We start from the raw sequence: 142,498 nt of genomic DNA, 5'->3' as shown, positions 1-142,498 counted from the left end.
ATGGTCAGTTGCTTGAAGCCGGGAAGGCAAGACAGACCAATGCTCTCTTTTTGGTTGGTGTCGTCAGCTGATACTGACCACCACATTCTTAATCATTTGTTTGCTGTGTCCGCTTTCTATAGGCTGGTTAGCAGACATGTTTTTCAAATTTCAATAATGGTCTCAAAGTAGCCAGGATATCTGCAAATGATGGCCGCATCCTTGGATCCCTACATGAAACAGTACACAAAACAGAATTGAGAAACTAAGTAGGGCGCATAAAAGGATTGATAACGACAAAAGGAAAAGTAACATGCTTCAATTTAAAAAATGCAATAAAAGTGTTTTAGAATACTTGTTTTTTTAGTACTCCCTTCGTTCCAAATTATATGATAGTTTGATTTTCTAGATATATAGTTTTTCTTATACATTCAGACGTAGCTAAAACAACTTATAATTTGAAATGGAGTGAATATATTGCAAAATATTGTGTTTTATCTATCTTCACAGTTAAAGTTTTCCAAAAGATATACTCCTGTGAAGCATAAATTGAATGTGGTGTCCCCGGATGTCTGCCTTTACTTTCACAATTTCATGATAATTTTATGTGAGAGAATTTTTCAATTTACCATGCAACTGTTTAAGCAAATAACTAAACATATGAGGCCTCAACAGTTTTCTAACACTTTATAAATGTAAAAATCCATTGCGGTTCAGGAGTTAAAGCATACTAACGTCTGCCAGCAACTCTGGATTATCTCTGCTACCGCAGGATCCACACCCACACCGCCTGGAATATCAAGTCGTCGATTCTGAAAACCAACAACTCTTACAACCTGCATGGGGTTCATACCTTCCCATGGCTATAGTAATGTACAGAATTCCCATAATATGACCCCATAGCTGAAAACATCACATCTGAAAACAAATACACAAGGCATTCATCAATCACAAAACCATTTCGAATCAAAGATAGTGACATGTAAAACTTACTTCTCATCTGATGGTTCATTTCGAATTACTTCTGGTGCCATCCACTCCGGCTGCATTTGATATAGTGCATGCAGTTAGCACCCTCTAGAATTTTCTAGCCTATAAAGCAATTTGCAAATTTTTTATTAAGTAAACAATTACATATGCAAAAAAAGACCTCGTAAAGGTCTGTGATATGACATCATCAAAGTTTCTAACAGATACAAGGGAAAAATATTGTGAATGACATTAGTAACTGGCTAAATACTGTGAATTAATGTTTCATCTAATAATCCTCTCCAGTCCATGCCATCATTATACCCGCATGAATCCTAATATAATTTGTAACCGATGTTTTGATTAAAAGGCAAATAACCCATGAAAGTTTATATTAATACCAAGATATTTTTTAGGGCATATTAATACCAAGATAAAGTGTAGTGAATTATGCCAGTTTTGAACAGGCTTTTGGACCTGGCCAACAATATGATTACCCAACCCCTCTAGCTACATAAATTAGTATTTCTGCAAATGTTTCAGAATATAACAATCCTCTCGATCCATCATCCATCTCATTCCCATACTCAGAAGAATGAAAATATATTTTGTAGAGTAAATACTGATATAGTAAATAGACGAATCAAGCTTGCAACTTTTGATTTACATCAAGATAGAATTATAAGTTTAAAATAAGCTTCTAGACCTGTCCACCATCATTACATGCCCCAATCCCTCTAGCTACACAAACCAGTCGTGCTGTCAAATAAAAATCAATAACAAGCATTTGAATCATTTTCCTACTATTGGAAGGCATGTAATTGTAATATCTGATACATATTTGCACTGCTTGTGATAAAAATAAGTTACATAGAGAAACATAACTACCAGAGCAATGTAAGATAAATATAAACTTGGTGCAAATTTTGAGTAAACATAATTGTGCAAGCTTACCATTGCATCTCGTTTGAAGAGCTTACTGTGCTTTATACGTGATAAACCAAAATTGCAAACCTAAACACAACAATTAATAATTGTTATATGTATCTAGAAATTCCCAAAATCCAAAGCATACCACTGTTAATAGACCTGTTTATATACCTTCACAACCCATTTTTTTGTCAACAAGTAGATTTCGAGAATTCAAATCTCCGTGAACTAGGATGGGGTAGCAATTGTGTAAATAGTTCATACCACATGCCTTTGACAAACAACAATCAAGTATTACAAAATAATTGATCGAAATTCTCAGTATAAATGAAACACAACAAAAGAAGGTAACTTAGGCATACCACATCAAATGCCATCCTTAAACGTCTTCTTTCATCCAACTGGTGGTTATTGGGCCGATGGATCAACCGAAATAAACTACCTCTGCATTGTCATTGCTACAGTCAGCAATTGTGCAATAATTTATCTTAAATAGAAATAAGAAAAGCAAACATAATGATTTACGGCCCTGATAACCTACCCGAATAATGCTTTAACATACTATGCATGTATCTTTTACTCTCACTAAGGCCGGGCAGTGTGTTCCTATTTCAAACTTCTTATACATCCTCATCTGTATTGTCTGTTAACTATGGTGCAAACTTGGCCATTTGCTGGACCCTATGGGCGCACCTCCCATTTTCTTAAAAGTGTATTGATGCACTAGTTCAAAGCTTTACAATAAGCAGTGCATCGGTGCTTTTGTATAAATATCCAGAGAAATTAATAAATCTAATGCAAGCAAGAGGATAGGATTAAATGATTGTCTCCCCACTAATTACTTTCCATGAAGCTAGAGAATTTTGGTCATTCTGAAAAGACTGCCATTCGACAAAGTTGGACGAGCTGAAATTTAAAAGGCAATCCATTGGCATCCCATATTTACACGAGGGATTAGCTTTATCAAAGAGAATTATGGTGATGGATCAATACAATCTATCTATATCTATCTTTCTTTATTATCTATATAAAAAGTTGAAACAATTGAAATCCTTTCTCATCAAGATTAGGCTCACCGTACCCCTCACGGAGGCCCCACTTGTCAGGCCAAAAGGTTTGACGAAAGGGAGATGGAGATTGGTTTTCTCAATATTTTTCACCAAAATCCTAATACTTTTTACACCAGTAATTTTCTACACCCACCTTTTGTACTCGCATATTATTTTCCTTTAGCACACACTTTACTTTTCTTTACACATGCATTCACTCATAATTCGTGTCACTATTTGTTTTAGAAGGATAATAACTGACATCATTGATTGTGGAAGGAAAAGGAGGACACATATTATTTTTGGAAGGAAAATAAATATCATTGCTTGATGGAAGGAAAATTAAATACGTGCCATACATCTCCACTAGTACTAAGTAAAAATAAGAAAAATCAACACAAGAGAAAGGAGAGGACTGAATAGAGAATCAGAAGGATGGCATAAATAACGGGTTTCAATATTTTCCTGAGGGTTGTAGGTTTAGTAACGTTGAGGTTTTGTGAAATATTTTTTATATTATTTTTAGTTAGGATGATTCATTAATATAACTAAAAAATTAGCATCTGTATAGGATACTGCATGTGTTACATACCACGGCTGGAGAAATGACCTTCTATGCACCTATATACCAACCAAAGTTATACCAGTACTGATGTAACGGCCGTCGTCCCTGAAGGTCCTTAAGTACTGGTTGGTGGCCAACAAGTACTAAAGGGCCTCCATGGATCACGGGATCTCTCTTAAAGTTAGATTTGTTGTGTATATAGGTGAGGTGGTAACGATCCTACATGAGAGATGAGACGTCTTGTGTTCGAATCCTATGCACCGCATATGCACATATCTCGGTGTGAAAAAGCACACATGTTTATGTAGGGCTCCGATGAGATTGAAATATTTATTTGGGTGTAACGACCAGTACAGAAGGTATCTATTAGTACCGGCCAAAGTTATACCTAGTACTAATACACCCACACCCTTTTAATCTCACTTTGGGATAACAATTCAAAAATCGAGACTAAAGGTACTCAAATTCGGTTCTAAAGCAATGTACATCCATTTTGATCTTTTTTTTATAGAACATACTTCTTCGGAAAAAATGGGTGATCAGCATTAACTAATAAAGGCCGGCGCTGTCATTATATTCCATTAACCAATACAAGATTCCAAAACTAAAATAAAATTTCAACAAGGTAGCAGAAGTTACCTTGGAAGAAATTCAGTCACGATTGCAAGGTTAGGTGCACGAGTGATAGCCACCATGAAAAGAACAACATTAGGATGACGCACTCTGTTCATTATTCTCACCTAAATAGAAACATATAGTGTCATGAATAAACATAAAAATTTATAAAAAGAGTTGAATAATCATTAAAAAGTAGACATGCAGACATAAATACTAACTTACCTTGTGATGAAAATGAATTTCTACTTTAAATTATAGAAAAATGTTTGCTCAAGTGGACTAACTCTAATTTGTCAAATGTTTGTAGCCCAATTCAAAACTCTGCATATCACCAGAGCTTGGTTTATTATCATGCTTGTTAGTTCATGCTATACCATGCCAAGAATGCCGAATAAGCACTAACTTATTTTGTGACCCAGATGTGTTTGAAGTACCACTCAAAGTGCATCTAGGTCCTCTAGTGGGTTTTGGTACATTGAATGAGAAAATGATTAAAGGGTTAACATCTTTGTTAAACATGTTTATATTGAATATATTCTTCTAATAATATTTTTGACATTGGCTCATAAGACTTGTGATCCCATAAAGCAAGTATGCGATCCCATAAAGCAAAGTTGTGATGTATGATAAGCGATTTGAAGTAAGGGTTGAAGACATGGTTTCATGCATGATGAGATGGTATCTACAAAAAGCTTGATGGCAAATGACGAGCTATTAAAACTAAAAGCTAGAAAACAAGACAAACAATATTCAAGTATGAATCCAAGATCAAGTATGTGAAGATATGAATTTCTAATGGGTACTGTTCATTATTGGTGTCAAAGCAAAGCTAAACTCAAAGTGGTAAGATTAGATGAAGAAGTCAAGCAAGGGCTTATCAACGAGGGATTATCTCCAAAGTTTTGATCAAGCGAACAACTTGAGACATGGGATCAGGGTGGAGAGATATTGAAAGGATCTTGATGTCGCCTAGAAGAGGGGGGGGGGGGTTGGGGTTGAATAGGCCTTTCTAAAAATTACAACACTAATGGCAACTATCACCACTATAGACCGGTTAGACTAGTTGGGCAAACCAGTTAGACTACTTGGACAGACCGGTCCAAAGTAGAAAGCACATAAAAATAGAGTTACTTCCCTCCTCGAGCTCTATCACAAACCAAACTTGGTGGAGTGCTTCTGAAGACGATTTCAAGTATCTAGCAAGTTACTGCACACAAAACAAGCACAGCCATGTAGATCGATGCAGAATTAACATGTAAGTGCTAGAGAGTAAAGTGTTGAGACAAACTACAAATTGACATGAGGATTTGTTTCCTGAAGTTCGGTTTCACCGCTGCTAATCCTATGTCTCTGTTGAGGAACTCGTTGGGCTCAAGTCCTTATCAACTCAGTCCCTTGAGCTTGATCTATTTCAATCGCTCCTCGTTTCCACTAGATGTGTATTATTTTCCCTTGCGGAGGCAAGATTCTAACCTTCACAAACTTGCCGCTGCTCACCACAAATTTGGGAACTAGCCAGCCACACCTATCCATTTATGAGGTTTCACCTCCAAGAGTAAAATATAATTCACAAGTTGCCTTGACGTCAACCAAAGTGCTGAAGGTATGGAATGCTCTCTAGTGCTCTCACATACCCAATCTCTCAACTTATTAACTCAAAGATTTGCAATCTATAGTTAGAACAACTCACAAAGAGTGGTTGGGGAGAGCTTGCTGGTCAGGACAATGGCTTTGGAAAGCTCAGAATGCAAAGGTAACTGGCAGTCCCGAAAGAGAGGGCCAAAGGGTATAAATGCCCAACTTCTCAAAACAACTTGTTGTACTATCTGAGGCCTACCGGTCAAACCGGTGTGACTGACCAGTCAGATCGGTTTTCAAACCCAACTAGCCGTTAGTGCTCAGATCATTTGTCACACCAGTCTAACCGGTGTGAGCTAGAGAAGAACCACTTCCAAGATAGAGAGCTTCACCTCGTGGACCAAGACAAAACTTGGTTGACTAGGTTGCTCGAAGTTTTCAATATAGGATTTTCTCTCAGGGATTCTCACTTAGGTAAACCTATGAGCACCTTTAGATATAGTCAATCAATCAATGTTGCATCCCTCTTGATAGTACAACATGTCAATATTTAGGATCAAATAAAGATAACAAATTAACCACTCGAGCTTGTATGTCTTTGTTCTTTCCATAATTTGTCTTTTTCAACCTTGGAACTTATACATTGCTTATTATCTCGAGCACTTCCAACTTGAGCTACTGACATAAAATTTCCATAATCAATATAGTACTGCTTGTCTTGATCTCTAAGTCACTCAACCATATGGTTCAATAATGATTTGATGCTTCACGTTGCTTTGCTCTCCATGGCTTGACTTTATGCTTCAAAATCCTTCAAGAACTAGCTACATCACCCTAGAAAAGATCTCATGATCCAAGTCATCACTTGATCAAACTTTGCTTAGTTCCTCGTTGCATGCATAGTCACTTGCCTAATTCCTTCACCCTATCTTTCCTTCTTTGAGCTTAGCAATATTTTACCATCAACAATGAATAACCAACTTTAAATTCATGATCTTCATGAGCTTATCTTGCTTTGCAATCACATATCTTTAATGAGTCACTTCTCATTATGCCAAGTGGTAGGTAGAAACCATTATTAATATGCAAGAACACTTATTTCTATTTTTCTTCACATATTGCTTGCCATTTATCAATATATTTTTTTATTTGATTGCATAACACATAGCCAATGTCCAGTATTATCCTAAATGTTAATAAGTTTTTGTGAAGCCCGCGATATTGCCTCTATATGGGAAAAGATCATCGAGTGGAATGAAGGAAAGTGGTTAAAAGTGACCTGACTCAAGGGGAAGAGTTGAAAGAGACTCATATACCAAAGGGCTCCTCAACAAATACGTAGGATCACAATGGTGAATCTTAACTTTGGGAATCAAAACTTCATGTCTCCAATTTTTATTTGCCTCACTTGTCCATTTCTAATATTTACTTAGGCTTCCGCTTCTATCTACTTGGGTGAGCTTATTAATTATTATGTGTTCAGGGATATTTTGAATCTATATGAATTCATCAACAGAAGCTACACTCTATGTTTGATTTGGGCCATTGTGTTTCCTCATCAGGTTTAGCTCTCGAGCTTCTCAAGCCAGCTCATTATAATTTCTGAGCTTAAAATCCATGCCTGATTCTTTAAGAAATTGCAACGAGCCGAGCCGAGCCAAGCGAGCTAATGAGCCACAAACTTTTCCTCCAGCACTCCAGTTATTAGGGAACTGTTTGAGATGCTTAGCTAGGTAATAATTAATGAACCACAACCACAACCAAGGTAACTTATCTTATTGACAATCATCATCCATATCAAAATCCCATGCGAGACTCTATAGATTGGCTGTAGGGAGCAAATCCGGCACCAGCATAAATCATGGACCGACAAGATTGAGTTGCAGTAACCAGCATGCTCTTGACGTGGACACATCCGTGTGACGTACAATCTCTACCGCAACTCTTTTTATGTCAGATAAAAAGGAAGTCTAACATGCCCATAACATATCAACAATTAGATTCATTGCTACTCCTGGCCCCGACAAGAGGAGGTACCATACAATCTCTCTTTTCTATTGTTGTTTAGAACATTGATATAATGTCTTCAATAAAGAAGTTCAACTTCAACATTATTCTTTACAATTATTTAATAGTGAAAATTGCTAAGGACAGAATCATATAATAGTTGTTTTTACATGACTAATTCACTCAATTCATTATCCTGTGTCAAAAAATTCTAACGGTTTTGTTTCGAAATTTGACTGCATGCATTCTCAAAGGAGATGCATTTTTGAAGGGAAAAAGCATAATAAAACTAAAACGACCAAAAATAATAGTGTTGTGTTCAAGTCAGCTAATTGTATTTAATATTTTTTCATGGTCTGCTTCTAAAACTGGGCAGATGAACAATGCATTTTTTAACTATAATGCCATTTTTATATAATAGGTAAGAGACACGCTAATCCAAATTTTACCCATTTTACCCATTTATTGAGTTCATAATAATGACCCTTAGAAACGTCCTTACACAAATTATTAGGTTGTTTGCAAAATAGAGACTCTAGGTCATTTGTAAGTTCATAGGGATTAATAAACTATTTCTATTATGGTTATTAGCCAAATACAACACAGTATTATTTACGACTAACTGCAACCATAGCCAAGTTGGAAAGTATGTAAGCTCGGCATCTCTATATAACTGTCTGATGGGCTCAAGATGTTTGGTTCGACAGTCTGGCGGTTTCAAGATTATTGGTTCATTTAGATTTAAAAATAAATCATTCCATTATAAAGCTAACGCTACTATATTTTGTATAGCCTTCAAAGATTTAAAATGTGGAAATTCGTATACCTCAGTTCTAAATTCTTCAAAAGCATCACTTGAAATATCTTGTTGCAAGAATTTCTTGATCATGACGTCCTGCACAGAGGAGGAAATTGCTATGATTCAACAAAAGTAGTAAAAGATGCCCCCAGTAGGAGGGTCCAACCACTGGTGCAACACACTGGCACCCTCCCTCTACTTTTTGGGTTGCGGCTAGGGAAGCTTTTTTTTTTTTTGCCACCAGGATTTGAACCATGGCTGGTGTACCTCTTAATTAGAGAGCATACAGTTACACCACAAGAGTGTTGGTAGAGGGTGTTAGACAAGCACTAGGTTGTCACATGAAATTAGTGTTCCTTTCCACATAACTGTTATTTTATTTCTTACATTTTTATGGTCTATATCTAAAACATGGGCTATGTCAACAGTTCAAATCGTACTGAGAGTTAAGATAATATCCCAAGGATGAGGTCAATCTCAGTGGGGTTTTATAAATTCAATCTCATTAAATGATATCCCACATTATTAGTAAATATTATGACATGACAGTATTTAAGAAGGAGAATATGAGTTTCATTAAAATAAAATTGATTGTACATAATTTCAAGACTATGAAATGCAGGGGCGAAGCTAGCAATTGCGGCCACCGGGGTCATCAACACTAAAAATCAGTAATGAACTTCCCTAATTGTTGGGGCCAGCCGACCCCGACGGCAAGCCTTAGCTTCGCCACTGATGAAATGTATTGAAACTGTCATTGAGGGGGTATTTAGAGTTCATTTCATCTGATTTGGTCCAATTTGGTGCATCACATTTAATTAAGATTGTGGCTTAACTATAAAACTGTGACACGAAACTGTGCATTAGAGATATGGTTTCATTCATCAACAGACATTTGCTTAGATGATGTGGCCTAATTGTTACTTTGCCTCTCATATATCATGTGTTAAGGGTATAATAGTCAAGGGTAGTATTGTAATCTCCTAGTGTCTAGGGTTTGGGTGCTCTCATGTATATATACCCCTTTGGGACTATTGCAATACAATCTAATAGTTCAGAGTCTCATCCTCCTCGATTCGTAACATGGTAACAGAGCAGGTCTCGATCTAGATTGGCCGCCACCCTCATCGTCGCTGTTGCGCTGCCCCTGGGAGCTTCGTCTTGCTCCTGGGGGCGGCATCTCCAAGCCCTGAACCCATTCTCTTTTGTAGATCGAGTCGTAGCAGCAGAGAGAGCAGAGCAGAGCAGCGTACCAATTTTTTCCCCCGTCGCAGCCGCCTCAGATCCCTCCCGCCACCAGGCAGTCGTCGCCCCCACCCGCCGGCCGCCTCAGATTTGCCCGTCGCGGATCCGTCGTCGCTCCACCGTCCATCCGCCGGCGCAGCAGCAGCAGCTGCGCGGCGCAGCAGCGCTGCCCGTCCATCCGCCGGCTCTCCTCCGCCCGTTCATCCTCGTCTCCGCCTATCACGGATCCATCGGCGCGCGGCGGCGCGTCCTCATCTCCGCCCGTCGCGGAGGCCATCCAGCGCCGCCGTCTGCCTCCCGTCCGCGCGTGCGTATGCCATCTGCGCCACGCATCTTCGTCGCCGTCGCCGCCGCCCGTCACGGCTCATCCCCGCCATCTGCCGCGTCCGCTCGTCGGGAGCAGCGGCCGCCGGCTTGTGCATCCGCCATCTTCAGTCCGCAGCATCCGTCCAACGCCACCCGTCTACCCGCCGTTGCGGCTCCTCCGCCCCGCCTCCATATCCGCTTGTCCGGCCGCGGGAAGAGGGGGGGTGCTGCAGCAGCTGCCCGTCGCGGCTGTTCTTGCGCGGCCGTCACCGTGCCCGCGGCCTGGAGCGTCGCAGCCGCCCGTCGTGGCCTGTTGCGGCCTCCTCTGCTGCTGCACGTCGGCCGTCCGCCCCTCTGCCTGCTGTTCTGCACTGCACCGCCCGTCGCTCTTCCTTGCGCAGTGGGTCTGCTCTCTCGCCTGCTGTCCACTCTGCATTTGTGCCTTGCGGATTTCACGCCCCTCTGGTATTCGATTCATTTTCTCCAGTGCGGACAGGGGGCTCTGCTCATCTTTTGCTTATGCGTGCTGCTGCTATCTGTCTGCTGCTGCTAGTATCTACTGCTATATCAAGTGTTCTTGTCTCGTGTCCAGTTAGCATCTCAGTCATTCCAGTTCTAGTACTATCAATCCAAGTCCAATTGCATACCTTCAGTTCGTCAATGTCGTGCGAGTCCACAAATTCATTGTTAGATCAGTCAATCTTTTTTTTTTATGGTTAGCTGAGTCCCGTCGATTTAGCTAATCTCTTCATCATCATTGTGGTGCGGCAATGCCCTCTTGGTCGCTTTCGGAGCCATTTTGCTCCACGTCATGATCAATGGCCATCTATTTGTCGTCATCACCTTCCTGTCTCACCATCTGCCGTTTTGCAGTGGTGCTTTCTATCTTTGACTGGTTTGACACATCTCACTATTTTCGTCGAGTTCAAAGTCTCCAAAGCAAGACTCATCTTTGAGGAGTCGATATACTGGTTGGTGAAGACTTGAGGTATTCGCTGAAGTACAGTTGTGAAGGCAATACCCTCTTGTGGAGGAGATTATCTACATTGACAAGTTCAAGAGTTGCACGCTTTGAGGACATCTTTTAATTTTGGACTTTGGATGTATCATTTTCTTTTTGTTGAGTCTAGTGCTTAGTATCAACTCTCCAAATGCAACGTTATTGCATTCACGTTGCATTTGAGAGGGGGTGTTAAGGGTATAATAGTCAAGGGTAGTATTGTAATCTCCTAGTGTCTAGGGTTTGTATATATACCCCTTTGGGACTATTGCAATACAATCTAATAGTTCAAAGTCTCATCCTCTATTCATAACAAGCCTTACCTTTTGCACCATGTCGATTCGCATACTGTCAAACATATCTGCAGTGATGGGCTTGGATATGACGCTATAACCCCACACTTCGATGCTCCATACAAGGAATTCATCGTTGCACAGAAAGTCCCATGATGTCGCCTCATGATCTTCTTCCATTGTTACACATACACAAGAAGTGGACCGTGGTAGCAGAAGGCCACTAGTCGGTTCAATGCGGTAGTTGTTTTTGGCCTTTTGGTAACCTCAAAATAAAATGCAGCATAGTTTTCAGTCTTGTTATTTAGCTTTACGACACAAGGCACCCTCCTGTTTCGCTCCAAGGAAAAGTTGAGCTCAAGAAGGGTGATCTCAAGCAACTCCTTTGGCTTGTGTATTACTACCTGCAGCGGCGAAAGAGCCTATAGCCTAGTGGTTACAAGAGTCTCAGTAGCACTTGAGGTCCTGAGTTCGACTCCCCGTGGGAGCGAATTTTCTAGGATTTAACGGCGTTTTGTGCTTTCAGTGGTAGGCGACGTTCCCGTCGACAGCGGAGCGCCTGTGGTGACTTCGTCAATTTCGAGGATTTGCCGGCTTAGTCTCTCGGAGGTACTCATAGGAGTAGGGTTGCGTGCGTGTATTCATAGAGATGAGTGTGTGTGCGTGTTTGTGAGCGTCTGCGTCTGTACTGTGTTTCTCAAAAATACTACCAGCAGCGAAGAAATGTTATCATTAGAGTATACATTGCCTATGCATCACCGGTATACATTGTTTGGAGTTCTGATCATGGAGTTACATTTTTTCCAAAAAAATAAAGGGTGAATTAACTTTGGTGGCCCAGGTAATTGACAGCAAAAAACCTATTTATAGGTGCTTCTTATAGAGCAAACATACTTCACTTTTTCTTGTGTGCACTACAATGGTGCATTTTATTAGAGGTTTTGGTATTACCAAATTAGAAAAAAAAAATAAAACAATTCCTTGATCGTGAAACAAATTCCTAAGCAAATTGATGGTATCTCTTCCACAAGTGATAGTACCTGGTTTGCATGTGACCTGCTCTCCTCACCAACATAGCGATGTGTGCTTTCCCACGTATTAAGAATCTCCATAATTTTATTTGTTGTCAGCCTTTTCCTTCGGTCATAATCAGTGCAAGTTATGCCTATTTCAAGGCAAATCTCTATCTGTTGGTAATCTGTTTCTGATGCATACTTGGGTGCTGCTTCCCTGTTTTTCCAATTTTGAAGTACCTGTGAAATCTGGATCAGAGAACATAATACTGTGCAATGATAAAATATGGATCAAAATTAAAGAACCTCAACTTGAATGTTGGCACACTATTTCTTACAGATTCAACGAAGTCCTTGCAGAATGTTTCAGTACCAGAAGGCCCATATTTTCGCCCTGTTATTATCTCTATAATTATTACACCCAAACTGTATATGTCTGCCATAGGCGAGATCATACTTTCCCATATGCATTCCGGTGCCATGTAACCCCTGCATCATAACATATGCATTGGAACTTTTTTTAAATAGTATGCATTGGAACTCTGGAGTGCTAAGGGAACTTCAAGGAAGATACATTTTATCTGATTATAAAAGCCAATGGATAACATAGAACTTACTTCGATCCGACAAGAGATGTGGCACAGGTTTGACTTTTTCTGTCGCTGAAGAGTCTTGCTAAACCAAAATCAGCAATTTTTGGCATCATATTGTCATCAAGCAATATGTTCTCAGGTTTTAGGTCCAAATGAATAATAGAGTAATGTAAACCATTTATTTCACATCCATTGTGAAGGTAATGTAAGCCACTACAAATCCCCTTAATTATTTTGTAGCGTTTGTTCCAATCAAGTCCGCAAGATTCCTCTAGATATGTAACCAAAAAGGTATCAGCCAACAAATGAATCCGTTACTGTGGTGTGCAGGTAAAAAAAATGTGAAAGAACTACAACGGTACGCATGTTTGCTTATCATTCATCAACCAAGATTGGCATCGTATATTATATTGTTCTGCATAGCATTTCATAGAATGTATCATCGAGTTAGATTATATCTTAGCTTTCAAAAAAAGTTAGATTATATCGGAGCTAATATTATCTGCATTGGCTTCTAAAAGGAAAATTAAAAATCAAGAAGGACAGATGCCTTACTAATTTGTATGAGGTATATAGTTTTCAGAGTTAACAATTGAACATTTACGTCTGATAGTTATCAACACAGTACAAGCGTACAAAATCAAGATCACATAGAGAACTTTCATACTGATTTATTGATATTGATTTGCGTCACACACCACTGTTGTAATGTTGCACCTGTGTGCCCTAATAAATATCAGTGATGGAGCAAGTCTCGTTTTGAATAGTCATACCTGAAATATACTTATCAAGACTTCCATTGGTCATGTATTCAAAGCAAAGCAACCTTTTAGGCATCTCCACAAAAACATTTATTCCATTATATGTTGTGTATTTGTGCTGAGTTTCGCAACAATATTCCACAAATCTTACTATATGTTTGTGTCTAACTCTCATTAAATTGTCAACCTCATTTTTAAATTGTCTTTCCTGGCACAACGACATTGACAGAAGATTCTTCACAGCAACCATTTTCCCATTTGGTAACACTCCCTGTTTTAAAAGCTCTTATTAAAATGGACACAGGTATCCCGGTAAACTTCTGTTAAACATGTTTGAAATGACATAAAGGGAATTAGTTATTTTTACCTTATATACCACACCGAAACCGCCTCTGCCAAGTTCTCGGTCACCAGAAAAATTGTTTGTGATATCTCTCAAACATTGTAATGGTATGACACATGGTTCTTCACTTGGATCTTGCAATACAGCCTCCAAGTTATCATGTACGCTAAATACATCATCCATTTTGGCGCCTACTTCTGATGGCACCAGTGCTAGTACAACGTCCTTTTGACACCAGTGCTAGTACAACATCCTTTTACAAGGGAAAAATAAAGGAAATTACAAAAGCTCTGAATATAGGATTCCTGTAAGACACAGTATTTGATATGGCAATTTTGGAAAGATAGTCCCTAAGTTCACACTTGATGTTCTGGAATCATGAAAAAAATCCTCATCTTCAAGAGTTTGACCATGAATATGTTTAAGACTCCCTATGAAGAGCTACATGGAAGCTATATATTAAAATTGGCTGTGCTTTCATAAACATGACATTTTGTTGCCATGCGTTGCAAATAAAGTTATAAGAGCATATCCAACAGAAACAATATATATATATATATATATATATATAAAATAGGAAAAATTCTTTCTACACTCGTTTGTAGCTACTTCCATATGTGTATCTTATGATATAGGACATATCTGATCCAACAAAGAGTATGTATGTGAAGTATGTGTTCATACTAGAATATATATGATGATATATATGTTGGGTATGTGACCATACATAGAGTACATGTACATACTTATTTTATATACTAATACTAAGGTATAATCATAATATATTTAAAAAATAGGGCTGCTTTTGAAATTTTTCATGTATATACCTTTGAAGTATCTTAGAATAAGTATATGAATATCCTCAAAGTGATAAATGAGTATGCGGACATACACACAATAGTATACTGATGATGAGAATAGCTGCACGCGAGTGTAGAAAAAACTCGTTATATATATATATATATATATATATATATATATATATATATATATATATATATATATATATATACACACACACACACACACACACACACATCCAAACCAGCCCACCCCCGGCCCGACCCACCCCGCAGGCCCACGGCCCACCTCCCCCCGCGCGCTCGTTACCCCCCGCCCGGCCGGCTGCCTCCCCGCAGCCCAGCGGCGGGATCAGGATCCACTCCCGCGCCCTCAAATGGTGGCGGCCGGAACCCGTATCCCCCAGCGCCCTCGACCTCCCAGCGAGGTGTTGGAGCGGCATGGAGGCGGCTCGCAGCTTGCGGGTCGCGGAGGCAGCGGAAGCGACGAGCGGCGGGGCACGCCAACTGCGGTGGCGTCGAGTGGCTTGGCGCGGAGACGGCTCGCGGGGCGCGAAGGCCGCAGCGACGTCGAGCAGCGTGGCGTGGAGGCTACGACGGCGTCAAGCAGCGTGGCGTGGAGGCTGCAGCGGGGTTGCGAGGCAGCTCGTCGGCGTCCTCGAGCAACTGGTGCGACGTCAGCTAGCAATGGAGTGCGGCGGGGAGAGCGGTGGCCGCGGGATGCGTGACGAGCGCGATTCCGCGTGCCACACACCCGCGCGGGGAGTCGAGCGTGGAATTCCCCGCCTCCTCCGAGGAATGCATCGCTGGCTGCCCGAGGAGGACTACGAGAGGCTTGGATCTCCGCATCCAGATGGACACCGTTGATTTGATTTGCAAGCTGCATTACTGACCAATGCTTACGCATGTCTTGTTGACATAATCATATTAATTCAACGATGAATCTGACAATCAAGATCTTTGCAGACCCCCCACCACCTGCTTGGCTGTCAACTACCATGACTACTTCCTCTCGCTTTACCAGCTTTAGTAAGAATCAAATCCTAAGAACTGAGTATTTAGTATCAGTAATTTTTATTAGTTTTTTAGGTGGTTCAGTATTTTTTTTGGGATTGCCTAGTGCCGATGATCTAAGCCTGAACCAATTAGTTAGTTTAGTAGTTCTGTATGCATTTTTGAGTTCAGTAATTTTATTATTGCAAGCTTAATTATTCTTTTGTTTCTTAGTTTAGGCTCAGCACCATATTATTTTCAGTAGTTGTGTTAGCATCTAGTATCAATAATTTTCTATCATTACTCAACATTTGATGCATTGAGTTAGTATAGTAGTTCAGTAGTGATTACTTAGTTATTGGACCAAATAATGAAATACTAGACTACTAAACTGCATGAGATTGAATAGAGCTCTGTAACAAAAACTACTAAAACTAAAAAAAAATTACCGAGCTCAGTGCAATTTTTTATATTCAGTAATTCAGCATAGTTTGAATAGGCTAATTACTAAATGAACTATCTAAAGCCAGATAATGATTTTCGATAGCTAAATAAAACTAAAAACCATCGTGTAAACAAATGTCACTAGTAACTCAGTAATCCATCCTTTCAGTAATTCTAAACCATCCTTTTTTTTCTGTAGATCCCATGAGCTTCACTTGTGAGTTTGGTTCGACAGTGCATTCCATATAATTCTAAACCGCTCATTTTCGTTCTGTAGTTTATGGTTTCTTAGTATTTTATTTTATTCTGCGTTTTTAGTTTTAGTAGTATAGTAGTTTCAGTAGTCTAGCAGTTTCAGTAATCTTTTGTTACGTACTTTTGGTAGTATAGCAGTCTTAGTAATTTTTTACATTTTTATTTATGCTAGTGTAGTTTCAGAAGTAGTTCTATAGTTTATACGAGCGTGTAGTTTGATTAATTTTTTTTGACGATGCTGTCAAAGGTATATCATTGATAGAAGCTGTTTTCTTTTATAATATGCGTGGAAATGACGAGGATGAAAAGGCGAAGCCTCCCACATTCTCTTCTAGATACGACACATATCGGAGTTGTCATGGAACATGCAGCTGTAGGTGGTGGTGATTGATAGTACTTAACTTTACAAGGGAGATGGTTCCAAGTGAAGGGTGCCTCATGTGGTTTTTTAGGACTTGTTTTTTGGAAGCTGGCAGTTATGAAGCCACTCTTTTGGTGTTCAGGTTTTACAACATCTCACTCTCACCTTAAGAAGGAGAAGAATCTTTTTTTAGGAATTTTTTTTAATTCTATTACCAAGTCATTACTTCTTGGTTTCTGCCATGATTAACACTATTGTATTTTACTTTTTGGTTTAATAGATTTTGATGTATTATTTAATATAGAAAAGAGTATATGAAATACATATTCGGTTTCTTTACCTGACAAAAACTATTGCTTTCTTTTCGCAATTTATTTGATGGATCCGTCACTCCTTGCAATTTTTATTCTGCTACCTCCACTAATTTATTCTGCAATTTTCCATTAATTTACACCTTGATTGATTGATTTGGTTTTTGCAGGTTGTGTGGCTCATCTTCAAGAATTTAGTCCACTCAAGTACATATACAAGGTATGTTGCCAATCAACACAATTCTTACATACCTTCTTTTTTTTATATGTGTTGGTGCAAATAAAGGCATTCAAATGATCATGACGATGCAATGACAAGGGACAAGGAAATGCCTACATGGCTCAATTTGAGGTAAATAAAAACAATTGTTCTACAAATACTCTCTTGCTAATAATATATAGTTGCATCTTGAAAACATTCAGCACAGGCCCGATTAGATAATGTCCTTGTATGCTTCTGTTAGGTGCTTGCTAGCAAACAAATAAATATTACCTATTTACATTCCATAGTCTATTATATATATGTTCCACCCTTGTTTCATATGACTACGAACAAAACTATTCATATACACAGCTACAACACATCCAAAAAAATAAAAAGAGCAAAAACCAAAGGCGCACCAAGGCATAGGTATGACTAGAAAGCCTGGGGCGCGGCGTTGCCGCGCCACCCTTGAGATACCAGTGGTGACCAATGTTTATACCAATATTGATGATGTGCTGGGTTCACGAGCTTCACAATTTTAGTCAGTTTAGATCATGGAATCTGTTAGCAAGTGTGAAAGAGAGAGAGCCTAACAAAGCAGCGGCAGTATTCATAGTTGTCGCGCATGTGGAAGAATGCAATGCGTCTGCCTGTAAGTAAGCTGATTGTATACATCTTCTTATACATAAGTTAATAGAACAGATAGTGATGGACTAAGTAAGAAAACAGATAGTTGCTTTTCCATTTTACATCAGAGAAATTCATAATGGAAACATTCATTTATGCTTTTTTTTTTGGTGATCTGCTCGCAAGTATCCTTCATCCTAGAGCAGCAGGAGGGTGTGGAGCACTACCTGCCATGGCTATGCCGCACACTATGGAGGAGGACGAAGGGTGGCACCTTAACCAGCTCCAGCCTCCAGAAGCTTATCAGGTTGATACTTAAATACATATATCTGCAACAAATGATTCCATCCAATTTGCAGTGCCTTCCCAGCAACTCCAGATTATTAACTATCCCAAAGAAGATTTGATTTTGATAATTCAGCATCAATGTTGTAAACAAAAGGATGCAGTATAGAAAAAAGAGATACTCGAGTGAACAAGAGATACTTCAGCATTTGTATAATTGCGACAAATTTATATTTAGATTTGCATTAAGAACTGATTTTAATGGGCAGTCATAGAGATTAATGAGGGGATAGGCGATATGATATTATCAATTATGTTGGTGCTAGCTGTAACATAATGATGAAAAACACGTGCAGACAAATTGAATGAATCTCAACATGGAACAATGGACTCTAATTGATCATTTAAATAAAGAACAAAGATGAAAGTATCGTCAGTGCCCAAAAGTCTTATCACCATAGATATGCCCGGGTACTCAGGTAGGAGCATAGGTCACGTGTGAATCAACAATCAGATTGGGAGCTACTAGTACTGAGACAATTTAGAACCACAAGCCAATTGCAGTGGGAACATTTACTGAATATCTATGTGCAAATTTACTAAAATGTGAAATCAAGAAACATGTACATATTCATAATCTGCTAAGGCACTTACTAATTTGATTCACAAAATGTCTTAAATAATTCAGTATTTACAGGATTAATTCATGAGTCTGTTTATAGTCATAGATATTCTATCGAATCAAAGAAATTAAATCATTTTTGTGACAGGTATATTAAGTTAATAGGAAATGATGGCTCCGTTTAAGATTTAAGCCGATCCACTAAAATTTTGATAGGAAAATACAGCTTGGTAGACAAATGATCCGCACATACTCCATGATCTGAGAACATTGAGGTGTGCATACGCAGATAGTAAATAAGGCAAGAATCATATCAGTGGAGTATAAGTAGTTGTCTGGGCGAAATTTTACTTGTGTAAATAGTATCAAAGAAATGAACCTTCGTGTTTTGCAAAACCAATGCTATCCTACAAGGCTGAAGCATTCGAGCATTTTTACAAACACGTTGCAAGCAAACAAACCTGCTGGGGAGGAGAAGCGATCATGGGACTTGCACGTCGTAGCCAGCGGGTGGGAGAGGCAACGTCAGGGGCGGCTCTGGCAAGGTGACATAGGATGGGGAAGAAGTGAAGGATAGCCACCAGATGGATGCAGGATGCACGTCCAAGACAGTGACCTTCGCTACCAAGAGGACGGAAGAGCTCACCGCCCACGCCGGCGGCTGGCCGTCGCCGTTGTTCGTCATCGTCATGCACGTCTGCGGCGGTCCCCTTCCCGTCCGCACCCCGTCCTCGTGAGACCCGAGCCTAGCCTGAGCCCGCCGCCAAACTCGGGACCGTTCGACGGTTCGAGTACAGCGGGATGGAGGCCGCGGCCGGATCGGAGCAAGGGGCGGTGTCGATGGTCACCTCCAGCGCCTGCGCCCTCCGCTCGGAGTTTTGATAGAAGGGGTGCTGCTGGTGCCGGCTGCCGCGTCGTCGATGATACGCGAGTGGAGAGTGGAAGGGGCGATGGTGATTTTTATTTGATGGGAATTGGGAAGAGGAAGAGGAAACGTCAAGAGTGATCTGTTCGCGGTGGCTGTAGAAATGGATAGAGGTATCTGGATTGGGGAGCTGGCAGCTGGTGTTTACATAGTCAGTGCTGAACTCCGTCCGATCTGAATCGGACGGCAGCAAAAAATTTGATTATATGGCCCTATGAGAGCTCAGGGAAAAACCCAGCTTTCGATTCTTAAAGATGAGTATCTTTTTAGTATCTTTTTTTACATACGAAATGCACACAGCCCTTCCTACATTGTATTCCTTAATTTGATGTTCATTCACATGCCTTGCAATTTACAAGAATCTTATCTCTGCACTTCCATTTTACGGTTTAAACTTGCAATATCAGAAGCCAAACCAGCAATTTCTTTAGCAATTGACTATCTACAAATGAGATCACCGAAGTGGACACTTCTAGCAGTATTTCAGTACCAGGCACAACACCAACATCGACTATAGCAGAAGCTTCTGAGCACATTGATGTAAGACATAGAACTCATTTCCAATTCACCTGCACACACAAAGCTAAAGTACAGGCATATTTATCAACCAAAGTAAAAACAACATGAGCAGAATCACAAACCTAATCCCTATAATTGCATTTATTCCTTTTGTTACTTGAGCGATTTCTTCAGTTTTATTTGTCCCCTCATCCAAACTCCATATTCTCGCAGAAGCAATCAAGCTACCAGCAGAACAAACTTCTTCCAGTTCAATCCAAACAAAAACTTGCTCCGGGCTTTTATTACAAAAAAAAGGCAAGATCAAGACACACCCTAGAACACCCAAAAAAAACTTAATATAGGTAAGCATCAGCCATATTTCCTTATATATTTCAGGAACCGGCAAGACGCAGGGACTTCAAAGTCAAGTTCATCAGCACCAAAAAAATTGTTAGGCTGTACTTTCTAGCAATATGTAACCATGTATTCCAATTAACTACGTTTGTATTACACAAAAAAATAGCATTCGCTGCTTCAATGCCTGTGGCAAACATATACATGTTATGATTTACCAATCTTGAGAGAAGCCAAGCCTACATAGGGGGTATCTGCAAAGCAGGGCACACTACTTCCAATATAATGCAAGAAAGGATTTACTCCCAGTCTTCATTACAAACAAGACCAAAGAAAAACCATACTGCTTAGAGCACTAACTAAGTCAGAATGAAAATAGGTTGCCGCCATCTGAACCTACCTCAATACTTTGCAAGCTGACATCAATTTATTGCTATTTCAAATTAAATTGCAATTATTGCAGGTTAGGAACAACACAGCTATCCTAGGGACTACACATCCAGCACCGCCTATCCCTTAGGTGTGATAATGGGTATTGCTGTTTGAATAGAATTCAATGAAATCATAATTGATTTCAGATAAATAACTCCTAAAGAGTCGTTTATGTTGAGGTCGGTATTGTGACAGGGGTAAATATCCGTTTGTGGAGAGATCACATTAACAGTTTGACACTATGATATGCTAAAGAAGTAAAGAATGGAGAGGTATCAGACCAAGAAGAGGTTTGTACTGACCCCGGCTCTCTAGTAAAGTCTCAAGCTATGCCAGAAAATATGATAGGCAGTAGCGCTTCTGTACTAATATGTAGTTATGTATTATACATGAGAAATGATTGTGTTGTATCAATTATCATATACCTACCAACATTTCCAATTGTCATGATGCTAAATTTATATGTATTAGTGACATCCTACCTTGACCATGCCTAGGCGCACTAAGGCGCGCGCAAAGTACTCGTGGTATACTATATTCATTATGCAAAACCCTTTCATCAGGCACTGAACTCTTGCTAGGCTGCGACCAATATTGTGCTTATGAAAACCTTGATATCGCTATTCGAACTTAGCATGGATCAGTGCATGAGAACACGAACCGCTGCTGCAAGGTCCAAAACTTTTACACGAGAAGAACCCGGGGGAAAAGATTATAACTAACCTGGAGAAGAATTAGGTCTTCATTCAGAGTTAGCTTAAAGAGATGCGTCACCTGTAAAGCAAGGGTTGGCTAGCCTGCATCAAAACCATCAAGGTGACCCTGCGTTGAGGGCTTGAAGTTAGCAAGGCTTGGTGAAGCAAGGCATGGCAGCCGGAAGAGAGGAGCAGTACTGCTAGGTTCGGTAGCAGACCTGAGATGACATTTTATTCCCAATACACCAGCAAAAAAGCATGGGATGGCATTGATTCCTGGAAATGGCGCTAGCGCGTTCTCAACATTCGTGGACCTTACCTTTTTCTTTTCCACTTGCCTAGCTTTTCTTTTCTTAGGCATTCCACGTGCTAAGCTGTTCCCCACTATCTTTATCCATTCCTCTCGAATACTTTTTAAAAATAATATTATTTTCATATAAAATTGTAATTGTATATGTGTCCATGTATGCAAAATGGAACATCCACATTCTAAATAACATATTTTAAAAATTCTATAAACTTTGGAGCATGTTTGCTATTTCTTTTGGAAGATTAAATGAGGACAACTGATCAGAGTTGAAACTGAATAACACTAAATAGATGACATGCACTGGTTCCCATGTGCTCGAAGTAAAATGTGAACATTTCCGACAACATGTTTGCAAAGTTTCCTTAATTTTTAGTTATGTTTCTATTTTCTCTCGAATACGCGGGAGAACTGTGTATCTTTATCTTTACCTATTTCTTTCTCTTTTCGCGCATGTCCCTCGCTATTCCCGTGCACTCCGCCCTTATCGTTCTCTGCCTGGATCTTGAACTCCGTTCGCAACCCCCAATCCGTTTCATCCTCAAATATGGCACATGTCTCCTCAAAATCGGATCAAATCAAACCCCGAACTCATATAGCTTTCGGAATTAGGAGAATAAAAGGAATGGATCATAGGCGGAGCCGATCACGTGGCCAACAGCCACCAGCGCACCGAGAGGTCGATAGACACTAGACAGGGTCGAGCAGTGCACCTGGTGATGAGGATTGGGCGCCGTCTCCACCGCTGTCAAGATCCGTGGGACCGCATCTCCCCGCGCATCGCAAATGGTATTCGCTCAGGGTTGGAAGGCCGTGTCGGATCTGTGTTGGATCTGATGATGGTCAATGCACGTTAGGGTGACGAAGTTTAATTTGCGCCACTAACTAGCAACACAAATACACATTCCTCTGCTTCTATCTATTCATCCGTGTTGCTGGCAAGTCCAGAGGAAGACGCAGCGCTTCTACGCTGGCCGCCGAGCGCCGAAGGGAGCCACGAGAGGACGAAGCTGCTGCGAGCTGGGAGCACGATAGCACCATGTATGGGTCTGTGGGGTTGTAGGCCCAAGTTAATGTTTATATTGCAATAGCTCATGCGACCCAGTTTTTGGTGTTGTGGATATTCTTATTAGCTCTGTTACCTGACCTAATAGCTCAATAACAGATTTGTTTTAATTTGTATATTGCACATCTAAATAATAATGTGAAATACACAGGAGACTTACGGGATCATCATCCTGTGCGTTTTGCTTTCGGGAATGTTGAAGGTCTTGCCAGTGTGGTCCAAGGCATGGATGAAGTCGTGAAACCGGGACTTAACTCTTATTAAAAAAAATCGGGACTTAACACCTCCTCGCCTTACACTTTTCTGGGCTCTAGCTCGTGCAAGAGAGAGCAGGGCTGCAGTGGGGCAAACAACCAAATCTAATGTGACGATCTCTTTCAACTTTCCCATTGCAACCCACTGTTTCATGCGTCGTCTAACACTCTGACTTTTCTCATCCGTATCACAAATTCACAGTCAGACAATAAATATATAGCTTTCTGATAAATTCAGACAATAATTAATTATACACTCCAATAAAACTCGCGAGACTGGAAATTTAGTTTTTTGAGGGTGAAATCTTATGCTTATCATGTTTCTTTTAAAATTTCTAAACTAAACAACATAATTCTATATTGACAGTAGGAACGCACGGACACCATCCTACTCAATATATTAAGAAGAAAGAAGAGTGTAGCACCCAGTCACCAGTACAAAGCCTTTTCTTTTCATGAAAAAAAAACAAAAAAAACTCCCACACACACTATATTGCCTTTTTAGAAAAGTAAACCCCTTGCCAACTAGATGCAGAACGTGACAACAATTTATCGAGCAGCATTGGCATGCGACCTTAGCTCAACATTGGATGTAAATTTTAGAAACTATTTGCACGTGTCACCGCAGTAGTGCATCATGTTAATATGCAATAGACACCTCATGTACAGCAGAAGCGCGCAGTTTCAGCTAGTGGTCTACCCTCAATAGGGCACAAAGAATGATAACATCAAATAAAATAACAGCGAAAAAAAGAGGTGAGAAGAGAGGCTCGACATTTCCCCCTTGTAAAGAATGATGGTTTTAAGTACAAACAGATTTTCTTCTGTAATCTAATTGTCAATTACATCAAATTTGCTGGGACGTGATATACACAAGGGCCTGCAGGTGAGATCCTTCAATATTGAAGCTAAGGGCAAAACGACATTTCTGTCGAAGAACATTACAATTTGATGGATGGGGCCTCTTAAAGATGAATACTCCATTAGGCCGAGGACTAACAAAAGTGATGCCCGCTGAACAGAAGACGAGGGACCTGGTTTACCTGGCATGTCAACTTCTGGCTCCAGCCCACCACTTTGCCTGCGACAATATTACGCAGCAACCTTCACCAACTCCGTTTCCCCTTTCTTTTCTTTTTGTTTGATTGAACTGTGTTATTTGGGTTGGCTTTCAGCAGATGGACAGACTCTGCTAGCTTCAATGGAGAACCTAATGCTGTATTTTGACTTTTTGAGGGCAAAGGGACCAAAATTTCGCCTTTTTCATCAGATATGCATTTGGCGTACTGTACAAGACAATCGTAATAGTTACAGATGGTCAGTTGCTTGAAACCGGGAAGGCAAGACAGACCAGTGCACTCTCTTTTTGGTTTGTGTCGTCAGCTGATACTGACCACCATATTCTTAATCATCTGTTTGCTGTGTCCGCTTTCTGGTAGGTTGGTTAGCAGGCATGTTTTTCAATAATGGTCTCAAAGCAGCCATGATCTCTGAAAATGATGGCCGCATTCTTGGATCCCTGAATGAAACAGTAGATAAAACAGAATGGAGAAACGAAGTAAGGCGCAAAAGATTGATAAAGACAAGGAAAAGCACCAAACATTCAATTTAAAGAATATGTAATTAAGTGTTTCAGAATACTTGTTTTTTCCAGTATATCGCAAAGTATTATGACATCTCTCCACACAGTTAAAATTTTTCAAAAGATATACACTCCAGTGAAGCATAAGTTAAGGAAAGCTTCATTTTACTCCCCTCACCAATCCGCTTAACCCCCTGAGCAAAATTTAGGCTCAATTTACTTCCCCGAACAATTCCAATTAGTCCAATCTATCCCCTAGTGATATTTCTCTTTTTTGTTTCTCCGCGTATAAAGTGAATTTTAAGTTCAAATTTTGGGAGTGGATACATGATGCCTTATGTTTTAAAAAAAATACATTAAGAATTTTTGTGAGTGGATTGGTGAGTGGACAGAAGTCTGCCTTTCCTTTCACAATTTCATGACAGAAAATTACCAATTTACGACTGCAACTGTTAAGTAAATAACTACACATCAAAGGCCACAACAATTTTGTAACACTTTATAAATGCTAAAATTCCATTGCAGCCCAGGAGTTAAAGCATACTAACGTCTGCCAGCATCTCTTGATTATCTCCGCTACAGCTGGATCCACACTGCCTGGAATATCAAGTCGTCGCTGCTGAAAACCAACAGCTCCAACAACCTGCATGGGATTCATACCTTCCCATGGCTGTAGTAATGTACAAAGTTCCCATAATATGACCCCATAGCTGAAAACGTCACATCTGAAAACAAATGCAAAAGGCATTCATCAATCACAAAACCATTTGGAATCAAAGATAGCAACATGCAAAACCTACTTCTCATCTGACGGTTCATTTCGAAGTACTTCTGGTGCCATCCACTCCGCCTGCATTTGATATAGCGCAGACAGTTAGCAACCTCAGTATTTAGCCTAAAGCATCGAGTTTTGACTAAGCAAATCTATTCAAAATGCAAAAGCTTATAAAAGACAAATTCTAACAGTACAAGAAAAAAATAGAAAGCCTAAAAAACTGCTGATTTGAAATCATCAAAGTTCCAAATTCTAACAGATACAAGGGCATGTTCAATACTGTAAATGTTTCAGGCTCTAATGATTCTCTCCAATCTATCTCATCCTCATACCCACATAATGACATGAAAGGAAAAATATAGTTTTCAAACAACAACAATCAAAATACAAATGGCATGTGCAAGTTTACGTTGATATCAAGGTAAAGTGAATTGTGAGATTTAAACAAGCTTCTGGACCTGGCAAAGCATGATTACCCACCCCTCTAGCTACACAACTAAATATTTCAGCATTTTTTTTCAAGAATTTGGCAATCCACTCCAATCCAAACCATCAGAGAGTAAATTATGGCATAATCAATAGACGGATCAGACATGCAAGTTTAGATTTATCTCAACATATGAATTACAAGTTTCAAATAGGCTTCTAGCCCTGGCCAATACGATTGCATGCCCTAACCTCTCTAGCTACACATACCAATCCAAATGCTACAATAAAAGTCAATAGCAAGCATTTCAATCATTTTCCTACTATTGGGAGGTATCCTATATACATTCACACAACATGCACTAGAAATGAGTTTTACAAAAAAGGCAAGCCAAATATAAACTTGCTGTTTTCAAGAATAAGTTTATTATTATAAGAAATAGAAAACGTTATTTAACATAATTATGCAAGCTTACTGTTCCAGCTGTGGATCTTGAGGAGAGGAAGGTGCTGTGCTTTATACGTGATAAACCAAAATCGCAAACCTAAACACAAGACAAGTAATAATTGTTATATATCTAGAAATATCCAAGACACAAAGCATACCACTGTTAATGGACCTGTTTATTACCTTCACAATCCAATTTTTGTCAACAAGTAGATTTGGAGACTTCAAATCTCGGTGAACTATGACAGGGGTGCAATTATGTAAATAATTCATGCCACGGGCCTGTGGCAGACAACAATCAAGTATTAGAGAAGATAGATCGAAGTTCTCAATATGAATTAAACACAAAAACAAAAGGTAACTTAGCCATACCACATCAAGTGCCATCCTTAAACGTCTTCTTTCATCCAACTGGTTATTGGGCCGATGGATCAACCGAAATAAACTACCTCTGCATTGTCAATACTAACAGTTAGTAATTGTGCATTTATGCAAGTCAACTTATATTGAAAAGACAAAGATAAAACATAATGATTTACAGCCCTGGACCTATACCTGAATAATGCTTTAACATACTATGCATATGCAGCTATAATGACTACATCTTGTACTCTCATTAAGATCCAGCAATGTATTTAGATTTTAAACTATTCTTATACACCCTCTTCTATATTTTCTGTTAACCATGGTGTAAACTTGGCAACTTGCTGGCCCCTGTGGACGCAACTTCCCATTTTCTTATAGAAGCATTTTACTGCACAATTCCAGAACTCTACAACAATCAGTGTTTTTATATAAATATGCAGAGAAAATTCAATGCACGAGAGAGGCTGAGATTAAATGATACTTTCTCCACTAATACTTTTTAGGAAGAGTACATGCCATTTCAAAAAGACTGTCATTTGACCGACCAACAGAAATTCAAAAGGCAATCCATCGACAGTTCCATATTTTATACAAGATGGAATAGCTTTATTATGAAAAAAATCAATGGTCATAAATCAATAAACTATCAAGTAAAAGTAACAAAGAATCAGCACAGGAGGAAAAAAAAGGATTGAGTAGAGAGCAAAAGGATGGCAGAAGCAAATGTGTAGATTTTTGCCTAGTGTTGTAGATTGAGTACTCCAGTTAGAGGATTTGATGATTTCACGCCCTCTACCCCCACCACCACCACCACCAGTAACAGAGTAACTTTGGTACTTGTGAAATCTTATCACATTTTTTTGCTCTGAAAATTTTATTAATTTAACCATAAAATTTTAGATTCTTTTAGAGGACCTGATGATTTTACACACCTGCCACAAGTAATAACAGAGAAACTTTGAGATCTGTGGCATTACATTTTTTACTCTGGAAGATCCATTAGTTTAAACACAAAAGTATCTGTGTAGGACACTACACATGTTACATCCATTAAGATCTTTTATTTATATAACACACTTCTTAAAAAAATGACAAACAAGCATTATTCAACAAAGATTGGCACTGTCATTATAATCCATGAATTAGTTGATTCTTCAAAAACTAAAATAAAATTTCAACAAGGAAGCAAAACACTACCTTGGAAGAAATTCAGTAACAATTGAAAGATGAGGTACACGAGTGACAGCCCCCATGAAAAGAACAACATTAGGATGACGCAATCTTCTCATTATCCCCACCTAAACAGAAACAAAGTGTAATAAATAAACATGAAAATTTTTGGCATAATTGAAAATAATCATTACAATGTAGATGTGCCAACTGATAATTCCATGTCATAACATGCTGTAGGTTTAAGAGATGCACTAACTTCTTTTCTGATTAAAATAGTACCAATATCATTAAAAAAACAGTTGTGTTCAAGTCTGTTAGAATTGTATATGGGTGTGTGCGTGAAGGGCCCAGGTGTGTTGTGCGCCTGGGCCAGGCCGGCTCATGTGCCGAGCCCAGTTGATTAGGTTGGGCAAGGGATCCCTAATTGGCATGGATCCTATATATCTTCCGGAAGATTTTTTCTTCCTCATCTTCCACTGTTTGAGATTCGTGCAAACAATCACAACCCTTGGATCCATCTCAAACCCTAACTCCTCTCTCTCCTAACCTTCTCTCTCCCCCACCCCGCCGCCATCTGCTCGTGCTGCGCTGCGCCCACCCGTGCCTCGCGTCGCGCCCTCTCCTCGCGCTGCACGGCCGCCGCCCGCACCCCGTGCGCCACCGCCGCTCGCGCCACCGCGCGCTGCCCCGCCGCCGCGCGCCACCGCCGCCCGCGCCCCCGGGAGCTGTCCCGCCGCCGCACGCTGCGCGCTGCCCTGCTCCGCGCGCCGCCCGCGCCGGCGCCGGAGAAGAAGGCGCTCCGATCGCCGGAGAAAAGGTGCCTGTTCAACTTTCAATTTTAGTATTTTTCAACACTCCGTGACTCCAATTTCAACATTCCGTATCTATAGTTTCAACAATTCGAAGTTATTTTGTTGAGGTGATTTTGTTGAAATGTTGAACTTATTTGCAGCAACTAATTGGGCCAAATGGGCTTTAAAGATGAAATATTTATCTACCTTCCACAAGATGTATAGGAGCTCCCCCTAATTGGTGTATTCTATAAACCAATCTAGGTCCTACCTATATATGTAACCTTGCTCTCAAACCCTAATCAATCAATCATTCCACGCAATCTCCTTTGCTTTCATGGTATCACGAGTCCGGGATCCCCACGATCCCGCTTCCGCACCCTAGCGCGCGCCCCTGCGCTGCTAGACCGCCGCAACCCCTGCGGCGCCGCCCATCTCGCACCGGTCTCCCTAACCGTCGCTGCCCGATGGCCGGTCCTTCCTCCCTCACCTCCGAGGCCCGTGCCAAGGCCGCCGCCCAGGATGCGCGCGATGCAGACACCCAGAAATGGGCAGATGCTCGCGCCGCCCGCCAGGCTGCGCACGAGGCCGCCCTCGAGCGCGCCCGCCTGGCCGAAGAGGAGGCCGCCGCTGACACAAATCCCAAGCTACCTGCAGATGGTGGAGTTCCTGTAGCTGATCCTACTGATTTTCGCAGTCTTGCTGGAGCTCTGCAGTATTTGACCTTCACTCGGCCGGATATTTCATATGTCGTTCAGCAGATTTGCCTTCATATGCATGATCCTCGAGAGCCTCACTTAGCTGCTCTCAAGCGGATTCTGCGATATGTCCGCGGCACTCTCCACCTGGGTCTTCTACTGCGCCCGTCTGCTCAGGCTGATCTTGTGGTTTACTCAGATGCAGATTGGGCCGGCTGTCCTGACACCCGCAAGTCGACCTCCGGCTATGCCGTCTTCCTTGGCGACAATCTCATCTCTTGGTCTTCGAAGCGACAGACTGCAGTCTCCCGCTCTAGTGCCGAAGCTGAGTATCGAGCAGTCGCCAACGCCGTTGCTGAGGTTTCCTAGTTGCGCCAGCTTCTTGCCGAGCTCCATGTACTAGTCAGCCGGGCTGCCTTGGTTTACTGCGATAACATAAGCACCGTCTATATGTCCGCCAACCCCGTCCAGCATCAACGCACCAAACATGTTGAGATCGATCTTCACTTTGTTCGGGAGCGTGTTGCTACAGGAGCTGTCCGCGTTCTTCATGTTCCTACAAGTTCACAATACGCCGACATCTTCACCAAAGGCCTGCCGTCTTCTGTGTTCACAGAGTTCAGGTACAGTCTGAACATCCAGGCTGCCGACGATCAGACTGCCGGGGGGGGGGGGGGTGTTAGAATTGTATACGGGTGTGTGCGTGAAGGGCCCAGGTGTGTTGTGCGCCTGGGCCAGGCCGGCTCATGTGCCGAGCCCAGTTGATTAGGTTGGGCAAGGGATCCCTAATTGGTGTATTCTATAAACCAATCTAGGTCCTGCCTATATATGTAACCTTGCTCTCAAACCCTAATCAATCAATCATTCCACACAATCTCCTTTGCTTTCAAAGTCAGCTAACTGTAATTAGTTGCATTTTGTTAGTCACCATGGTCTACTTCGAAACTATGCAGATCAACAAAGTTTGGTTTTATTGTCAATTTTTCATGCTTGTCAGTTCATGTCATACCATGCCGAGAGTGCCAAACAAGCACTAACTTATTCTGTGACCTCCATGTGTTTAAAGTACCACCACTGGTCCTTTTTGAGCTATTTTACAGTTACCTCAAATGAATACAGGCCCTTCATTCCCTTTTATAAAATTGTCTAGATTAATTAAGGTGTGCATCGACTTCAACTGCTAAAATGCAGGAGTAGCATCTGTTAAGGGATAATATGGTAAGTTGTTGCAAATACTAGGATATGCAGCTGAGTAATTTCAACGCTAGCCCTTCCCTAATTTCCACTGGCAGTTCCTTAATCTTCTCCTGGTCCTAACAATAGAAAGCTTAGCCAGGTAACAATTAAGGAAGGAACGCCATTCACTAGCCATCGTCCACATCGATCCCATGTCAGACCATATAGATTGGCCAAGGAGAGCAAATCAGCTGCTGCATGTGAACATAAATCACGGCAAAGCTAGAGCCAACGCTGTCAAGAAGCATGTCGCAACAATGCTGGTCCATAGGATATGCAATCTGCATACAGGTTCAGCAAGGTGGCAGTGTTGGCTACATATGCTCAGCTACAAGGAACAACGCCACAATCCATGTGACAACCTCCACGATAAGTCTTCTTACATTTGATAAAAATCTTCTAAATGCTACAAAAAATATCAACAGTTCGATTTTATTTCTACTGCTGGCTCTACAGGAGTAGAACGTGCTGTAAAATCTCTCTTTTACTTTCATTTAGAAAGTCAACATGGTCTTGAATATGTTCAACATTATTCTTTATAATTATTTTGTAGTAAAAACAGGTAAGGATATAATCATATAATAGTTTTTTAATGTCCAGTTCACTCATTTCATTTTTATGTGCCAAATGTTAAATTTTGTTTTTTGAGGTTTACTACATGCATCCTAAAAAGAGATCCATTTCAGATGAGAGAGCACAAAACTAAATCAACAAAAAGAATAGTGCGGTGTTCAAGTCAGCTAATTGTATTCGTTAATTTTTCATGGTCACTTCTAAAACTGGGCAGATCAACACAGCATGGTTTATGTTTATTACAAGTCATCTTGTATTGCCTCTCTTAATACAAAGATGCGCAGCTCTCCTGCGTGTTCGAGAAAAAAAAAAAAGAAAAAAAATCTTGTATTGAATAGGTAAGACACGCCAATACAAAATTTAACCATTTTTTGAGTTAATCATGCTGACCGTTAAAAAATATCCCAACAGCAATTATTACGTTGCCTGTTCTAACCAAAACATATGCTGTGTCATTTTTAAGCTTGCATAGGACCAATAATAAGATGTTGCTATTGTGATTTGGAATTATCTCTTACTTAATCCAGCATCCTGTTTGAGATGTGGGACATAGACATTCTGGGCCCTATCGACCCGCCATCCGAACAAGGACACCGCTTTAGACTAGTGGCAAGGGTTGATTACTCCGGAAGCAGATTCACTACGGGAAACCAAGGCTAGTCAAATACAACAGTATTTAGCGCAAAAGGCAACCTTAGCCAAATGGACGGAGCATAAGTTCTGCATATCTATATAACTGTCTGACGAGCTCAAGATTAATGGTTCGATGGTCAGATGGTCACAAGATTATTGATCCATTCAGATTGAGAGAATAATCAATTCATTATAAAGCTGACACTATTCCATTTTGTAGCCTTCAAATATTTAAAATGCGAAAATTCATATACCTCAGTTCTAAATTCTTCCAGAGCATCACTTGAAATATCTTGTTGCAAGAATTTCTTGACTGCAACTTCCTACACAGAGGAGCAAATTGCTATGATGCAAAAGAAGCAGTACAAAGATGGAAATGGTAGACATTTTTTACTATTTGTGCACAGAGTGAAACAAATGAGCTCTGTTTAAGTCAAATCAAATCAATCATTTGTAGGTTACTTGTTTTAGCTTTAACGTTCTTCACTTTCAAGTCCAAGCATCTAGAGTTCAGGTGGGGATACACAATAATAATATAGTTCTGACAACTATTACAATATGTCAGAAACCTTTTTTAGGGAGAATGAATTGCCTAAGACTAAGAAATTGTTTAAATACACCTTGATGACTATTACATGGACTTAAACGTGGATCTCATGTCAATACATAGAAGTAATATCCCCTCAGGCAGTCAAGATTAGTACCAAAGCTACATAAGGGTCCATACATCATTGTGGTACAGCAGTACTTAATTGTTTGAATAGAAAATTCAAGACATATGATTTATTGCAGCCATGTGCCTATCTGTAACTTGCATCAAGATTTACTGATTTAGCATCACTTGAATACAAAATTTAAGACATGATTTGTTGCAGCCATGTGCCTAGATGTAACTTGTAACAAGATTTAGTGCTCTCTCAGTTTGGTGGTGTTCAGTGTCCCTATAAAAAGGAGTGTGTTCTAAATTTTGACAGGGTGAAATAGCGGGATCATTTTGTTTCTTCACATATTATTCTATTAGGACCTAATATTTCTTCGTTACTCTAATTCTACCATAAGTTTAGGCTTATTATCCCAACTTGGTCTTATTCTAATTAGCGAAACAAGGTAAATGAAGAACTTACTGTTCCATGCCATTCACCTCTGTACACTTCTCCAAAAGATCCTGGAGATAAAAGAAGCAAGTCAGAACAGCATTGAAATACAAGGCAGTGTGATTTCACGTTTTGAAGTATGCTTTATGTTATTTTCAGTCAATAAAAGCCATGACTTAAGAATGGCAATATTTTGCCAGTAACATTGCAAATAAATTGATAGATATACAAGCTGAGCTATGAAGAAAATGGATTTGCAAAAAGTCAAGAGAATTGTACCCAGCCCAACACGTTCTCCAAGCGTAAGATCTTCCCACTGGATTTCAAACTCTGCAACATCATCTAAAGCAATTTCAGACCTTGCACTCTCTGTCCCAGTTGACCTATCAGAAACTCGCTCAGCTTCCTGAGGTGCTTGAACCGAATCCTTTTCATGCTCGAGGGCAGTATCCAGATGATCACTATCCAACAAGTCATGTCTACCTTTTTGGATTGATTTGGTTGATGAACTTGGCAAGCAAAGCAATTGACAACTAGGATCAAGGTATTCATATTGCTTGTTAACAGCAGCAGTAGTAGCGACAACTGCAGCTGCAGTGGCTGCAGCTGCAACTGGCACATCTAGTTTAATATCGCTGTTAGATTTAGCTGCAGCAACGACCATTGAAGACGCGACCACGGCAGCTGTTGCAACAGCTGCAGCTGTAACAGGCATTTGCTTCATAAGTTGTAATGGATTTTCCTGGGGAGGTGCAGATGGTTCATACAGAGGTATAGAGGGAGCAGCATTATCCCGGGAATCGAACGGATGGTAAACACCCAATCCCTGGACAGGCTTAAGGTCAAGAGACGTCCGATAAGGAACAATCTTGAGCTCATGTCCAGGATGATTTGGCAATGAAGGACCATGGCCACCAGAACAGTCATGTGATGTGGATTCAAGCTCATTCATTGTCCTGATCATTTCATCTTTCGTTTGAAATACAGATGTGTCATAAACAATCAGGTCTTTTGGTTGTTCCTTAGATTCTTCTGAAAATAAGTCAGGTGGTGGCACAACTCCACTTTCAAGTAATACAGCATGGATCTTTTCTGCTAACTGGGGGTTCTCCTTTGCAGCACTAATCATATACTCCGAGACATCTTTCACTTTCTTCCTCCGTACAGCTGGAGTACTGCCCATCTCAGAAGATGGAGGTGAACTTGATGACGAATTATTTGATGTGATCGACTTATCTTTGCTTTTTGAAGTCATGGTATGATCTGCATTAGATTCATGAATAATAGGCATATTTTCACTTGCATATGTGCTAACTGATAGTTCCTCAAATGAACTTGATACCCCAGACCCAGATACATCATTGTCAGTCTGGGCATTTGTTGCTCCATATGGACCAGAATTCCCAGCATTGCTCGGTGTGAATCCTTTTTCAAGTGATTCGTGTTCAAATGAACCATGAATGGAACTCGAAGCTTCACTGAAAGAAGAAATCAACGGAGTGTTACTGTCATGTTGATCATCTACAAATAAACAGTCTTCCACTTCTCTACCCAGGTCGGCACCATCTGATGGAATAAGAGTACCAGGATCTATCATGAGATCAACAATACATTCCCTGTAAACATGTGGTGTGTTATAGATGGTAATGTATTAATGTAATGCAATACCCATTGCTAACACAAGGGGCTGAAAAATAACTTCTACCATCAAGGGATTGGTATGCACAGTACCTTCCATCATTAAATTTCACAATGTTCAAAGCTCCATCATCTGATCCAGTGTACTGCCTTCCTTTAACTAGTCGACAAGGAACAGCAATGCTGTCTGCCAACACCTAGATGCGAGTATGCAGAGAATAGAATTAGAATACTGAAAGACCAGAAACAAACAAGTTTGCAAGCATTAACACGTGTTGAACTGTTATGTCTTGAGTTCAGCTGAGTACATAACAAAAATGAAGTTGGATTTTATGCTACTAACTAAACAAGGATAACAAGAAAGTGATCATGTCAATTTTTGTACTGCAGAGGAGAAGATATTGCATTTCAAAATGATTGTAATCCACGACAGCATCTCTAGGGCTTATTGTTTATGACAAATTTGATAATAACAAAAGTAATGTGCCTCAGATTGCTGACAACAATGTGATTTGTTACTGACCTTAAAAAGCAGTGCACGGTGCCGAGCCAAACCAACTTTTAGCTGCCCAAGAGGTATAACTGCACTTCTTATAGCAGCTCTCAATGCACTGCTCATATTCCGGTACTTCAACAGCATGCTTTCTGGATCAACGACTGGTCCCCCCATGTAGTTGGAAACTAAATTAGCTAGAGTCTGAACCAAAGTGCGGCCAGCAAACTCTGAATTTTTCGAGCGAATTTCCACAGTCATGATAAATGCCTTCTGCTCCAATGCTACAAGCTCAGAGTCTAGTGCTTTGTTGACCAATACAGCTTCAGTTTTGGCTCCATGTGAAAAAGGGAGTGCTTGTAGTTCCATCAAAGAGGGTATGGTCGATAATGTGGCCTCATCCCGAGTGGCACAGATGTCATAGAAACCATCCAAAATTTTGTCGTCGTAGCTAAGGGCATTGAAACTCTGTGAAGCACGAACAAATCTACCATATGAGGAAGTAAGAAAATGGTAAGAGTCACAAATACATATGGCGGTTTTATTTGTTAACAATATCTGATGAAGGAGAACATCTAATGTTGGCTACTGGCTGCTGCTAATTCTAGGCTATTGATTGAGCGGTTTAGTGCATTGCAAATGCGTCGCCTACAAAAGCATGGGTAGCCAATAGTGCCAATAGCTTCTATAAAACAAGCCAGATGTTCATTATGGTGCAAAACAACTAAACCCCACTACTACAAAATCATGATCTAACTTTTTTTCCTCAAAAAAGAAAAGGTCGATAGGATTATGAATGGTAGAGCAATCCGAAGTGAACTTTTCCTGACTAGCATAATTTCAGAGATACTACGAGAAAAGGAAATAAGCATATATACCATAATGAGCTAAGTTACGTAACTACATTATCTCATGATCCCATACCCGTTCCACTCCAGGATGAGTTCAACATCTATCAGAAGAACACCACCATGATCGAGATCGATACATAATACAGCAGACGTCTAGCCAAAGTAACACATGAAACCCATTTCCGCTCTGACGTCCAATTCGCATGAACATAGCACGAGTAGATCCCATCGCAGTAAAGGGAACAATCTACTTAATAGAAGACTAGGATGGAAAGGGATGGAAAGGTGGGGTGGAGATGCTGAGTACCCAGTATCGGAAGGCGACGACCTCCGCGGGGGAGCTCTGGAGCGGGCAGGAGCCGAGGCTGATCTGCTTGGCCACCTCGATCTGCATCGCCTCGGGGTCCTCCCGCACACTCATCTCGAGCGCTAGCTGCATGTGGTAGTCCTCCAGCTCCGCCTCCCGCTTCTCCTTCCTCTCCACCTCCGCCTCCCGCTTCCTCTCGTCCTCCGCCTCCTTCCGGGACTCCTCCTCCCGGGCAACCCTCCTCTCCTCAACCGACGAAGCCAGCGCGGTCGCCAACGCGTTCTCCTCCGCCTCCACCTCCGCCGCCTCAGCCGCCGCCGCCGCCGCCGCAGCAGCAGCAGCAGCAGGGGACGGGAGGGGAGGAGGAGGAATAGGAGGAGGCGCGTGCGGCCGCCCAGTCACGGAGCTGAGCCAGCCCGACAACCCGGAGGCGGGCTTGTGCTCGCCGCCCTTCTTCGTTGGCGGCGGGGGAGGCGCCACCGGTGGCGCCGGCGACGAGGCGCCGTCGCCGCCGGCTGAGTCGCCGATGTGCAGCTTCCTGAGGAAGCTCTTCATCCCTCCGCCGCGCCGCCGCCGCCGCCGCAGCTACGGATGCGGCTGCGGGGGCGGGCAGGAGGTGGAGTGCGAGGATTGACCTGCCCGCGTGCACCCCAAGCCGCATTAAATTATTCCCGTTAATGCTTCGCCCGCTGCAACTGGCTGCTGCTCCGCTCCGCTCCGCTTGCTCGCTCCTCTCCTATCCCCCCGCGGCCGCCGCTCCTCCCACGACGAGCTGACGCAAGCGGTAGCCCAAATTTAGTCTGGCCGAACCGAAAATTCGGGGGCTCGAGTGCGATTGGTGGGCGGCGACTAATTAAATACGGAAAGGCGCTCGACTTGCGGCTGGCGACTACACACCTAGTCCGTATGACATGTAGGGCCGCGGCTGAGTGCCCCCACGAGTCAGTGACTGCAACACGTGGCGCCTGCGTGACGTAACCTGACTGGCCGCGTGTACGAGCGGGAAGTGATTGGTCTGAAGAAAGCGGAGAAAAAGGGTGACACGCCGGACGGGGGTGAGCCGGGCGAGCGAGCGGTCGCCTGCGAACTCGACTCGCGCGGTGGACAACCCACCGACTGGCGCGCGGGACCCGCCCGCCCCCTCTCGCTCGATGTAAGGATGCTGGTGGGGCCCGCGTGCGGTCGGCCCACTTGCCCCCGCCGCCGGGTCGGGTGGGCTGCAGCCTGCCGCGCTGTGAGCAGGCAGGCAAGTTGGCCACTGGTTGGGTCTTTGCTCGCTCGGGCCCCGCCACGGCCGCGCGCCCACCACCACCACCATGTGGGGCCGGGGATCCCGGGAGCGCCCCGCGGCGGGACCCGCGCGTGTGGGTGGTGGCGTGCGCAGTGGCCAGTGGGTGGCTGCGTGTGGCGGGACCCACCCCGCGCAGGCGCAGCCACGAGTAGCGTGTGGACCCCCCCCCCTCGTGGAATTTCTCGGCTGCAACTCCAGCTCGGTGCTCGGCTGCTCGCATTGGTTCGTCGTTTGTTTCTAGTGGCCCTTTCACTCGGGGCCGTTTAGTTCCCAAAAATTTCCAACTCCTCTTTGAACACATGTATGAAACACTAAATGTAATTAAATAACAAAACTAATTATATAGTTTGGATGTACACGACGAGATGAATCTTTTGAGCCTAATTAGGGCATGATTAGCCATAAGTGCTACAGTAACCCACATGTGATAATGATGCGGTCAAAGGCCTCAAAACATTCGTATCGCGGTTTCCAAGTGACTTCTGAAATTAGTTTTTTAATTAATGTTAAAAAGCCCTCCCGACATCCGGTCAAAGATCGACGTGACACCCAAAAAATTTTGGGTTTGGGAACTAAACGTGACACCCTCTCTTTTTCCAATTTCTGCATCGCGGTTCAGGGGGCCTCGTACGACGGAGGGGTGCGTGCACGTGGAAAGTTGGTGCGGCCACCGTGGCATTGAAGATTCGGCGTGATGTCGGACGCTCAGTTGCAAAAGATAAGTATACAAAAATATTGTAATTATTATTTTCTTTACATTGCGCAGTGAATATTGCTTGAAATATGATGTTAATATTATGATGGTAATTTTTTATCCTCAAATGTGCACATAATTTTTGATGTTGTAAGCGTTGATTTCTGATGTTGCAATTATTATTTATCAATGTTGCGACAAATTGTCCAATAAAAAATTTTGATCGGGCATACCGACGTTAGTAGTGTGGTTGTGCCTTCTAGACTACTCCCCGCCTTGGGTAGGCGGTACACGTACTACTAGTCAAATTCTAGCATTTGCAAATGTTTTGAGCTTTCCAGTCGTAGCTTCTTGTGCACGGTGTATTAGCCTATTTTTTGTGTGCGTGTTTGTTCGATTCAAAGTCATGGCACGCGAGACTTCTCTATTCTCTCCGAGGAAGTTGGTTCGAATTACTGAACTGTACACATCTGTTGACAAATGGTTTTGCTGGCATGGCTAGGCTTTTATATTTCTTTTCCGGCCGAAGTCTATACAGTTATCAAGTGTAGACAGGAGATACAATAAATCAGAAAATGAGAAAGATACACATATGGCACGATTGGGAGACTTGTTCAACGGGGAGCAGATCTTTGGAGTGTACTACGAAGCTTCCTCGCGGCGACGCCGGATGCGAGGTCTGCTGCTGAAATCCGACAAATGCCAAGCACGAGCAGCCTGGGAGAAATCGAAGGCACAGTTGGACAAACAAGACGCGCGCGAGTATTTAAATACTGGTTACGAGGTGCACATCCACTGGTTGAACGGACGTACGGTTATTAATGACCTATTGGGACAAAAATATTCTTGCATGAAAAGAGATTTTTTTTTTCAGTGTGAGTATAGCTGGATCCGGATTCCATTGTCTAGGCGAGTATGAGTATCTCTAAAAACGATTCCTGCACCAAAAGGTTCACAACCAGCGTGGCCACGTCAGCGCGCGGCTCGTCTCAGCCGTTGGATCGGCCCATCGACGGCCTGGACCGCTCGTTACCTCAGTTTTTTTTGCAAAAAGAGCCCTCTGTTTAACAGAAATCAACCCGCAGTCCACGGAAGCGATTCCATAGAACTTCACATGAATCAACTCGCAGTCCAAGCTCCTGTCGGCTCCTGCACCTCCCTCCTCGGCGCGAGAGGCGAACCTACGGCGAGCCGCGCTGCGCGGCGTGGCGCACCGGGCTCCCCACCGGACCAACGCGGAGGAGGAGGAGCTGCAGCTTCGAGCCGTGCGGCGGTCAGCCGCGTCGAGTCACCGCGCCGCTGAGCCTCCCGCTAGGCCGCCACGCCGTTGGTCCGCCTGCGCCACCGCGCCACGCCGAGCTACCCGCCGGGCCGCCGCGGAGGAGAACAGAGGAGGAGGAGGAGGAGCCAAAAAGTAAACATGCCCGACAAGTACCCATGCCAAGCCACCACGACGCTGCAAGGGGCTTCTTGCCCCTCAATAGCCCGATTCCCCTCCCCTTCGGATGCAAGCACGCGAAGCCAGGCCGGCTGGCGGCATCTGCTTTTCCCCTTCTCCGCGGCTGCTATCGCGCAGAGCTCGGCACTATCGGCGACCAGCGCTAGACGAGACGCGGCAGCCCAGCAGGAGGGCGCAGCGGCGTGACGCAAGGAGCAGAGAACCAACTGTCGTGCCGCATCTCGATCTCCAATTCTCCACCACGCTCCCTGCCACCACGCTATGACGCTCGCCTATCCTGCCCCTTGCCCGGTCTGCAGTCGTAGCCATGTACGTCCCCTCCTTCCCACCTCTGTCTATTAAAAGCACAAATGCACAACAAGTGTTCGATATATTGCCTCTGTGAGATGATTGCTCAGTTTGAACCATGGGCGTGGTTTTGCCGCGCCATCTTTGAGCTTGCCAGCCAAGGAATAACTGTAGGCATGCTTAGGCCTAGGGCACATTAGTCATATAGCAGATCAAAATCACAAGTTGTCATTTTAGAGCATATCTCCAATGCCCAATTCTACTCCATTTTTTCTTTGAAAGCAATGTCTATTGATCATAGCTACGTGGTAGGAATACATGGTAAAAAATATTTTACTCTGCTACATCAATAATTTAGATAGTATGTTAGCCAGGGAATAAAAATGCAATAATCTTTGTTGAGATATTGGAAAATTGACTTCAACTCAAACAATAAGGATAGATATGTAAGCGAGAGTACCTCCAGGAAGGAGGGAAGGATGACATGATAAAACAAAGTGGAAATTATTGATATCCACAACTCCCTTACATATTTAGAAAATCAATCAAAAGTTGTTGGACAGTACTTAGTGATAAGGAGCGAGAAAAAGGAATAAGTCAAACTAAGCATCATGACACCACACAACAATGAAACAAAACAAAGCATAGCTACATCGAATGCTTTTCAGCACATTACCTCTCAAAAAACTATAACTTCTGACTACTACTTGATAGCTTAGCCATTAATTTCTTTATAGATAGTTGCAATTATCATTACTGAATCCTTAGACTTCTGCTCCAAATTTGCTTCTGAATCATCTGCCAGCAAGCTTGCACATTAACTGCTTTAGAACACTGCAACATTTACTCAGATTATCAAAGCCATCAGTTGCCACAATCGCTTTCAGCGTAGAAGGAGAAGGAACTAAGGCAAGCCTCCTTGAGGTCATGGAAATGGTGCTGTTCAGTCAACATCAACATGGTTGTGACTGTGCTCACATCTAGGTGCTTGAACAACTTGTCCTTACAAATCAGCTTAGGCCTCTGCATGTCATGCCTATCGGTAGGTACAGAGCCAGGATTAGAGCAAATGGCACTTGATTGCCATCTTCGACCTTGACCTGGGAATAATTACATTCCCAGATGAATCTTGGGAATCATGTAGGATATAGTTAACATCATCTTAAATGATAAATTACTATAATACCCTTCTATAATTATTTAGTAATTAAAAATGTTATTTTATTAATATGTTTAATCAATGGTCAGGAATAACGGAGAACATTGGTAACGCAAGGTACCATCGGTACCTTCCAACCACTGTAAACAAGCTCTTTGTCGACTCATAAATACTTTTAACCTCCAACTCTGATATCCACAACTTTGGATTGATCATTTTACTTTTAGAAGCATGGAGGGCATGACATACTTGAAAATTAACTGAACAATGATTAGTTTGATATTTTAATCTGAACTGAACAAAGATTAATTTGATGTCATGCTAACCGCAATGGGTTCCTTCCAAAAGTCGTACCATGTACACAAAGGATGATATACATTCGTCGCCTAATGATTCAGATACATCGTGTTTTGGATCATTTGTGCATTATGCTGGTCGAGATTATTTCTACGAAAGCTCTACAACCAAGAAAATGACTGAATCCTCCACTTTGATACTATAAATAGAACTCTTCCTTGTACTTTGTAGTTCACAGTTTTTAAGATCATCATGAATTACTCTGCAATCCTACAAGGTTTTAAATTAACGGGTGTATTTTCAGTACAAAGGGTAGATCCTATTACTGTTAAAGCTACCAAGTTTGTTACTATACTCTCTGCATACGCATATACTATCCATCTCACATTTAATTAGGGAGGGACTTAGGTGCAAAGCATTTGTTCTATAAAGGTTTTCCTTTTAAGTTATAAAAGTTATATCAAATCAAGATTCTCATATGCATTATTGCAAATTCAAATGTTCAACATTAACAATTCAGTTTCTCCATCTATATCCATTTTACATATTAATTTTTAACCATTTACTTTCAGACACTCATGCTCCAAATCTCACTTGCATCTGTACAGTAATATTTGAGAAAACAAATCAAGCAAAGGTTATTGCCCATTGTTTGTACTCATCTATCTAAATACAAAGAAAAAAAAAAGAAAAAAAAGAGCTCAAGGATGGCTATGCGCGGCAACGCCGCGACCATTTCTTGTTCAACACGAGTCCAGTAACCAATAACGATCATATTAATGGGAGCTTAACTTATCCAACCAATCAAATATAAGTCTAAATGCCTGCATATAACATATCACAAACCCTTTTGAACTACTCCTTTCATTCCAAATTGTAGATCGTTTTGCCAAATCTAGATACATAGCTTTTGTTGCGCAGCTAGATAAATATTATGTCTAGATATATAATAAAAATTATGCATCTAGATTTGCTAAAATGACCTAATTTGAAATAAGGGAATACTAGCTTTTAGAATGTCCACAAGCTATATGGGTCCAATCATTCCAAAACCTAGATGCACCTAAAATGTGCTTCTGGGTTTCAAAAAGCATTTGACCTTTAGAGATCCCAAAAGCTAATAATCTAAAAGTGCGCAGAGTCTTGCATATACTAGTTTGAAGATCTAGAACAGTTTGACTTATAGCGTACTCAATAATATATATACATTTTGAATAGGTGAGTATTAGTTACAGACTTCTTGTGTGGCTTCCATGTAAGTCATCATGTGCTAAAAAAACAAATTAGAAAATCAACATATTATAAGTATGTAGTTATGTACACAACTACAAATTGGTTTGAAGCTAGTACCAACCAGTCCCCCTCCTTATGAACTATGCATGAACATTAACAAGAGGGGTTACTGTTGTTTGTTTGGAAAATTTGGGTTCCAAACCAGTATGTACATCCCTGATTACTGGTTACATACCTCTCCTTAATATTCACAAGATGCAGTAGAAAAGGTTAAAATTTCTTAAGGAAATTATAAAACCTCACTGCAAATTTGGTAGACTCTAATCACCAATAACAACAACCACAATAACATTATTATATTTTCTAAGGTCACTTATACTTGCCATCACAAAATAGTCCTAGTGTAAACTAACCGATCTATATCTAAATTACTAACTTGTACCACTATGAAAAGTAACATAGTTAACCTCTAATGTTTATATAAATTTTCCACTTATGCCACTTGGAAGAAAAACTAAAGTAGCATCCTAAATTTGGATATAAATTACCCACCTCATCATTATGAAAAAAAAGCACAAAAAATCCTGAATCTACGTCTATCATTATAAAAATACCCTTAAGGCACTCTTTTATATATATATATATATATATATATATATATATATATATATATATATATATATATATATATATATATATCTCTCTCTCTGTGTGTGTGTGTGTGTGTGTGTGTGTGTGTGTGTGTGTGTGTGTGTGTGTGTGTGTGTGTGTGTGTGTGTGTGTGTGTGTATGTATATATATATATGTATATATATATGCTTCTAGGTTATCCATTTTCACCATTGTTAATATAAAAAGGGATTAGTTTGTAGGTGTAAGTTCGTGATATCACCATGCAGGGTACGTTTGCATGTATACAGTACGCGATAAGGTATCAATTTCCTAATCAACATATAGCTCAAGTTAAGGTGTAAGTTAAACACATGTCAAACATAAGAAGAAAAATATAAATTTGAATATTGTTTATTCGTGAATTTCCAATCCTTATATATTCAAAATTAGTAGTTGATAGATTAGTCTGTATATGAATATGAATGTATGATGGGAGAACTGCTTGGGCTGGTCAGTATGATGCAAAGGCACATAATTTGACTATTTCCTGTCTTTCTCAATTGACAATTCTTATTTTTTTGAGATTACTACAATTCTTGTTTTTTAGTACGAACGAAACCAGTTAAGCGGCGCAGCGCGAAAGCGAGTGACGATGGTCGAGAGAATGGACTGCAGACTGGACCGGACCGTAGCGACTTTCTTTCAGCCCAGAAAGGCCCAACTAGGTCACTCGATCTAAATTGTTTCTTTTTTGCTATTTCATTTTTCTTGTCTGATTTTTGTATGCCTGTACGGGTAATGAATAATACTGGTGCACTGCGGTTACCACTTTCTTAAGTGATAATGCACAGTGAAGCATGTCATGTGTTAGAGTCACAAACTGATATATGTTAGAAGCGACGACGAATAAACGATGAAGAACAACAAAATCAATCGCCGGAGACACGAGGATTCAACGTGGAAAACCCCCTCCAATGTGGAAGGGAAAAAACCACAGGCGCCAATCAGCAAATCTTCTCTATATCGGGGTGTGTATTTACAACATCTAACGGCGGCTTACAAGAGGAATAGAGGAATAATTCATTCAAGGAGCAAACTCTAAAGGGTATATGAATCGGACCGCGGGGGCCTCCGCCACAACCAACCCCCCTCCTCCCGCACCCCCCTAGGCGTCTCTGGTGTGGGCCTTTTAAAAGCCAGTCTTTTCTTGTGCAATGAATTTGGATAACAATATAACAATATATAGCAGCGGAGATTGAAGAAAATGAAATCAAACGACGGCCACCTGATCCCTCCCATGCACGTAAGCTAATCATGCTTACTGTGTGACAAGTATCGCATTTGAAAAGAAGATATATATTTCATTCAGTGCTTTTAATATTCCCGAACAGTCGAACACAGACATTTTGCCATTAGTGTATCAGAAAAGGGGAGAAGACCGCCATTGTGCTCCACGCACATGAGAACAAGGATGCAAAGCCTCTACCTAATGATATTTTCTGAATCAGTTAATTAACTATGATAATATGTCATCCTAGTTTATTTTTCCTACTAAGTTAATAGCATAGAATGTCATCGTAGTCCATTTTATTAATTTATTAGGTTGATCTAATGATTCAAAATATTTATTACTTACATCCCTATTACAAACTACCCCTCTGTTCCAAACTATAATTCATTTAACTTTTAACCCCAAATTTGACCACTCGTTTTATTGAAAAAATTTGTACAAATAGAACAAATTTAAGTCATTCTCGAAGAACTTGTATTAATATAATAAGCCATAACAAAAGAAGTGATATTTTGTAGAAGTTTTTAAATAAAATGAGGTGGTCAAATTTATAGAGTAAAAAAAGTCAAACAAATTATAATTTAGAACGGAAGGGGTACAAACAAAACAATAATTGCCTTTCCAAAACTCCACAAGCAGCCTATGATCCTTATTTGAACCGATTCCAATTTTCACTTAGGATAAAAATCTTAATCACTGTTTTAAATATATGTTTATTAGAAATCGGCAAAATAGAAAAGGCTGAATTCTTTATTAGAGAAAAAAGTTACGCCTCGAATCAAAATATATGACACTTTAGGATTCCTCGTGGTCAAACTTTTTCAACCATCTGTATATAAAGAAACATACATAATAACTTTACTAGATGTACTTAGGTTCATCATCAAAAGTACTTTCAAAATACTTTATTACTTTTGTTTGAAATACCGTATTTTTCTATAAAAAAATATCTGTAAAACTTTGTACATCATAAGTCGAGTCAATGTCCTAGATCACTTATACTTTGAATTTTTGAATCGAAGGGAGTAATTTCACTTATTTGCAAACGTGGTTAGATGAGAGACTAAAATCCATTTGTACGAGAATGATCCAGCCACCCTGGCGAGCTACCTACTCCGCGCAACGAGCCAACGGCAAAGCTCTGGCCTCTGCTGACCTGTGGCCACCCCACAGCTCCACTCGCCGAGTCACCGGCAGCTCGCAGCCTTGCGGAGCCCAAAATCCACCCGGAAGCTTGACCACCGGACGGTTTGCTCGCCACCCCCTCGCTTCCTCCGCCCGCCCGCCCGCCGCGATACGCCTCCCTCGGTCCCCGATCACCGCCTCGGCCGGCTCCGCCCTCGCGCAGTCAGGCTCATCGACACCCGTATGCCTCTCCACGCCGCGTGCGTTGCAGGGCGTGGCCTCCCGTCGTCCTCCTCGCCCCCTCGCGCCGGCGGCTGGCGCTCCCTCTCCGCCGGCGAGAGGCCCCACAGCGTCGCCTTTGCCGCGCCGCTCCGGACGCGCGCAGGTACTGGGTGCGGCGTGCGTGGGCTTATTAGTTATTAGTACGCGCGCCGTTAAGGCGTTAAGAGCGCGTGCTTCGTTTGCATATGCTGTTCAGCATACGGTTCGCTGCCACTACTTTTCATTGGGGCTACGCTTTAAAAATCGACTCTGTTTTTGTAGATGCAGCGCTAAGAGATGGGCTTTGAGAACTTGGGGGGTGGCACTTGAAAAATATGAGATAGTTGTGTATGGCCTACCATGTGATTTTAGTGCAAATGGTACTTGAAAGTTGAAACTGGAGGCATTGGCACGGGTTGGTTTGGGAGGGTGTTCGTGTTCTGCAAAGCTGGTTACTCTACCATTTTCAAACGTCCAATGCGCAGTGCTCACAGATTAGGGGTGATGAGCATCGTGGCTGCGAAATTTCTGCACTCATACTAGGATGGCAAATTTGCCCAGTTTTGGATGTTGAAGTCATACTGACGCGTGTACATCTACATGAAACATGAGTCAACAATGTAGCAATTCAATGCTCTAAACAGGCTATGCTAAGTTATTGATTAAAGCTGCATCATATCCCTTCTGCTTGATGCAATGGGGTCACTTCACTTTTTTTTTTAAGATAAAGGATGAACTGGGGTCACTTCACTTGTAGCTTGGAAGTCTTTTTTGTTGAAGTTATGGTTCCTGAAACACGCCATAGAGCTAGTATCTTGGTTACTTGATCAGCCTCTGGTAACTCTTTAATTTTTTCTGTTCATGTAACTGGAATTTACTCTACAACTCTCATGTGCATTGATAGTGATTATTATGACCTGTCTGTGGTCACTCACTTTAAAATATAATGTTTTTGGATAAGTACAAAGATGCTTTGTCAATCTAACACGATGCTGTCAATCTGATTTGATTCCTGTTTGATTCACCTAGTTCGGACAAAGGCGGTCTTAAGCAGTGATGGTGCCCCTGGAATGAGTGATTCTCCCCATGTAGTTTGCTTTGGCGAATTGCTAATTGACTTTGTTCCAACTGTCAATGGAGTGTCATTGGCAGAAGCACCAGCCTTCAAGAAGGCTCCAGGGGGTGCACCTGCCAACGTTGCAGTTGGAATAGCTCGCCTTGGTGGGTCATCAGCTTTCATTGGGAAGGTAACATATTTGCATCTGTGCTGCACTTACAGTTAACTAGTGCTTGCGTTGCACTATACATTCATTTTTATTCCTGATAGTGATGTGTTACTTATCCTTTTCATCTTGTTTATCGCTATTGTTTATTTTCTATCTTCTCTGGTTTCTACTAATATATTTTGCACTTGTAGGTTGGCAATGACGAATTTGGCTATATGTTAGCTGATATATTGAAGCAGAATAATGTAAACACTCAAGGATTACTTTTTGATGCTCATGCTAGAACAGCTTTGGCTTTTGTGACACTACGAAGTGATGGTGAACGTGAATTTATGTTCTATCGTAATCCAAGTGCTGATATGCTACTTGAAGAAAAAGAACTTGAACTTGATCTAATAAGGAAGGTATAAGAAGGCACTATGTTGCCATTTCAATAGTTACTGTCATCACTGCTTGTATTTCTGTAAACATGTAACATATATTCACGAAAAACTGATTGTATCCTAATCATGTTATATATGCTAGGCAAAAATATTCCATCATGGCTCAATAAGTCTTATAACTGAGCCTTGTAAAACTGCACACATTGCAGCTGCCAAAGCAGCTAGAGAGGCTGGAGTACTTGTTTCATATGATCCGAATTTGAGGCTTCCATTGTGGTCATCAGCTGAGGACGCTAGAGATGGTATCCTGAGCATATGGGAAACTGCTGATGTTATCAAGGTAACAAATATACCAATTTGTTTTAAACACAAAAGGTATGTTGGTTTTCTTATATTGTATCTGCTGTTAAAAGATAAGTGAAGAGGAAGTTTCCTTTCTAACGAACGGGGAGGATCCATATGATGATGCTGTTGTGAAGAAACTTATTCACCCCAACCTGAAATTGCTTCTTGTTACTGAAGGTCCAGATGGCTGTAGGTATTATTCTAAGGTAATTCTACACACCTCTGATATGAAGACTACTAATACTACTACTTGTTGTGGCATGTCATTTCCTTTTTCTTTTCCTCCATGAGCATAAGCATACTCCATTGTCTGATAAAAGTCACACGACAATACGACATTTGATATAATGTTAATGGAATTATTCATTTCTAGGAATCATGTTAAGACCTAGATATTACATGCTTGTTTTATTCCTTCTTGCATTCACTTGGTAATTGTATCTTATGTAAGTAGGTCTGGGGCAAAAAATCGTTTACAGTGCATTTTGTAAATAACAGGATTTTAGTGGGAGAGTTGGTGGACTGAAGGTAACTGCTGTTGATACAACTGGTGCTGGAGATGCCTTCGCTGCTGGAATACTATCTCAATTAGCCACAGATTTTTCACTGCTCCAGGTATGACTAGAACCTACAGCTCAGAATATGAGCCTGCACTTGATTTATTTTTTTTTCTTTCAGGAAGTAGGTCAAACTCTGTTGTAGGTGGTCCTGCACTTTGCTGCATTGTTCCTGCTCTCTTTTAATACAGATGGATGCATGGAAATATTTTTAAAATGAACTAATGTGATAGTGTGACACAAATGTTCGGTATATTTACTTCATAGAGTCAAAGGTGCTCAGTTGGATATCTATAGAGACATGCACAATCCGCATAAAGCTGAGAAATTTTCAGCATATGTGTATGAAACTAAACTTTTCATATCCTGAATATTGAAAGCACCCAAAATCCAGAAGATATGGATTTGAAAGCTATGGCATATTAAGGGAAAAAAAAATCTTTGTCAATATAACTTCATATGGAGCTTTGACTTCGAAGTTTAAGAATAGGGTCGGTCTTGTGAACTCCATTATAAAAAAAAGGCTGGCAAACCTGAAAAAGATCTATGTTTTGTGTACTGAAATTAAATTTGCATTCACCAATTTCCTTTTCTACCAATTCATCTAGTTTACATCTGAAGCAAGGAAGCACCAAACCATGTCCTGCTGTTGTTGGGGGTACTGAATGGCGTAACAGCAAGATTATAACAGCATGTGCATATGTTGCTACTGGTGGTTATGTTCTCTTAAATTTCCGCCATGAGAGGCATGTTCTTTAGTCACTTGGTGCTCACTGATTTAGATAAATTCGCTATAGGCTATTCCATGAATATATAAAGTCTCAGTACTTCTCTACCGAGATAAGCAAAGCTGATGTCTGGGCATATCTTCAGTTAGCGCCTGACACCTACACAAACAATTAAACTATGCATTATCCTTTTTGTGGCTATAAACAGGACGAAGGCCGATTGCGAGAAGCCCTGAAGTTTGCAAACGTCTGTGGAGCTCTGACGGTGACAGAGAGAGGCGCGATTCCAGCACTGCCCGCCCGACAGCAAGTGCTCGACTCCCTTGCCAGCGTTGTTGCCTGAATGGCCAGCGTCCTTGCTGCGCATGGCAATGTGAATCAGCAGAGCGCATGTCAGATCAGGTGTGATTTCGTTTCCCTACCAATTGATATCTTGGCGGTGTGACCCCCATAGGCCAAATAAATCCGGTGCATGAGGCTGTTTCCTGTCCATTTTTTACTGTGTATAATAAAGTTGGATTCCGAGCCATCGCCATCAGGTTTATGAGTGTTGGGCATGTCTCCGAATACCTGTACAGCCTTGCTGGATAATAACATGAGTGCATCACGAAAGCAGTTTGCCACGGGAAGCGTGGCTCTGATTACCTGTTGTTCCTGCTCTGTGCTCTCTCAGTTCACCGGATTGCTGTGATGTTGTCAATGAATGCCACACCATGCATGTGCTCCATCTCCATTTGGGCTCGGGCCCAATTTGGATTACCAGGCCGGACTAGTTTGTTCAAATTCCTTGTACCACACACAACTGGGAACAGTCCAAATTTCGCCATGGTTGATCCAGAAATTATATTCTTTAAATATTTGTTTTTTTAAAAAAAATATTGCCTGTAGCCACAGGTGCATGGTAAAGGGTGCAGACCAGAGAGAGACGCCCGTTTGTTTTTAAAAAACTTGGGGACAAGCTCCCCCTAAAGGCGCCACGCTTTGAGTGGCCTCCAATCCACTCCGAAGAATGTTGGCCAGAATCACGCGATCCTGTCCACCTAGGCGACGACTGCTACGGTGCTACCGCTAGCCAGCCGCCCCCTATGCCTAGCAACCAGGTCAAAGCTTTTGAGAACTGTTGAGATCAACCATCCATCCATGCCACAAACTTGTACAAATGTGTGTCTGGTAGCAGCCCATGTTTCACGTGCTGCATGTACTCCTCCCCTAGCTCGAGATTCACCGTTGCCGAGTCCCGACGGGCACTGAAAACCACCGCAGCGGCTTTCAGGCTCCCATCGGACTCTCACGCCGGAATCATGGCTCACGAGCAGCAGGTTGCCGGCGCGCGTGCGGACACCACCGACCGAGTGGCGAGGGGAGGGTGAGGACGACGGAGCAGCCGATGCGCACACGGCCCACGAGTCCCCGGGGATCCCGCACGATCTCCGCCCGACATGGAGATCGCGCGCGCGCGCCCGGTTCTCGCAGGCGCCACCGCACCCGCGCACAACTCCAACGCGAGCACGGCAGAGTCTGCTCGCGCTCCGGTGCTCGCCGCTCGGAGTCGGAGGGCCGACCTCCGGCGCGGTTCCACAAGTGCGGCAGCTAGAGCAGCTCGGCTCATGAGTAAACAAGCTTATCCGCGGCCTGCAAAGCCGTGGTCCTGATGATGATCAGGAACTTTGGTCTGCGTTTCTCGGCGCACGCCATTGCTGCAACCTCCAAGCAGCAGGGCTAAAATCCCTGGTTATTGGTGAGCGAGGTGGCGTCCGAGGTCTGACCGGTCAGACTTTGCCGCGCAGTGTGTTGAGGTCAAACCGGTCAAAAACCGCGGTGTGCTAGATGGGGCTGAGAGCAGGGAATGAGGACGGGCAGGAGCACATGCCCGCGTTCATGGGGATTGGGGAGCCGCAAACAGTTTCTTGATTCAGCAGAACGACGAGAGCGGATAGCATAGCAGGGCAACAAAGGGGAGCCTATAGTCGGCATCCCCACGTGTGCGCGTACGCTTAAGTTTTTCTCTTTTTTTAAAAAAAGAAAATCACGTGTTCCCTCCATATTGTAAAGAAAGTCATTTCGGATATCGGCACGGTCTTCGAAAACAACTTTGACCACTAATATTTTTCTTAAAAAAGTTATAACATATAGTCAACATATATTTTTACGAAACTACATTTTAAGATAAATCTACTTATATCGCTTTTATATTTTCAAACTCAACGCAAAAAAATTTATTTATAGTCAAAGTTTAAAATATTTGACTTAAGATATATAAACTCAAAACGACTTTCTTTACAATATGTATGGAGTGTTAAACAGAAACGCTACGTGCAGACGCTTATGGGATTCACGTGAGGCTGGAGGAATTATTAGTCTCTGTTTACAAACACAAGCTGTAGTCAAATTTGAGAAAGAGTTATCAAATCGGGTAGACACGTTGTCACTAGCTCACTAAGAGTTGCCGAATTTGCATGTAGTATAAGGAGTACTCCATACATTTCAAATTATAGGTTGTTTTTTTAGTAAATCTAGATACATAAATTTTGCCAAATATTTAAATATACATTTGTGTTTGGATACATAACAAAATTTATATTTCTAGATCGGCTAAAACGACCTATAATTTGGGAGGAAGAGAGTAATAAGATTTAAAACAAGTTATAGACGAATGCATAACACGAAACCGTTCAGAGCACACCATTTCCATGTGGCATGTCAAAAAGTGACCACGAAATAATACTACCCAAACTTCAAAAGGCAAAAGTTCTTCGCACATGTCCTGTACCGCAAACTTTCATTTTGTTTTAGTTTTACCAAAAAGCATTTAGCGGGTGCTGGTACCTTTGCTGGACGGCTGGACCAGACCGACGTGCACGAAGCACTCCACTGATCAGACTTGGCCCCTGCAACTGCAATGGGTTTACCGATACGATAGCTCAGTGGCATCGACTCCCATAATTCTGTCCACGACATGCGCGCCCACACCTCCTCTCTCGCGCTCGGTGCGCGTCGACGGGCTCGTCGCAGCTGCTGCCTGCCCCCCGTCCCCGTGCGCCGCCGCCTCTGGGCCAAAGCCAGCCAAGGCTCCCTTTCCCGAGCTGGGCCTCCCTCTCCGACGCGGCTGCCGCCGCGCTTTGGGAACGCAAGGGTCCATGTGGACCATGTGGGCCTCGCGCTTTCTTTTTTTTTTCGTTACTCTAGCGAGAGAGAAAAAAAGAAAAGAAAAGAAATGAAGCCTGTCGCGAACCTCTAGGCAGTACGTGTCGAGTATGTGCGCGTGAACTATCGGGTCGCGAGGATCAAGAGAGATCCTGTCAACGGGTGCGGGCAGGGGAATGTGTAGCCGGGACACGTGGCAGCATTTTCCAAGTGCAAAAGGCCAAAAATAAAAGAAAAGAGAGAGAGAAAAATCCTTGAAGCAATATTAGTGTATGATTAGTATGTGTGACTTGGAGGGATGCCAAGTTAAAATGTGCACGGACGTTTTTTTTCTTAAACGATTAGGTGCACGGACGCTTTGAATAGTCCTACTTGGGCCAGCGTGAGTGTGACAGCAATGATACTGCCAGTGGGCGCCACACCAGACCGATCAGCTCCGTTCCCGGATTCGGTGTAGCTCTTTGGTTTCTCAGGCAAGCAAAGCTCTGAATCTCCAATGGACCCAGAAGAGGATATCGACGCACATCGCCCACTCAATGCGTCGCGATCCATCTGTCTCTCATTTTTTTTCCACGGCAGATGATCCGGCAGGGAGCTTGCCAGCGATGCAGAGAATCAGGCAAGGCCAGACATGGCATGGAGTCCCCGGCAAGGCCGGCACTATGAATTCGAGGGCCCTAGAGCGAACCAGACGCTATGAGCCCTTTAGGCTAAATATTTTTTTTAATTTGTAACATGATAAAAAAGATATTAGTACTAATAATATATATTTAATTTGTGAAGAACATTATTGATAGTATATACAAACTAAAAGAATAGAAAAAAGCTAATATAATTACCTCAAATACTTTATAAATAAATAATAAGAAAATTAGAACATTAGAAGTTTAAACCTAAATTGTAATATAACATTATCCCGACAAATGCTTCTTTAGGTAACATTCTAACACCTAAATTGTAAAGGAAATAAACAGTAAAGTTAGAAGTTTAAACCTAGAAATCTAAGTATCTAACAGAGTCTAATAGTCACAAAGTAATAATTATTAGATTAGTTATAGTTACTCACCGGCGATTTGCTGTTGCTGATTGCAAAAGGTTGCTGCGGCGTGGAGGGGATGAGTCAATGTGTCACGATTCAAGGCAGGCCGGCAGCAGGCGATCACCGGATAGCCAGACACCAGCGTCGCCGGACGGTCGGACGGACGCCGGGCAGGCGGGCGGCGGCAACCAAAAAAAGGCAGGAGCACGAAGTCTGCGATGCGAAGCGACGTGACGACGGATGGATGACTCGACGCTTTAGTTCTTTTCTGTATGCCGAGCCAAGCGATCTACAGCCAGTTGCTGTTGGGCCTATACTCATGTGTATCGATATTGTATAGTACATATTTGATCCTGCCCCCCCTCAACCGTGGGCCCTAGGCGGTCGCCCCTCCTGCTTAGGCCCAGAGCCGGGCCTGGTCCCCGGCACCGGAAGCCCATGCCGGCGATCTCTCTCCCCGGCCGGCCGGCGTTGGCACCGGGACGGCTGGCTCCGGCACGGGCTCGTGCTCGTGCTCGTGCTCGTGCTCGCCCCAACTTGTGTGTTGTGCCCCATGGGCCACGGCACCCACACCACGAGCGAGCACTTGCTTCTTCACTTCACTTGCTCTGGAATCGAGACCACGTCACGCTCTCGCAGAATATGCCGTCGTGTTCGTGTGGGCTGCTATGTCTAGGCATACGAGGGAAAGACCCCCCATCCGGCCATCCCATGCCCCTACGGCTACCACATGAGCTAGCTGAAATCATAGCCCCAGTCCCCACCACTGAGTTCTGCTTCCACACGCACAGCTGCAAGCCTGAAACAGTTCAATTTCCGGGAACACAGGCTTGGATGGGGGCTCATCTCGGGAGCCCAGATCCCACATTCCACGGGACAGACATGCAATTCGTGACGCACGCACCAACACCAGAACGTGCCCGTCAGAGGCCATCGCTTTGCCCAAAGGGCTTCTACTTAAGGCAGGAACGTGGCCTAATGATCTTTGTTGCCCTCCTTTTGCAGCAGAGGGAGGAGGGACGAGAGCATTTGGAATCTTGACAAGTACTTCCTTCGTCCATAAAAAAATATAATTATAGGATCCGTGCCGATCAAACTAGTTCGAGTTTGATTCAATTTATAGTAAATAGTACCAATGTTTGTCTTCAAATATATTTTTTATAAAAAATATATTCTATAACTAAACTAATGGTACTTATTCTATATCATAAATATTATTATTTTTTCTATAATTTTAGTCAACATTTAAATAGTTTGACTTATTCCAAAATGAAAATTACATTCTTTTGTGGACGGAGGGAATACTAGTCATCTGTTGATCCGACCGCCCCTGAAGAGGCTCAGCTAGCTGGCTAGCAAGGCAGCAGAGCGAGCCTTTCTTCACTCATCATCGCTGCTCTTCCTTTTTGCGTTCCCTACTTTAATCATTTCGCTAGCTAGAAAGCCATCGAACAGAAACAAGGCGTCATTTCGCATATACTAGGAAGTACTAACAGATAAGTGAATGTGGCCTGGTAGGTGTGAGGTTGCGCATGCACTTAGTGTTACAGGTTTTGCTATATAGTACATTAGTACAAGCAGCTTCTTGTATTAGCGAGCCAGTTAAATTTAATTTCTCAGCTTTTGAATTCCGTTCTTTGGGGTTTGAGAGTTGAGACTAGTGCGTGTAAGTGAAAAGTAGACGCATGGCGATCGGGTTAGATATGATCATCGATATGAATAAAGTGACAACGTCGAACTCGCGTGGAAGTTAAGTGAACCATCCGGTGTCAGGAGACGACCAGGAACTCAAGATGGGAATGGGACGGCCCGAACCCGGCACGAACAAGTTGATGGAAGTAGGGGATGGGAGTAACACTCAGGTGTTAATTCACTAGTTAATTAAATTAATCACGGTCATTAGCTTCAAACCCCGCGACAAAGCACCCAAGTTGTTTCTATCAGCCTGGGCCAGTTCAGCCCGGACCGGTCTGACCGGTATGGGCGACCGGTCTGACCGGTCTATCCCGAGTTGGTCGGGTTGGGCCTCACAGCATTTAAATCTCTCTCTCACTCCCTCACCAGAACACACGCCCTCACCCAACTCTCTTAGCTCGCCTCCAGAGCTCTCTCTCCCCACCCCAGACCCAAACCCTAGAACCCAAATCCTTACTCTCCAACGGATACCAAGGCCGGGGGAGGATCAAATCAGTGTGGGGGGTCATCTTCTCCTCGATTCCACCCTTGGGGAGCAGGAGATTCATGTCCTTCACGTGAAAAGTACTTATTCAAGGTAATTTAGGAGTTTGGATCGATCTCTTGTTCTAGAAGGTTTTAGGTGGTTTCCTCTGGTCCAAAAGCATCCACATGAACCCCTGAACTAGATCCTAGGAGGTATTTGGAGTTGGGGGAGATTTTCGCCGCGCCAAGGGTTCTAGGTTCTGGTCTGGTTAGGACCGGTCTGACCGGTCGGAGGGACCGGTCTGACCGGTGTCACGGTGGGTTAAGTAGGACCGGTCTGACCGGTCGGGTGGATCGGTCTGACCGGTATAGCTGTGCTGAGAGGGGTAATTTAGGGTTTGTTGGTGAGGTTAGTTGGAAATTTGTTTGGTTAATTGTTAGTGGTAAATTTTTATGAATCATGCCTGCATTCTCATGTCATACGCATATGCATACGTGTAGCAGCCGCGGCGGAGGAGGTCGTATACGAGGTGGTTGCGGAGCCACAGGAGCCGCAGGGGCAAGCCCCGCAGGAGGAGATTCGCGGGGAGTCGGCCCATGGCCCAACTCACCCCAGTGTTGAGCAATAGATGCAAGGCAAGCCCCGGTGCACATCCTAGTATTTTAAATTATGACACCTATATATGTTTCTAATACTTGTGCATTAAGTTCAGGAATTGTTTGGAACCCTAGTTGCATGATCCCTAGAATTCCCTGAGTTATACTAGTGTGTATAGGACGATAGAAGTGCTATGCTTAATGTTCCCGGTAGAAGACGTGTGGTCTCCTGCACTCGCGAGATGTAGGATGTTAGAAGTCGAGTAATTTCCGGTTACTCGCGAGATATAAGATGTATTCATATTCCAGTACTTGAGTGGTGAGTTTGATGTTGAATAAATGTAGAATTGAGACCGGACGGGGAATAATGATGTATAGGTATGGCAGCAGAACAGGGTTCCTGGGTGTCTTAGTCCCGTCTGTGTCGGTTAAGGACCGAGCCGTTGTTGGCCCTGCTGATCATGTTTGAACTGTACTAACCGCATACCGGGAGTAGGAGGTAGTCGAAACCGGTAAGCCGAGTACTGGCTTGCTTCGAAAATACAGGAACCCGCACCCAACTCCTGGGGCGAGTCGAGTAGTCGCGGAGAATTGGGATGCATATGTTTACTTTTGGTGGTCTCACGTTGAGCTCGGCTGACCATATGTCGTTGGGCTGGTTCCTGTAGTTCGAGGCGGGGAGGGGAATGGTTGACATGTATAGTCCGACGGGGCAAATACGTGCCGTGTTGGTTAGGTCCACCTTGCAAGGTTAAATCGGATCGATTCGCCGTCAGTCGCTCTCGGATATGAGCACCTTGATCACCGTGTCGCAGCGTAGTACGAGTAGGGATGATAAGTGATTAATATAAGGTTCTTCTATATTGATTTTTATACATGTTGCTCCACCATGTTTGCTATAGTTAGTTTATGCTAATAATAGATCATGGTTAGATTATATATACAATCTGAGCTAAAATCATGAAAGTAAGGACTTACTTTAGCCGCAGTTTCTGCAAAATAATCACCAGCCAAAAGCCTTGCATGTCTAGTTAGGTGGGCTAAGTTATACCCACAGGTCGGGTAAGCCTTGCTGAGTATTAGAATACTCAGGGTTTGTTGCCACATTTATTATTACAGGACACCCGGACGTCGATTTCTGCCCCTGTTGTGTCAAGTTCATCCGCCGGGATGCAGAGGGGTGGCAGGTCGAGGAGCGGGACCCTTAGGTTAGGGCGCTGTCGAGTTGTACACTTGTGAGCTGAGTGTGCAGCCTTTCTGTTTTGTGCAGACCGGTCCGTGGGACCGGTCTGACCGGTGGAGTCGGCAGCTTGGTGCCGACCGGTTCGACCGGTTGGGTGAACCGGTCAGACCGGTCGGGAAGAATCAGAGCTGATGTAAGCTGGGTTTGTTGTAGGATCCTGTAATCGACTTCAGTTACGTCTATGTGAATATAAATTTTGTAAATTATTTATGTATTAGAACTCGGTTTGTAAAACTAAATGTTTCGTGTCGTGATCACTCTTGTATTTTCAAGTATTTTGTCGTGCTTGTACCATCTGCGCCCACCATCGCGTGAGACAACCGGTGTTGTTTCGATCGGGCCGTGGGTTGAGAAAGGACCGCCAAATTAAGCCGTTAAGCTAATGCGCCCGATGTGTTCAAATGATGGTCATTACGCTTAATTAGAGTTTTAATTTGACGGTTCTGTCACAATGAGGAGTTGTGGTAAAGATCCAGTAGGCGGTAGGAGAATCGATCGGGAGGATTTGTTGAGAGTAGATATATAGTCGAATAGTCGATGACAACATACATGAGTGAAGTACATGGATAGGCATGACTCATGAGCTCAATAGGATGATGAACGGACGAGAGACATACAACAACCAGTGATACGTAGTAGACATATATATACCAGAGTAATGTTAGGTCCAGTGCGATTGGATCGCGCGGCATCACATCTGCCCCACCCACTGCTAAGCTAACGGCACTGTCGCATCTCGTATGCCCCTCTCCAGCGTCCAAAAATTTCCAAATGGACAAGGCCAGTGAAGCTACCCTGACAATATTTTTATTTTTATTTTTTGAAGAAAGGTGACAGTAGCTTTATCCAGCCCTCACGTACGAACAAACCTTACAAAAACCATCGGAGACCAGGTTTACGGAGACAGCGCGCGCACAAAAGCCTGCCACACACACAAGCCTCACTTTTGGGGCGGGCGGGTGTATTCGAGGGAGGCCTACGATCTTTTCGTCCATCCGTGGCTGGTGCTACAAGAGCAGAGCAGTGGCAGCGTGAAGCGCAGACACCGAGCAGGAGAAAAAGAAAGCGCAAGCTGGAACGAAGCTCGAGCCGGCGATAAACAACTGCGGCGCGCCCGGCTGGACCACCGGCGTAGAAAAACCTCGGTGCCCATCTGCAGCCCGGCCCGTGTGCGTGCGTGTGTGCCAGCGACGGCTGAGGAGGAGGAAGGCGCCCGGCGAGCTTTCGCCAATCGTTCCCTCCTCCTGGCCACGACGCCGCTGCGAGCGCGAGACCCTGCAGCATGCGGGCACGCGGCTCACCGGCGCTCGCGCCCGCCAGCTTTTCTTTTTCGTTCGGTCCGCGCGCCGCGACGCGCGACGGGCAGCTGCGCGGAGGGCGCAGGAGCGCGGCGCCCGACGCGCGCGGGGCGCAGCTGGGCGGTTTGATTATTCGGGGGCGTCCTTGGAGTCGCGTCGCAGCTTTTTGGTTGCCCTGTCGGCGCGGCGCGGCGCGGCGCGGCGCGGCGTGGGAGCCGTACGGGAGTTTTGCTCGCTCCTCGACTTGAGAATTTTGTTTTCGCGGATTGGGTTACTGGCTGGAGCTTTGGTTCACTGTATGGTGTCGCCCTGGTGCAAATTAAATAGAGCAGGCCATTGTAGGAACCAAAAAATGTGTACTCCACTCTTAACAAAGGTTAATAATATTGTTAGCTATTGGCTGTAAGAATTTTTATAGCTTATCCTACTCAAACAAAAAATTAGATTGATCCATCTCTCGTGGCCAAACACGAAATGGGTTAGATCCAACCCAAAAATGCAAGGTTCGACCCAACCCGTCTAGGAACCAAACACATGCTTAGCTCACTAGTACAGCAGTTAGCTCTTCACCATTAATATATGACTCACTTATCTTTCTCACAAAATTTATCGGTTGTATGCTTATATATTAATATACTAGGTAACTATGCTCGTGCGTTGCTACGGACAAAGTTGGTATATGCATTGGATATATATTGGTGCCCGTGTATTAATTTGTAAAAATCTACGTGATCGAGTCGTGGACGGAGAGGGTTGGTCAGACTCGCATACAAGATGGACTAAGGCCCATATGTAATTGACTCTAATCCGGACCGGTCCCACCCGTAATTGACTCAAGCCAGACCAAACCAAACAACCAAACCAAAAAATTGGGTGGAAACCTATCTCTCTCACAAAATTTATCGGTTATAAGCTTACAACCTAGTTCTTCTCTACTTTCTCCTCGCCTCAGCATTAGTCAAACCAATTATTATACTTGCTCTAATGTGCTGTATTTATCACCCAATTACTTCGTATTATAAATGAAGTTGATCAAGCTTCCTATACTGGTCCAAATTTCCGTATGGGATAACCGATCTTCACCCAATTCAACAGTGCATGGGATAACTTTCGGTCAGACTACCCAAAAAAATGTCATTTCCATTTCTTTGTCACGAAATAGATTTTTTTTTGAAAAAATAATCTAGGAGGACATTTGAACCCCAATTTTTACATTCCTTCGACCCACGGGCCACGGCCCATCTTCATGTCAGGGTGTGTGCGCCGTGCCCATCTGATGTGTATAAATAATGACACCCGCGCCTCCGCCCTCTCCCCTCCCTCCCTCAGTGGCTCCCCCGCCTGCCTCCCACTCCAGTACTCCGCCGCGGCTCCAGGCCTCCACCCACTCATCACCGCCGCACCACGCCGCCGGCGCCACCAACCGCGTTCCCCGGCGGACGCACCCACGCCGAGGAGCAAGCTGCTCGCTGTGACCTTGGCGTAGCGGCGGCGGCGAGCGCGGCGGCAAGATGATCACGGGCACGGACTTCTACCACGTGATGACGGCCATGGTGCCGCTGTACGTGGCCATGATCCTGGCGTACGGCTCCGTCCGGTGGTGGCGCATCTTCACCCCGGACCAGTGCTCCGGGATCAACCGCTTCGTGGCGCTCTTCGCGGTGCCTCTTCTCTCCTTCCACTTCATCTCCACCAACAACCCCTACACAATGAACCTCCGCTTCATCGCCGCCGACACGCTCCAGAAGCTCATCGTCCTCGCGCTGCTCACCGCCTGGAGCTACCTCTCCCGCCGGGGCTGCCTCGAGTGGACCATCACGCTCTTCTCCCTCTCCACGCTGCCCAACACGCTGGTCATGGGCATCCCGCTGCTCAAGGGCATGTACGGCGACTTCTCCGGCAGCCTCATGGTGCAGATCGTCGTGCTCCAGTGCATCATCTGGTACACGCTCATGCTCTTCCTGTTCGAGTACCGCGGCGCCCGGATCCTCATCACCGAGCAGTTCCCGGACACCGCCGGCGCCATCGCCTCCATCGTCGTCGACCCCGACGTCGTCTCGCTCGACGGCCGGAACGACGCCATCGAGACGGAGGCCGAGGTCAAGGAGGACGGCAAGATTCACGTCACCGTGCGCCGCTCCAACGCCTCGCGCTCCGACATCTACTCGCGCCGCTCCATGGGCTTCTCCGGCACCACGCCGCGCCCCAGCAACCTGACCAACGCCGAGATCTACTCGCTGCAGTCGTCGCGGAACCCCACGCCGCGGGGCTCCAGCTTCAACCACACCGACTTCTACTCCATGGTCGGCCGCAGCTCCAACTTCGCCGCCGGGGACGCCTTCGGGGTGCGCACCGGCGCCACGCCCAGGCCGTCCAACTACGAGGAGGACGCGCCGGGGAAGGCTACCAAGTACGGCCAGTACCCGGCGCCCAACCCGGCCATGGCGCCGCCGCCCGCCAAGGGGCCTAAGAAGGCGGCCAACGGGCAGGCCAAGGGCGAGGACGGCAAGGACCTGCACATGTTCGTCTGGAGCTCCAGCGCGTCGCCCGTGTCCGACGTCTTCGGCAACGGCAACGCCGAGTACAACGACGCCGCCGCCGTCAAGGAGGTCCGCATGGCCGTTGCCTCCCCGCGGAAAGGTAGCGTCGTATCGTTTTTTTTCCCCACTCACCGGTTGCCGCGTTCTGCTCGGCGGCGCCGCATGCTCAAACTTCCGTTCCGTTGACGGTGCAGTTGCGGCGGACGGGAGGAAGGAGAGGGGCGAGGACTTCGCGGCGGAGCGCGACGACTTCAGCTTCGGGAACCGGGGCGGCGCGGAGAGGGACGCGGAGGCCGGCGACGAGAAGGCCGGTCAGGGGAATGCAGTCGGCGCGGGGGCGCCCGCGGCGATGCCGCCGACGAGCGTGATGACGCGGCTCATCCTCATCATGGTGTGGCGCAAGCTGATCCGCAACCCCAACACCTACTCCAGCCTCATCGGCCTCATCTGGTCGCTCGTCTGCTTCCGGTAACTAACTACTGACCCCCTCCGCCGGCGAGGCGAGGTCCCGTGTTCACCAATGGCGTTCCATTCGATTCGGTCCTTCTCCTTCACTAATCTGCTCTGCTCGTCTGGCATGCAGGTGGAACTTCGAGATGCCGGCGATCATCCTCAAGTCCATCTCGATCCTCTCCGACGCCGGCCTCGGCATGGCCATGTTCAGTCTCGGTCCGTGCTCTCTTGTACCTCCGCCAGTCCACCTATGGAACAGTAGATGAATCTTATTCGTGCTCCCGACGAGTCACTGACTGACACCACCGTGCAGGTCTGTTCATGGCGCTGCAGCCGCGGATCATCGCGTGCGGGAACAAGGTGGCGACGTTCGCCATGGCCGTGCGGTTCCTGACCGGCCCGGCCGTCATGGCCGCCGCCTCCTTCGCCGTCGGCCTCCGCGGCACGCTCCTCCACGTCGCCATCGTCCAGGTAACCCAAAAACCAAACCCAAACCACCACCAAAAACCTCACGACCCAACCAACCGACCAACCGCACAAACGAACCACAGGCACGCCACTGACAAGAACCCCCTTTTATTCCAACAAAAAAAATTCGAAAGCAAGAACCCAACAGCCTTCGAGTGGCCGGCCGGGCATGCCGATCGAAATGCCCCCTGTGCCGGTAAAGCCCGGCACAGCTCGCCTTTCCCTTTAGACTTTTGCACGCCCAACCAGCACCGTTCTCCTCTCTCTCTCTCTCTCTCTCTCTCTCTCTCTCTGGCTGACGCTCGTTTTGTTTACTCTGACGACGACGACGAGCAGGCCGCGCTGCCGCAGGGCATTGTCCCCTTCGTCTTCGCCAAGGAGTACGGCGTGCACCCCGACATCCTCAGCACGGCGTAAGCGCTCTCGACCACCCTGTGCTCTGCTCCGCCCACGACGATCCGTCAGGGGTTTTGTCTCACCTGCCGTTTGGCTTTGGCTTTGGCATTTGCAGGGTCATCTTCGGCATGCTCATCGCGCTGCCCATCACGCTCGTCTACTACATCCTGCTGGGGCTGTGAGAGGAAAAGGCGAGACAAGGTTTTTTTTTGAAAACTTAAGGCGAGACAAGGTGGCGGTGTTGCAGGCCGGTCACAGCTCAGCGATGATGCCGCCGGGTGGATGGAGTAGCAGGACAGGGGAGGAGACAAAGGGCGCTGCAGCGGCTGCGCGTGCGTGCAGGGAGGCCTTAATCTGTAGGAGTACTATTCTTAGCTGTAGAGATTTAGAGGCCACCAAAGAATGTTTTGGACAAGCAAGAGCTGGGGTTGGAGGAGGGCGGCAAGGGCATGTGCAAAAAAAGCTTTGGGATGACACGGTTTGCAAAGCATCCGGATGATCGTCAGGTTATGGGGGTTGATTTGGGCGTGTTGGGGAGTTGTGAACTTGGGGGTGGGGAGGGTTTTCCATGGATGCGGTTGGGACTATGGTCTTGCCTTGTAAAATGGATGCATGCCACTTTGATGCAATGCTAAAGCTCTCTTTTTCATCTTAGCCTATACTACTTTCGAGTGGCAGCATGCATGTTTTCGCTAACAGCATGAAAATGGAGTGGTGGTAACTCCAGCGTTTCCACTCCCTCGTTTTGCAGTTGGATTAGGATATGCTGAGGTCTTGTCTTGAGAATAAAAGCCATTGCGTGGGGACAAAATACAAATCCTATAACCAAATCTAATGATTAAAAGTGTAAAAGTTTCTTGGGAAGTTGATGTCATTATTTTTTCAAAAATAATTCAAAATGTAGTATAATTTTAGTGCTATCTTACCTCAGCTGAGCCTTGTTATCCTCTGTTGGGGCTTGGCTAGCTGCCTAGCTCTTTCAAATCCGAATTTGATTTTCCCTTATTCTTTTGAAAGAAAGCGCACTGACCACAATACGCCAAGTTTCATGAGTAAGGATGGAATGCTATTGAATATGACCACAATTGTGTCGTTCCACTTTAATTTAATTGTCACGCTGCTTGTTAACATCACAAAGTGGACCGAACAAATAGATTCGTCTTCTTTTTAATGGAAAATATGTTCTTAGTACAGGAACAAGCTATATTAGAGGCCTAAACTAGGTTAGCAGCCGGCTTGATTATCTGCTCACGCAATCATCAGCTGCAGTTGAGTGAAGCTAATTTATCTCGGAAAGAAAGACTCAGTGTGAACATGTGTGGTAGACTGCGTTGTTAAGAATTGTTACAAAGCGTGAATGGGGGTATATGTTTCAATGTCATAGATTCCTATCAGAGCCAATTAGTCATTCCTTTTCTTATCGCTTTTTATAGGACAACTGAATCACTAAAAGATTCAAGATAGCAGCATCATAGGCTTTAGTTGGGATTGCATATCTAAATAAGACCCATAAATTAGGTTTCAAGAAGAATATCACTTATTGTGGTACTTGTCATGTCTTCCATTAATAAATTCCTTGTGGAGTGATGATGTATGGATAGATATACTAGTGTACACCAACATGTGCTTTTGCACCATTAGTAATTTTAAGGGGCATATTCCTTTCCATTCCAAATTATAATCCGTTTGACTTTTTTTACCACAAGTTTCGCTACTCATTTTATTCAAAAATTTGTGCAAAATACTACTTCTTTTGTTGTGGCTTGTTTTATTAATAAAAGTTCTTTAAGAATGACTTAAATTTGACTATTTTGTACAAATTTTCTGAATAATACAAGTGGTCAAATTTGGGGTTAAAAAGTCAAATAAATTATAATTTGGAATGGAAGGAGTAGTTTCTAAAAATTCGTGGATAAATGTGATCGAAGCACACACAACCAGCTTGATTGTCTACTCAAAATTCATCAACCATAACGGAACAACTCACTATGTCGCTGACAATAGTTGTGGACTGTGAACGGAGGGATAAGTACCAATACCATATAGCATTCTCAATCATTGAACTTATCAGACATCCTCTACTTATATCCCCCTCCTATTCTTAAGTAGGGATATTAGGATTTGAACATGAAACTTTGTATTGACCAACAATTAGTTAAACTAGCCAACCCGTGCTTCCGCACGGGTTAATATAAAAATAAGACTTAATTATCTATTTCACGACCTCTTTCGTCTATTAAATATTCTAACACATACTCTATACTATATATTTACCATTATTTAGTTACAATAGATTTTATTTTTCATCACACCTCTATGTATGTTTGATATATATTTAATTGAACCATTTGTTTGTGAATTGTCATTCTTATCTCTTCCACCATATACATGAATACATGGTGACACACATATGGGTAGTATTTTAATAATGATAAAAATAGTAATTTAGAATTTTATATTGATGCACTTTTATATTTTTTATATTTATATAATTTAAATTGAGATTTGGAGCTTACTTTAGTTTTTAATAAAAGCATATTTGGATAATTTATATGTAAATTTATGTGGTTATGTGACATCCCGAAAATTTATCAAAATTAAATCACGCGCAAAAATATTTTCTTTAAAAACTTTTCATCGTTGAGCTCAAAATTCCCTAAAACCCTGAATCCTAATTCCCGGAATCTTGCTCTGTTCCAAACGTCAGATTTCCAAACCCCCGACCCCATTTTCCTGTGGCCTCGTCCGCGCGCGCACGCGACCGCTGAGCGTGGCCGACCGGCCCCGCGGTCGTCGCCGCGATCAGCGCCGGCGCGAATCTCCCCCCTCTCTCTCCTCTCTCCCTTTTCCCCTTTTTCCTTCTCATTTTTCCATTTCTTTTTCCATTTCTTTTTCCATTTTCTTTTCTCCAATTTTTCTTTTCCTCTCCCTCTCTCCTTCCTCCCTTCTCCTTCTCCCTCCTCTGCCCCGCTTCCACACGCGTCCGAACGCCGCACGAACCGCGCTCACGCCCGGCCCCGCTCCCCGACCTCGCTCGCCCCGCGCGCCGTGCTTCCCCGGGCCCGCGCACCCGCCACCGCGCCTCCTGCCCCACTGCGCGAGCGCCACTGCATGCGCACGCGCGCGCACGTGCTCCGCCCACCGCAACGTCCGCGGCCGCAGCAGCTCGCTGCTCCAGCACGCGCGTCCTGTCCTGGCCTGCCCACGCGCGGCCCGCGCACACGCACGCGCGCGCGCCGCTGCTGCCGCCCGCTGCACACGACGCGCGAGCCGCGACAGCGCGCGCACGAGCTCGCCGCGCTCGGTACGCTGCGCCGCGCGCGCCGCGACACGCCGTACGCCCCGCCTCGCTGAGCCGCCGTGCCGCGCGCCGCCTCGACGCTCGGGTGCGCACGCGCACCGTGTGGCCGCGCCACTCACCGGCCGCCCTGGTCCCGCTCGCCACTGCTCCCGGCCCCGCCCACGTGCGTTCTCCGCGCCGCCCGTCGCCTAGCAACAGCACCGCCCTGTGCTCGCCACTGCCGCCACCCACGCCTGCCGAGCCGTTCCATCACCCCTGCGCCCGCCTCGCCGCCCGCACGCCGCTCCGCGACAAGCGAACGCGGCCGAACGCCATTAAGGCTTGCCGCGCCGCTCGCCGGCCGCCACCACCAGCCCCGCACCGCTCCACCGCCTTCCCGCGGCTATAAAGGGGCCCCTGCCTCGCCTCCGCTCCTCCACGAACCCGCTCAGCCCCCGCGCGCCCCCTCCTCGGCCTTGCAGCACCGCCGCCGTAGCCACCTCCGCCCACCGCCGCCGGCCCTCATCTCCCCACCTCCTCGTGCCGTCCCAGCCCGAGGTAGGACCGGGAATCGAATCCCAGTAGCCCCCTCCATCTTTTCCTCCTCACCCCAGCCGTCGCCGTGGCCCGGGGCGCCGGGATCGACGCCGCCGGCGCCCCTGTTCTCCCCTCCCCTATTTCGGTCGGGAGGAAGGGGAAGGCAAGGCAGTTTTGCCCAAAGGCCCCTGGCCTTTCTTTCTTTTATCTAAGAACCCTTCCACCCTTTCAATCTTTTGCAAAAGAAATCCCTATGTTCTCCTTATTTAAAGAAAGACCCTTCCACTATAAAGAACTTATTATAGATAAACCCCTACACCTTTTCAGTATGTCCCGGATATTTCTAGAAATTACAATCAAGCCCCTCCACTCTCAGAAATATTTACAAATAGGCCCTTGAGTTCCGGTTTAGCCCTGAACCCCTCTCAGACCTATCATTTTATGTGCCAAACAACCCCCGATCGATCCGAAACTTCGCCACATCATTTCTAGCATAGTTTTGGCCATGCCATTAGGAAATCGCCCAACAATATTACTTCTATCTCCATATCTTAATTGTTTTCGATTCGAGCTCAACGATAAAGCTTTTATTTCTTTTTCTTGATTGTGTGTTGGTTTGTATGCGTCGTAGATCACGGTGTGAACGAGGGAGATCCCGTCGATGAGCAGTACTGCGAGCAATCGAACGAGGACCAGTTCCGCGACCCCGAACCCGAAGGACAGTACCTCGAGTAGGACTTCCCAGAAGGCTTTGAAGACGGAAAGTTCAATCCCGCGCCTTTAATGCATGTTTTGTCCTAGTTTTTATAAATACAACCTATTGACCTATTTTACAAAATTGCATATGTTTTGCCTGTTGAAAACACGGTTGGATAGCCACCCCTTGATTTGTTATAACCATTCCTTGACCACCTAGATTAATGTCTGAATGCGTTTGGACGTTAATCGATATTAGAATGCTTATGGCCTTATACACAATACAACTTGTTTTTATAAAGAAAATGTGTGTGTGTGGGAAGGGAAAAATGTGAATTTTCGAATGATGAGTTTAGACGGGATGGATGACATTTCTGTGTGATTTGCCGATTGGTGTGCTCGTGCCTGTGTGGCAGGGCAAGGAAGGGAGATATCCATCTTGTCACAACTAAGGACCGAGTTGGTGTGTCATCTCACCTAACTCCACTATCGTGCAAACCACTCGACCGTTGAATGGGCAACGGCTTAGCATAAACCCCACTAGTTAGTCTGATAGCCATCAGGAGAGCTGAGAGCAACGGGTGATCAAGGAGAAGGGATTAGCTCTGTGTGACTTATGCCCCGGTTAAAACCTCTGTGATAGGTCAATGACCCCTTGGTGCATCCCGTGATGGCTAGTCAGGTCTAGCTAAGGTGAGTAATGGCTTTGTTGGGATCTGCACCGACACTACGGTGATCGAGTTGTGGTACCCCGCTTGTGGGTAAAGTTGCACACCTCTGCAGAGTTAAAATCTATTCGAATAGCTATGCCCACGGTACTGGGCGAGTTGCGGTGTGGTCACATAACTAGTGTTTCTGTTGGATGGGTTGGCGTGAGTTATTTTGGGAAAAGTATCCGGCAGTTGTGCCATGTGCTACGGCTGGAGCAAGCGGCGGCGGTCGCGCGGAGCAAGCGTGGAGCTCCGCGGGAGCGGATGGGCGGCTCGACGAAGGAGCATGCGATCGTGTGGGGGAGCAGGCATTCGATTTATACGTCCTGTTCCTAGTATCTCCGAATAAGTTTTGAGGGGGGAAGTCTGGTAGCCGTAAAACGATGGATCTACTGTGTAGCATTTACAGTGACGACAAGAATCCACTACTGGCAAAACAGCCAGCAACGGCAGAATTCGCTCCTCTGCAGACAGAGCCAGCACATCTGCTTGTCTGCTTGCATCCACATCGTGCTCGAGCTTCACCTTCACTGGTGCCCGCAGCAGTTCAGGAACGTCCAGCCTCCAGCCCCTCCGGTGCCGGCGGAGCCCCACACCCCCATTCGGCGCCCGGCGGATGTGGGATTTATTCGACGTGGACGGGTCCGGCGTATCCAACGACAGCCCGGGCCCTCGCCGCGCCCCGCTACGGGATCCCCCGTACCCTCGCTGCCGGACTCCGAGAGGAGTAGAGGGCGTTCGGTACAACGAAACGATGCCGGCGTGCCGTGCCAACTGCCAACCAATACTACTACGTCTTCCCTGAACTCGTGTTTTAACAACAGTTGCCGCCTTGCCGGGAGTACTAGCAAAACCCTGAACACCCCGGCCGGCCGGCAGCAGCTGTCAACACCGGGCCCGGGGGCAGCGAGTTTCCTGGGACCCTGCCGGCCGGTGGTGCGTACGGCGAGGAGACATGTACGCGTACGAGACGCAGCTTTTCCGTCAGCAGGCAACCCGGGGCGAATGATGATGGGGTTCTCTCTCTCTAAAAAAAAAGATGACGGGAAAAGGGGCCGACCCGCGCAATGGTGCCTCATGAGAACGGGGAAAGTGCCGCAGGAATGTGTTGTTCTTTTTTTTTCTTCTTTTTTTGACAGCGGAATTCTGTGTTGTTCTTGTTCAGGTTCCTGCGCTGGTCGATCGATCGGTACCATTTTTTTAAAAAAAACAAAGGGATATAATTTTTTTGGTCACAAACGGGTGAGGGATGTACGACTCCATGATGTGCTCTTTTGTAGCCCAAATGCTGGGACCTGGTGCGTGTGTACGTGCAGCAATGTCTGGGAAAAAGGCTAGTTTATTAGTGGTGATTTGTTTACGGAGCGCGTTTTGAAGGAGGACAGTGGGTTTGCCTTTTGAGCAAACCGCCAGCAACCACGCAAAATGACATTTTGGGTTATTTTCGCAGAATGTCATTTTAGCTCATTTTATTAATTTTTCTAGACGGATCCAATAACCCAAAATATATCTATCTAACTTTATCCTAACAGGACGTGCACACATCATGCCGGCCGGCGTCTCGGCGTTCTCTCATTCTCCGGCCTGGGCTCCCCTCAGTCGCAGGCGCGGCGGCGTCGATCGCAGTGCCTGCCGACGAGCCTGGCCGGCCGACCGGTCGATCGGGGCGCCAGCGATGATGGCTTGGCCTGGCCGCTTTGGAGCTCGCGGGCGGCACGCATGGCATGGAAAGGCAGCGGGGCGCGCATGATGGTGCCCCCGCGCCGAGGGGCACCGCGGGATGGCCGCCCGGGCGGCCACTCATCGCGGCCACCGGGCGCGCCCCAGCGCGCGGGGCCACGCCGCCCCGCCCGCACCGCAGAAACCACGGGTGCCAGTGCCACGCCAATAAACAACCCAAAAGGGCGCGGGGGGCCGTGCTGCCCGCCTGCCGCGCCGCGCGGGGCACCTGGCATGGCCGAGCACTAGCCGCGGTTGGGTCGGGCTCGGCAGCGCGCGCGCGCGCGGGCGGGCGTGGGGCCGTGGGGGGGGGGGGGGGGGGGGGGGGGGGGGCAGCGGGCTTTCGGTTTCGGTTGGCACCAGCCCTTGCCTCGCCGCGCGTGGCGTGGTCCAGCCAGGCCGCCCGGCGCCTGCACGCCGGGCCGGCACCTGAGCTGGCGCGCCGGCCCCTCGCCTGCCGGCCTGCCCGCCCCCGCCCGCGCAGTGGCGCGCGTGTGGGGCTGTCGCGCTCGCGCCGGCTGGGCCTCTGCCACGGCACGTCGCAGCAGATGCCGTGGCCAGCGTGCCGGCTCGGCTCACCATTAGTCCTGGACTTGCTCATGAGTCCCATCTCGTCGTCTCTGAACTGGAGATTTTTCTCACCCTTTTGCCTTTGGCTTCGTCACGGCGACTCGAGGACAGGGCGTGCTAGCTCCACCCACTACCGGCCTGCCTTTTCCCCTCGACACCATGAGACCGGCTTTGGACGAGCTCTGTGACGGTTGACGCATCAACGGCTTCCTGTCGATCGTGCCCGGCCGGCCGACCTTTCCGCAGGCAACTCGAATGGAGCTCGGAGGAATCGGAGCTGCAGAGCGTGACAGCGGATCTCTCACTCATACTAGTGGACGCCCAGCTGGAAAGCTCGGGGGGCACCGGCAGAGTTTGCAAGCTCCCAGATCACATCAGACCAGCAGGTATCCCGTAGCAGGATACGCAGCGAGGGAACGGGAGATTCTTGGACATCCTCTGAATCTTCATCATCATCAGTTCCAAGAGGATGGATCGATGCGTGCACGGCGGCGCCACCCTTTCCCTTCGCCCTGGCAAAAGCGGCGCCGCTTTTGCCGCCACCGCATCTGCTTTCGATCGCGTGCCCGTGCCGCGCAGGCGTGACCTGACCTGACCGTCCGGCGATCGAGCGCCTGCCTGAATCTTTCGCCGCTCCACTCTGGCCCCGGCCAGGAATTTGAGCAGTGTGTGCGCGAATCGAATCGAATGGCCGGCTAAAGCACGCACGCACGCACGTACGGGGAAAAAGCTTCTTCCATCCCGGCATGGTGATCGACTGGCGAGGCCGATCGAGGGAGGGAGGCAAAGCAGCCGTTCTCGTGGTCGTGGTTACCAGGTGTCGAGGTTCCATCCGTGCCGTTCTGAATGAAGAATCTTGGATCCGTCGCCATCGATCCGGAGGAGATTTGACGGGCGATGCCGATGCCCCCCCTCCCCCGGTCCCCCCCCCCCCCCCCCCCCCCCCGGAGTCCGAGGACGGAGCACTTTAGCCTTTGGGAGATGCTGCACTGCACTGTTGGGCGTCATGATTCAGGACCGGTTCCAGTAGGAAAGTGCTCAAAGGGAAGAAGGGAACCGAGCAACTATTTTCACGCGTGTAGAATCTGAATGTTGAATTTTTTTTTGAAAGAAATCTGTTTTTTTAAACACCTTTTGAAAATCGTTCAAAAAAGAAACACCTTTTGAAAGAAATCTGAATGTCCAATTCGAATGGAACAACTTTGACCATTTCTCGCACATGATCTGCACAGAGGAATCAAACACATGACATCCACTAGGCACCATGCATCATCCTGATCTTCTGATGATGTGCCGTGCGCAGCCGGGCGTGCATGCATCATGCCGACGATCTGCTGCCCGTTTCCTCCTGTCAGCAGCTTCCGTCCACTCTGGCGGCACGGCCAAACTGTTGCCCGGCCAGTGGACAGACATCGGCGGCCCTGCGCGCATGGCAGCTTCGTTCTCACCCGCGCGAGCTGCCAAAGCATGGGCGAGGCTCGCCTGCACCGCACCGCACCTGTCGGGTCGCCGGCGAGAGAAGGCAAGCGGATCAAACACCCATCCCCCGGCGACGGCGAGCAGTGGTCGGCCCCGCCAGTCGGCTGCGTCCGTCCGTGCAGGCGCCTAGGAGGGAGGCGGATGTGCAGCCTGCCCCCGATCGTGAGTCGTGATTGGTCGCGATCACCGATCGCGCGTATAGGTCGGTGGCGAAGCGGGGCGCGGCGCGGCGCGGCGCGATCGGCCATGCCGCGCGCGGCAGTGCCGGGACGCGATGCGGCGTCCGGACGCGCCCGGGCTCGTGCCGTCGTGCGCCCGCGGCATCGACCGCCGCGCGCGTCCAGAAGACCAGAACGTGCCCTCCCCTTGATGTGGACGGGGGTGTGAGGCGCCTGCCACGACGCGACGGATCGGATCCCGGCGCGGATCGAGCTCGCTCGCAAGGTAGCCCGTGGCGGCTTCCTCCCGCACGACAGGAGGCCATGGGCCGCCGGTGCGCCGGGACATGGTGGGGGCGCGGCAAGTGAAGCGATCCGAGCTGGCCGCGAGGCGCGGTCCCTTGTATCCATCTCGCGGGCCCCATACCCCCCGTCAGCGTCCTACCCCCGCCGGCCGCCGGCACTGTCGTGGAGCAGCAAGCGGACGAGCCGGAGGCCGTAGGCGCCCATGGCAGGCGCGGAGCTCGCAAGCTAGGCCGCTGGTTTGGTGTTCCGTCCGTGGAGGGGACGGGGCCCGTGCGGTGCGAGGGGCACGCGTGGGGCTGGGGCCGCCGGTGCCCGGCCCGCGGCCGACCGGGCAACGGTTGATTGGAGGGGAGGGCAGGCGGGCCCAGGGCCGCGGTGCTACTGGTACTTCGGCCTCTCTCTTTCCCTTTCTCTTTCCCTTCCTATTGGCCCGGGAGAGATGTACCGTCCGGCTCCAAGGTCAAGTCGGCAGGGAACAGGTCCAGAAAAAGGAGAGCTGGGACGCCACGCCACAGTGTGCTGCTGATCGCTTGCAGGCCTCAGAATCACGATGACAGACGAGAAACGCCCGACGACGTGCCTGGCATGGCCTCATGGACCCGGGCGCCTCTCGGCCGTCCGGAACGGCGCGTGCCGTGCCGGCACGGTGATCCGACGGTCAGGTGACGCCGTAACAGCAGCTGGGCGTCGCGGTCGGGCACGGCGGCGACGGCCGGCCTCGTCGTGCGACGCCATCACGTGGCGGTCCCGTCACGTGGGGCAGGCACCGACTTGAATGCCCCGCGTCAGGACACCCCGGCCGCCGCCGCGTTTCGACGAGCTTCTGCTCACCCGGCGTTAATGCGGCATGGCGAGCGCCGGATGCACCCGTGCGCGAGGTCGCCGCCGCACTGCTCGCACGTGCCCGAGCAACAGTGCAATTCCGGCCGGGGAGAACAGGAGCCGACCGCGGCCTCGCCGCCGGCGGTGCCAGCGAGGGGAGCCCCGCGACCGGGGCACAGTGCCCAGGAACTCCACCCCCAGATCCCCACTGTGACTCCGGGGAATTTCGCCAGCAATCGATGGGCATCGGGCCATGTGCGCGGGTCTGTCTGTATCCCGCGGGAAAGGGACGCGACGGGAGCGGCCTACAGTTTCGCACAGAACGCGCCCATGCCCCTTTGCCCATGTCCATGCGATGCGGCCGCCGATCTCCCTCCCGTTCCGCGCGGTGCTCGCCTCACCTGACCTGACAGCTCTCCTGGAAACGGACGGCGACGGCTTCCGGCGCCCGTGGCGCGTCGCCGTCTGCCGGGCGGGCTCAGCCACCATGAAAGGGAGCTCCCTTGAATTTTCAGGCGTCTGCCGGTGTGCCGTCACGCAAGGTGCTACTGCAACCTCGTGCCGCAGCGGCGTCAGCGCACGCGATGAGAACAGTGGAGCGAGCAGCACTCCACGGCCAGCGGGGGAAGACGAGCACAGACCGGCCATCATGTCGATCATGTGGCTTGCACAGTGGTCGCGTTCTCAGAGTTTCTGGCATTGATAAAATTCCTTTTTGGATGCCATCACGGCACCTGTCGGACGTGAGAACGCACGAGCTTGAGCGTGATCTCTTGCCCAATCAATCTAAAACCTCAGCGATCAAATCAATCAATGGAACCTCGGCTTCAATCGGGTGCCGCAATTTCTCCACCCGCACTGCACCCGATTCTTACCGGCACGAGAAGAAGAAAAAAAAGCCGAGATGCCCGGCGATCCAACAAAAACAACCGCTAGGGAACTAGAACCTCCACAGTCCACAGACACAAGAAAGACGTTGATGCAAAACCAAAACGCGGCAACACCGAACGTGATGGAACAGTCTGGCAACTCGAAATGCCGTGCTCTGCTGGTTGTCAGTGCGGCACACGATCGATGGAGCACCGGAGCGCATCCGCAACATGCCTGGATGCAACATATGTATACGGCCCATCATACGAGCCAAACCCAGCACTGCAAGTGTATGCAGGCGTTCTCAAAATTTTTTCTACAATACCCATCACATAGAATCTTCGAACATATGTATGAAGCATTAATTGCAATTGAAAAAACCCCACTCATTACACAGTTTAACTGTAAACGACGAGACAAATATTTTAAGTATAATTAGTCCATAATTAGAAATTAATTTCTAAATAACAACGAAGGTGCTACAGTACCAAAACTCAAAAATTTTCAAGCAACAATCATGTGTGTTCCCGAAAGGGGGCAGGACGGATGAAGGCTTTCCCTGCCTCCGAGCCCCGGTCGCAAACTTGTGGATCCGGATCCACGCGTCAGTGACCCGACTGCATGAGAACCAAAGTGGTGGGAACACCGCTTCCAGTTCCGGCAGGATGGCGAGCAGAATCATTGAACGCAACGAATTGCAGGGTGAGCTGACGGAAACGGTGCTTCACACCACTGAGAAAAGTGCGCGGCGGCTGGTGGAGACGCAGTACGCACGATCCAGCGCCTCCAGTAACATTGCGGAAAACATCATTGTGACAAGTGACCAGCGACGACCGACGCCCATGTAACAAAAGAAAAGCAAGCATCCATTCGAGATAGGCCTTATCAGCTTATCTTATGTGCGGGCATTCTTTTGGTCGAGCTGATGTGAGGGCCGGAGTTGAGAGGGAACGAACCTGCTTATCTTACATGGAACGCACACCGGGTTCCTTTGGCGTCAACTCTGAAAATCCCAGGCTATTGGCAGTAGTCAGATCAGGGAGATATGAACAACCCACATGTCAGACCTCTGCTGCAAGTGTGGTTTTCGGAGTCTTGCAGTGAAACATGCATCACCACAGTTCAAAAAAAAAAAACATCACCAACCACGAGCATAGCGTGACGGTTGGAACTTCCACGCCTCAAACCATGTATGCTGAACGCAAAGTTCTGGTCAATCATTGCAGGTTCAGTGTCGAAATGCTGCTGAAACATGGCGAAAGAGAAGCGGCAGCGAATAATGCGGCAGATCAGCTTCACGCACAGCGATGCTTCAGTGAACGCAAACGACTGGATGAAATATATTTGGAGGTTTGCAGCTTGAAATCAGCGGAAAGGTATCTCACTTTTTTGTGGGGCCTTGGATAAAGATGGGCCAAATGATTGTAACCTTGCCTCTAACATTCAGTGTTTCTGCAACTGCATCCTTAAATCACAAGGAACGGCCACAAGTACGTTATGAAACGGGCTTGTTTAGTCTTTCATGATTTCACCAAGAGGTTAGTCAGCACCATGGATCATTGTTTGGAATGTTCGTTTGTTAAATAAACGTTGGCACTGTGTATTAAACAGCTATATAACAACTCCCCTTTGTTCAACAGAATGGTAGTTCGACAATAATGCTCAATTTCATGAGAGGTCTCTGATTTTTATTGACATTTTTCTATTGGACAGAGAAAGCAAAGGAGATCAGATATGAATACCTTACATGCTACGCTTGGGAAAATTCCAACAAAAACCCAACACCTTTCATGTACAGACTTAACATATGCGACGAACCTGGGCATCTAGATCCTCTGATAGCCACGTCTCTCCTAATACAAAAGAAACATAACATCACATGATAAGCCATCTGGTGCAAGCCAATTAGCCAAATCAGCATGTCTCTATTAAAATCAGTTGCACATCACGTGAAACTGATTTAAGCAAAGATTGACATCACACATCTCTATTGCAAACAGCAGAATGGTAGATTCTCATTTTCCAACAGAAATTCACAAAGCTCAGATGGAGTGTCAACTGGCAGGGTCCGTTGAGAAGGATACAGAAGATAGTACTGTGATAACTGACTTGGGAAAATAGAAACACCTTATGGGGTTAAATGCAGACATGTTTGCGCACAACCAAACCTTACTTTAACTAAAATTGGATGATCGTAATAGCGAAATATTATATGATGGTCTGGCAGGGGCGGAGCCAGACTAAAAGCTCACCGGGGTCATGTCTATCAAATGATGGGGTCATCAAGCATTATTAACAACTATGGACAGTGATTTGTGTTGTTTTTTTAATCGTAAACATCATGATGTTTACAAAAGTTGATACTATTCAGCATTATCAAAGAAGCTAAACATCATGATGTTATTACCTTCTATTTAGTTTCCACATGTGAATAAGTTGAGCTGACGCCAAAGTGCAGAAAGGGAAAGCAGTATTAACTATGGCGATATATTGGTTGCTGGGCTTGGTAATGGTAGGAGGCCCATAATAAGTTCACAACAGTTGCAGCCACTAGCTTCTAGCCTAACATAATTTAGAAATTAAAGGCCAAAGGCTAAACCTCTACATAGTCATTAGGCCATCATTAAGTAGGGGAACAACTACTATTGGAGTACACTTAACCATCAACAACAGATATTAATATTCCTTGTACAAGCAAATAGCTGAAATGCCCACTCAATGACATTATAGACAGTTCTCTACATGTATTTTACACATGTGATTGAAATATTACTTTTGCATAGCCAATAACAGATAGGAGCGCTTGGAGACTAGCTATCAATGTGCCTGAACCTTGAACTTATTTCTTTCGGGTTTCATCTCTAGCCTACCCCAACTTGCTTGGAAAAAAAGGCTATGTTGTTGTTGTTGTTGTTGTTGCATAGCCAATAACAATCCTGCCTCCATACTTCTAGTTACGACATAAGTATGAACTGTGCATCCAATCATCATTATTGCCACAAAAGCAAAATAGCAAAACAAGCAAATCTAGACGGGCAAATGTTCTTTCTTCTACAACAGGAATATATACGCAGTTTACCTGAACTTGTTACTTTACAAATGTGATTTAACCCATGACTTTTGGGCGCCATCCAGCAATTACATCCTCTTGCAGAGCTCGAGTTTTGACAAAAGAATCCATTGAGAAAATTGACTGCAAGAGAAAGTTCAAATGTTCCAGTATGGATAGAGTCCCAAGGCCAAACTCCTTAGGAAGATGTCAAACAAATGGAAGAGATAAAGTAAACCATATGAAATATTGAAATGATATCTAGCTGCCAAAACATTTTATTCTGGAACGATAGATGGCTCCATGGGCCACGGATCATGGATCGTGTGCCTCGTCTCTTTCCCTGGTGCCCAAAGGAAAAGCAAATAAACATACTCTTCTAGAAGCTCTCAAAGAGAACACATAGATTTCTGATTTCTGAGCTACAAGGGGCACTCTCAGTGGGGGTCATTGCTAAATTCCTTGAGCTACAGGATGCCCTCGCTAAAGTGGTGCTGCAGCTAGATGTGCAGGATACACATGTGTGGCGTTTCTCCGTATCTGGTCAATATACAGCTCCATCGACCTATGAAGGTTTTTTCCCCAGGGCTCTATTATTTTTAAACCTGGAAGCGCATTTGGAAATCCTGGGCAGCAGGCAAGTGCTGTTTCTTCATGTGGCTGGTAGCACATAACAAGTGCTGGAATAATGATCGACTTGCTAAACGGGGCCAGCGGCACCCTGATCGCTGTCCACTTTGTGACCAAGAGACAGAGTTGATTAATCACCTACCAGTCACCTGTGTTTTTGCTCGTCAATTTTAAAAGGTGGCCTTACATAGCCTTTATGGAGCCTCTCCAATCCTGGTTGGGGCCTTAGTGTTTGGTAACGACGAGATGAATTTGTGTGTGTGTGTTGTTGTTGTTGGTGGTGGTTGGGGGGGTCTGGGGCTAGACGTATCTCTCACCTAATTGCCCTGGCATCTGAAGGAGGTTAGGTTCTTTGGCCGAGATCGTTCTTGTTTTACAGTCACAGGCGCAACCTAGTTCCATGTTCCTTGGATCGACCTCTGGCTCAGTTACAGGTCATTTTTAAAGAAAACCAAGTACCTAAAAGATGAAAACAAAGTTTCTTGCACAAAAGATGACAATGTACCTTCATGTATTGTTTTACATGTGAAAGTGAATCTGGAACAGACCAACTCTTGTAGTGACCAAGAGCTATCTCCATGTGATATAGTTTAGGACCCAGAGAGAGATCAGCAGTAGAAACTGCTCCACCATTAATAAATGGACCCTGGACCAAACAGCATCTCAGAATAAGAACAGAGTTAATTTCTGATAAAGTACACAGAAATGAATATTAAGTTATTAAATAATAAAGCATACTCTAATCATTAAGCCCACATAAAAGGGGTTCTTGTGGAGTAAACAACACATCACATATAACGAATTCATCTTAGCTGATAAAACTTGCTACACTGAAATTGACTTAATTAACAAAAACTTAAGGCTGTTCTACTTTTGATTACTGATGGTTTGCAAATGATATCACAATATTCCATATTTGAAATTTAACATATCTATATAAGAACTGATGTTATATTAAACAAACTGAGAAGCAGATGCATTTGGTTAATTAAAATCTAAAATAGCCTAACATGTGCAAACTTTTGCAATCATTTGAGAGCAAAACTACATTTTAGATGACCTAATTATTCTAAGGAACCATACAGTTGTAAATAATTCAGGATTAGTAGTCAGTTTTTTTTTAAACTTTGAGCATGCACGTAACCACATTTCCACGGTGTCATGAAACTTCTTTTCTCATTTTTCACATATGCATGGCTTGAAAGTCATTTTAGAAGAAAATTTTTGTAGCTTTAACCATTTAAGCATGTAATGCAGCAGAGTATGATACAATATTAGTGTCATGGGTCACAAATTTGAGTCTTTTTCGTAGGGGGGAAAGGGAAATAACTAATTTGTATATTAGGTACATTGGACATGAAATTTTTTTATATCAGATGTCAAAATGTGCACCAGCTGTTGGGACTCGAGAGGGATGGCCACATATAAGCCAAAAACGGAAAGGAAATAAAGAAAGCAAAAAAGGGGGCTATGGATAGTGTATTTTTTCAATGCCAGTGACCAAACACATGGTATAATTCATGCAACACTGAACAAGGGTTTCTGAAATTGTCATGTACGGTCAGACGTACACCAGGCGGAGGCGCGCACGCGACGTACGCAGGGCTGCGGCGCGCGCGGAACGTGACAGTGGTGAACCGGCGCCTTCTAGTCGCTAGTTAGGAAAATAAGATTTGTTATTAGTTAGATCCTAGAATTAAGGAGGGACTCCTCTATTCGGTTGTGGGCATATGGCCATATATTCTGTAATCGTGACTCGGGGAAAGTTAAGCAAGATCATTATCCCCAAACCCTTCCTCCTCTCTTCAACGAAGCCTGCGGCGCAGGGGTATAATCTCGCCGGAGAAGACGGATCGCGGCTACGAACTACGTAGCCGAGGTCCAGCTACCCTAGGATCCGACGCCCTTGACAACCTGATATCACGATTCAGACGATCCTCTTCCTCTCCACAGCCCTCACTGTAAGAGAGAATAATGGATGTATTCCTCCAAACCCTAGAAGGGTGGGATATATAGATCCTATACATGGGTCTCTAGATGGGCCTCTATACACGGGCTCACATATACACCAACACTCCCCGCAGTCTGAACTACCGGAGCAGCAGTGTTCAAGACTGGACAACAAGAAAGCCAACACCCCCCGCAGTATGAACTACCGGCGCAGTGGTGTTCAAGACTGGACAAGGAGAGAGTACAAAGGGCAAATACCCCCCCCCCCCGCAGCCACAACTAGCCACCTGCTACGTTGAGGCTGGAGCGAAACTCCGAGAAGTTCGAGGAGAGTAGTCCCTTAGTGAAGATGTCGGCAAACTGGGAGGTAGTCGAGACATAGAGTACCCGAACATCGCCGATGGCGACTCTGTCGCGCACAAAGTGTAGGTCGATCTCCACATGCTTCGTCCGCTGATGCTGGATGGAGTTGGTGGAGAGATACACGGCGCTGACGTTTTCGCAGTAGACGAGCGTGCTCTTGGCGAGCGGGCTGTGGAGCTCCGCCAAAAGCTGTCGTAGCCAAGACGCCTCCGCCACGCCGTTAGCGACAGCCCGGTACTCCGCCTCGGCACTGGAGCGGGAGACAACCGGCTGCCGCTTGGATGACCAGGAGACAAGGTTGCCGCCCAGGAAGACGGTGTAGCCGGAAGTGGAGCGGCGAGTGTCCGGGCAGCCAGCCCAGTCAGCGTCGGTGTAGACCACCAGCTCAGAGGTAGGAGAGCGGTGAAGAACCAAGCCGAAGCCAACAGTGCCACGGACGTAGCGGAGGAGACTCTTCAGTGCAGCTTCAGTGCAGCAAGGTGAGACTTCCGGGGATCATGCATGTGAATACAGACCTGCTGAACGGCATAGGTGAGATCTGACCGAGTGAAGGTGCGGTACTGCAAGGCACCGGCGAAGCTCCGGTAGCCAGTAGGATCGGCCACGGGATCACCCAGATTAGCAGACAGCTTCGCCTGAGTATCGACAGGAGTGGAGCATGGCTTGCAATCAGTCATCCCAGCCCGCTCCAGAATGTCGAGTGCATACTGCCGCTGGTGAAGGAACAGGCCAGACGGGCGAGGCTCAACAGTGACGCCCAAGAAGTGGTGGAGCTGACCAAAATCCTTCATAGCAAACTCCTGTTGCAGATAGGAGATAATGCGCTCAAGCAACTGCTGACTGGAGGCTGTGAGCACAATATCGACATAGAGCAGCAGGTAGGCAGTCTCATCCCCACGGCGGTAGATGAAGAGACGTATCAGACTTGACCTCGGTGAACCCCAATGTCAGCAAGAACGTGGCGAACCGAGAACACCAAGCCCGAGGAGCCTGCTTCAGACCATAGAGACTTGTTGAGCCGGCAGACCATATCCGGACGACTCGAGTCCACAAATTCCGCTGGCTGAGAGCAGTAGACAGTCTCTGACAGAGTGCCGTGAAGAAACACTTTTTTCATATCCAGCTGGTGCACTGGCCAAGAGCGAGAGAGCGCAAGCGAGAGGACCGTGCGCACCGTAGCGGACTTCACCACTGGACTGAAGGTCTCATCGTAGTCCACACCAAGCCGCTGGGTGAAACCCCGGAGAACCCAGCGAGACTTGTAGCGCTCCAGTGTGCCGTCAGCCCGACGCTTATGCGTCCAGATCCACTTGCCAGTCACCACATTGCAACCAGACGGACGCGGCACGAGATCCCACGTCTGGTTGGCGAGAAGAGCCGCGTACTCTTCTTCCATCGCGCGACGCCAGTGAGGATCCGCCAAGGCGTCGCGGACAGAGGAGGGTACCGGAGAGACCCGCGCCTCTCCCTCGGTGGCGGAGAGAGTCGCGGCCTGAGACGCCAGCCGCCGAGTTACCATGGGATGGATATGCCGAGGATCCCGATGGATAACTGGCGGGTGGTACACCGCCGGCTCAGCTCGAGAGGGAGCCAGAGGAGGCGGCGGCGACGACGGCTCCAGTGTAGGCGTCGCAAGAGCCTCCGGAGCCGGAGGCGGCGCCGGTGTCGGCGCTGAACGACGCCGGTACACCTGTACCTGCTGAGCGTACCGCGGCGACGCCGGTGTCGGCGCCGAACGACACCGGTACACCTGCACCGGCTGAGCGTACCGCGCAGGTGCAGGGGAAGGCACCGAGGCCGCGCGTGGCGCAGCGGGAGACACCTGGTCGGTGCGCGGCACGACCGGAGGTCCGGGGGCCGCGCGTGGCGCGACTGCGGGCACCTGGGCCGCGCTCGGCGCAGCAGGGATCACCGGAAGCGGTGCCGGTGTACCGGAAAAACCTGCAGGGAAAGGACAGACAGGTAACGGTGGCTGAACCACCGGGTCAGTCGAAAACAGTGAATCCAACTCGGTGTCAGGAGAAGGTGTGGAGCAGGTGGAGTAGGGGAAATCCGACTCGTCAAAGACGACGTGTCGGGAGATCAGAACGCGGCGAGAGGTGGGGTCAAAGCATCGGTACCCCTTGTGGTCAGGGGAGTACCCAAAGAACACACAACGAGTCAAGCGGGGCGCCAGCTTGTGAGAAGCGGTGGCGGAGGTGTTAGGGTAACACGCACACCCGAAGACCCGAAGGTGGTCGTAGCGAGGAGGGGTACCGAAAAGAGCGTGGTGTGGAGTGGGAGCAGGAGAAGCAGTGGACGGAAAACGGTTCAGCAAGTAGGTGGCGGTGTGGAGGCTCTCAGCCCAGAAGCGCGGGGCAGAGAGGCCTGGATCAGAAGGGTGCGCACGACGTCGTTCGTCGTGCGAATCATCCGCTCAGCCTTGCCGTTCTGAGGAGAGGTATACGTGTTAGAAGCTCAATTCTAACTCTCATTGAGCTGAGAGGATGACAATGAACTTGGGGCAATTTTCTGGGTTTTTTCTTCATTCACAAACTCAAAGACATGTCTTCCAACGGGAGGGGTGGCCACATATATATACAGCAGGCTGCTGGGCAGCAAACAAAGCCAATAATGCTAGTCTAACACTAGTCTAACTGCTGTCCTAGAGAGGACACTAACTGCTGTCCTAGAGAGGACACTAACTGCTGTCCTACAGTCCAATATGCTGCAGGGGTACAAGGGATGCCTGCAGTCCAAGATGCTAAGGACTACAAGATGCTGCAGGGGTACAAGGGACCACAAAGACCAACAGTAAAGACTTATCCATCATTCTCCCCCTAAGTCTTGTGCGTCGTCTTGTGGGAAGATTGGACCATCCCAGTCTTGGAGCAATGCTCAAGGAACTTGATCCTCCCAAGGGGCTTGGTGAGCAGATCCGCAAGCTGATCCTTGGTGTTGATGTAGCTCGCCTTGATGCTTCCTTCCTCCAAGCAGTCTCGGATGAAGTGATACCTCACCCGGATGTGCTTGCTCCGTTCGTGGAAAACGGGTTCTTCGCCAAGGCCAGAGCGGACTTGCTGTCCACCTTGAGCTCCACTGCTCCAGTGTCTCTGCCGAGTAGATCACCAAGCAGTCGAGCGAGCCAGAGCGCCTGAGTCGACGCGGTGGAGGCCGCTATGTACTCGGCCTCGCAGCTGGACAAGGCCACCACCTGCTGCTTGACCGACTGCCAGCTAACGAGGCACTCGCCGAGGAAGAAGAGGATCCCGCTCGTACTCTTGCTGGTGTCGATGTCGCCGGCGTGGTCGCTGTCGCTGTACCCGACGAAGTGTGCCGCCCCAGGGCACCTCGGGTAGTGGAGACCGTGGTCGAGAGTCCCCGCAACATAGCGGATGATCCTCTTCACGGCCTGCTGGTGCTCCGTCGTCGGTCGCTGCATGAACCGACTGACGTAGCCGACGGAGAACGCCAAGTCCGGCCGTGTGTGGGCGAGGTAGCAGAGGCTCCCCACAAGACGCCGGTACTGAGTAGCGTCCACCTCCTCCGTCGTGCTGTCACGGCTCAGCTTCAGCCTCTCCTCCATCGGAGTGAGAGCTGGATTGCAGTCGGTTAGCCCAGCGAGCTCGACGACGCGCTTGGCGTAGGCGGTCTGTCGAAGTGTGATCCCGGAGTCGTCCTGGTGCACCTCGATCCCCAGGTAGAAGGAGAGAGGCCCCAGATCGCTCATCTGGAAGGTGGCCTTCATCTCCTCCTTGAACACCGCCACCTCCGCATCCTTGGTGCCGGTGATCACCAAGTCGTCGACGTAGACACCCACCAGTAGGGCATTGCCTCCTTTGCCCCGCCGGTAGATGGCCGCCTCGTGCGGGCTTTGCTCGAAGCCCATCCCGTTGAGCGTGGAGTCCAGCTTGGCGTTCCACGCCCTCGGGGCCTGCCGCAAGCCATAGAGGGCCTTGCGCAGACGTAGCACCTTACCCTCCTTGCCGGGGATCGCAAACCCCGGCGGCTGGTGCACGTAGATCTCCTCCTTCAAGTCGCCGTTGAGAAACGCTGACTTGACGTCCATGTGATGGACACGCCAGCCCTCCTGGGCTGCTAGCGCAAGGAGTCGCACGGACTCCATCCGTGCCACGGGAGCGAAGGCATCGTTGAAGTCGACTCCCTCCTGCTGCACGAAACCTCGTGCCACCAGGCGAGCCTTGTGCTTGACGACAGTGCCGGCCTCATCCCTCTTCAGCTTGAACACCCACTTAAGGGTGATCGCGCGGTGACCGCGAGGGAGGTCAGCAAGCTCCCAAGTGCGGTTCTTCTCAACCGCGTCCATCTCCGACTGCATCGCGGCACGCCATGCCGCGTGTCCCTCGGCTCTGCGAAAGACCGAGGCTCGCCGTCGTCGCGCGCGAGGTGCAACTGCGCCTCCAGGTCGTGAGGCACCAGTCCCGGCACCGGCTGATCACCGAGAAGGTCCTCCATCGTATGGTACCGCAACGGCTCGCCGTCGTGGTACGCGTCGACGCGCTCCTCGTCGTGAGAGAGCGGAGTAGCGAACTCCACCGGACTGTGCTCAGCACGAGCAGATGTCGAAGTAGACGTGCCCGGAGGAGTGGCTATCGGTACTGGAGTGCGCGGCGTCGCCGGCTGTGGTGGTGCAGCCGAGGAACTCGGCGCAGCCGGAGTCGTAGCTGAAGGGCGTGGTGCCGCCAGTGTGGCGGGCGCCGAAGTCGGTGGAGGCTCGGGGACCGGGGTAGGCACGCTCGGCGAAGAAGAGCTGCCTACTCCCCCAGCTCCCTCGAAGTGGACGTACTCGACGGTGAAGTCGTCGTACGTCGGAGCCGAGCCGTCGTCCACCGCCTTGTCCCACGCCCATCCTCGCCCTTCGTCGACCACAACGTCGCGCGCCGTGCGCACACGCTGTGTCTCCGGGTCGAGAATGCGGTAGGCCTTCGAACCCGCCGCGTAGCCGATGAACACTCCCGGAGTTCTCCTGTCGTCGAGCTTGCCGATGTGGCCAAGCTCCTTGGCGAACACGAGGCAGCCGAAGACCCGCAGGTGGGAGACCGCCGGCTTACGCCCATGTCAAGCCTCATACGGCGTCATGCCGTCGAGTGCCTTGGTGGGCGAGCGGTTGAGGATGTAGACGGCCGTCACCACCGCCTCTCCCCAGAAGACAGCCGGTATCCCCCTCTGCTTAAGGAGGGCCCGGGCCATCCCCACAACCGTCTGGTTGCGCCGCTCGACGACGCCGTTCTGCTGCGGGCTATACGACGCGGAGTAGTGGCGCTGGATGCCCTCATCCGCGCAGTATGCCGTGAACTCGGCCGCCGTGAACTCGCCGCCGTTGTCGGTGTGCAGCACGCGCAACTTGCGGCCGCTCTCCGCCTCCGCAGCAGCCTGAGCACGCCTGATGGCGTCCGCAGCCTCTCACTTGCTGCCGAGGATCATCACCCACATGAAGCGGGAGAGGTCGTCGACGAGCAGCAGGAAGTAGCGCCGTCCTCCTGGTGTGACCGGTGTCACCGGACCACACAAGTCCCCGTGTACGAGCTCGAGCCGCTCCTTGGCTCGGAAGCTCGCCTGCTGGGGGAAGGAGTGCCGCTTCTGCTTCGTCAACACGCAGACGTCGCAGAGCTGCTCCACGTGGTCGAGGCATGGGAGGCCTCGCACCATCTCCTTGGCGCCGAGCCGCTTCAGGGCCTCAAAGTGGAGGTGCCCAAAGCGCTCGTGCCACTGCCATGCCTCGTCGTCCCTGCGAGCTGCAAGACAAAGAGGCTGGGTCACCCCGACGTGGAGGATGTAGAGGCGGTTCTTCCCTCGAACCACCCTGGCGAGAAGCGGGCGACGGTAGTCCCAGATGCGGAGGACCCCGCTGTCGATCACCACGCGGGAGCCGCTCTCATCGAGCTGCCCAAGGCTAATGATGGAGTTCCGCAGCGCCGGGATGTAGTAGACTCCGGTGAGCATCCGGTGCTCTCCGGACTTGGCGGTGAAGATCACGGAGCCCACGCCCTTGATCTCCACGGCGGAGGAGTCCCCGAACCTGACGGAGCCACCTACGTCGACGTCCAGGTCGGAGAAGAACTCCCGCCGCCCGGTCATGTGGTGCGTGGCGCCGGAGTCGAGGTACCAGCCATCGACCCTGTCGTCGTCGGAGCCGTTGCCGAGGAGGACTCGGGCACGCGGCTCGTCGAGGTGGAGTAGAGCGGTGGCAGGCGGTGCCGCCGGATGCGGCTCCATGTCCCCGTGGAGTAGGAACAGAGCCGGCTCGTCATCCGGCTGGGCCTCCGCGACGTGGGCTTGGCCCCCACGCCTCCGTTGCGGGCAGTCCCTGGCCCAGTGGCCGGGCCTGCCACAGTTGTGGCAGGCGTCGTCTCGTGCCGCCTTAGGCCTATCGGCGGCGCCGCCCTGAGCATCTCCGCGGGCGCCACCCTCGGCGCGCCCTCGTGCCCCGGCTTGGGCACCTCCGCGCCCCTTTCGCGGCTTCCCGCGCTTGCGGCCACCAGTCGAGGAAGAGGGCTCCCCCCTCCTCCTGTCACCGCGCCGGGCCTCCCACTGCTCCTGAGTAAGGTGGAGCTTCCCACCGATGGAGATGCCTCCCGAGGGAGACTGTGGCTCGTCGCTGTCGACGACCTTGAGGCGACCTATCGCCTCCTCGATCGTCATGGTGGAGAGGTCCAGCAGAGACTCGATCGAGCGAGCGGTCTACCTGTACCTCTCGGGGACGCAGCGGAAGAGCTTCTCGACGGCTCTCTCCTCGTCGTAGGTGTCGTCGTCGAACTGAACCACCTTCTGCAGCAGTGTTGAGACGGAGGGCGAAGTCATCAACATCCTCACCTGGCTTGAAGGCCAGGTTCTCCCACTCCTTGCGAAGTGCCTGAAGAGTGGTCTTGCGGGCGCGGTCGCTGCCGATACGTGCCGCAGTGATGGAGTCCCAGGCCTCCTTGGCAGTTCGCTTCTTGGAGCGTGAACTGCATCTCGGGCGGGGCTGCTGCGATAAGAGCATCCAGCGCCCGTCGATCCTCATCGTAGCCGACGTCGCCGTACCAGACTCCCTCCCACATGTGCCGCACCTGGAGCTTCACCTCCATGACTGCGGCCCACTCGACGTAGTTGGTCTTGGTGAGGGTGGGCCACCCACCGCCGGGACCGACGTCCCTGACCACCGCCTGGAGCCCGTGGTAGCCGGGGGCGCCACCGCGCGCACCCCAGCCAGGAGCGCCGCCTCCGCCATGCGCGCCGCCGCCAGGGGCGCGGCCTCCGCCGCCGGGTGCGCGGCCCCCTGGACCGTCGCCGGGCGCACCGCCAGGCGCACCGCCGTCCAGGCCGCCTCCGGGCCCGCGGGCCCCTGGACAGTCGCCGGGCGCGCCGCCGTCCAGGCCGCCGCCGCCGGGGTGGGCTGCTGCCCACCGCTCGGTCCGCTCCCGCGCTCTCTCCCTCTCCAACTCCTCAAGGTCCTCGTCGGCGGTGGCGTCGCCGGCGATGGAGCCGCTGAGGCTGCCGCGCAAGGTCTCAACCTCGACCTCCGCCGCACGCGCTGCATCCTCCGCCTCCTCTGCTTCCACCTCCGCCCTGGCCGCTGCCAGCTCCGCTGCAGCCAACCTGGCCGCCCTCGCCGCTGCAGCGGCTTGAGCCGTCGCTCGCCTGCGCTCCTCTGCCGCGGCGAGCTCGGCGTCTCGCTGGCGCCGAGCGCTCGAGGCGATCGAGCGCTGAGACGGTGCGTCGGACATGGCGCGCCTCCAAGGGGCTGTTGCGTGGAGAGGGGGAAGGGAACGGGGAAGAAGAGGCAGCCGGAGCTGCTGCTGCTGTTGCAGCGGCTGGTGCAGCAGCTGCTGCTGCGCTAGCTGCTGGTGGTGGTGGCTGGGCTGTTATAGCGGCTTGGGAAGGGGAGGAGCAAGAGATATCCAACCTACAGGAAAATACGGCTCTGATACCAGATGTTAGAAGCTCAATTCTAAGTCTCATTGAGCTGAGAGGATGACAATGAACTTGGGGCAATTTTCTGGGTTTTTTCTTCATTCACAAACTCAAAGCCATGCCTTCCAACCGGAGGGGTGGCCATATATATATATATACAGCAGGCTGCTGGGTAGCAAACAAAGCCAATAATGCTAGTCTAACACTAGTCTAACTGCTATCCTAGAGAGGACACTAACTGCTGTCCTAGAGAGGACACTAACTGTTGTCTTACAGTCCAAGTCCAAGATGCTGCAGGGGTACAAGGGATGCCTGCAGTCCAAGATGCTAAGGACTACAAGATGCTGCAGGGGTACAAGGGACCACAAAGACCAACAGCAAAGACTTATCCATCAATACGGACAAGACATATGCAGCTGAACACCCCGAGAGAAGAAGAAGGAACGGGAGGTGGAGTTATCAAACTCACGCCCGTTGTCGCACTGGACAGCCTTAACGGTGGCGGACTACATGGACCGCTTTCAGGCGCTCCTCGCCCGCGCGGGTCCCCTCCTGGAAGAACAGGGTGTTCAGCTGTTCACCGGGGGCCTCATGCCGCCGCTCAGCCCCGACTTCCGCATCCAGAACCCGCAAACCCTGGACGCCGCCATGAGTTTGGCCCGGCAGTTCGAGTTGCGCGAGCAGTACTCCACACCGGCGACCAAGCCTGCGCCCCGGCCGCCACTGCTACCTGTGCCGGCCCCACGCCTCACCCTGCCAGCACCGCAGGCGCCCAGGCCGGCTGCCCCCGCGACGATCATCGTCGAGGGCCGCCAGATCAAGCGCCTCACCCAGGCGGAGCAGGAGGAGCGTCGTCGCAAGGGACTCTACTACAACTGCGACGAGAAGTACTCCCGGGGACACAACCGCGTCTGCCAGCGGCTGTTCCTCCTGGAAGGCATTGAGGATGACGAGATGCACTGCCGAACGACGCCGGGGCTGGCGAAGCGGAGGACGCGCCGGTCTTCTCCTTGCAAGCCCTCGCGGGGGTTTCCTTCGCCGACACCATGCAGATCGAGGTCTTGCTAGGCCCCGCGACGCTCGTCGCCCTCCTGGACTCCGGCAGCACGCATAACTTCATATCGGAGGCGGCCGCGCAGCGCTCCGGCCTCCCACTGCAGCAGCGTCCCCGCCTCACAGCCAAGGTCACCAACGACGAGCGCGTCACGTGCATCGGCGTCATCCGCGGCACCCCGCTGCTCATCGGCGGCGACTCCTTCCCGGCGGATCTCTTCGTCATGCCGTTGGCGGGCTATGACGTGGTCCTGTGTACTCGCTGGCTCGCGGCCCTGGGCCCCATCGTGTGGGACCTCGCCAAGCGTCGGATGTCATTCCAGCACCAGGGCCGCGCCATCTGCTGGTCTGGCCTGGAGATCCCCAGCGCGCCGTCCCTCGCCGCCTCGGCCGCCAGCGAGCCCCTCCTCGACGAGCTCCTGGACTCCTTTGGGGACATCTTCGCCGAGCCTACGGGGCTGCCCCCCAAGCGTGCCCACGACCACCGCATCACCCTCAAGCCGGGCGCGCAACCAGTCGCCATTCGCCCGTACCGGTACCTGGCGGCCCACAAGGATGAGCTGGAGCGACAGTGCGCGGCCATGATCGCGCAGGGCATCGTCCGTCGCAGCGACTCGCCGTTCTCCTCGCCGGTCATCCTCGTCATGAAGCCGGACGAGTCGTGGAGGTTCTGCGTCGACTACCGCGCCCTGAACGCGCTCACCGTCAAGGACGCATTCCGTATCCCCGTGGTCGACGAGCTTCTCGATGAGCTCCATGGGGCGCGGCTCTTCACCAAGCTGGACTTACGGTCCGGGTACCACCAGGTGCGGATGCGGCCGGAGGACGTGCACAAGACTGCGTTTCGCACCCACGACGGCCTCTACGAGTTTCTGGTGATGGCGTTCGGGCTTTGCAATGCCCCGGCGACGTTCCAGGCGCTGATGAACGATGTACTTCGGCCCTTCCTTCGCCGTTTCGTTCTTGTGTTTTTTGACGACATTTTGATATACAACAAGACTTGGGCGGATCACCTTCGTCACCTCCGCGCCGTCCTATCCGAGCTGCGGCGGCACCAGCTCTTCGTCAAGCGCAGCAAGTACGCTTTCGGCGTCTCCTCCGTCGTGTACCTGGGGCACGTCATCTCTGAGGCGGGCATGGCCATGGATCCGGCCAAGGTGCAGGCCATCCTCGACTGGCCAACGCCGCGCTCGGCTCGGGCGGTCCGCGGCTTCCTCGGCTTGGCGGGATACTACCGCAAATTCGTCCACAACTACGGCACCGTCGCCGCGCCGCTTACAGCCCTTCTCAAGAAGAATGGGTTCTCCTGGGACGAGGCGGCGGCCGCGGCGTTCACTGCGTTAAAGGCCGCGGTCACCAGCACCCCGGTACTCGCCATGCCGGACTTCGCCAAGGTCTTCGTCGTCGAGTGCGACGCCTCGTCGCATGGGTTTGGCGCGGTGCACGTTCAGGACGGCCACCCGGTCGCCTTCTTCAGCCGGCCTGTCGCTCCCCGTCACCGCGCCCTCGCCGCATATGAACGCGAGCTGATTGGTCTCGTCCAGGCGGTGCGGCACTGGAGGCCGTTGCTTCATCGTCAAGACGGACCACTACAGCCTCAAATACCTCCTCGACCAGCGCTTGGCCACGATCCCTCAGCACCATTGGGTCGGCAAGCTCTTGGGGTTTGACTTCTCTGTCGAGTACAGGCCGGGCGCGTTGAACACGGTGGCCGACGCTCTCTCCCGCCGCGACGACGACGACGGCGGCCTCCTGGCGATCTCGGCGCCCTGCTTCGACTTCATCGCACGCCTTAGCCACGGATCCAGCCTTGGTGGCCATCCACGACGAGGTTCGCGCGGGCACGCGCGCCGGACCGTGGACGGTGGTCGACGACATGGTCGCCTACGAGGGGTGCCTGTACATACCACCGGCTTTGCCCCTCTTGCAGGAGATCGTGACCGCGGTACATGATGACGGCCACGAGGGCGTCCACCGCACTCTGCACCGGCTCCGCCGCGACTTCCACTTCCCCAACATGAGGCGGCAGGGGCAGGACTTCGTGCGGGCCTATGCAACTTGTCAGAGGTACAAGTCTGAGCACCTGCACCCCACGGGGCTCCTGCAGCCTCTACCCGTTCCCTCCATCGTCTGGGCGGACATCGGCATCGACTTCGTGGAGGCGCTCCCGCGGGTGCACAGCAAGACGGTCATCCTGTCCGTCGTGGACCGCTTCAGCAAGTACGGCCACTTCATACCTTTGGCGCACCCCTACACCGCGGAGTCTGTGGCTCAGGCCTTCTTCACCGACATCGTTTGTCTCCACGGCATCCCTCAGTCGATCGTGTCGGACCGCGACCTGGTCTTCACCTCGTCATTCTGGCGCGATCTCATGCGCCTCGTGGGCACGAAGCTGCATATGACCTCGGCATTCCACCCCCAGTCTGATGGCCAGACAGAAGCGGCCAACCGCGTCATCGTCATGTATCTGCGCTGCTTCACCGGCGATCGTCCCCGACAGTGGCTGCGCTGGCTGCCATGGGCTGAGTACGTCTACAACACGGCCTACCAGACGTCGCTCCACGAGACGCCGTTCCGCGTGGTCTACGGTCGTGACCCGCCCTCCATCCGTTCGTATGAACCGGGTGAGACGAGGGTGGCGGCAGTGGCCCAGGAGATGGAGGCCCGCGAGGCGTTCCACGCCGACGTTCGCTATCGCCTCGAGCAGGCGCAGGCGGTTCAGAAGCTCTACTACGACCGCCAGCACCGGCCAGTGTCCTACCAAGTCGGGGATTGGGTGCTCCTTCGAATTCGACAACGGCCCGCTGCATCCCTGCCTCGCACTACTACGGGCAAGCTGAAGCCCCGCTACGTCGGGCCATACCGCGTCTCCGAGCTCGTCAACGAGGTAGCTGTTCGCCTGGAGCTTCCCCAAGGCGCCCGGCTGCATGATGTGTTCCATGTCGGCATGCTTAAGAAGTTCGTCGGCACCCCCACCGGCGTCACCTCCAGCGCTCCCTGTCATCCACCACGGTGCGGTGGTCCCGGAGCCTCTTCGGGTCGAGCGTGCTCGCTTGGCGCAAGGCGTTCGCCATGTCCTCGTCCACTGGCGTGGCGAGCCGGCTGAATCCGCGTCATGGGAAGACCTCGATGACTTCCGGGCGGCCTACCCGGACTTTCAGCTCGAGGACGAGCTGGACCTCGAGGGGGGGGAGAGATGTGATGTACGGTCAGACATACACCAGCGTAGGCGCGCACGCGACGTACGCAGGGCTGCGGCGCGCACGGAACGTGACAGTGGTGAACCGGCGGCTTCTAGTCGCTAGTTAGGAAAATAAGATTTGTTATCAGTTAGATCCTAGAATTAAGGAGGGACTCCTCTATTCGGTTGTGGGCCTATGCCCATATATTCTGTAATCGTGACTCTGGGAAAGTTAAGCAAGATCATTATCCCCAAACCCTTCCTCCTCTCTTCAACGAAGCCTGCGGCGCAGGGGTATAACCTCGCCAGAGAAGACGGATCGCGGCTATGAACTACGTAGCCGAGGTCCAGCTACCCTAGGATCCGACGCCCTTGACAGAAATGAGTATGGATATGGCTAGTAGAAGGGCCTATAGACATTAGGTAATATATTGCAGCTCATAAAACCACAGTACTAATTGGAAGCAGTCATGTAACATTACAATTGACACTAACCCACTTACATTATCCTTCATATAAGTATCAAACGAAGTCAGCTCATCAAGTAGTGCCTGTTCTGTTCCATCACTAGGATCTTTGCTTTTGAGGAAACCGATGAAGGTGGAAAATATTTTCGACCCTCTGCAATGAAATTTATGGACAATAATTATGATGCCGGTACTAGTATTACTGCCAAGTATTAACAAAAGAAAAGGAAGCTAACGAAGTTGTAGATAGCTCGAAGATACAAATCAAACAACGTATCATGTAGGATGTGCCAATACAAACACTGATTTAATGCATATATACAAGGTGTCCAGGTCAATTAGTCACAATTATGGACAACCACAAAGAAGATGAAACATAATATTTTGCATGGTTATTCATACATAGATGATCTGAAAAAATAATGAAACAGATAAGGGCAGAAGAGAGAGATGGACACAAAATATGCATGGATGGCTCACCATTCACAACAAGAGTGCTGAACAGAGAGCCCTTACAAGAAGGTAAAACAGGGTCATTCATTAGGGCACTGGAAAAATCACATACATTGAAGCTTTGTCTGCTGGAGTTGCCAAGGGTGGTTCAGGGTACTTCTCCTCTAATGCTTTTGTTATAACATCGGAATCAGCTATCCATTTGTCCTCAACCTTCACAATAGGCACCTTACCTTCTGGATTGATTGCAAATAACCTGGCAAAGCAACACAAGAATGGTGATTCAGGGCCATCGAACAATGAAGCCGAAAAACATCCACTAATAATAATCTAAATTCAGAAAGGTTAGTCTCAAATTTCAGAGAGGTACCAATCTGGTTTATTAGATAGATCAACTAGCTTTAGATCATATGGCAGATGCTTCTCCTCTATTGTCAACAAAACCCTTTGTGTGAACGGACCTGTCGTCAACATGTGAAATGAATAACGGTGTTTCAACAATCAGAGCATAAAAACTTGAAATAGCCATAGCCCATAAGTTATGGTACTTCAATGAAAACATGATTCACACTTCAATTCTGGGAATATCAATGCTGCCCACCTTTTTCTTTTCTTTAGTAATTAGTAGTTTAGTACAATCAGATGTTAATATCAAAGTGACCTTTCAAACATTTACTTATATTAATGAAGTCACTATTAATATGATAAAATGGTGCTGCCTTGAATACTATGTTGTGTAATATGCAACTGGTAATTTCCCTGCTTTAGCTAAACATGTAGTAGAGACTGCAGACCAACCTTTTCTGTTAGCAGGCAAATGTAGATTATGAAAAAGATAGGGACAGTTAATCTATTGAAGTTAATACTCCCAGTATAAAGCATTTTTTTTCTACACAAAACAGGAGAACTTTCACTCTTAGTGTGATCATCACATACTATATTTTATCAATCATAACAGATGGTGTAAACTGTTAACAAAAATTATCGAAAACAGATCACAATGCTAAGTTATTAAAACTTAAGCATAAAGAGTCCAAAGCATGTATCAAATTCAACGTCCAAATTTTTTTTCCGTAAAGGCTTAAACACACCATACAGTCGTGGAAAACTTAAAGAAGGCAGGACAGGAGGCAGCATTTCAATTAATTAAGAAATCTAAATCCAAAAATCACCTTAACATGTCCATCTCCCAAAACACTACAGCAATATTAAGTTATTAACACCCATGGGCTCCAAACACTGACGAAACAAATAAATCAACCTTCTCAAACGAAAACTGATCATAAAAATACACCTTGGGATTTTGCAATGGGGTATGGTTGGCTACATTATTCAGAGAACTTGCATGGTTTATATTGTCATGTAGGTGATGGCTCGAACAAGGACACCAAGTGAAACACATTTTGTTGCATGTTGGAGTTTGGGGAATTTCTGGTTGGGGCAAAAACTCCCCATAGCCCTTCTCTTCTCTTTTATCTTCTCCACTTTACACAATAGTCCTTATACATTTACTAATTACAATAATACACAAACACTCCCTCTCAAGATGGGCTAAAGATATTCAACATGCCCATCTTGTTACATGCAACCTCATTATCCTTAGGACCTAAACCTTTTGTGAGACAATCAGCTAGTTGATCACGAGACTTAACATACTCCAGCTTTAGAGCCCCACTGTCCATCTTCTCCTTGATGAAGAACCTGTCAATCTCCACGTGCTTCATTCGGTCAAATTGAACTAGATTATTTGCTATATTGATTGCTGCTGCATTGTCACAACGAAGCAACATAGTTTCATTCTTCAACACCTGAAGCTCTTTCAGAAAACTCTTCAGCCACATCATCTCACACAAAGTCAAGGCCATCGCTCTATGTTCGGCCTCCGCAGTAGACCGAGACACCACAGCTTGCTTCTTCATGAAACAAGATTACCACCTACAAATACACAATATCCAGATGTGGATCTCCGATCATCCCTAATGCTTGCCCAATCAGCATCACAATACCCTTCTAGATTCAAGTGGCGGTTTGCTCTAAACCACAACCCTTTACCAGGGGTTCCCTTCAGATATCTCAAGATTTGATAGACCACCTCCAGGTGCCCAGTTCTAGGATCATGCATATACCTGCTCACCACACTGCATAACCAATGTCAGCTCTAGTATGACAAAAATATATCAACCGACCAACTAGCCTCTGATATCTCTCCCGATCCACAGAGTTACCTAACTCAGCACAAGTTTGGTGATTCTTGTCAATGGGTGATCCACATGGGCGACACCCAAGCATCCCTGTCTCTGCCAACAAATCAAGGACATACTTTCTTTGGGAGAGAATAATTCCCTTTGATGACCTAGCAATCTCAATCCCAAGAAAGTATCGAAGTGGTCCAAGATTCTTTACCTCAAAGGCTCTACCTAGCCTTCGCTTCAGTTTCTTAATCTCCACTACATCGTCCCAGTGATCACTATATCATCAATATATACGGCCAGGATAGTGATACGAGAGCTCTGATGTCTGTAGAAAACTGTGTGATCTCCATTGCATTGGGAGTACCCCATATCACACACTGCCCGCCTGAATCTGTCAAACCATGCACGTGGTGACTGTTTCAGGCCATATAGTGACTTCTTGAGTTTGCACACCTTCCCAAGAGTCTGTTCATTTGCAAACCCAGGTGGAATTTTCATGTATACCTCTTCTTGCAGATCCCCATGAAGAAATGCATTCTTTACGTCTAGCTGATGAAGTGGCCAACCAAAGTTAGCTGCGCATGATATCAATGTCCTCACCGTGCTCATTTTTGCCACAGGAGCAAAAGTTTCATCATAATCGATTCCATATGTTTGGTTGTACCCCTTTGCAACCAATCTTGTTTTGTACCTATCCACCTTTCCTTCCGGAGTTTGCTTTACCGTGAATACTCACTTACAACCAACCGTCTTCTTTCCTTTTGGAAGATGAACAAGTTCCCATGTTTTGTTCTTTTGAAGGGCAAGTAGCTCTTCTTTCATTGCATCATTCCACTTTGGATCCTGTTTAGCACACCTCCAATCCTTCGGAATAGGCACTGTTTGTAATGATGCAACAAAGGTTCTATATGCAGGAGAGACACTAGAGTATGAAACATACTTAGCAATATCATGTTCATAGCCATAACGAACAGGAGGTTTTCCAGCATTGACTCTATGATCTCTACTTTGTGCAAGGGGTTACTCTACAGGTTCTGAGGTGGGAGAAATATTACCAGTTTGGGGTGGCAGGCTCAATGGAGAGGAGTCCGATGAGAGATATGGGACTTGAGCTTCAGCTTGTTCGGGTTGTGGTTGTTCTCCCTGCTTCTTATTCCTCCTTCGAAAATACACTATGGGTCCCCCCTGCTTCTCATCAACCTTCTCCTTCTGCTTCTCCCCCTGCTTCTCATTCACCTTCTCCCCAGTGGGGCACGGAATTGTCCCAACAACTACAGCTTCACCATCCTCCATCCCCTCCTGACCATCAATACTTGGATCATCATGATCCCCACTCACACCTCCGGAAGCCTCATCCTCCTCTGCACCACCAACAATCACACTTCCTAAAGCCTCACTGGCTAAATCTCCTGAACCACCTCTGGTAGCCTCATCCTCTACACCACCAACAATCACACTTCCAGAAGCCTCACTGGCTAAATCTCCAGAACCACCATACTCATTTATAGGACATGGAATTGACCCAACAACCACCTTTTCATGAGTCACATCATCATTTTGCACATCACTATTCTTACCATTCTCATTCCCCCCTTCTCTACTGTCACTCTCAGTGACTGAAGAGAACTCCTCCAAGAATGGATCAAGATCACACTTCTTTGTAGTATGGTTCTTCCTCACAAAATGTTACATCCATACTTATAAACAATCTTTTTCCAAGGGATCCCAACACTTGTATCCCTTTTGTGTAGATGAATAGCCAACAAAGATACACTTCACCGCTTGTGGGTCAAATTTTCCCACTGAAGGCCTGTGGTCTCTAACAAAACAAACACAGCCAAACACCTTAGGAGGCACCTTAAACTCTCGACATCCCAACATGAGCTCATCAGGTGACTTCATGCCAAGTATCCTAGATGGCATTCGATTGATGAAATATACCGCTGTCATCACAACTTCACTCCAGAGGTATTTAGGCACATTCATCTGGAACATTAGACACCTTGCAACCTCCAACAAATGTCGATTCTTCCTCTCAGCAACACCATTTTGTGGTGGAGTACCAGGACAAGTGGTTTGATGTATAATCCCATGATCAGAAGTGTATGCCCCAAAATCATTGTTCACATACTCCTTTCCATTATCAGTGCGGATGATCCGGATCTTCGCATTAAGTTGATTTGCAACAAGCTTATGAAAATCTTGGAAGCATTGGAAAGCTTCATTCTTACCCTTGATCATATAGATCCAGGTCATACAGGTATAACAGTCAATAAAGGTGACAAATCCCTTGAATCCACTTACAGATGTGACTAAGCAGGGATCCCAAACATCAGAGTGTATCAACATAAAGGGTTCGCAGCTACGAAGCCCAATGTTAGGGTAAACTGATCTTGTATGCTTGCCAAGTTCACATGCATCGCATAGGAGCTTACTTCTGTCTACCTTCTTAAAAGCATCTGGGTGTAATTTGCTCAAGCTCTCAAAAGACACATGTCCTAACTGACGATGGAGTAGCAAGATTTTCTTCACATCTCCTTCAACAGCTGTTGTTAATGCTAACTCCTCATGATTGACAAACCACAACCCATCACGCCTGACTCCAATCCCAATCACTCTCCCAGTCCTCCTCTCCTAAAAGACACATGAGTGTTCATCAAAAGTAATTGTGCACTTGAATTGATCAATGATAGAACTTACAGAAAGAAGATTGACAGGAAATGATGGAACATGCAAGACTGATGACAGGCTAAGAGATGGCGTGCATTCTATAGACCCTACACCATGAATCTGTCGGAATGTGCCATCAACAATTTGAACAGACTCAGAATGAGTATATGCATTGTATGTTTTGAAAGGACTAGACATGCCTGTGACATGCTTGGATGCTCCTGAATCTATGACCCATTCTATGTGATGCCTATATGACGATGCAAGTGCCTGCGCCTGAGTACCTTCGCCCATGTGGGCGTAGTTGGCGCGGTTACCGAAGTTACCTGCAGGACCAGCTGGGGTGGTGATAGAAATCTCCTCCACCTTTACAAAATCACACTCCCTCTTCTTCACCAACCCCTCAGCCTCCAATTCCCCCTTTTCAGTCAAAGCCACCAATCTTCATGGTTCTTAAGGCGACGACTAGGGGTCAAGGCGTGCTCGGGGTGGTAGGCGTCCCCCTCGCCTTGCCAGAATGCCTATGGCGTCCGCCTGGGCGTCGAAAGGCGTCGCTGGGCGTCCTGGGGACGAGGCGGTTGCCATAGATGGGTGCCGCGCGGGGACTCGAGCAGGGCAGGCGGGAACTCGAGGGGTGGGCAGGAATCGCACGAAAAATTGAGGGCAGGCGGGAATTGGAGCAGGGCAGGCGGGAACTCGAGGGGCGGGGGGAATCGGACGGGAAATTGAGGGTGGGCGGGAATTGGACATGAAATCGAGCAGCAAAAGCCCAGTCGTGGCTTAATCAGGAGAGGGAAACAGAGAAGAGAGAGGTAACGAAGGGAACTCACGGTGGTGGCATGGATCCTCGCCGAGGCGGCAACTGTGACCCTCGCGGCTCAGCGCATCACCACGGCGACGCTTGCGGCCTTCACGCGCTTCCGCCTCTACTGGTACACGACCGCATGGGCCCCTGCCTCCGTGCGCCTCCTCTGCTATCTCCGGCCTCTTTGCTAGACTGCAATGCCTAGGTAATTCATCTCCAATCTCCGGTCTTCCCTTTCCTTTCCTCTGCTTTGTGCTCGTGTTTACCTTCCCTGCTCCCTAGTTCCCTCTGCTGTCTGTGATTGCTCTGCTCGATGCCTCTATTAGTCTATTGCTTGCTTGAGTGGAGTAATTGGGAAGGAAGAATGTATGGTGCAACAGCTCAACAAAGGTATGTATATGCTACTAAATTTTACTATCATAGTATATTTAGGATTGTCTATGGCGTCGCCTCGCCGCGCGCCTTATACGCCTAGGCGTTGTGAGGGGGGTAGGTCGCCACGAGTCGCCGCAGCACCTTAAGAACTATGCCAATCTTATCTCCAATGACTCTACTTTAGCTTCAATCTCTGCCTTCAAAAATTGAATCCTCAATTCCATCTCTGTTTTCTTAGCACTTAAGGCCTTCAATTCCTCCACCTTTGCCTTCAGTTTGTCCTCTATCTCTTGTGGACTCATCTTGAATTTCAGCAGCAGCAGCTCGCTTCCGATGGAATCAGAAGTAGCAGCTCCCTTTCACCCCGGCGTCCGCGCCGCCCGCCTCACGCCTCACGGCAACGCCGACGCCGACGAGCCCTAACCCTAGCTCTGTATACCATGTTGGAGTTTGGGGAATTTCTGGTTGGGGCAAAAACTCCCCATAGCCCTTCTCTTCTCTTTTATCTTCTCCACTTTACACAATAGTCCTTATACATTTACTAATTACAATAATACACCAACATTGCAAATTGGATAAGTGCATATTGCTGGATGTTTTTTTTTTCTTCAAGACAGTTGCTGGATGAAAATTAGATTGCCAATCCGTCTAGTTAGCTAAATCCTCCTACTAGGCTACCACCACGCATTTCACTCCATCCTAGATTGTTTTAGGACAATTACATGTGTTAATGTGTATTCATAAACCACTCATGAATCATGAAGCAGCATGGAAATCAAACTTGCAAAACTATCATCACTCTAAACATGAAACGTTCAAGCTAGCGTTCGCGGTTCGAGAAAATTAAACTCGGAATAACTCCCCGAATCCAAACAGCGGCCAGCACAACCTGCATTGTCAGTTCAGCTACTACCTCGAGTTCTGCTACAAGCCTACAAGGAGCCGCGCCCGCGCACACACCCAATCAGAGATAGAGTGAGAGCTCACAGTCGCCCAGGCGCCCCGGGACGGTGATGGATTCCTTCGCGCAGACCTCGAGCGGCTGCGCCGAGGCGCGGGCCCCGAACGCGCGGCGGAGCCGCAGCGCGGCAGGCAGGAGGCGCCCGCAGCCGCCGCGGGCGCGGCGGAAGGTGGTGGCGAGGAGCGCAGAGGAGGGGCCCGCGGTCGCGGCGGCAACGGCGGGCGTGCCGCGGAGGAGGACGGCCATGCCTAGCTCGCCGGAGCGGGTCGGGCGCGCGGGGGAGAAGATGCGGCTCGTCACGAAGGGGAGGAGCGGAGACGGAGCAGAGAAGCTTATCTTCGTGGTCCCCACCGTGGACGTGGAGCGCGTGCGTGCGTTTCCAGAGGGCGGAGGCTTCGTGTCGCGGCGGCCTCTGGACGGCGGGGAAGACGATTAGACGACGTGTGGAGAGAACACTTGGGCCTTGGGCCTTTGGGAAGTGCTTTTGTTTTGGAAAAAGTTTATTTACTTTTCTGAACTCTAAGCCGAGTTCATATTTCTACTTTAAACTCGAAAATTAGGTTTTTTATCTTGAACTCGAAAAAAGTGGATATATGATCTCCTTGGTGTTTTTTCTCCGTAGTTTTTCTCTTTTTCTTTTCCATCTATTTTGGATGAATCTTTGAAAAATTATAGTAAATAAGAAAAAATCATAAAAAGTAAAATTAAATTTTTGTTGGATTCTATATGAATAGAACATATGGTATCATATAATTTAGTAAAAAATATATTTTTACTTTTAGATATATATATATATATTTCTATAATTAATTCAGGTCTACATTTTTCGTGGTACAATTATGGTGAAAATTTTATGGTGAGCTAATAATTACATTATTGTGCTGCAGTAAAAATTTTATAGTCATTGGATCATTTAATCTTCAAAAATTGAAGAGTCTGATATAGCTTGGAATTAAACTTCTGAATATATAACTCAGGCATACATGATCTAATGAGCATGAAAGTTTTACTATAGCTAATTTAATCATTTAATGACTAGACCACCAAAAATATTCACAATAATTGACCACAGAAAATGTAGATATAAATTAATTAAATGATGTGCGAATTAGATGTGACATGAAGGAGCACTGGATTCAATTAGCCTCTCAACAATGTGCCCATGGAAGAACGACGTGAAATGAAGCTGAGATCAGGGCATTGAACATGGGCTTTATCTGAATCATACAAGTATATATTATATATCGAACAGACTAGTTAAAAGAGCCTAAGGTCGTAACGTGGATCCACCAGATAGACCAAGTGTATCGATGTTCAGTACAGGATTTATTGACTGTACAAAAATGACGCAGCAGGAGATACACAAAGCTTCTGCTAACCTGCTACTGAATGTGTGTGATGTGAATCATCAACACGGAAGAACAGTTCTAGTATTTGATCGATCTTGATCTTAAGCATGGGAAAGATCGTCTCCGTCGTCATTGGCGGCGACCGTGGACGGGTGGGTGCCGGACGCAGGATGATGCGCCATCTCCATGGCGCCGAGGCCCTTCTCCCTCTGCATCTCCTGGTAGCGCTCCTCCGCCTCGGGCATGGCCCCCATGATGGCCCGGAGGCGCAGGTTCATGTCGTCGAGGCGCTCGTAGACAGCGTCGTTGGTGAACATGCCCTCGCACACCTTGCAGATGGTGTCCCAGCTCTCCACCAGCGGCAGGAAGATGATCACCGCCGACCCGACCGTGCCCCACGCGATCGCGATCGCCGCCCACAGCGTGAAGTAGCCGGCGTTGAACTCCCCGCCGGCAGCGACAGCACGGGCCACAGGACCACGATCACGGCCGTGAACGCCACGCCCCACCTGACGATCCACCGCTTCGCGTGCACCAGCCTCTCCTCCTTGAGCTCCTCCGCCAGCTCGCCGTCGGCGGCAACGCTCTCCACCGTGGTGATCTGCCGGCTGCTCTCCCAGTCGTAGTGCTGCGGCCACGCCAGGCTGCACGCCGCGTGCACCGCCCCGCCCAGCAGGATAGACACCAGGTTGCCCGCCAGCATCGGCGCGTTCCGCCCGGTGCTGTCCAGGTCCACGCGCCCGTACTGGACCTTGGCGACCGTGAGCCAGACGGCGACGCCGAGGGCGCAGCCGGCGACGGCGCCGAGGATGGCGCCCGTGGCGTTGGCCTTGCTCCACAGCAGCAGCAGCGCGATGGGGATGACGGCGGAGCCTATGATACGCCCATGGCCAGGTACATCCGCCCATGGTTTACCAAACCGTCGGTAACCGGACCGTTTTGACCAGTAACCGGTCAAACCGGTCCGGACCGGTACCGGTTTGGTCCGGTTTGAAACCGACCAAATTTTAAAATTTGAATTTGAATTAATAAAAATGAAAAATTCTCAAAAAATTTCTAAAAATATTTCAATTTACGACGAATCTAATGGTGTAAAATTTTCCCAAATATTTGATCATTTAGTATGGTTTGCGGAATTTAGAAGTTAAATCAAAAAAGAAAAAGAAAAAAAACGACGGCCCATTAAGGCCCATCGCGCGGCACAGCGTATTTAACCTATCCCCAACCGTCCCGCAGCCTCACCCGCCCCCCGTCCGCTCCTCTCGCCCCCTAGGAACCCCTGTCCGCCGCCAGCACCCGCCGTCCGCCGCCCTGACCCGGCCATCCGGCCCCTGAGAGCGGCTAACCGGTCCCCCACACCGGTAAGCCGGGCTGGTACCAGATCTACCGGTTAGCCGCCCTTGGAGGCCGGTTTACCGACCCGGTTAGGCGGTAAACCGCCACGAGCGGCGGTAAGCCGCCGGCAGGTGAGGTTTTTTTTTCCCTAGATGATTTTAGATGATTTTTTTAGGATTTAGGTGTATGAATTAGGTATATTTAGAATGTAGGTAAGATTTAGGATTTAGAATGTTTTAGGATTTAGGATGTTTTAGGATTTAGGTGTATTTAGATGATTTTTGACACTATGACTTAGGAGTTAGAATATTAGATGATATATTTTTGTTGTCCATGTATGCAGATAGACAATGGCAAGCAGAGATGTTGTATGGGAACACGGGAAAAATCTTTATCCCGGATGGCGATGCAACTATTGTCGTACGCAGAAAGGAGGAGGTGGTGCGACTAGATTGAAACAACATTTGCCTGGGCGCGGGGCGGAGGTGGTCCATTGCAGGAATGTGCCACCTGATGTGCGGGACTTCTTTCAGCGTGAGTTGGATAGGGCAAAGAAGGCAACTGCTGACCGGGCTTGAGAGAGGTTGAGACGGGAGAAGGCTGCAGCGGAGGGAAACTATCCCGGTGATGAAGAAGATGAGGAAGCTCAGGTGCAGCGTGCCATGGATCTATCAAGAGCGGAAGCAGAGTTCCGACGGGGGGTGGAACAGAGAGGAGGTGCATATGAGCGTGGAGGAGGTAGTGGTTCGACGAGGGGGAATGTTATGCAGAGGATGTTTCGAAGGTCCACTTCGCAGAGGGAAAATCCTGTGGTGGAGGACTATAACTTGGCAGCTGGTGGGAGAAGAGGAATGATGCAACCAAGGATTGATACAGGCTCCTGGACGCAGAAGGGTAAGAACGCAAAGGAAGCTATTGGTAAAGCTTGGTCAAAGTTTTTCCATATTGCAGGAGTTCCTGAAAGACAGGCTGATAGTCCATACTTTATCAGTGCGGTCAGGGAGACACAAAAGTGGGGTAAGTTTTCTTTCATTGCAATGATACCTGTGAGTGTACATCCTTGTATCTCATGATTTTCATATGGTTTGCAGGTGAAGGTATCGCATCACCCACTGGACGGGATATTGATGGCAAGTACCTTGATCAGAACGAGCAAGACTTGAAGACGAGGTACGTAAAGTTTCAGAAAGATTGGCCCTTATTTGGCGTCACGTTGATGTGTGATTCATGGACTGGTCCGACGAGGATGAGTGTCATCAACTTTTTGATATATTGCAATGGGGTCATGTGGTTCCATAAGTCTATTGATGCGACCGGAAGAACTCAAGATACTGCATATTTGTTCAAGGTAGTCCCTAAACATGTTCCATTCGCATGGTGTATGTTTTGACATGTTACTAAACAATCTGTCTTCCATTGCAGGAGATTCAAAAGGTGGTGGAAGAGATTGGACCGGAGAATGTCGTGCACGTAGTCACCGACAACGGCTCGAATTACAAAAAGACATGCAACGAACTACTAAGTGACGTGTATGACCACATAGTTTGGACACCGTGTCTAGCACACACCATCAATTTGATGTTGAAGGATATAGCTCGAAGGCCTGAACATGGTGTTATCATCAAGCAATGCAAGCGAATTTCAAATTGGTTACACAATCATGGTCAGTTGAATACAATGATGAGGAACGCAATCGGTGGTGAGTTGGTCAAGTGGAATGCCACTCGATTTGGAACCAACTACATGTTCCTAGAGAGCATCTATCGGAAACGTGATCGTTTCATGCAGTGGATGGCATCTACTAAGTTCCAACACAGCAAATGGGCGAATACCGAAGATGGTAGATTTACTCATGCAAGTTTTTCAAGTATGGAGTGGTGGGATGCATTGAAATATATCATCGACACGGTTCAACCAATATACAAGTTCCTTCGCTTCGCTGATCAGGACAAGAAGCCGAACATGTGCGAAGTCGTGATGGCCTACCAGACTATGAAACAGGAGCTGAAGTCTTTCTTTGGAACAAATGTTTCCACACTGAAAGAGTATGTTGAGGTGGTGGACGAGAGGTTGGGTGACGTGTTCATAGGCACGTATGTGGGTCCAGGTAAGCACACATCAGTCGTCTATTTTTAAACTCTATTGAAATAATGTTTATTTGAAGTGATTTATATTTTGCAGCTGCTGTCCTAAATCCGAGGTATGCATATACGATGGATCCAACTCAACAAATGTTTCGTGGACTTAAGGATACATTTCAGCGCATGACGGATCTCCAGAGCGCCGTCTAGGCATTGCAGGAGTTTGACGTGTTTCGGCAGAAAATTGGCGAGTATAGCAGTGATATGGCAATGCGGATGGCGATGGACCCAAAGACATCCCCATGTAAGAGTTATTCCGTATGAAATTGTTATTTTCTCTATTCGAAAATATTGCTTACATACTCGGTTGCACATGCAGCGTCCTGGTGGATGATGTTCGGATCAAGTACTCTAAAACTGCAGTACCTTGCCATGAGGCTTGTTTCACAATGTTGTTCGTCCAGTGGATGCGAGCGGAACTGGAGTACTTTTGCCTTGCTGCATACAAAGGTTCGCAATCGGTTGTCGCACAAGAAACTTAATAAGCTTGTCTATGTCAACTACAATCTTCGTCTCCGACTTGAGGAGGTCTCCGGCCCACTGATGCGTGAAGAAGGTGATTTCATTGACCAGCTAGCCCATCTTTCTTTCTATGATGACAAAAATCCGGTGCGGGAATGGATGGAATATGGTAGATCTAACCGGGCTCCAGTTCTGGACGAGGATGATGATGACGGCGACATCCCTCTCCCGTCCTATATTGTCAGAGATCAAATAAACGAGTCAGATCTACGTGAGGCTGCGGGGAATGATTCCATCAGCGATTGGGCACGTACAAATATAGGTGACACTCACCTAGGGAAGAGAAAGTTGCAGAAGGGACCTAAGAAGGGTGACCCGAAGCGTCGAAAAGGCAAAGGAACAGCAAAACCAGTGAGCAGCGACACCGAGACTGATGATGGCAAAGGTGAGCGTAGTCCTCCATATCAGGAGTCCGAGGATAGCAGCTCGGCCGATGATGGTGATGATGGTGACGGTGCTGAGCCTGATGCTGCTGGTGGTGGTAGTGGTGCTGCTGGTGGTGGTGGTGGTAGTGGTCGTGCTCGTGGTGTTCGTTTCACAGGTATACATTGCACATACAAATAGACACATATTTCTGACTATTGAATACTAATTACGAAATATGGTTGATTGCAGGGGAGACTCAGTTCACACATGCTACTCAGGACACCGACCATGGAGCACCGCAATCGCAGAGGAGAACAGGTGGACCAACGGACTATGATAGTCCACAGCACTCTTCTTCCTCCTACAGCGATTCGAGGCACTCTTTTCACTATCTCATTCCTGACATCAGCATGCAACCACCGACGAGATGGGTGTACGAATGGGAAGACCCCCATTTTTACACTATGTTAGTTCAGGAATGACAGACAACATCGGCGTGGACGGGCCAAACTTGGCAACACTACAAGGCTGAGCTGCTTAGAGTGCGAGGTATCGCTTTGATGTCCAACGCCGAATACCAAACCGCGTCCCAAATGGGGGTCTTCCCATTTCTACGTTGAACTTTCGTTTCATGTGTCTAGATATATGACTCTATATTTGTATGCATACTTATTACTATTGTATTTGTATGTATGATTATAACTTGTTGCTTTAGTATGGTTATTTACATTAAAATGTGCATAGCTCATGCCGAAATTTTCTTTTATTTTACATCGGGATCTATTTTTGAAGCGACGGAAAACTAACCGGTATACCGCGTCAACCGGCCGGTATACCGGTATAACCGCCCGGTATACCGGTATAACCGCCCGGTATACCGGTATAACCGGCCGGTTTACCGGTTCGCGCTGCCCCTCCCACATCACCGGTATACCGGCCAAACCGGCCGGTAAACCGGCCCGGCCGGCCGGTAAACCTGTCCGTGCCAAACGCCGAGATTTGAATTCAAACAAATTCAAACGGGGTTTTGTCCGGTTCCGACCGGTAACCGGCCTAACCGGACCGGTAAACCGGTACCGGAGCCCGGCGGTTAGGCCGGTTCGGTCGGAAATTAAAACCCTGCATCCGCCCCAGGGAGACGCCGGCGAGGTTGAGGATGACGGCGAGGACGCCCATGAGACAGCCGAACGCGAGGACGACGGCCCTGGACACGCGGAGGATCTGCTTGCCGTGGCGCCCGGGTTGATGTAGGTCCGGTAGATGTCGTAGGTGCAGAGGGAGGAGACGGCCACCAGCTCCGCCGAGCCCGCCGAGGTGACGGCCATGAAGAGCATGGTGAGGAGGAGGACGGAGCCGGACTTGCCCATGAGCGCGGTGGCGGTGGCCGGCGGGACGAGGCCCCTGGCCGCCTCGGCCGCCGTGATCGGGAGGTCCAGGGCGAGCGCGCCCAGGCCCAGCGAGGTTGCCAGCGAGAAGGGCACCGCGAACCACACCAGCCCGCCGAGCAGGTACCCCTTGTGCGTCGACGATGGCCGGGCGGCGATCGCGCTCATCCAGTATCCCTGCAGCCGCACCCCATTGCATAAATGAATTTGGATGCGTGCCATGCATCCTCAATACATTCAGATGATCGAAATCGGAGAAATTAATTAATTACGTTGTCGACGAAGACCGTGCCGAAATTGCCGACGATGTTGATGATGCCGAAGACGAGGCCACCGGAGCTGAGCATGGTGAGGTAGGATCCCTTGAAGTTGCCGTGAACGGGGCCGCATGCCTGGTCGGAGTGGGAGAGCGGCGCGGAGCAGTCCCGCGCGGCGCTGGCCACGGCGGTGAGGTGGTCGTGCACCACCCGCGGGCTGCCCAGGCGGCTGCTGGAGGTGTAGACGAGGAAGACGAAGACGACGAGGACGACGTGCACGACGACGGAGTGGATGTAGCTGGCGAGGAAGGTGGCCTTGAGCCCGCCGGCGAGCGTGTACACGACGAGGCCGAGCGGGATGAGGAAGCTGGCGGCGTAGACGTTGATGCCGGTGAGCGCGTTGGCCACGGCGGAGCCGCCCAGCAGCAGCATGGCCGTGACGATGACGTTGGTGGCGAGGCAGAAGGCCAGGAACACGGCGTGCGCCGCGCCACCCCACCGGGCGCGCACGATCTCGCAGACCGTGTGCGCGTTGGGCGCCTTGCGCTTGATCTCGATGGCCATGACGCCGAACAGGAGCACCTGGATGGTGGCGCCGCTGGCGTACCAGAACGGGCCGCTCACGCCGTACTGCCACGCCACGTTCGAGCTCTGCAGGATCGTCGCCGCCCATGTCCACTGCTCGACGTTTCGACAACGCACGGTCCATTATTAATCCATTCCTGGGGAGATTGATCAGCAAGTGTCTCCCAGTCCCTCCCAGCTGAAGACGGACAGATGAAGCTGGGGAGATTGATCAGCAAGTGTCAGTAAAATCAGTGTGTGTGTGTACCTGGGAGACGATGACGCTGGCGATGAGGCCGGTCTTGACGCTACGGCCTGCCGTGTTGAACCACTCCGAGGTGTGCTGCGATCCCACATACCTCTTCTCTAGCCACACCTGCAGGGGCACTCACAGTTATAATCCTACTCCTACACCGGGACCTAGCATGACTTTCATATAGGAATCTCCTTTGGATTCAAATAATTTGGAATCTTCTTACTTTCTTTCTTTTGGTCTAAAGAGGCCCTGAATTGGAACGAGTTCATGGGCACATTAATTAGAAAAAAGGGAATACGCAGAGGAATCCCTTTGCGAGGGTGTACAACCTTGTTCTAAGAAAACAAATTCATATGGAACAAAGCCTTCCATGAGAGTTCCATAACAGTTTCAAAGGTCGAAAAGTCAAATGGTTTTTATAATTTCACAGATGACAGTTTGTAGCCTATTTGGAACACAGGAATGAGGACTGGGGGCTCAAGAACATAGGAACAATATGAGATAAGACGTTTGGAAAGTTTTTTTTTTCTAAAACATGCTGTGTAAAGTTAGAGGTCGAATTATGTAGCATGGGAAACATTAATCTTCTTTGAACATAGGAGTGGGGAAACTATGAATTAGGAAAAGAAATACATGGTCTTGGGAATGCAAGCTAAACTCAGACAATTGTAAAACATAGGTCATATGCATGCTGCAACCCACAAACATAAGAGAAGTCACTGTATTCTGACTTCAATTAATGCAGTTTCACACTGATATGTGTCATTCTTCTAGAAAACTAATGTTACCATGTTACCTTATATAATCAAATATATATGTCTTATAAAGCAAGTATAAAAGTGTTATATCGTATAGCATATATGAAGAAATGAGGAAATTCAGTATGGAAATCAGTTCATGCATCAATCTTCCAGTAAATGCAAGTTGAATTAAAAGTAGCATAGTCTATTTCTGTAACAAGAGCATACTATCTGCCTCCAGCCATAAAAGATTGTCGATTTGGTTGTATATATGCGGTGAACACATTTAAACCTTAAGATCGGTATACTTCTCAAATATCAATAGTTCTATGGTATAACTGGATCTACTGTAAAAACTAGTTCAAAAATATACCATTATTTGTTATGTTTCATAATTTATATTCAAAGTATTCCAATACTTGTAAAATAATTTATCAGTGATGATGTCAATATATGAACATTACCTTTCTGTAATTGGAGGGAGTATATACTCTGTGTGCTTAATATGATTATTACTACTTTGATCAACTAATTAAGCATAGAGATGATAGGCAGAGATATACTCATAATAAACTGAAAAACAACTTCATAAAATGGCTATGCAAGGTAGGAAAATTACATAGATATACAAAAAAAAACTTTCTTGGTGCAAAACGACAATTACTCCTACTCGTTATATAGTGACAATATAAAAGATATATGATCATTCATGTGGTCCTATCATTTTATTTAGTATGACTTTAATTATGTCTATGCTTCCAATTGATAGGCATGGACTTTGACGCATAAATCAATTCCTAATTACACCAATAAAAGGAACTACATGCGTCAATTCTATTTTTCTGTAACCTTCAAAAGGGACGGCACAAGAACAACTGTGATTTCAGTACGCCAGCTTAAGCTTCCGTTTTCATAAAAAAAGTCAAACTTTGGTTAAATATCTTTATATATATGAATGGTGGCATGGTGCCTATGCATATATCATGTTGACTGTTGCTTTAAGGAAACCCAACTGTAACTTCAGAAAATAACAAAAAACATTGAAAGTCAAATCAGGCTGCACATGCAACTCGGAATGTTCACTACAAGAGATTTCACTATCAATGATGATCGGTTATCGTCACTAAAAACATGGTTTTTCGTCACTGAATTGCAATGGTGACATTTACGCTGCGTCACGAGGATCGTCATAGAACGACCGTCACAAAATATCATTAGTGATATTTTTCTCAAAAGCGTCATAGAATGAAACACATTTATGACGATTCTCATATCGTCACAAAAGTATATTCCATGATGATTTCTATATCGTCATAGAATACATATAATGACGGTCAACATATTGTCTTTAAGTTGGCACCTTCTATGACGATTTTTTTCATCATGCAATGTGTGCTGTAACATCACAAAAACATGAACCGACATGACTAATCTAGGATGAAATAGGCTCAATAGTCACAAAAAAATATTTTTGATGTGATAAAATAATTGGTCATGACACATGAACTGACATTTTTCCAACAGATTTCATTACAACCATGTCATTGTTTCATCCATGATTGTTCACCATCCAACTATATAGTGGTTACAAAAGCAAAGGGTAGCTATATAGTGGTTACAAAAGCAAATGGTAGCTATATAGTGGTTACAAAAGCAAAGGGCAACACTAGGCCTAGTGGTCACCAGCAACACAAGTACAAAACATTAGCATGGCTTTGAACATCTACCATATACTATCACTAGAATGAAGGATGGTTAACCTGAATTTAACTGATTGGTGATTGGCTAATTAGACGTAAAAGAAGAGAATCAGTAGTTTCTTGCTTTTGCTTGAGAATGGCCATCTGCTCTTCATTTCTCTTATTTGACTCATTTGCTTCTTCCATTTTCTGCTTGAAATCCATCATTTCTTGCTGTTGAGAATAAAGCCAATATGAATTTCAGTTCAGAACATAAGCAATCATTAATTTCACTATGATCACATTCAGATTTGATAGAAACAATAACAGCAACCATGCATTTCATTGTGATCAACACATTCAGATTTGATAGAAAGAATAGAGCCAACCATTTGATGGAAAGAACATAACAAAGCACTACAAATTCATATATTAGATCAGATTTTTCATCATATTCATGTTTTGGGCTTACTTGGATTCAATAGAAAGAAACAAGCATGGCAGCTACAAGAAAGCAGTGAACCATATTCAACATGTTTTGAGTTCATATTTTGACAAGGTAAATAGTATGTTTCTGGTTTCGATTTCAGTTCAGAATATGCATTCAACTAAGATCACACGTGCATAGATTTGGTTGTTTGTATACTTACAATTACTTCTTGTACAACATCAGTATAACCCTTTGTCTTACTAAAGTGGCTTGCCTTGAAAAGATCCATAGAATCAGTTTCTTCCCCATTACCTTGGTCTCTCTGCATTAATGATATAAATGATTTGTAACTTTGAAGCTAGCAAGTAGTATTATAGAACCTAGAGCAACATGTAGACTAAGATCAGGAATAAACACAAGAACAAATGCCACAATAATGATTTAGATTTAAGAACGGCTCTAGTTAGATAATAGTGTAAACTGGATTTAAGATCAGGAATAAAAACAAGTTCCCTCATTGGCATCACTAATTGGACGATTTGACCTCAAAAGCATTGGTGTGTTCACTCCCCTTGATTCAAATGCTGATGGTGGAATAAGCTCTTCCTCAACTCTAGCCTGACTCCTTTCTTGAGGAACATGTGTATTGGCTGATGGTTCTGACCTTGACCTTGTCGACATAGATGATGGTCTAGCACCTTGGGAGTTTCTTGATGCCTTTGTCTGTCTTGATCCAGGAGAGCTTTTTGAAGCCTGCATAACATAAACAAATATATGTATTGTACATTTGTTAATTAGCAATAATATTAAAGTGGAGTGTAGTCTATCAAAAAATGCATTTAAGTGAACACACGGTACATACACTAAAGTTGAAAAGAATAAGTGGCTCAACCTTGGACCTAGGATGTATCCATCAGTGTTCTCATCAGCGGAGGGTTCATAGTCCGATGCAGATTCTTCACAGTTGTTTTTCTTCCTTGCAACTATTCTGTAACCATTTTGCTTTCTTGTAGACAACTAGTTGAGAAGGGTTTTTGTATCAAGTATGCCATAAGATTTCATTGTTGCAATGTTACTCCTGATATTACTATCCCTCACCTCTTCATATGCATTGTTTGGCATTGCTTACATGAACCAGTAAAGATAAAGTTAATTATGTTCTTGGCACTAATTAATCCTATAGCTAAAAATGTGATTTTGCTTATAAGTCAAACTCATATAACCAATAACTACACAATAACCAATCAGCATCCTCAATATTAAGAGACAACAGAATAGAAAATTTTGGAGGAAAAAAGAACCTCTTGTATGGTTGATGCAACGGGACAAGTCTCGGGTTGATGCAATTGGTTCCTCCTGAGTAGGTGATGCGCGCTACTCTGACTTGTTGTCACGAGCTCGAGGTCGGCGCAGCGGGACCGTCGGGGGTCTGAGCAGCGGTGTCGTTGTGGTCGGCGCAGCGGCGCCGTCATGGCCGGCGGAGGCAGAGAGGGAGGGAGGGCTGGGTGGGTGTGACCCTCATGGATGCAACAGATTGGGGGCAAATCAACCCATGGAGGTGGCCGGGGTAGGATGGATCTGAGGTGACAGTGGAGGGAGGGATTAGGGGTGACGGTGGAGGGAGGGGGATTGGGGGCGACGGCGGAGGGAGGGAGTGTGGGAGACAGGGAAGGCCGAAGTGGTGTTTTGGAATGAAAAGGGTGCGCCTGGTGCTAGTTATTTTGCCTGGAGTGGTGCGGTAACCAAATTTTCGTGGAAAATGGAGGGAGAAGGTCGCGGCAATGAAATTTTCATCGAGCTCGGCGCCGGCAGTTGGCCAAGCACGCCGCCGCCTCTGGATCCACTCTAGGGCGAGCAGCCGGTGGCTGGTGCCCCTGATGCGTGAGTGCTGCCTGAGGATAAGGTTAGGGCAACGTGATGGGCCAGCCCAAATCCATATTGGGCCTATTGCAGCAAACCAGTTTTGTGTTTTTTTTTGACAAAAATGTATTGGTCATAAATTAATCGTCATAGATGATTAGCTGTTTCATGACAAATATATAAAATCATCACATATTGTTGAATCTTTTATGACAAAAAATTCATGTTCGTCACAAATTACTGACAGCCTCAACTTAGTGATGAAAATACTAAAATCGTCATAGAATAGCCTCTATTCTGTGACATTTCTAACATCTGTCATAATAATTTTCGTCACTGATACTCACTTTTCTTGTAGTGGTTGTTCAATTCGGCACGCATGATCCGGCCCATATTTAGTAAAACGGAATCTGGCCACGCAGAATCATTCCTCGCAAGTCAACTGTTCATTTTTCTAAGTTCAAAATGAAAAAACTCCTTATATTAATAGTCGATTAAAGTTTGGTTTTATGGCTGCAAGAATCTTCATTTCATCTCCCATTGTTTTGTGTCAGTTGTGAAAAACACCATCTAACTACCTAGCTAGGCAACCTATTTCTCGTGCGGATTGGTGAGTTAATTTCAGAGTTTTATATATCGGGCAAATTTACGCTCTTACTAAATCGTAAAAAGAATCTACCATCAATCATTCACGGTAGCCAGCAATAATGCATGGTCATTATCATGGGAACGTATCCGGTGCAAACCAAGCATCTTGTGCAAACCCGTACAAATCTACTAAAAAAAGTTTCAAAAAATTCTGAAAAAAATCATGAATGTGCTTCTCAGCTTACCTCATCTATATACAAAATTTTATAGTCAAATTCATCTTACTCTAAAAGTTACAAAAAGACAAATTTTCTGACAACAATAATGGTTCAAATGCATCTTAAATTTGTCTTTTTGTAACTTCTAGAGTAAGACGAATTTGACCATGAAATTTTATATATTGATGACGTAACGTGAGAATCACATTCATGATTTTTTTCAGAATTTTTTGAAACTTTATTTAGTAGGTTTGCACGGATTTGCACGAGGTTCTTGGTTTGGTTTGCACTAGATACGTTGCTCATTATCATTTGCGTGTGCAATGCGAACGTGTGCTAGTGGGAATCTGCAATCAGTATGTTCAGACTTCAGAGTCTCAAATAAGACTAGAGCAAGAACCAAGAAGAATCAAAGCGCTGGAGTGTGAACTGTGAAGTCACGCATGAGATGGAGACGTTGGTGCCTTGGTGAGCAGGATAAGGTAAACAAGTAGTACCAGGAAGGATGTGAAGAGCGCGAAGGCGCCGAAGCCGAGGACGACGGCGTACCCGACGGCCTGCGCCAGCACCGGCTCCCCGCTGAAGAAGCTGCCGTCGCGGCTGCACACGCCGCCCGCCACCGAGTAGTACTCGCCGCCGAAACCCAGCCCCGGCGGAGGGCACGCGCCGGCGCCGCCAGCCATCGCCGTCGATCTGTACGGGAGCCGGAGAGAATTAACAAGCCGCGATTTGCGTGGCCTACTGAAAGAACAGTAAAGCGTAGTACCTCGATCAGGTCCCCGGCGAGGAGGAGGAAAAGACGGCGGCGGCGGCGGCGGCGGCGACGGGAGGCGGGAGGCTCGAAGTGAAGCGCCGCGGCGGAAGAATCGTCGTATGTAAGAGACAACGGCCCCGCGCGCGATCGCTGTCGCGAGCACTCGCCAACAACTCCCCAACTGGGAGATTCTTTGTCCTCTCAAAAAAAAACTGGGAGATTCTTTGACTTGGCCGATACTGTATCCTGAGTTTTTTTTTTAATTTCCTCCATCCAAAAACAATTGCAAATCTCGCTTTTTAAAAAATTAAATAGTTTAAACTTTAACTAAATATTATATAAGAAAAATAATAACATTCATGATATAAGGTAAGTACCATTAGATTAGAATAGTTATAGAATATATTTTCATAACAAATATATTTGGAGACATAAGCGCTAATGCTACTTAATATAAATTTGATCAAATTTGAATTAGTTAGACCTCACAAATTTCATAATTGCACTTTTGCGGACGGAGGAAGGGTACGTATACTTGTACTTCCTCCTCTTTTCTGAAAGAAATGCAACTCTCGTTTGGCAAGGAATCAAACAATTTCAAATCTAACTAAATTCATAAAAAGATGTTACTAACATTTATATCTTTAAATAAATTTATTATATAAGTATATACATACTTAATCTAATTATACTTATTTTGTAATATAGATATTAGTTTTATTTTGTATAAATTTAGTCAAATTTAAAATTATTTGACCTCTCAGTAAGAGAGAGCTGGATGAAGAAACTATATTTAAGATGTAAGGAAATAGTGTAGATACCTTATCCTGAGCTGTTATTATTTCTCGCTGTTCAGGGGAACGGTGGGATCGATGTATATAGGCACGCATCGGAATGGTTAAAATCTACTGCTCTGCCCTTTTCTCCTCGCGTTCCCCGGGCAAAACTGGACGCATGTCGCGCAGTGCTTCATCCTTGCCCCCGCTCCGCGTGCGCCCGTGGAGCGCTTGCTCTCTGCCAGTGGGGCTGCGCCTGTCATGGGCCCGTGGTGTCAGCCGGAGGAGGAGGAGCCGGTTAGGAGAGAAGGAGAGGAGGCGCGCGGATCTGCTCCGTCCTTGGATTCTCTGGCAGCGAATCCGCGTGCCCACGCCGGAGCCGCGCGCTGGGTGGGCGAGCCGCTGCGGCGCCTATGGCAGTACCGTTCAAATTAATCCGGCTCAAGTGCGCTAACTATCACCTTAAAAATAATCTCGGCTAACACGCACTTCAAACGGAGTAATCCGGCAGGGCTGTCGGGTAAAGTCCCGAAGAATCCACTTGAGCGTCGATCGAACCCAAAGCTTACATGCAACCCACACGAAAGTGAGTCCAGAGAGTACAACATTTTACAGATACATTGCATTACAGAGTCTTAACTTAATTATTACAAATTAAGTTCGAAATCTCCGAAAGGTACTTGAAGTTCAAATTGACAGTAGTCAGAGTTCACTGCAGCGGAAATAAAGCAAGTACTAAACGATGATATAAGATGTCATGATGAAGTCCGTACATGATATCACTCGGCATTGTCATCGTTAGTCGGAGTCGTATCCCACTCCACCGACCAACCAGGAGGTAAAACACACGGCCAAGTCAAACTAGCTATCTCATCTTCAAACGTATCACCTGAAAACAAAGTTGAGCCACAAGCAAGGCTGAGTATTCTAATACTCAGCAAGGCTTACCCGACTAGGATATATTTAACTCTCTAACTAGACATGCAAGGCTTTTGACTTGAGGGGTTTGTTTTTACCGAAAAACAATAAAGAGTAAGTCCTTATTTTCCGATTTTAGCTTTCAAGTTCTAGTTTGATTAACCATTCTACATTATCATCTATCCAAATGCATACATGGTGAAAAACAATTATTTTTCATCATTCAACCATATTTCTCATCATTATTGTTCCACTTCTTACTCTATGTGGCAAAAGGGTTAAGCAGTCTCAATATCGGTGAGAGACGGACGATTCGAATCGAATTTGTTAACCTGGCCAGGCAGACCTAAACACACACATGGGGAATGCAACCACCCACGCGACTTTTCCCCTTTTTCCCCGGGCATGAAACAGGCCCACCGCCCTAGGGTGCCCTGCACCCGTGCGTGACCAAAGACCAGACAGTGGGGAGTTTGTTCCACGGCCGGTTCCATCAGGTACTTAAGCTTATCGATTACCATATTCTCGGCATGTGGTTAGTACGTTCAAACGCTTAACCACCACTACCACACACCGCGGCCTTATCCATTTTCAATAAACAGACGGAGTATCACAAGTACAACAACCCCGCCCGTAAACCTTATATTGCAGTGTGTAGTAAGCATTCAACTCCTATGAGCTCGCGAGTGACAGGAAATCACTCGACTTCTACCGAACCATTAGCATAGCCAACTAACGACCTACACATACTAGTGTTCAAGCATAGGTACCTAGGATCATGCAACTAAGGTTCCAAACAATTCCTACAACTTAAATGCACAAATAGAATAGGAATATAAATAGTTGCATAAAGTTAAAATAGGTAGGACATGCTCCGGGGCTTGCCTTCCTGAGCGGAGCTAGCCTTGGTCTCTTCTGAACTCTGGTTCAGGTCTTCAGTAATTTCAGTTAGGTTAACTTGAGCTTCACGCTACTCACTCTCGGACTCTGGCACCAGCTCATACGTACCGTCGGCGAGAGTAGTTAAATCTATATGAAAATGCATAAGCATGAGTTGTGGTGATGGTAACAACTTAATTTAACCACTAACGAGTTGTAAAAATATTTTCTTTACATCTCCTTGGGCAAACGTTTATAGAGTATTATCTAGATTAACTATTTCTTATTATGTAAGTGGGGGTTTTGTTATTTTTAGAAAAAGTTATTTTCAAATGTAAGCATGGAATATTTAAAACAACTGATGGGTGTAGCTTCTGAAGATGAAATTTTTATGGAGAGTCAATTACTTAATTACAAACTTTCTATAAAATTTTCAGCTATTTTCACTGAGCATAATAATTATTAAAAAATGCATTACACAGCCACTGCTAGGATTAAGATTCATTTATACAGAACAAATCCTACAAGTAAATATGCTAAAAATTTTACTGAGTTCTCCTAAGATTATTCTAAGTCTATTGTAAAAATTTCAGATTTAATTAAGTATTACACAAGGCATGAAAAATTGCACAATGTATAGCTGTAGGGATCAAAACCAAATTCCACAGACTGTTATAGCAAGTTCCAGAGCCTCATATTTTACCAGCATGGTTATATACTCAAATTTAACCCCTATCAAAATTATTAGAATTTTTAATGTAAAGGAACTATTTATAACGATTTAATGTATCTATCCTCACCAAAAATCCTTTGGTCCAGTTGGATTTAACTAAAAATTCTCAAACTTTTTATGTAGACTCTGGGAACGAGAATACAGGTACTGCAAAAGTTTGAACCCATGAAACATGTCATAACAACTTGGATAAAAAAAACTATCTATCCTGGGCATACACCAAGATTTAATGAAACTAATAGCTAGGCATGTCAACTGTCCACGATACTTTTACACAAGGCTGTTCATCTAGTATGTAACCCACTGACTAAAAATGGATAATAGCTCATGCTTGTAACTTGAGATCTAATAAAAGGTATATTTTCTTTGTATTTTAATTGAACCAAAAACTATTGAGCAAAAGAAAAAGTGCATGTAGAAAAAGTTGTAGATCTCTTTGCAAAGATTCCAGAACAGGTGAGTTTGCATTTTTCTGATTTTTGTACGATTTTAAATGAATTTACAATTTCACTGTTTTTTTTTAAAATAAAAGAAAAAGGAAACGGAAACTTGCATCTAGGCCCCTGGAACAATTTGGGGGCTCGCACATAAGCCCTTGGCCTGCGTTTGGAACAGGGGAGGCGGCGGCGGTTGTTTCTCGGCGAGGAGGAGGCTCGCCGGCGGCGGGGATGGCGTCCAGGGGTGAGAGCTCACCGAGCTCTACCTGTGGGTGGGTGATGTGGTCGACGGGGATGGCCGGAGCAGGCGCGCCGGCGGCGCACAGGGAGCGGCGGCGGCGGCTGCAGCCGGCGACGGCGCTCCGGTGGCTCTGGGCGGTGGAGGTTGGGTCGTCGAGCACCGGTGGGAGGTGGGGGAGCTCGTGGGCGAGTCGGTTTAGGTCGAGGAGGGGCGGGAGAGAGGGTTCCGCGGCGGCCGGCGGCGGCTCTGCCCGTGACGGCGGCGCCCGGCGGCGATGGGAATGGGCGAGGCCTGGCCGCAGAGCTTTACCGCGGAGTAGTACCGGGGGTTCAGTTGGGGCCGAGGAGTACCGGAGGTAGGGGCTGCACGGTGAGCTCGAGCAGCGGCGCCAATGGCGGGGCGGTTGCGCCGTTCTGGCACTGGGGGGGCGGCTCGGCTTGGTGAGGGAAGGGGAGCAGAGTGGGAGGGTGGAACGCCCTTTAGCGAAGCAAATAGGGAGGGGGAGCTCGGCAGTAAGAGGGGGCGTAGAAGAAGAGCGAGCTCGGCGCGTGCGCGGCCTGGCGGTGGCGTGCTCGCCGCGCAGGGGTAAAGGCTGGGTCAGGGCAGCAGCGGGGAGGGTTGGGGGCGTCGCAGCATGGGGCAGCAATAGCGCGACGATGGTGAGGTGATGATGGCAAGGTGGCGTGCGGACGGGCGGCGAGGCAGCAGCAGTGCGGCGTCACGGGCGCGTCGCCGAGCGCTCGTCGCTTGCGGCGTGCTCGTTGACGGGGAAGCACTCAGCAGGCTCGACGGGAGGGGGGAGGGGGAAGGTCAGCGGCGCGCGTGCGGGCAGGGTGCTCATGGCCGAGCAGTGAGCGCGAGGGGTGGCAGTGGCACAGCGAGCTTAGTGCTCGAGTGCCTGCGCGCTCAGGGAAGGGGACAGGGAGAGCGATGGAGAGAGAGAAGAGAGAAAGCGAGTGGAGAGAGAAAAGAAAGGTAAACGGTTTGACTCAGTTCAAACTCAAAATTTTCAGTTGAAACTCGAAAAATTTTGAACACAAAAGTTGTTCAAAATTCAATTTCCTACAACTTTCCTTTCAGGCAAAAATTCGTTTGAGCGATGATTTGAAAGTTAAAAATTTGAATTCAAGTTTAAATGAAAAACCCCCTAACCCACTGTTTTTCGGGGTTTTCTCCAAATTTCATGTTGTAACTTGAAAAATTTTGAATACGAAAGTTGTTTGCCTTGTCAAACTCTACAACTTTTGTTTTGGGCAAAAGTTCATTCGGGCTAAGGTGTGAGAGTTGACTTTTTGGTTTAATTAAACGGATTTCCGACTTTTAGGTAATTTGAAAATGGGGGGGGGGGTTAACTTGTCATTTCCCATTAATTGCAGGTTTAAATAGTGCTAATCACTGGAGGTGTCACAGCGCCTCTGCTGTGCCCTAGGCCACTGCTCGGTGGGCCAGCAGAGGGGGCCGGCCGCTCTGTGGGTCGCCGTGGGACACGCAGCGTGCGGGGTGGGGCGTGCCGCGGCGGCGCCTGTCCGCCGGAGGTGCGGCGAGCCAGGTTTGCTCCTCGGTGGGCCAGGAGAGGGGCCGAGGGCACTCGGTGGGCGGGCCAGTGCGCGGGGTGGGGCGGCTTGCGCTGCGGCGGCGCATGTCCGACGGCCGTGCGGCGCCCCCCGTGCGGCTGGGAGGTGGGCCACTGCTCAGTTGGGCCCACCTGCCAGTGGGCGTCCTTGGCATGTGGGTGCGGACGGCAAGGAGGCGATGGGCGCGGCGCACCAGCCGTGCCGCCTGATCCGTCCAGGCCCCCCGTCGGAACAGGGCCCAGGCGGCGACGCACGGCGTTCTTCGTCGCGCGGGCGCTGCACGCGAGGACGTCCCCTGTCGGAGCAGTTGCCGAGGGCGGCCAGTCCCATCGGCGCGTGCTCCCGGGATTCGATGTCGTCGAGATAAGTTCCCCCTTCCTGCCACCATCTCCATATCCTTCCCTCACTTTGTTCTTCCTTTCGCCCAGTAAGGGTGTGTTTGGTTGGCTGCGTGGGCGCCGAACCAGGCTCTCCCGATGCAAGCTCCAGCTGATTGGTTGGCTGCTCCAGCGATGGAGCCTGTCTCGCGGGATGCAAAGAGGTACCTGGAGCCAGGCTCCCGTGATACGCAGAAATCACTCGTTTCTCCAGAGCCTGGCTCTGGTGATGCGAGCACGCATGCTCGGGGTGCGTGCACAGACAGTAAAAGTGAAAGCCTGTGTGTGCAAATCTGCAACCAAACAACATCTCGCTGTGGCCTGGCTGCACTGGCCCAACCAACCAAACACTGACTTGTTGCATGTGCTGGGCTTGGCTCCCACCGGCCTGGCTCTCTGGTGCGATCCTGGCTCATCAGGGAAGAGAACCAATCAGGCCCTAACAAACCCTGCCTTCCTCCTCCCATTTCCCCACAGACCCCTGCGTCTTGCTTCCAGATCTGTGAGCTCCAGCTCTTTTGCCTGCTGCTCTTTGTGCTGCATTGAATCTGTCGTGCCAGGACCTAAACCGCCAGGTGTTTACTCTTCCAGTGCAGGTGCAGAGGCGGCCATGGATTCGGTGACCTAGATCGAGAAACGTCCAGTGCAGGCAGGTGGCCCAGCTGATCTTGATTTGAATCCTTCCTTTGCTTGATCTCATGCCGTGGATATTGAGTGAGCATCTAATTCTCTTATCTATGCCTGCAGTAAGCTTGTTGGATTACGTCAGTAGGATCTCAGGTGAGTTTTGCCTTCTCTAGGCCTTTTTGATTCTTTATGTCCGCTCCTTGTCGTGCTTTGCATCTCAGGGTGAGTTTGTCCCACCTCTTTTCCTTGCCATGTGTTATTAGACGTCTAATCAGATAACTGATTTTATTCAAGTTCTTGCTTTAGTATCCAGTAGGTAGGGATTGTGATGAGATGCCTTTCTTATGTATTGAAGCTAGGTATAAATTGTTTGAAACATGAAAGAGTGAATATTTAATGTGCTCCTGGTTTGGTGTGCATGTCCTCTCTTAGTTTTCTTGTCATGGCCATCTCGGTGAGCTGAGCTCACTGTGAGAAATTAAGAAAGAACTTTTCTTTTTTGGTTCCCTCCTAAGAGGTTTGCTTGATCCATGTGATGTTTTTTCAGTAAAGTCATAGCATCTCTTTTCAGAGAGCTGGGTAGCTAACTGAAGCTGACTGCTGAATAGCAAGAGAAAATTTTAACTTGTCCTATTCATGGCAAAATTTTGCAGTGATTTATATCTTCAGAATCATTTCAATGTTGAGTGGAGCATAAATGTGCCCTGTGTTCTTCCCTTTCCTGTTTAGCATGACCAGAGTTAAGTATATGCACTTAGGCAAGAGCAAGCAAACTAACAAATGCAGACTTGCATTTTCTAGAGTACTAATTGGCTAAAAGAGATGATTTTGTTTTAGAGTAGAATAATTTTGTACTGGCAGCTTCATCTTTTATTGCTGATTCATCGCAAATTTTTGCGGTGGTTTATATCTTTAGGACAATTTCAGTATTGAGTAGAACACAAACCTGCACTGTAGTTTTTCCCCTCTCCTGTTTACCATGACCAGAAATAAGTATATGTACTTGTGCAGAGGCAAACAAACTAAAAAATGCAGATTTGTATATTTTACGGTGCTAAAAGACTAAAAGAGATAATTCTGTTACAAAATAGAATAATTTGGTGATGAAAGCTTCCATGGTTCCTTTGCACATAGTAGTGATATTTACCTAGCACAATTTCAGCTTTGTTCCTTTGCAATTAGAGTCAAAACTATGCAGCACCAGTGCCAAACTGCATATGGCTATGTAGAGTTGTGTGATTCAGGCTTGCATTCAAATAATCCAGTCCAAGAACACTACTTGTATTATGTAAACTACTCATATATAGATATACGCACTTAGCTTTTCTATTTCTAGGAAGTATTACATATTACAGTATCTTTTTTCATCGTGTTGCTCCTGGTTCCTATAAGCTCACCTTATTGTTTCTAACATAAGATCTTTTCTTCACTTTCCTCGGCAATGCTAAGGCCGTATATGAGCCAATTACTTGGGTTGATGGCGCTACCTCCTCTCAACAAAAAAAGGCTGCTGAAGAGCATGTGTTCAGGCTATTTTCTAATAAATCTAACTCTCTAGGTTCAAGCTATCGATACTTGCTGGAGATGAGACTGGTGACACTGATTTCATTCTTTTTGGACGTCAAGCTCAACGGCTTGTCAAAAAAAAACAGCTGATACCCTTGTGGCTGATAACCCAATTGGTTTTATCCCAGATGAACTTACAAGGCTTCTCGAAAAGACTTTCACATGGAGCGTCGGTTTTATAGACAGCACAACAGACTCAGACAAAATCACCTTTTAAGTTAATGCAATAGTGGGAGAGGTGAATGAGGGTGGTGCTGTCATTCCAGCAACACCAGGAGCATCCCAAACATCATCTACTATGTCCTCTTTGCTTGCTGCTACTGAAGCTAGCCTTCCCTCAAACACCACACCAACTAAAATAACATTGGGTGTTCCTGAGCCAGCGGACACTCCACAGAGTACAAGGAACAATGCTCATGATCAGGTACTTGCCTACATCTAGCATTCCATGTCATTAGCTCTTTGTTGTTATGACAGCTGCATTCCTGCACTTAAATAAACTTAAATGTAGCAAGTGGACAATGCTATTCCCTTCAGTTGCATTACTTCCTAATTTTTGGTATAATTTGACACAGGATAAGACCTTGATTGCTGCTCCAGATGCACCTGGTAATTCCTCTACAAAGACACAAAAAAGCACTACAAAAAAGGTTATCCTCAACAACCACCTCTATTTTTTTACTTCTGCCGGTTCATTGTTAAACATAAAACTCATATATGTACTTCTAGGTCCCGTCCATCCCCTAGGAAGAAAGTTGCTAAGAAGCTATTTACTGGTGAAGAAACTGCAGATGACGGTGGTGGCAATGACAGTGGTGCAGCCACCTCTAGCCAGAACAGGTACTTAGCTAGCTAGTTTCATCAAGGTCCTGCATGTGACAATCAGAGTACTCTCTTCCAACTGGGATCTTTGTACCATTTATGCTTTCAAATAAGTTCAGTTTATACAAGTAGAAAGTGATACAACCTAGCATTTGAGGGGTAAAATCATTCAAGAGCTGCATGCTTAGGTCGTACCATAATCAGAATAATGCTTTTGTTAACTAAGCAATTAAGCATAATGTGGCATTTTATGAGAAATAAAATTGAAACAACCACATGACTCCAGTTCTATTTTGTTGATTTTTTTAATTAGCAATCTACCTGCCTGTTTTTAGAAACCATTTAAGTAGCAGATCATTTGGAAATTGCACTTACATCTCCATAACACATGTTAGACATTGATTTATTATCCTTTTGCCGTCCAAGCAGGGATGCATGAGCAGTGAAATTCATGTTGATTCTGTCTCTACCAGTTGCTTTTTGTGTACCCTTTGTCTGGCAAGAAGGGTTCGATGCTTAGGATTTGGAGTCTGCATGGACCTCGCAAACTGTGTAGTATGGTCAGTTAGTATTCAAAGCTACCAGCTAGGTTGTTTGGTAGCTATGGATACTTGTTGTTGCATGTTGATTTATAGATGCCTCAGATGTGCTGTAATATTGCTGCTCCAAATGCCGGATAGACACCTACTCCCTCCGTCCTAAAATGTAAGTCATTCTGCTTTGTCCTAAGTCAAAGTAGTCTAAGTTTGACCAAATTTATAGAGAAGAATACTAACATCTAAGACATCAAATAACTAAATTAAGAAATTATATTTCATTGTGGATCTAATTATTCTTATTTGACATTCAAAATATTATTACTTTTTTCTATAAACTTGGTCAAATTTGGAACAGTTTGATTTAGGACAAACCAAAATGACTTACATTTCAGGATAGATGGAGTATATATCCTGATGATGACAGGATAAATTTGTGCTTGGATGTAAACATGGTGATTGAATGTGTTGTGATGTTCACGATTGAGATGCCGGACAAACACCATAGGAGAGCCTGGTGATGCGGATGTCTTGTAATATTCACTATTCAATTGCCGGTCAGACACCTAATGGCTAGGATAGTTTGGTGCTCGGATGTGTTGTAATATTTATGATTCAAATGCTGGATAGACACATATATTAATCTGTTGATGGTGTGCTTGCTTCCAGATGTGCTTCCGTATTATGGCACATATAGTTTGATTATCATGTTTTATTGTCTTTTGGTTACTGATATTTTATTAATCAAATGGTAATCAAACGGTAGGGTGCGCATCGCGCATCGAGTGTTCTAGTGAATCCTAAAAGCGCTAGCTGCGTTCTTGCCTGACTGCTTCTCGTTCGTTTCGCAGATCCAGTCCGTCCCCCTCCCGCCGCGCCTCGCCGGAGTTAGGACGGCGCGCTGGGCGCGGCGATTGCAGGAGGGTCTGGCGAGAGTGGCGCCACGCCATCCACCGTTGCTTGGTCACAATCCCACTCTCATCCACGCCGCCAACAATTCCCCAGCGCCGGCGGCGCGACGCGGTCACGCGGAAGGTGGTGGTGGTGACTGGGGAGAGGGAGAGGTGCCACAGCCACCAGTTCATTGCCGCGGACGTGTTGGGCCATACGTGTCGTCGTCGGGAGGTTCGGCCCGTGGTGTGGGTAGGGAGGGAAGCGATTACGTTTCTTGTTAAAGGGCTACGGCCTGTGGAGGCTCAGCCCGCGAAAAGAAAAGGACCTTCTCGCGGCCCAAAAGCAGCCCTTCCTTTTCAGCCATCTATAAAACTATATAGTTAGTCCCCACTCAACTCACAACTCACAATGCGCCACATCATCAACAAAATTGTATCCATTCGATCTTAAGCCCAAGTTTAATCATGACCGTTGACTCATCATTCTAGTTTATATCTTTTCATCTTCTGTTCTCCACTCAAAATAAATGCTTACTTTGCTTTAATTCTCATGTCTTTCTATCTCCTTCCCCTACAACAAGTGCTCCACTCAAAATAAATGATCACAAAACTCATGCACTTTTTCCACCAATTCATGCAATCAATATAATTAAGCATGAAAGTTGCATATCGATATTCACAGTCACACATATCGTCATGCATGCATGTAGGAAGCAAAACAACCTAAACAATACTTTAATTAGCTTACACACATTTTTATGCGTGCAGTACACACATCTTCTGTGCTCCACTCAAAACAAATAATCACTTTGATTTAATTCTCATGTCTTTCTTATTTCCTTTCCCTACAACAAATGCTCCACTCAAAATAAATTAATTCTCATGTCTTTTTTCTTTTCTTTCCTATATCAAGTGCTCTACTCAAAATAAATGACCACAAAGACAACAAAATGGATCGTCGGGGTCGAGAACCATCAGCCTTTCCAGCTCTCTATAAAACGTCTGCAACGCTGAGGAGGATCGGAAACTATTCGCCCCCGAACCATTCTACTCCGCCTCCAATTTTCTCGCATTGCGCCTCGCCATGGCAGCACTAACCTATGGGATGATGTTAGTGGCTTTTGCGGCATTCCTCACCTTTCCTATTATTTTGCACTTCTTCGGCACAGTTATGCCCTCCTTCTGCAGGGACGGAGACAAGGGGCGGTCAGGGGTGCCGGAGACATGGGGTGGGCAAGGGCCTGGCCCCCCTAGTCAAGGTGATTTTACACTATAAATTTTTAAACTTAATCAAAATTATATGAGCTTTTCTTTATTAAAAATCTATCATTTTTTTTGTTTTTTTAGCAAATTTGATCTAAGTGTTTATTTGTCTTACAACATACTCTCCATAATATTTTATTTAAAAATTATTCTATCTTTTATCATAGTTTATCAAAAAACTCTCTTAAATCCCGTTGCAACGCGTGGGGAATCATCTAGTTTTTTAGAATGAAGGAAACCTATAAAAAAACCCGGAAAACACTCAAATTATAAGGGCGCGTTTAGTTCCCAAAAATTTTCACCCAAAAATTTCCACCTCCCCTTTAAACACATGTATGAAGCACTAAATGTAATTAAATAACAAAACTAATTACACAGTTTGGATGTACATGACGAGACGAATCTTTTAAGCCTAATTAGTGCATGATTAGCCATAAGTGCTACAGTAACCCACATGTGCTAATGACGCGGTCAAAGGCCTCAAAAGATTCGTCTCGTGGTTTCCAAGTGAATTCTGAAATTAGTTTTTTAATTAGTGTCCGAAAAATCCTCCCGATATTTGGTCAAACTCTCGATTTAACATGCAAAAATTTTTGCTTCCGGAACTAAACGCGCCCTAACCCAAAAAAATGCAGTGCGAAGATATAAAGAACGAGGAGGCTGCGGCTGTCACTGTTCAGCAACATGCATGTACATTCGAGAGAGCATATACGCCCAGTATATATGCAATGCGAGTTTCCAGAGTCCAGCAGGCTTGGGTCGAACCAGACTGCAGAAAGAGAAAGCAAAAGCATCGTTGGAAATGGAATGTTCCAATTCCAAGGTATCAAAAAAAAAAAGTGGCTGCGCACGAACCAGGGCATCCGACGCTATCAATCAGTCCACCACGATTGCTTACAAGCAATCCGCGATACCGACTTGCCCCAATACACTTTGAAGTTACGGTCTACTTGGGTGATGGGCAAACGTTTTTTTTTCTTTACTAACCATTTCTCGGCGAGTCAAGTATACTAGCTTCTCTATCGAGACTGAGCTGTCCCTAAAAGAAAACGGAGAGAGACTGAGCTGAACTCGTTGGAGTGTGCTTTAGGCTTTTTCACATAAGTTTATTTTCGAAGGAACTAGTAGTTGTAATAAACAGTACTGTTTATTATTAGGTTTATCTACATATGCTACAAGTCCAAAACCAGATAGTGTTGGAATATAAAGTGAATTGTCACTCATATTTTCGCGTCAACTCAAGCTCTTGATAGCACGGTTAAAGCAGGAGACAATAATCATGCGCCAATTCGCTCATGTCCGTCTCAATTTTGTTAGCCAGTTTTTCAAAAGAATATGATACCAATGCCAATATGTGGTGCTCATTAGACATAAAAATTTAAGGACCATGATATACCTCAATCGACATAGTAAAAAACCAATTGATCTTAGTCAACAAAGGACAAAAGTCAGTAGTGGATGCCACGCAATGCAATAACATTTTGGTTGGACAAATCCATCATATCCTGTTCCAAATTATAGATCGTTTTGATTTTTTCAGATATATAAGTTTTGCTACGCATATGGATTTATAGATATAATATGAATTTACAATATGTCTAGATACATAGCAAAAATAATATATCTAACTAGAAATACTAAAACAATCTATAATTTGGCAAGGAGGGGTATCTCAATCTTCCTTCCTTTCTATCGTGGTAAACAAAGGCGCAAGCACTAGCTAGATAGATTAACTAGAATAGCAAGGCTGTAGCGAGATGGTGCCCGTGTTTTTGCACGTAAAGGCGGGAGATGAATTATCTTCATTCATGGAAAAGGTGCTGTTGGGTGCGTGTGGATTCCAGTCCAATGCGTAACCATCATCTCCCCAGTCAGCAAGGAAAGAAATCCCACACGTTTCTCTATTTCTTCTGCCGTCTGACGACCACCCTTAGCTTCAGTGACGACACTTTTAGAGAATTACAGTAACTTCCGGACTCTGGTTGCATCTTTCCGACAAGAATTGTCTTCAGCTAGGGGTTGTTTGATTCCCGGCAATAAATTTTAGTCCATGTCGCATAAAAAAAAATTTAGTATGCAAAAGTATTAAATAAAGATTAGTTATAAAACTAATTGCAGAACTCTGGGCTAAACTACAAGACGAATCTAATGCAATATATTAATTCATGATTAGTGGATGGTTACTGTAGCATCACTGTAATAAATTATGGATTAATTAGACTCATTAAATTCGTCTCGCAAATTAGCACTCAGCTGTCAAAAAAAAATTATAAACAAATTTTATTTGATACTTCAAAATAGTAAAAAATGCTTTTGACGTGACAGAGACTAAAAAAAAGTTCGTAGAAAAAAAAGGGGTTGTATTTAAGATGATGGGGTCCAATAGAAAAGCTTCGAAGGGCAGCTCCATCTCCCTCTCACAATAGGTAAAAGTCCTTTCTGCCTCCCTGGACTTTTGGCGGAATCTGCTTTTCCTCCCTGGACTATGAAACCGGTCGACCAGGCTCCTCGTACTCTGGAAACCGGGCGTCCGTCCTCCTTGAGCGGATTTGAAGGCTATTTTGTCTGACTTGGCGCCACGTTGTCGCCACGCCTAACGTCCGACGTGGCACGGGCCCACCAGTCAGGAGGCAACGACACATATACACCCGCCGCCGCCGTCCGCTCCCGTTACGCCTCCATTCCCCATCCCCTCCATTCGTCTGGGCTCCTGCCCGTCTGGGTCTTCTCCGGCGGCGGTGGGGGCAGCCTCGATTCCCCGAGTAGTGGAGCAGAGGCTGGTTCTTGTCCGCCCGCAGTGGTGGACGGGCCCCACAATCGGAGGCCAGCATTGGAGGGCGCAAGATTCGGTGGTTGAAACGGTAAGTTGTGGCTTCGATTCATAGTCCCAGCGTAGAATGTGGCTTGTATAGTTTAGTTACTTTTTGCCAGATCCGAGGGTTTTGTAGTAGATTTTGAATGTCAGCTTTGAATTGGTAGTTTTTTAATCATCTATTGGTAGTATTGAATTGAAGAAATTCGGTGTCTGTTGCGGTTAGTGTTGTTTAATGGAGTACGGATTGAATAATCATTGTTTCTGAGCCTGGCTTTGTTTCTTAATCGCATGTAGGTAGGGAGGTACGGGTTGATCCATGGATGTTCTGGATACACTAGCAGTGAGGTTCCACTTTGGGGGGGGGGGGGCTTTTGTGAACGATGGCAAAAAAATTCAGTATGTTGGAGGTAGTCAAGCAGTATCATACATTGAAAGAGACAAAGTATCTCTACCAGAGATAGTAGGTCACCTTCGCGACCACTGTAATATGAGTGCAGGAGGCCTGTTACATTGGTTGAGAATGGAGAATGGTTTGCATGTGTTGGTTGATGATAATGCATGTCTGTACATGGCAAATTGTATTGTTGAATGTGGGGTTGCTGACATTTTTGTGGAGGATGTTGCAGTAGAAAAATGGTCTGGTGATGAATCTGATCGAGAGCAACATGTCAGTGATTTTGAGGATGAGCTGGTGGATATGCAAGAGAAAATGACAAAGCAAACAAAGAGTGTTAGTATGGTAACACAGTCTAGAGAAGAAGTTGCAAAGCAAATCAAACGTCTCCATGAGTTTTACAGAAGTCCAACTAAGAAGGGAAAGGAAGTAGTTGAGAAGATGCATGAGGCTGGGAGCCAAGATGATGGATCAGATGAGTCAGAAGATAGTGATTACATGCTTGGTGATGCTAGTTCCTCTGAAGAAGATGATGAAGCAGCTGAAATAATGAGAAGGTTCTAAACTTTCAAGAAGAAACAAAAGAAGGGAAAAATGGCTAAAATAGATGATGTGGTGTTAGGCAGTCAATCTCCAAAGGCAGGTGTATCTGAGGCTGAGAGTGAAAGATATGGGACTCCATATTGTGATTCAGATGATGAGGACTCATTTGAAGAGATTGACAGTGATGGGGAGGTAAGAAAAAAGAAGGATCACTATAGGAGGTTCAATTGCAGTGATGATGTCCCAAAATTTGAGCTGGGGATGAAATTCAGTGGTAAGAAAGAATTTAAGGATGCTGTGATAAGGTAATGCTTGCATGAAAGGAAGGTAGTCAGATTCATCAAGGATAATTCCATAAGAGTGAGGGCTAAATGTGATTGGTAACACTGTTCTTGGATCTGTTTGTACTCTAGAAACTCGAGAACAAGCAGCTGGCAAATTGCTACATTTAAGGATGAGTACACTTGTCCACCCAGAAGAGATAACAAGCATGTGATTGCTCGGAGAATAGCTTCCAAGTATGAAAAGTTTATAATGGCAAACCCTAGATGGAATTTTGCACATATAAAGAGTACAGTATTAGAAGAGATGTTTGTAGATGTTTCCATCTCCAAGCTGAAGAGAGCTAAGGCCATAGTTATGCAAAAAGCCTATGATGCATTTAGAGGTCAATGTGAGGTCCTCTATGACTACCAATTGGAGCTGCTGCGGAGTAATCCTGGAAATACTATTGTCATAAACAAGGTGCATGATGTGAAACCACCAACATTTTGGAGGATGTACATATATTTTGATGCATGCAAGAAAGGGTTTTTGGCAGGATGCAGGAAGTTGGTTGGCCTAGATGGATGCTTCTTCAAAGGAGCAACCGATGGGGAGCTTCTGCAAGCAGTTGGAAGGGATGCCAACAACTAGATGTATCCCATTGCATGGGCTGTGGTGGTTAAGGATAACAATATGAACTAGGATTGGCTCTGTGACTTGTTGTTTAGGGATATTCAAGTTGGTGATGGAAAGGATTGGGTGTTCATCTCTGACCAGCAAAAGGGGATTCTGAATGCTGTAGAAAAGTGGGCACCTGAGGCTAAACATAGAAATTGTGCAAGGCACATATATGCAAATTGGAAGAAAGAGTTCTTCAAAAAAGAGTGACAGAAGTTGTTCTGGGCTTGTGCCAAGGCTCCTTGTCCAATGCTATTTAATCTTACCAGAGCCAAGTTGGCAAAAGAGACTAAACCAGGTGCTCAAGTAATCTTAAACACTCATCCACAACACATGAGTAGAGCTTGGTTCAGATTAGGGAGCAACTGTGATTCAGTGGACAATAATCTCTGTGAATCATTTAACAAATGGATAGTGGAGGCCAGATACTTTCCTATCATCACCATGTTAGAGACTATTAGAAGAAAAGTTATGATCAGGATCTAAGAGCAGAGGGACAAATCAGATAGGTTGATGGGTAGAATTTGTCCAAACATAATGAAAAAGTAGAACACATACATAAAAATGTCTGCTTATTGCCATATCATAAGTAATGGAGCAGACAAATTTGGAGTGAAGCATTATGATCATAGGTTCCCAGTTGACTTTGACAAAATGACTTGCTCTTGCAGATATTGGCAACTGTCTGGCTTGCTATGTTGCCATGCAATATCCAGTATCTACTTCAGGACAAACTCTCTGGATCAGTACATTGCAGACTGCTACACAGTTGAGAACTTCCAAAGGACATACACTTACTGCTTGCACCCAGTCGAAGGCCAGAAAAGCTGGCCAATCTCTGATAGACCTAAACTCAAAGCCCCTAGATATATTAAAATGCCAGGTAGACCCAAGACACAAAGGACTAGAGAACCTCATGAAAAACCAAAGGCAACTAAGGTCTCAAGAGTGGGTTCAGTCATGAGATGTGGGAAGTGCAAATGTACTGGACACAATAGTGCCTCTTGTGATAAAAGGAGTGGAAAAAACCAATTTGCTGGAGCTGCATCTGATAATTTTTCATCTGGTAATTTTGGAACTGCTCCTAGTCGTGCTCCTACTCCTGCTCCTGCACCATCAGTTCCTGTAGCTGCTCCTAGTCCAACTCCCATTACTCATAAAGCTAGCATAAGCACCAAAAGAAAGATCTCAGTGGAATTGGAAGCCAAGACTCCACTGGAACGACTAGTTCTATGTCAAAGGTACCTTGTAAAACAAGTTTGACATACAACTTAACTGTGAAATGTTAAAATTTACATTTTTTGTTTATGATTTGTAGGCAAAAAGTCTAGGCTTGGTACATAGCAGGGCAAGGGCAAAGGTTCACACAGGTCCATCAGGGTCGGCTACAATCAAGCTCTATGCAAAAGCTCCAAATTCAACAGCAAGAGCTAGTGTTACTGTCAATGTGACCTCTGGATCTGCATCGGCACAATGTTCTTCCCAGCAACCACCAAAAGAAACAGGCTCAACAGAGGTCCAATGCACCAGGGCCTATGCTTCACCTTCCTCCATGGGACTCTGCAAAGCTTTGAACTGAGCTCCACTGGAAATTTGTCAAACTGTATCTTAATGTGTATCCTGTCATGTGTGTGCCAAACTCTATGGCTTGCTGTTGATGTGAGTGCCAAACTGTATGGCTTCATTTTCTATGGGTATGCCAAACTCTCTGGCTTGCTATTTGATGTGTGTGCCAAACTCTATGGCTTGCTGTTTCATGTGTGTGCCAAACTTTATGGATTAATTTGGTATGGGTATGCCAGACTATATGGAGGCCCTATTCTATCAGCTTTGCAACTTCATTTAATTCAGCCAAGTTTTATGGCTTCAATTATTCCTATGCTGCTACATTCCAGGTTCTCAAATTAAAAAAATATAAGCACATTACTGGAAGATATATTTAAACAATAATACACAAACTAGGAGTTCCATTACATGCATCACAAACAAGCTGCATTCCAGTTCTAGCACATCATTTAACACATTACACATACTGTCGTTACACCAAAAGCCCATAGGTTAACATAGCCAACACATATTTGTCACTATCAGCTAGGTACCACACAGCTAACACTATCAACACGTCTGCTACCTTCTGCATTAGTGCCAAAAGAAAACCAGACAGTCCTCCATCCTAATCTAGGCGCATAAACACTGCAACAGCAGCAAATGGAACGACCAACCCAAACATCCAGAGGCTTCTCTTCACTTACTTCTGTGACATTGCCTTGTTAGCAGTATTGAGAGCTTCATTAGCTGCCTTCAGCTCACTGATTTCCTTCTTCTGCTGCTCCATCTTTACAACCGCATCAGCAAGAGCAGCCTTTAGCTCCATCCTCTCACGCTTCAGGGACCACACTGTATCTCGCAGGTCGATGAGCAGGCCATGGATGAACACATCCACCGGCCCTTCATACCATCCCATGAAAGAGCAGCCTCCAGACTGCTGCACCGACCCAGACAAAGATTTCAGAGCAAAGTGACAAACCCACCTAAATCCAGCAAAGATCTGTTCACTTACCCGAGCATTGTAGCACTTGAAATACCTCCGTCCAGGATTGTCATCACTCCAGGAGATCCATAGCACCGCCTTCGTGCCACAGTGGCAGAGGACGGCCGGCTCATAGTCGAAAGGCCCTCGGCGGTACGGGATAGGCGAATGTCGGCGCCAGGCATCCCCATTCCATGGGCCATGACCGGCACTGGAGCTCCCCGACTGCGACATCCGCCCAACTCAAGGGAATCGAGGTTGCTAGGGCTCGGGAGGGACGACGAATCGAGCACGAGGAACTCGAGGAAATGGCGGTCGATCCGCCGCCGGCAGCTCGCTAGGGTTTGGGAGGGGATGAGGAATGGAGGCGTAACGGGAGCGGACGGCGACATCGGGTGTATATGTGTCATTGCCTCTGACAGTTGGGCCCGTGCCACGTCGCACGTTAGGCGTGGCGACAACATGGCGCCAGGTCAGACAAAAAAGCCTTCAAACCCGCTCAAGGAGGACGGGCGCCCGGTTTCGAGAGTACGAGGAGCCTGATCGACCGGTTTCATAGTATAGAAAGGAAAAACAGATTCCGCCAAAAGTTCAAAAGGCATAAATGACTTTTTCCCTCACAATACACCTAGTCATAGCGGCATGTCTAGATAAGGCCCATATCCACGACTCAACTGCAGAGAATGGCAGCTTTGATCTAAAAAAAACCCTGCAGAGAACGGCAGAGGAAGCGCTTCCGGCCGTCCCCGTGATGCCGCCGTCGAGCCAACCTGGCGCCCCGTCTGGATCCAACCGACCCCACCCTCTGCCGCCACCGCTGACCTCTGCACTCCCTCTCGACACTGACAAGGTGGCCCCACAAGGAGATACCCCACATGACAGAAGCAGGGGAACCCGAGGAAACACCGATCCCGCCCCGCGTGTCTGTGGGGAGCATCGCGTGGCCGGCGGTTATGTAATTAATCGTCGCGCCCGCCGGAAACCACCACCCCAATAAAACCCGCGAGCCCCTCGCCGCGCCCCCCGCCTCCCAACCCCACACCGACCACGCGCCGCGCCTTAGCCTAATCGCCATGGACGCCGCCGGCGGGGGCGGTGGCGGCGCCGACGAGGCGGACGCCGCCTTCTTCTCCCGGCGCGGGCACCGCTGCTGCGGCTGCTTCTGGGCGCCACCGTGGGCGGCGGCCTCCTCGCCGTCCCCGTCCCCGCGCGCGCGCCGCGCGGAGCCGGCGGGCGAGGAGTGGTGGCACCGCGTCGGGGGCGGGGGCGGCGGGGCGGCGGCGGGCCGCCGCCGGTGGTGGCGGCGCGGGGTGGACGCGCTGATGAAGGCGCGGGAGTGGTCGGAGCTGGTGGCCGGCCCGCGGTGGAAGACCTTCATCCGCCGGCTCCGGTTCCGCCGCGGCGGCCCGCGCCACGGGGCCGGCGGCGGGAAGCTCAGCTACGACCCGCTCAGCTACGCGCTCAACTTCGACGGCGGCGGCGGCGGGCCCGAGGGCGACGACGACTACGCGGGGCACCTCGACTTCTCCGCGCGCTTCGTCGCGCCGCCGCCGGCCTCCGCCAGGTCGTCCATGGACCTCGGCGGCCGCGACGCGCCGCCGCTGTTCCTCCACCAGGCGCACTCCCCGCGCGCGCCCCCGGCCGCGGCCAGGGGCTGACGTCGACGCGGCGCCCGGGCGGGCGTAACCGCCGGCCTTGGCCGCGTGCCATTGATGGGGCGGTAGGAGGCGATAAGGCGGGCAGGGGAGGCCGTCGCTTTCGTCCTCTTGGTCGCCCGGTTGTTCTTGCTTTTTGCTTGCGATGAGATGATGAAGCATGGTGTCCATAGGATAGGGAGGGTCCTTACTAAATTTCTTTTCTTCTTGTCTTTTTGCGTGTAATTTTTGTAAAATAGATTGCTACTCTATACCGTCCAAATTTGTCACAATAGACATAGAAATTGTTTGTTCTTGGAGGAAGAGATGAGACAAGTACAGGCACAGCGCATCATGTTCTATGATCATCCATGCTGAGATACCTCCAGTATAAGATGTCATCAGCAGTGCGTTAATTTTGTTATCTTGGTATGCTTTGCAACGGCAATTCTTAGGTCCCATCTCCATCCGAAAGCTCCTTTCAATCTTTGCTGAACCAGGAGTATGCAATGCTACGATTGACCGCTGCATTTTCTATGCTGTATGCATCTCGAGCACACATGCGTGCAGGGCGGTCTTGGGCTCTTGGTCGATCCGATCAGGCGACAGGACCGACCTCTGCTCGATGCCGCGGCAACTGCCGACCACGCCGCCGGCCAGGTAGCTGGAATTTTTTTTCTGCTCAGTTTTCGGTACAAGGTGAACGAACCAAGCTGGCGCGCATTAACGGCGAGACCGGCGGCGGCCGTCTTCGTCTAAGGCGCCGGCGCCGGCGCCACCACGTCCAGCGGCCATCGGCGCGATCCCGGCCGCAGCTTTCTAGTTTAGCTGTTAATTTGCGAAGTATTTCCGACCGATTTGTGATCCAGGCGTCATCTTCAGCGTGTCCTGTCAGCGAGAGCACGGGCGGAACGAAACAAACTGTGGTGACGTGTGTCTACAGCTATCCTAGTTTGCAAGCATGGCTCGATCATTGGCGGACGATTTCAGGGAGCGACGCGACTCAACTGAACTGAAGAATCAAACCGGATATCGGGTAATATTCCGGCGCCTGATGTTAACACTCCACCAATCTGGGCCCCCTTGCTTCATCTTCGTGGTGATGCTAGTATGCTACGCATGCTGTGCTCTGCTTAATTGCTGATACGTTGACGGAAGGTACCAAGATACTATTGCAAGAATGTTGATAGTGACTACTCGCGGTAAACATTGCATGTACCCTGTAAGTTTTGTCTTTTTTTTTTCTTGACAGAGTACTGACTGAATAATTTGTGAGGCCTCGGGCCCAAACGCACGGCAAAGTGTGAACGAACAATCAATCAGCTAATTATTGGCTCTCGGCCCCAAAGTTTAGGGCGCGTTTAGTTCCCCATCCAAAAATTTTTGGATGTCAAATCAACACTTTGACCGGATGTCGGGAAGACTTTTCGGACACTAATTAAAAAACTAATTTCAAAACTCACTTGGAAACCACGAGACGAATCTTTTGAGGCCTTTGACCGCGTCATCAGCACATGTGGGTTACTGTAGCACTTATGGCTAATCATGCACTAATTAGGCTTAAAAAATTTATCTCGTCATGTACATCCAAACTGTGTAATTAATTTTGTTATTTAATTATATTTAGTACTTCATACATGTGTTTAAAGGGGAGGTGAAAATTTTTGGGAACTAAACGCGCTGAGATCGAAACAAGGTAGTCGCCTCTAGTCGACTACCTTGCAATGCCAGCCAAAAGCCTGAGGTGCTGCCAAACGTGCCAGCGATTAGCAGTACCATCACACTGACAGCACTGAGATCGAAACAAGGTAGTCGCCTCTAGTCGAGTGGTCACGTTGACATTCTGACACCTCTAGGCGAAAGTTGCCGAGTCAAAACTCGAAACCAAACATATACGACAATAATCATGACAATTGACAACAGAGTACACGGACCATTCATTCAGTATAGGCAGTGGCGTCGTCGCGAGCCTCCAGTTTTGTTCAGATGCTCTTGTCCGTTTCAATCATGGCCAAGCCTGGGCTTTACTCGTGAACAGCAGCTGCATCAGCATCTGCGTCCGAGAAGGAACAGTGGTCTGTGTGGTCGTAGTAGAGCTGAAAGCCTGGATGAAACCTGTGCGGCTGTGCCCACAAGTTTCCCGTCGAGAACAGCACCAGCCTTTATCTGACCAACGGCAGGACATGTGGGACCTCAGGCCTGCAAAACATTTGAAATAGAACGAATCTTTGAGGCTTGTCAATTGACATGAACATGGAAATGGAGATCTGGAAGGACAATCACGAAGCAGCAGTTTCAGATATCAGAAACAAACAATAGTTATTTCGGAATTCAGATCTGGTTATTAACAGTAACTACTGAATTAACAAGTGAACGTGGATCTGTGTATAAGAGCAATAACTCTGAGCATGGGTGGACTCACATCTCGGGTCAGATCCGGTGCAAAACGCCAGATATATAGTAGACGGCACATGATACCTGCTCATCCTCGTCTGATTTTAGTGGAGTCATTTGGTGCGGGCACTTCACACTGCTTTCTGCTTCAAAACCAGCCAAAAGATGAGTGAACACATTACAGGACACTGAATTCCACTTCACTAAGCAGTAAGCACCATCCTTTTTTATATCCCATCAGCATACTGTATCATGAAAACTTCTTGGTTCCACTTAGCCTGGTCACCGTCTAGTCCACCACCACGAGGTGCATTAAGCTCAAGGGAGATGATTTTCAGTTGGATATAGATGCACAAAAGAGAGCTGAAGACACCAAATGTCACCCCTTCCATGTAGATGGAGCACCAGCGCAAAAGGTGCTTGCTCCACTTTACCAACTTGCCAGCTGACATCTCAACAACTCTGGATCTTAAATTTGATAGATTAGGAAATCAAATGATGAAGTTCATCCTGCAAACTGGAAGTGAGAATCAAAGAAATTAAAGCACCATTGAAACACAGATACTAAATTAAAATGGTAAGAATATAGACAGATAGGTGTCATCTGTAAATATAATAGACACAAAGAAATACTGAATTTATACTTTGAGCATTATGGGCTTCAGGCTGCCCAGGAATTTCTTGGTGCTCATTCTACCCTTTCCCCTTTTGTTTGAGTAAAGAGATTCTTGAAGAGAGGCTAAAAGCAAAGTAGTCTTCACAGGAAAAGACATTGAGAAAGGTAGCAGATGACTGACAAGCTAAAAGCAAAAGAATATGCTTAATCAGAGAGTGCAGACTCAATCATTAGAATTTCCTGTACATATCAATCACTATGCTCCACAGAAGGATGAAGGCGGGAATATCATGAATCCATGGCCTACTTGCATGAATTCAAAATTTACGATGCTCCTACCTGAGCCTCAAAGCTAAACGAAGGCAAAACTCTTCAAATACTCACAAAATACAAAGGATTTCAGGACCCTGAAGTGGGCAGCAGTGACTTCACTAGAGCATCCGTGGCTGAAAATGGGTCGGATAAAAACATGAGAAATTTTTTCAATATTTGAAATATCCTCTATTACGTACCATATAAGGCAAAAAAACATTTTAAGGGAAAACAAGGTGAATACAGAAGCTTGGTTTCAGTGGTCGAAACATATTTTAGTGGCAGTACATATTTACCAAGGGAAAATAACAGATTTGCCAGTTGCATCCAAGTATGAAGACGTTGAACTGGAAAGCCAGAGATAAGCCAAATCCTTCTATTAGTGCATTAAAAGTCAATGATGGCATTTAACACTAGCTCATAATAGCAATATATGTCTTCCCATGTATTCCGGTCAACGAATGTCAAGACTGGAGAAGGTACAGGTCAATGTCAATTATACTCTGATCAGTACATAAGAAATTGCAGAGACATAAATTGTAGACCAGCACATCAGACAAACACAAAATATAAGGCAGACCAGAATAACAGGATTCTAAATCATCACAATCTACATGGTGCAACATACTATGCTGGCATGACTACCAAAAGTTAAGACCCCAATGAGATTGACACTCCAATCAAAATGACTACAGGTGAAGAATCAAGTGAGCAACACTAATAAAAAGAAACATTAGCTACTATCAAAGTACACTAGTACAGAGTCATATGTTTGATGTATCCGCGGCACCTCCTCTCTTCATCCATGGAAGGCTCCCAGCATCCGAACATTCATCCGAACCAGCAGGTAGCTTGCCCTTCAGATTAGACCATTGCCAAATCTTCGACACGGAGAAACTTTCCCCTTTGTTCCTCGCGCAGATCTTCTTCCCCTCCATAATATCAGCATTGATCGAACTTAGACCAGCAGGTCTTCCCCTCATTGCACCACCAGCGCCGTTCCTAACCCGGCCAGGTTGGAGAGCTACCCGGAGCTCAGAAGTACCAAGAACATACTGATAGGTGCCCATGGAGAAGCATCTCCTTCCATCGAGGCTGCTGCTGCTGCTCTCCCCTTGATCCCTACTCAACACACTGGGGTTGGCATTGGCATTGCCACCTTGCACGGCACCCTGTGTTCCGACATTCTTGAACTTCCCCAGCTTCACGGGGAACACCCTCTTCTCAGCTGCTGGCGTCTGCGCCAACCCTGAAGCCTTCTGCCCAGGCAATCCAATTCCAAACCCGTCGTCGCAATCCTCTGACAGCCTCCCTTCCTCCAGCCTCTCCTCGAAATCGAACATGGGGTCGTCGTCGCCCATGAACCCCGGGGCGAAGAGCACCCCGCGGCAGAGTGGGCAGGTGGAGTTGGAGAGCAGCCACGTGTCGATGCAGTTGAGGTGGAAGGCGTGCCCGCACAGCGGCAGCAGGCGGAGCCGGTCCTCGGCGTCGAACTCGCACAGGCACACCGCGCAGTCGAACGGCTCCTTGTCGCCGTCGCCGCCGCCGCCCACGACGATCTCCCGGTAGGCGAAGACGGGCAGCGCGTCGATGAAGGCCTGGTCCAGGCCGGAGTCGTGGAGGTGGAACAGCTGCTGCAGCTGTCGCTGCAGCGCCGCGTCCGCCCCGCCGGCGTCCCCCCGCGCCGCCGCCGCCGACGAAGACGCGGGGCCCCCTCGGCCGCCGCGGCGGTGCTGCTTCTTCATGAGGACGCGCACGAGGAGGTGGAGCAGGCCGGAGATGAAGAACACCACGGCGAGAATCACGATGATGAAGAGCACCGCGGGGCTAATCTTCCCTCCGCCCCCGCCCCCGCCTCCCCCTCCCCCTCCCCCTCCGCCACCCGCGCCCTGCGCCTGCTGCGCCACCGGCGGCGGCAGCTGCTGCAACGGCAGCGGCGGGGGCGGGGGCGGGGGCGGGGCGGCGAGGCCACCGTACAGGAGCGCGTCCCTGACGACGCCGGCGCCATGGAGGCGGCGCGGGGCGGAGGATCCGGGCGAGGACGAGTACGCCGCCGCGGCTTCAGCCATGCCTGCTAGGAGCTCGGAGCGCGAGGCCGCTCTCGCATCTCATCGGATCCCGCGGGCCAGAGATGCGATCTCCGAGGGGAAGGGAGGAAAACCCAGCGATCCCGCCCCGCGTCTGGACGAGATGAGGAGGTCGCACCTAAAAGCGGCGGCCCGGGAAGGCGACGCGGCGCTAGGGGCCAAGCGGCCTGAAACCCTCGGGACGGGAGCTCTCGGCTGGAGGCGAAGCAGCGGAGGGGGAGAGGACGCGGGGGTAAGGAATCGGGTGGAGGGTTCGTTCGGCCGCGGTCGCGAGTGGCGAGCGGAGCCGGGTGGGGAGCGCGGAGTGGTGGGAGCGCACGAGCTGGGGCGGCGAAAGCGGCGGCAGCCGGAAGGAATGGTGCGGTGGCGGCTCGGTGGCTTTTGGGTGTGGGCGGGCGCGTCGCTTTCGGCCGCCGAGGGCTCCGGCTCGAGCGTTCGCAGGGCCGCGCGTGCTCGCTCGGGGGGACGCGGGGCGCGAGGTCAGGCCGCCAGAGCGAGGCTACTAGCAGTGGAGCACGGGCCCGGGTGAGTGACCGGCCGGGCTGCCGCGAACCGCGACGGCTGGGCTGCCATGGGGGTTTTTGACCTTTGGAGTTTGGAGGGCCGGTTAACTCTGGCGAGATTAGGGTTAGGGTTTGTACGAAGTGGCTATTTTAGTGAGCTATGAGGATATTTTAGCATCGTTACGAACTCAGGGTTAGGTTCCCATCTCCTTGGTTTTAGAGGGATGCCAATGGAGTGCTCTGGCGGCCTAGCAAAATATATGGTAGCGGGTGCGAGGGCGAATGTCAAGGTGTCGGAGATAGGAAGAGCATGGCGAAGTGCGAGGTAATCGTACCGAACATGCAGTGGCGGCGGCTTGGCTTACAACGGCGAGTATGACAACAACAGGAGTTGCCAAAGATAGAAATTAGGAGATAGAAATTAGGAGATGCTTGTTAGAGCGGGAGGAGGTGTCGGGAGAAAGAAGACGAAGAAAGAATACGACGAAAAGTATATCCAGGTATAGAGGTGTATACATTAAACGCTTCCCGAATGCCGTTGCCAGGTGTCAAGTTATCTCAGTATTTTAAAATTTAAGTATTTTACAAATAACGAAGTCATCTACACAACTTTTCCAAATATAGAAAACTGAGTTGATTACAGAGAAGATACGAGTGGTTACTCATGGTCGTAGCTGCGCATGCTGTTTTACAAATATACAAGTTTGAGACATAAAATTAGCTTCTCCTCTTGCAGTCATTATATTTGCAAGGGTTTAAAATTCTAGTAGCTCTTCCTGGAGCTTAATTTGATGATGGCGCATGGGATTTTAGGCTGTCCGCGCTCACCATACTCTTAATTTATCATCTAAAAAGAATATTCTATTCTGGTCATCGAGATTCTTTCCTCCATCCCTATTTCTTCCACACTCGTCATACTCTATATCATAGTCATCTACATTTACTACTCAAATTTATTACTACTCAAATTTATTCTAACAACTCCTTCTACAGACACTACGAGTAGGACCCATCCTAACCTTATCTCCACCTATCCACACACTCTCTCTCTCCCCACGCTGTTTATCTCTGCCCTCTCCTTTTCCTCTCCCCTGCTTCTCCTCCGTCGCCTCCCTCTCCGACCTCCATCCTCACCCTCATCCTCCTGTCCTCGCCATCCGCGGCCTCCTCGCCTTCGCGGCCACGGCGGGCCGAAGCGGCAGAGGCGGCGGCGCCCTCAATGGGGTGGAGCGGCGGCGGCGGCGGCAGCAGCAGCACGTTGGCTGGAGGCAGAGGCTCTCCACGGGGTGCAGTGGCGGCTCTCCAAGACGTGCGGCGGCGACCCGTGGCGTGCGGCGGTGAGGCTCCTGGAGGTTGGGGAAGGGCCGATTCGACCAAGTAGAGCTCGGCCGAGCCCAAGGAGGTGCGGCGGAGCAGGCTCATCGCCAAGCCGAGCTCGAGCAACAGCTCCGGCGGCCGGGGGAGGAGCGGCTGGGGGAGGTCCGGCAGCCGGGCGCACACGTGGGCGGGCAGGCCCTGCACGACGTCTGCTGCCCCTGGGAATAGCAGATGGGTGGAGTTAGACGATGATAGCAGATGGCTATGGAGGACCCGGTGC

General features: G+C 47.2%; 7 protein-coding genes, 3 long non-coding RNA genes and 2 pseudogenes across 22 annotated transcripts; 6 read left to right on the top strand and 6 right to left on the bottom strand.

Moving 5' to 3' along the window:
• LOC120703060 overlaps positions 1–18,409 on the bottom strand; it is an 18,630-nt pseudogene extending 221 nt beyond the window's left edge.
• On the top strand, positions 16,980–21,597 carry LOC120703064. 4 transcript variants are annotated; one of them, XR_005686745.1, is made up of 4 exons: positions 16,980–17,432; positions 17,532–17,564; positions 18,231–18,351; positions 20,609–20,890. It is a non-coding gene; the product is annotated as an uncharacterized LOC120703064 (long non-coding RNA). The 4 variants fall into 4 exon arrangements; XR_005686744.1 differs by having other exon boundaries at positions 16,984–17,564; XR_005686742.1 differs by having other exon boundaries at positions 16,995–18,351; positions 20,609–21,597.
• Positions 21,598–24,238: 2,641 nt separating this feature from the next.
• Positions 24,239–37,396, bottom strand: LOC120703059 (probable serine/threonine-protein kinase SIS8). The gene is made up of 13 exons (XM_039987068.1): positions 36,570–37,396; positions 35,442–35,879; positions 35,012–35,115; positions 33,560–34,896; positions 33,311–33,351; positions 32,441–32,509; positions 28,280–28,380; positions 27,089–27,167; positions 26,900–26,998; positions 26,745–26,813; positions 25,868–25,917; positions 25,616–25,792; positions 24,239–25,004 (listed from the first exon to the last, which is right to left on the bottom strand). Exons 1-13 carry the CDS (start codon positions 37,122–37,124, stop codon positions 24,890–24,892), a joined length of 3,234 nt encoding a protein of 1,077 aa, XP_039843002.1. The 5' UTR covers positions 37,125–37,396; the 3' UTR covers positions 24,239–24,889.
• Positions 37,397–39,838: 2,442 nt separating this feature from the next.
• LOC120703058 lies at positions 39,839–44,439 on the top strand. Its single transcript, XR_005686741.1, has 2 exons — positions 39,839–40,322; positions 44,210–44,439. It is a non-coding gene; the product is annotated as an uncharacterized LOC120703058 (long non-coding RNA).
• A 1,619-nt stretch (positions 44,440–46,058) lies between these two features.
• LOC120703057 (probable fructokinase-6, chloroplastic) lies at positions 46,059–50,162 on the top strand. The gene is made up of 7 exons (XM_039987067.1): positions 46,059–46,403; positions 47,309–47,526; positions 47,697–47,909; positions 48,031–48,228; positions 48,302–48,439; positions 48,732–48,848; positions 49,727–50,162. Exons 1-7 carry the CDS (start codon positions 46,262–46,264, stop codon positions 49,859–49,861), a joined length of 1,161 nt encoding a protein of 386 aa, XP_039843001.1. The 5' UTR covers positions 46,059–46,261; the 3' UTR covers positions 49,862–50,162.
• A 10,147-nt stretch (positions 50,163–60,309) lies between these two features.
• Positions 60,310–63,520, top strand: LOC120703056 (probable auxin efflux carrier component 1c). The gene is made up of 6 exons (XM_039987065.1): positions 60,310–61,639; positions 61,734–62,007; positions 62,123–62,208; positions 62,306–62,463; positions 62,797–62,873; positions 62,972–63,520. Exons 1-6 carry the CDS (start codon positions 60,511–60,513, stop codon positions 63,036–63,038), a joined length of 1,791 nt encoding a protein of 596 aa, XP_039842999.1. The 5' UTR covers positions 60,310–60,510; the 3' UTR covers positions 63,039–63,520.
• A 12,039-nt stretch (positions 63,521–75,559) lies between these two features.
• On the bottom strand, positions 75,560–100,503 carry LOC120703055 (probable glutathione S-transferase DHAR2, chloroplastic). Of its 4 annotated transcripts, none has more exons than XM_039987063.1 (7): positions 100,072–100,503; positions 93,413–93,503; positions 93,155–93,298; positions 92,626–92,743; positions 78,188–78,328; positions 77,083–77,196; positions 75,560–75,894 (listed from the first exon to the last, which is right to left on the bottom strand). In XM_039987063.1, exons 1-6 carry the CDS (start codon positions 100,289–100,291, stop codon positions 77,110–77,112), a joined length of 801 nt encoding a protein of 266 aa, XP_039842997.1. In that variant the 5' UTR covers positions 100,292–100,503; the 3' UTR covers positions 75,560–75,894; positions 77,083–77,109. The 4 variants fall into 4 exon arrangements, 3 of the variants coding, with proteins under 3 accessions (XP_039842997.1, XP_039842996.1, XP_039842998.1); XM_039987062.1 differs by having other exon boundaries at positions 75,560–75,856; XR_005686740.1 differs by lacking the exon at positions 75,560–75,894 and adding an exon at positions 76,627–76,795 and having other exon boundaries at positions 76,937–77,196.
• Positions 100,504–101,245: 742 nt separating this feature from the next.
• Positions 101,246–114,639, bottom strand: LOC120703052 (annotated as a pseudogene).
• On the bottom strand, positions 110,456–113,651 carry LOC120703053. Of its 2 annotated transcripts, XR_005686739.1 has the most exons (4): positions 111,962–113,651; positions 111,734–111,822; positions 111,290–111,391; positions 110,456–110,873 (listed from the first exon to the last, which is right to left on the bottom strand). It is a non-coding gene; the product is annotated as an uncharacterized LOC120703053 (long non-coding RNA). The 2 variants fall into 2 exon arrangements; XR_005686738.1 differs by having other exon boundaries at positions 111,290–111,822.
• A 6,221-nt stretch (positions 114,640–120,860) lies between the features above and the next one.
• On the top strand, positions 120,861–125,334 carry LOC120703051. Of its 6 annotated transcripts, XR_005686736.1 has the most exons (8): positions 120,861–120,926; positions 121,016–121,077; positions 121,172–121,204; positions 122,501–122,644; positions 122,746–123,041; positions 123,193–123,267; positions 123,347–123,457; positions 123,869–124,643. XR_005686736.1 is itself a non-coding variant. In XM_039987061.1 (7 exons), exons 4-7 carry the CDS (start codon positions 122,916–122,918, stop codon positions 125,251–125,253), a joined length of 714 nt encoding a protein of 237 aa, XP_039842995.1. In that variant the 5' UTR covers positions 120,861–120,926; positions 121,016–121,077; positions 121,172–121,204; positions 122,501–122,915; the 3' UTR covers positions 125,254–125,334. The 6 variants fall into 6 exon arrangements, 2 of the variants coding, with proteins under 2 accessions (XP_039842995.1, XP_039842994.1); XR_005686734.1 differs by having other exon boundaries at positions 122,501–123,041; XR_005686737.1 differs by having other exon boundaries at positions 122,501–123,041; positions 123,913–123,982.
• Positions 125,335–134,329: 8,995 nt separating this feature from the next.
• On the top strand, positions 134,330–135,405 carry LOC120703050. Its single transcript, XM_039987059.1, has one exon. The coding sequence runs from the start codon at positions 134,429–134,431 to the stop codon at positions 135,011–135,013; it is 585 nt and encodes a 194-aa protein (XP_039842993.1). The 5' UTR covers positions 134,330–134,428; the 3' UTR covers positions 135,014–135,405.
• A 3,377-nt stretch (positions 135,406–138,782) lies between these two features.
• LOC120703049 (RING-H2 finger protein ATL46-like) lies at positions 138,783–140,827 on the bottom strand. Its single transcript, XM_039987058.1, has one exon. It carries the CDS (start codon positions 140,378–140,380, stop codon positions 139,076–139,078), a length of 1,305 nt encoding a protein of 434 aa, XP_039842992.1. The 5' UTR covers positions 140,381–140,827; the 3' UTR covers positions 138,783–139,075.
• Positions 140,828–142,498: the final 1,671 nt, after the last annotated feature.

This window comes from Panicum virgatum, chromosome 4K (genome assembly GCF_016808335.1).
Source record: "Panicum virgatum strain AP13 chromosome 4K, P.virgatum_v5, whole genome shotgun sequence".
Taxonomy (NCBI): Eukaryota; Viridiplantae; Streptophyta; class Magnoliopsida; order Poales; family Poaceae; genus Panicum; species Panicum virgatum.
This window is presented reverse-complemented; position numbering and strand designations above follow the sequence as displayed.

Coding starts and splice junctions, on each gene's coding strand:
- LOC120703056 (XM_039987065.1), top strand. CDS start 60,511: ATGATCACGGGCACGGACTTCTACCACGTGATGACGGCCATGGTGCCG. Junction 61,640..61,733: donor CGTTGCCTCCCCGCGGAAAG/GTAGCGTCGTAT, acceptor TTGACGGTGCAG/TTGCGGCGGACGGGAGGAAG. Junction 62,008..62,122: donor TGGTCGCTCGTCTGCTTCCG/GTAACTAACTAC, acceptor TCTGGCATGCAG/GTGGAACTTCGAGATGCCGG.
- LOC120703055 (XM_039987063.1), bottom strand. CDS start 100,291: ATGGCCGTCCTCCTCCGCGGCACGCCCGCCGTTGCCGCCGCGACCGCG. Junction 78,329..92,625: donor ATACTTATATGAAGGATAAT/GTAAGTGGGTTA, acceptor TGTTTGGTCCAG/GGTCCATTTATTAATGGTGG. Junction 77,197..78,187: donor ATGTAAAACAATACATGAAG/GTACATTGTCAT, acceptor TTTCTCTTGCAG/TCAATTTTCTCAATGGATTC.
- LOC120703049 (XM_039987058.1), bottom strand. CDS start 140,380: ATGGCTGAAGCCGCGGCGGCGTACTCGTCCTCGCCCGGATCCTCCGCC.
- LOC120703051 (XM_039987060.1), top strand. CDS start 122,916: ATGTCCTCTTTGCTTGCTGCTACTGAAGCTAGCCTTCCCTCAAACACC. Junction 123,042..123,192: donor GGAACAATGCTCATGATCAG/GTACTTGCCTAC, acceptor AATTTGACACAG/GATAAGACCTTGATTGCTGC. Junction 123,267..123,343: donor CAAAAAAGCACTACAAAAAA/GGTTATCCTCAA, acceptor TATATGTACTTC/TAGGTCCCGTCCATCCCCTA.
- LOC120703057 (XM_039987067.1), top strand. CDS start 46,262: ATGCCTCTCCACGCCGCGTGCGTTGCAGGGCGTGGCCTCCCGTCGTCC. Junction 47,910..48,030: donor AACTTGATCTAATAAGGAAG/GTATAAGAAGGC, acceptor TATATATGCTAG/GCAAAAATATTCCATCATGG. Junction 48,229..48,301: donor AAACTGCTGATGTTATCAAG/GTAACAAATATA, acceptor TGCTGTTAAAAG/ATAAGTGAAGAGGAAGTTTC.
- LOC120703050 (XM_039987059.1), top strand. CDS start 134,429: ATGGACGCCGCCGGCGGGGGCGGTGGCGGCGCCGACGAGGCGGACGCC.
- LOC120703059 (XM_039987068.1), bottom strand. CDS start 37,124: ATGAAGAGCTTCCTCAGGAAGCTGCACATCGGCGACTCAGCCGGCGGC. Junction 35,880..36,569: donor TCGTCGCCTTCCGATACTGG/GTACTCAGCATC, acceptor CGTGCTTCACAG/AGTTTCAATGCCCTTAGCTA. Junction 35,116..35,441: donor ACCGTGCACTGCTTTTTAAG/GTCAGTAACAAA, acceptor ACTCGCATCTAG/GTGTTGGCAGACAGCATTGC.